The sequence below is a fragment of the Acanthochromis polyacanthus genome, chromosome 4, assembly GCF_021347895.1.
Source record: "Acanthochromis polyacanthus isolate Apoly-LR-REF ecotype Palm Island chromosome 4, KAUST_Apoly_ChrSc, whole genome shotgun sequence".
NCBI classification, from domain to species: domain Eukaryota; kingdom Metazoa; phylum Chordata; class Actinopteri; family Pomacentridae; genus Acanthochromis; species Acanthochromis polyacanthus.
In genome coordinates this window covers 5,596,500-5,740,678 of record NC_067116.1, presented here as the reverse complement: position 1 = coordinate 5,740,678, position 144,179 = coordinate 5,596,500, and the positions used below count along the sequence as shown (strand labels likewise).

General features: G+C 41.5%; 3 protein-coding genes and 1 pseudogene across 3 annotated transcripts; all 4 read left to right on the top strand.

Annotated features, from left to right (window-relative positions):
• The first annotated feature begins 18,626 nt into the window (after positions 1–18,626).
• Positions 18,627–29,976, top strand: LOC110966033 (deoxyribonuclease-2-alpha-like). Its single transcript, XM_051947508.1, has 5 exons — positions 18,627–18,815; positions 20,915–20,996; positions 21,085–21,243; positions 21,349–21,540; positions 27,757–29,976. Exons 1-5 carry the CDS (start codon positions 18,627–18,629, stop codon positions 28,116–28,118), a joined length of 984 nt encoding a protein of 327 aa, XP_051803468.1. The 3' UTR covers positions 28,119–29,976.
• An 11,492-nt stretch (positions 29,977–41,468) lies between these two features.
• On the top strand, positions 41,469–44,414 carry LOC127530235 (deoxyribonuclease-2-alpha-like; annotated as a pseudogene).
• Positions 44,415–75,877: 31,463 nt separating this feature from the next.
• LOC110967802 (deoxyribonuclease-2-alpha-like) lies at positions 75,878–100,834 on the top strand. Its single transcript, XM_051947493.1, has 7 exons — positions 75,878–75,982; positions 97,928–98,025; positions 98,107–98,263; positions 98,890–98,968; positions 99,053–99,217; positions 99,325–99,516; positions 99,874–100,834. The coding sequence occupies exons 1-7, from the start codon at positions 75,878–75,880 to the stop codon at positions 100,230–100,232; spliced, it is 1,155 nt and encodes a 384-aa protein (XP_051803453.1). The 3' UTR covers positions 100,233–100,834.
• A 1,131-nt stretch (positions 100,835–101,965) lies between these two features.
• Positions 101,966–141,863, top strand: LOC110947469 (deoxyribonuclease-2-alpha-like). Its single transcript, XM_051947491.1, has 7 exons — positions 101,966–101,995; positions 139,431–139,528; positions 139,610–139,772; positions 140,211–140,289; positions 140,378–140,542; positions 140,650–140,841; positions 141,517–141,863. Exons 1-7 carry the CDS (start codon positions 101,966–101,968, stop codon positions 141,861–141,863), a joined length of 1,074 nt encoding a protein of 357 aa, XP_051803451.1.
• The last annotated feature ends 2,316 nt before the right edge of the window (positions 141,864–144,179 follow it).

Below are 144,179 nucleotides of genomic sequence, written 5' to 3'. Positions count from 1 at the left end.
GGTTGTTTTGTGTCTCTTTGTGGTTGTTTGTGTTTCTGGTTGTTTGTGTCTCTTTGCGGTTGTTTGTGTCTCTGTGGTTGTTTGTGACTCTTTGCGGTTGTTTTGTGTCTCTGTGGTTGTTTTGTGACTCTTTGCCGTTTGTTTTGTGTCTCTGTGGTTGTTTGTGACTCTTTGTGGTTGTTTTGTGTTTCTGGTTGTTTTGTGTCTCTGTGGTTGTTTTGTGTCTCTTTGTGGTTGTTTTGTGTTCTGGTTGTTTTGTGTCCTCTTTGTGATTGCTTTGTGTCTAGTTTTTTGTGTCTCTTTGTGGTTGTTTTGTGTCTCTTTTTGTTGTTTTGTGTCTGTGGTTGTTTTGTGTCTCTTTGCGGTTGTTTTGTGTCTCTGTAGTTTTTTTGTGTCTCTTTGCGGTTGTTGTGTGTTTCTTTGTGGTTGTTTGGTGTCTCTATGTGATTGATTTGCATCTTTGAATTGCAGTTTTTGTCTCTTTTTGTCTTATTGCGTCTCTTCATTAGTCAGTTGTGTTTGGCTTTATCGTTTTCCTTTGCATTTATTTGGGTCTCTTCAGGTATTTGGTAACTTGTTTGTGTTTATTTTGTGTCTCTACAGTTATTTTGCACCATTTTGTCACAGATACATGTTTTAAAAACATTTTATCTCTCTTTTCAACAGTTTAGTTCCTTTCCAGAGTATTCCAGCGTCTTTTGTTGTCGCTAGCTGATGTTTTGTGTGTTTTTGGTCTCATCTGTTTGTTGTCCTTTTTCCTTAGTGTCAGTCTCAGCATACATCGCTCTGCACAAGAGAACACAAATAAAACTCAACCCAGATTTAACCGTCACCCAGTTCAAGCCTGAACCCTGAAACTGAATCCCTTACTCTCAGCCCGGTCCTCACAGAGATACAAACCCCACACATAGAAACGTCTCTTTACTCGTTTTTGGAAAAATCCACCAGCAGCAATTCAAGGAAGAGGATTTCCAGTCAGCAGAAAAAGGGTTCAGTGTTGTCTGTAGTAAACAGAAAACGCTCAGCAGCGGAGGCCTTCAAAATAAAGCGAGGTTGAGTTCACTTTTATTCGTGCTGAAAATGTGTTCTAAGTGCAAAATAAAACAGATTCTTTGAATCCACAGATGAAAAATTCAGCTCTGAAGGTTTTATTTTTCAATCTAGAGCTTCCAGTTGGACTGAAAAAACACAAACATGGATTTTTCTTGGCTGAGAATTCTTATTACTGAAATGATTATTTACCAGAAAGACACAAAATGACAGAAATTAGATAGAATGAGACACAGAATGAAACAAATGAGACACAAAATGAGAAAAACGAGATACAAAATAACACAAATGAAGCAAAATGATGCAAATGAGACACAAAATTATACAAAATGATACACAAATTTAGACACAAAATGACATGAATGACACACAAAATAACACAAATGAAGCAAAATGATACAAATGAAACACAAAATTACACAAATTGAGACACAAAATGACATATCGTTGAAGTGTTTATTTACTAGAAAGCTCAGTTGTTCTTCATCTTCTGAAAGAATGAAAGTTGTCAACACAATCTTCATCCTCACTGTAAGATTTTCATTTTTTATGAACTTTTCACTACATTCACTCTACTGCTCTGTAACAAGTGAACAAAAAATCCAATTACACATTAAAAATAGCCTCTTGGAAAAAAAGAGCCACTTCAGCGATTACACCGAGCCCAGAGCTCATATCACATGCAGTGACTGAGACACCGGGAAGCTGCTTAATTAGAATTTCTACATATTAATTACATCATGTTTAATAAGTAGTGGACATGTGAAGCATGTTGCGTGTCGGCACGGCAACGGAGGAGGAGGAGAGCATCGCCGTGGCAACATCGACCAGCTGGCTGCCGGGTCAGAAACAGGTCAAAATGTTTCAGAGCATCGACAAACCACAAGACGTGACCTCTGAGCTGCTCTCAGTGTCATCGATCTGCCTCCCTGAACCACACAATTTACTGTTTATTGTCTTTGTTTCACAAAAATGAGAAAAATGAGACACAAAATGATACTTAGGGTCCAAGTACTGACAGTGCGAGGACCCTATTGAAACCCAAGGGTTTATTATTATTCTTTGTCGGCCTCGGAAATCGGCCTTTTTGACCCCTAAACATATATGAAAATGCCACACACATCAGGGCCAGCGAAAAGTTTGATATTTTAGTGGAATGGTACATGTGTGTGCCAAAATGGCTCAACAGTGGCTCCTAGAAAACTAAGAAAATTCAGCCCCCAGACAGGGTTTCACTTAGAGCCACGAAATTCGGTACACATATCTAACTCGTTAAGGCGCACAAAAAAGCCTCTTGGAACATTACCCATAATCCAACAGGAAGTCGGCCATTTTGAATTATGACTCATATTTTGGACAGTTTTGTGTCATTTTTGGACACTTTTCAAAATCTATAAACTCAAACAGCGTAACCCCGAGAGGGCTGAAATTTGGCCAGGATGTACTCCAGTCATGGGTGATCAAAAGTTATCAAAATGCTCCACAAAAGTCTGAGGGCATGGAAATTGCGACCCACGGAATGCGGCCATTTTGAAATATGATTCATATTTTGTCATTTTTGGACATTTTCAAAAATTATTAACTCAAACAGTGTAACCCCTAAAGAGCTGAAATTTGGTCCGGATGTAAACCAGTCATGGGTGATCAAAAGTTATCAAAATGGTCCGCAACAGTCTGACGGTGTGGCCATGGCAACCAGTGGAATGCGGCCATTTTCAATACGATTCATATTTTGGACAAAGTTGTCATTTTTTGACATATTCAAAAGTTATAAAGTCAAACACACTAACACCGAGAGAGCTGAAATTTGGCCAGGATGTACTCCAGTCATGGGTGATCAAAAGTTATCAAAACGCTCCGCAAAAGTCTTAGTGTGGCCATGGCGACCCACGGAATGCAGCCATTTTGAATGCCTCGCCAGGAAACAGTAAATGCTAACTAGCCTGTATATGCTCCAAACTGCTTGAAACTTTACATGTGTGATCAGAGTCCGGCCCCAATCACATCCATAGGTCGATATACACTCCAAGTCATAGCCCCACCTGGCGGCCATTTTGACTGTCTCACCACAAAACAGGAAGTGCTGTCTAACTAGCCTGCACATGCTCCAATCAGTCTCAAATTTTACAAGTGTCATCAGAGTCTGTTCACAGTCACATACATAGGCCGAAATACACTGACAGTCATAGTGCCACCTGGCGGCCATTTTGAATGTCTCGCCAGGAAACAGGAAGTGCTGTCTAACTAGCATGTACATGCTCCAATCTGCTTCAAATTTTACAAGTGTCATCAGAGTCTGGCCCTAATCACATCCATGTGACACCTGGTGGCCATTTTGGAATTATCGCCATGAAACAGGAAGTGCTGTGTACCTAGCCTATACGTAGTCCAATCTGGCCGAAACTTTTCACTCTCAGTTTTAGCAGCACCTGGTGGACATGCATGGGCCATGCGGGCCGTTTGGATGCGAGGACCCGACCAACGCTGCTTGCAGCTTTAATTTCTACTTTTTCTTTCCTTTTTCCGAATGTTTTATTTAAATTTTTTATTCAATGTCTTTATTCCCACATATATTTTCACAGACTTTTTGACATGAGAATCGCTGAGGTCAATTAAAACTGACGTTAACATGAGAATTGCTGACTGGATGAGATTTTAAAAGCAGCTGAGTGCTTCTGCTCACATGAATAATTTACTGAGTGTTTTAACTCCAACAGCCTCCAGAACAGCCGACGTTTTACTGAACGAGTGTCAATATGAGACAGAAATACACTAAAATACACACGGATAGTCATCAGAACACAGTTTAATATTAGGAGGAAAATACTACAATATTATTAGTAAAACTATTTAATTAAAATGCTGCAATTGAATTAATTAAGCAAATTTAAAGCAATTTAAATGAAAACGTTAAATTGGTACCGTGTTATTTATGTTCAAACATCATCAAAGTTAATCAGCTAATTTAAATATTCAGTTTATAAATCTACTTGACATTTTACTTTTATTTTGACTAGAAGTTCTTACATGTAAAAAAGACAAAAAACAAAAGAAAGCTCAGCTTAGGCACCACAAAACACAGTAAAATAATGTGGAATACCTTCATAAAATACAGTGATTTTCAATATATAGAAATATATAAATGCCTCACATTGAATAAAACAATTCACAATGCGTTCTAAACAACTCAACTTTTTAAAAAAACCTGCCCAAACTGTATGAAAAATGGCTTTAATTACTACAAAGTGTTCAAAATTACTCGTTTTGTCCAAAATAACTCAAAAATGTCATTTATGACAAATAAAATGTGTCCGAGAAGAACTTTCTGGAACTATCTGACTTAAAAACCCTGCTAAAGTTATATTTATATACAAATTTGATGCAAAAATCTTTTTTTTTTTCGTGGTTCTTTGTGTATTTTGTTTGGTAGTGGTCTTCTTTCTGGCTTTAAGCAGCTTATTATAAACTGTCTTATGTCTGTCATGAGGTGACTTCACATCTGTTGGTGGTTTTAGAGCATCTCTTGGTCGTCGCTGTGGTTGTTTCACCTCTGTGAAGCTGTTTTGACTCTTTACAGCTGTTTTGACTCTTTGCAGCTGTTGTATGCCTCTTTGCAGTCGTTTTACGCCTCTTTGCAGTCGTTTTGCGTCTCTTTGCTGTTACTCTGTAGGAGGAGACCGTGAGGCATTCAGGGTCACATCTCTGCAGGAAAACACAGCTTCAGTTTGGCTGCCACTTTCTGCTGTTTGACTCAGAAACAGACTGACGGAGGCTGTTAGCATGCAGCCTGTCGGTCAGCTGCTGTTACCATGACAACCGTCTGTGTGTGTGTGTGATTGCTGAGTGTGTCCAATCACTCAACAATCACACACACAGATGAGGTGTGATGTCCTCTAGACTGTGGAGCGTGTCCTCGTGCACCTCTCTCTCTCTCTCTCTCTCACACACACACACACACACACACACACACACACACACACATGTTTGTACTTCTATCTTAGTGAGGACATCCATAGGCGTAATGCATTTCCTAGAGCCTTACCCTAACCTTAACCATCACAACTGATTGCCTAAACTTAATCCTTACCCTAACCCTAACCAAACCTCAATTCATACCTGTTCTCTAAAAACAAGTCTTCCCCCTCAAACATGGCTGTTTCAAAGTGAGGACCGGCCAAAATGTCCTCACTTTGTAAAAATGTCCTCACTTTGATAGTTAAATGCAGAAAATGGTCCTCACAATGTAGCAAGTACAAGAACACACACACACACACACACACACAGCTCAGATCATTTATAACCTCACACCTTGGATATATTCGCTGTGAGCTCTCGTCGATGTGACGTCCTCAGAATGCTAACAGAAGCTTCAGTTCCTTAAAGGTGATAACAACACCGTGCTTTAGAAAGAATAAATACCATGTTGTTAACCTGAATGAGAAATTAAATGAAACATTTTTCATCCTAAAATCACCTGGCAGGTTTAAAGACATGTTTTTAAAAAAATACCAAAATGACTCCTTTAGTCTGTAGAAACTTTAAAAACAAAGAGAATTTTCATCTTTCTGACAGGCCTTGAATGCATCACGTTTAAAGTTCCATCAGGAAAATAAACCAAATCTGAGCTTAGAATTATGATATTTCATTAAAGTCCCTTTATTTTGGAGACATAAGAACCTAAAGCGACACAAAACAAGCAGAAAGACAGAATGGCTCTGGCCACATGTTGACACTTAAAATACAGTTTTTTGTTTACAATTCTTGGAAAATAAAAAATCAAACAAATGTAACATTCTAGGTGCTATGTTCAAAATGAGTTAATTTACTGGCACCAAACTGGAAAACAGACGCGGAAGCAGTAAAACCAGTAAAACCAGTGAAACCAGTTAAACCAGTGAACCCAGTAAAACCAGTGAAACCAGTAAAACCAGTTAAACCAGTGAACCCAGTAAAACCAGTGAAACCAGTAAAACCAGTAAAACCAGTAAACCCAGTGAAACCAGTTAAACCAGTGAACCCAGTAAAACCAGTGAAACCAGTGTGTCGTGCAGATTCCTGCCATCTCTTTGTCTCGGCTCTGATTTGATGTGATGCTGATACTGGAGGAAGCAGAACGTAAAACTGTGTGTGTGTGTGTGTGTGTGTGTGTGTGTGTGTGTGTGTGTGTGTGTGTGTGTGTGTGTGTGTGTGTGTGTGTGTGTGTTTAGCTTTTCCTACAGTTGTGGGGACCAAATGTTTCCACAACTGTAGGAAAACCGAAAACTATGTCACTTGTGGGGACCTCATTTCAGTCCCCACAAGTTTAAACAGTGTTTTCTTGGCCATGTTGTTGTTACTGAAAAAAGTAAAAGTGCAAAAAAGTTTCTTTAGGGTTAGACATTGTTTTGGTCTGGGTTAGGGTTAGGGTTAGATATGAATGGGAGTCAATGGTAGATCCCCACAAGGATAGAAAAACAGTATGTGTGTGAGTGTGTCTTTGTCATCTTCTTGACACACCAACAGCTTCATCGACTGAAACCAGATCTCCACATCTCACACTCGGTCTCATACACACATTTTTAGGATGAAGTCATGGTGTCAGATGATACACTGCTGCTTACAAGACACACAAAATCACCACAAAAAGACACAAAGAGAGCACAAAGAAAAATAAATTAACCTCACAAAGACGAAATACCCACGAAAAAACACAAAATGATCACAAAGATATACAAAACAAACATAAATACACACAAAACAACTGCAAATGTGCACAAAATGACCACAAAGACACACAAAAGAAGTAAAAAAGTGACATAAAACGACTGCAAAGAGACACTAAATGACCATAAAAGGACGAAATACCCACAAAGGCGAACCAAGTTAGCACAAAAAGATGTAAAATGACCACGAGGAAACACAAAATGACCACAAAAATACAAACACAAAACGAGCATATTTATTCAAAAACTCTACAAGGAATTAAAACAACTCTGTCTGAAAATGCTGGTGGTTTTCTTTTGTTTTCTGTTAATTTTCTGTTATTTTTCTGTTGTTTTCTGTTTGTTTTCTGTTGTTTTTCTGTTGTTTTCTGTTTGTTTTCTATTGTGTTCTGTTGTTTTCTGTTCATTTTCTGTTGTTTTCTTAGTTTTCTGTTAATTTTCTGTTATTTTTCTGTTGTTTTCTGTTTGTTTTCTGTTGTTTTTCTGTTGTTTTCCATTAGTTTTCTGTTGTTTTCTGTTCATTTTCTGTTATTTTTCTGTTGTTTTCTGTTTGTTTTCTATTGTGTTCTGTTGTTTTCTGTTCATTTTCTGTTGTTTTCTTAGTTTTCTGTTCATTTTCTGTTATTTTTCTGTTGTTTTCTGTTCATTTTTTTTACTAAGTTGATTTAAATTCTGTGTATTTTTCCTTTATTTTTGCAGCGTGGTGCGGCTGCTTTCCGTCCTTCTGATGGATTTAATCAGTGAATTAAAGCGGAACCAGCCGTGTTCCTGCTGTTAGTGTTACCGTCTGCAGCTCCTGGATGAAGAACAGCTGTTTTATTGCAGCTGTTTCCACTCATGTTTGACCCTCTGCTTGTAACTCTTCTCATCTTCTGACAGGAAAACGTTGAACTGCTGTCAGTAAAAGCTGAAATATACGACGGTTCACCTGCAGCAGATTCTACTGAACAGTAACACCTGTGTTCACACTCAGCTCACATATTTGTTCCCTCCAGAAAGAAACCGATTAACTCTCCAAACCCAAAAACTACCCAATGTTTTCTTCAAAATAACAGCGTGAAGCAACAAAACATCACTGCTTTTACAGGTAAACAATCCATAAAACATCACTGACTGACTTATCATTAAATATTTAGATTTTATTTGGATTAAATTCTTTTAGGTGTGTTTTTATGCAGACGGGAGTTCTCACACTCAACATACACGTCTCAGAATGACAAACAACAAACAGACACGAAAAGACTACAAAGACACACAAAACAACCACAAAATGACAATAAATAGACATAAATTGGCCACAAAGAGACACAAAATTATGACAGACACAAAACGACAACAAAGAGACACAAATTAACCACAGAGACCAAAACAAGTGAATTCAGATTTCTTATTAAATATTAGAGCGATCTTTTTCCCAATAAAAAAGACGCACAGGCTTTTGTTCAGGAAGGTTCAGTCAGACGCGCCCAGCGCTGTCCATGTTACACTCAAATCCAAACGCTTCAGTCCAGAATTTCCATTTCCATAAATCCATTTATTGCATAATCAAAACGACAAAAAACATAGATCTTCTTACCAGCCGCGGCAATCCAAATCGGCCAAATAGTAAAAAGAACAACGCTTACCAACATCAGCGCCAGCGGTCTTAAACTGTGTGGCTGCCAAGAACAAAAAGCCTCCCGGCCCCGTGCGATCGCCCACCTATATCCAGGTGCTGCAGTCACCTGGACATAATGAGTGGGCGGGCACAAAGCCACACCAACAACAAAAATAACAACACAAAAGAAAGCATTCTATACAATTAATATTAACTCAGAATAAAAGTTGTCTACTTAACTTACTACTAAACTAAATCAAATTATACACAAATTACCGACTGCACAAACTGCATAAATTTTGGCTCCAACATTCCGGCCCCTAATTGGCTTTTTTTTTTAAAAAAAACAAAAACAAATGGCAATTAATTCAACAAAATATATGAGCCAAAACATTCTTTTGTCACTTACGAGTAACATACTTCAGTCAGGGTATAAATGATTAGTCCAAATGAGTCCAACAGTCCATAATATCATATGTCCATAATGTGCACCAATGAATAAGGGATTGTATGGGGTTGTGTGTGTATGTGTATCAGACTTCCATTGTCGTCTTCAAGAGGAAAACCAGTTTAGTGATAGGCCTGTAGAAGGTGCTGGTCTTGGTCCGGACTTGAACCTGCCTCACAAGACCTTTGGAGTCCGGAAATGTCTTCACAACTTGGCCCATAAGCCAAGAGCCTCTTGGAGCTGTGTCTTCAATGAGTAGAACAATATCTCCTGGTTCAAAGTTTTGTGATTTCTTGGTCCATTTGTGTTTTGATTGCAGCTCAGGGAGATATTCTTTTATCCACCTTTTCCAAAACATGTCAGCCATAAATTGTACCTGACGCCATCTCCTTCTGCTGTATACGTCATCTTGACTGAAGATTCCAGGTGGTAGAGAGGGCTGTGTTTTAAGGAGTAGCAGGTGATTTGGTGTTAAGGGTTCCAGGTCCATCGGGTCATTGGAAGCTGTTGTGATTGGCCTGTCATTAATGATGGCTTCAACTTCACAGAGTAAGGTGGTGAGCCCTTCATCATCCAATGTTTGTTGGCGTAGTAAGGCGCTGAGAATTTGGCGAATTGAACGAATTTGTCTCTCCCAGACGCCTCCATGGTGAGATCCTGTAGGTGGGTTGAACAACCATGAAATTCCTTTTTTCAGAGCAGCAGATTGAATCCTTATGTTGTCTAGACCTTGAACTGCTTCTCGTAGCTCACGCTCTGCACTGATGAGATTTGTTCCGTTGTCTGACCTCATAACTTTAACCAGACCTCTTCTGGAAACAAATCTCCTTATTGCATTAATGCAGGAATCAGTGTTCAGAGTGTGTGCAACCTCGATGTGGACAGCTCTAAGATTGAGACAGGTAAAAATAACTCCATAGCGTTTCACAGTTGATCTTCCACGCTTTGTTTCAAATGGGCCAAAAAAGTCCACACCCACATTAGTAAAAGGTGGTTCATCTGGAGTGACTCGCTCCCTTGGTAAGTCAGCCATTAGTTGTTCACCCTTCACCGCACCTATCTTTTTGCAGGTGACACATTTGGAGATGATCCTTCTAATAGCTGAGATTGCTCCGGGTACCCAGAATCGCTGTCTTAGACGTGACAGTGTGTGATTTCTGCCACTATGTCCGATGCTCTCATGAATGTGTCGAATAATGAGTTGTGTCACATGATGGTTGGTTGGCAGGATGATAGGGTACTTAGATTCTGATGGCATAGCAGATTTACTTAATCGCCCACCAACTTTTATCAGTCCATCTTGCAGAATTGGTGAGAGCCTATGAAGATGGCTGCTTGTTTTTACTGCGTTGCCTTTCCTTAAAGTAGTTATTTCATCTGCAAAATGAGTCTCCTGGCAGAACTGAATGATTGCAACTTCAGCCTCTTGCAGATCTTCCAGAGAGAGAGTCGGTTTGTTGTCCTCGTCTTGTTTATTTCCAAGTAAGTCCTTTTTTCTTTTCTTAGCACTTGCTAATTTTAATGCAGCTTTTACACGAAGAATCCAAGTCACAGCTCTTTTCAGGTGGTACCAGTCAGAGTACTTCAAAAGCATTCTGGTGACACTGCTTCTTCTCTCTTCCACAGTGGCAGTGTTTACTACAAGCATTTTCACCTCTGGATCTTCAGGAGAAAGTGCTAAGTCTGAATCAGGAGTCTTTGGCCATTCAGCTTCAGGAAGCTGAAGAAACTCCGGGCCTGAAATCCAGTTTGTAGATTTTAAGAAGCTAGGCACTGAAACGCCTCTTGAAGCGCAGTCAGCAGGATTCAAGCTACCATTGACATATCTCCACTGAGCAGCATTAGAAGCTGATCTGATTGTTTCCATTCGATTAGCAACGAAAGTGTTAAATCTGGAAGTTTCGTTCTTGATGTATTTAAGCACTGATGTGCTGTCAGTCCAAAAGACTGATGGTCCAAGGGGGCCCTCAAGCTCTCCTCTTAGCATTTTATCCATTTTTACTGCGACGGTAGCTGCTGTGAGCTCCATTCTTGGTATAGTGACCGGCTTTAGAGGTGCCACTCTGGCTTTTCCTATAACAAAAGCACAGTGAACTTGGTGCTTGTTTGACATTCTTAAGTAAGAGACAGTGCCATAACCTCTCTCACTTGCATCTGCAAAATGATGCAGCTGTGCTGAGGCAAGCTGTCCAAATCCATCAGACTTAAAGCAACGCTTGACCTTGTAGTTCTCTAATAACCTTAAATCTCTCAACCAGGTGGACCAAATATGATGGAGATGTTCAGGAATTGCCTCATCCCATCCACGTTTTAAGCAGCAGAGCTCTTGTAAGAGCTGTTTAGCAGGAAGGATGACTGGAGCCAGCATTCCAAGCGGATCGTAGACAGAACTAACTGTTGATAGGATCCCACGCCGGGTAAGTGGTTTGTCATGGAGCTGGATTTTAAATTCGAAGGAGTCTGTTTCAATGCACCACTGTACACCTAGTGCTCTTTCGACAGGCAGGATGTCTTGATCAAAATCCAGGTTTTTCACCTCTGTGGCTCGGTCTTCTTTTGCTATAGATAAAATCAGTGCTCTGCTATTGCTGACCCACTTGTTTAACCTAAAGCCCCCCCTGGCACACAGAGCGATCAGGTTTTGAGCTAGAGTCAGTGCTTCATCCTCAGTTTCGACAGACTTGAGACAATCATCTACATAAAAGTTCCGGAGTACTGTGGAAATTGTTTGGGTATTAAATTCTGCTGAATTATCTTTTGCACACTGCTGCAGCGAGAAGTTGGCACAGCTAGGAGAAGATGTGGCTCCAAATATGTGCACAACCATTTTGTACACCTCCAGTTCTTTGCCCCAGTCCCCGTCAGGCCACCACAGAAATCTCAGAAGGTCAGAATCTTCCTCTGGGATTCTGACCTGATGAAACATCCCTTCAATATCTGCCATGAAGGCAACAGGTTCCTGACGAAATCTAGTGAGGACACCAGTAAGACTATTGGTCAAATCTGGCCCTTGCAGCAGATGGTCATTTAGGCAGGTACCTTGATAGCTAGCGCCACAATCAAAGACAACTCTCAGCTTGTTTTTCTTCGGGTGATACACACCATGATGTGGTATGTACCAAATTCTTTGGTTGCTTCTGGCCTTGTCCTGGGCTGTTAATTTTACAGCAAATCCTTTGTCCAACAGGTTTGCCATAAACATCTTGTACTCTTCATAGAACTTGCTATTTCTTGCGAACTTTCTTTTCAAGTTCAGGGTTCTCTGCTCAGCAACACTGTAGTTGTTTGGAAATTTTGTGTCCTTTCTCCTTAGTGGCAATCCAACACTATAGTGCCCATCTACCAGCTTGATGGACTTGGAAACACTTTCCAAGAACATTCTGTCCTCCTGTGACATCTCAAGACGTTCCTCCTGCTGACACTCTGGAAAGTCCTGTTTGACCTGCTGTTGTATCAACTCCTCTAGTTTTACAACAGAAATACGGTGAGCCATGACAATTTGTTTTCCTTTTTTTGAAACACTAGTCTTTCTAAAAGGTCCATTTACGGTCCATCCCAGGGCAGTCTGAACAGCATATGGTCCATTTTCCTTGCTGCTTATGACTTTCCATGGCTCCAGTGCTTTTGGAACATTGCTGCCAATCAGCAGGCCAATATCTGCGTCAATCTGAGGGAGTTTTACTTCTTTCAGATATGGCCATCGTTCCAGATCCTCGACGGTTGGGATATTTTCCTTTTTTACAGGGATTTCTTCCTGCATGTACACTTCAGGAAGATCAATGTGCTTGTTGCCATTTAAGCTACTGATCTCCAGTCCAGGTGCGGCAGCTGTCTTCACAACTTGCACATTATTCATTGTACGCAGAAGTATGTCAGTTGGTCTGGCAGTCAGCTGAAGTCTTTCCAGAAGTGCCTTGGTACAAAAACAGTCTGTGCTGCCTGGGTCCAAGAATGCATATGTCAACGTTGTTTTGTTATTTTTTTTGTTTTTAACTTTCACAGGGACAATAGCAAGGATGGATTCCAGTTCATCAACATCCAAACTTGATACATTTTCTTTGTCAATTTCTACCAGGCCGCTTGTGATAGATTTTTCTTTGTGGTCCTTGCAACTTGTAATTGCTTCCTTACTGGCAATATGTAAGATGGTGGGGTGCTTGAGTGAACACACATGACAGGTGAGTCTCTGTGAACATCCTTTGCTCATGTGGCCTGCTTCCAAACATCCAAAACAAACACCTCTTTTCTTCAAAAACTCTAATTTTTCCTTGTGACTTTTTTTATTCAACTGAGAGCAGGAGTCCAGTTTGTGTGTTTCTTTGCAAAATAAACAAAGTTGGTCATATGTTTTGGCATTTGAACTAAGAAGAACACTGCCCTCTGCTGGTTGCTTTGTTACAGGTGACACGCTGGTAACAAAACCACTCTTGCTCCTTCTCACCATGTTGGATCTTGGCAGCTGTTGCACTGGGGAACTACTTCTTGAAGCTGGCATGGAGTCTTTTAAACTGCCAAATACTGGATGAGACCAGATTTGAGATTGACTTTCCACAAACTGCACCAAATCTGCAAATCGGACTCTTCTGCCACCCTGACCTTGCAAGTCACAAGCTTTGGCCCTCCATTTCTCTTTTAGCTTGAAAGGCAGCTTAGAAACAATATTTTTCATATTAGATAAATGGTCCAGTTCATCCAGGTAGTCCACTGATTTCATGGCGTTAAGACAGCTGTTTAAAAACAGCGAGAAGCACTTCAAGCCTTCGGCATCTTCCACCTTTATGGATGGCCAGCTGATTGCTTTCTCTAAGTAGGCTGTTGCGATTGTGTAATCGTCACCAAAATGTTTTTTCAACAGCTTCTTTGCCTCCCAATATCCTCTGTCTGGGGACATGTACTGGCAGCTTCTCACCAGCTCCCTTGGTTGGCCGTTAGTGAACTGCTCAAGAACGTTAAGTCTGTCTTTGTTATTGTCTGTCCGCTCTTCAATTCCATGCTCAAACGTTCTCATAAAAATAAATACTCCAGTGGATCACCTTTAAAAACTGGTACGGCGAGTGAAGGTAGTGATGACATATTGTGTTGTTTTACAAGTGCTTCGGTTATTTTGTTTTGCTTTTCCATGATTTCAGTTAAGTTGTTTATGCCAGTGTCATCTTTCTGAGGAACAGTGTCAGATCTCTCCACGATTCCAGGTCTGTGGTACTGCTGCTGTGCAACGGTTTCCCTGTGACTTTGCATGTTCTCCCCAGGAAAGTACTGCATTACAGGAGGATTGACAGGTTGTGTTTGGGTTGTTTTTGGCTTCACCACCTGCGTTGGCTGTACTCTTTCTGGTAAGTGTTCATCCACATTTGAGTTTTGCACAGCACCTTGTCGGAAATAATCATTCATTCCATCAGATCTGGATGATGCTCTAGAAATGTGCGTTGATCTGACGGCCTCAAGAACACTGATTTTTGCATTAGCTGCGGCAAGCTCTGTTTCTAGCTCCAACTGTTCTTGTCTTCTTTTTAATTGCTCCTGTTGTGCCACAAGTTCATGTTTTTTATTTAGGGCTGCAACCCGCTCCATGATGGCAGCTCTTTCAGCTTCTGCTTGAATGCGAGCATGTGATGTTGAAGATATACTTGATGCACCAGACTTTGATTTTGATTTTGGGGCATTTGAAACACTGTCATTGGGTCCAACATCTTCTGAGCTTGTAACACTTGACTGCTTGTCATCTTCAGCAACAGGGAGTGAAATTATTTGATGTCCATATGCCACAGAAGGTTGTTTGATTTCATCCAACCATATCTGCACATCCTGTACAAAAGCAGTAAGCCTTTCGATTTTGTGTTTAAGCCATTGAACTTGTTTTTCATATTCATTTTCAGGTAGATAATCTTTCATTGATTTTTGACATACATGTGCCGCTTCACAGAGCCTGTTTATTTCTTCCACATAACCTTTGATTTTATTTGCATTTTCATTTGATTGCATCAGCTCCTTCATTGTTTCCATTAATTGTTTAGCCTGTCTGCAATTCAAGTTCCTTGTTTTCTGAGCGTTCAACAAAAGCAATTCCAAACCTTTTTCAGTGTGTTTGATCACCCTTTTTTCTTTTGCAGGTTGCACCACATTTTCCACTTCAGCATTTTCAACACCACATTTTTGTTGCTCAGAATGAATATTATGCAAGACATCTTCATCCATTTTCTTCTGCTCAAATATCACCAATACACACAATGAAATCCTCTTTTCCACATTTAATCATCGCACATGCTCAGTCACTCCGTCAATGCCGTAACATTCCAAACCTGCATGACGTCGCGCTGAGACGTCCCAATAAGAAAGACGCACAGGCTTTTGTTCAGGAAGGTTCAGTCAGACGCGCCCAGCGCTGTCCATGTTACACTCAAATCCAAACGCTTCAGTCCAGAATTTCCATTTCCATAAATCCATTTATTGCATAATCAAAACGACAAAAAACATAGATCTTCTTACCAGCCGCGGCAATCCAAATCGGCCAAATAGTAAAAAGAACAACGCTTACCAACATCAGCGCCAGCGGTCTTAAACTGTGTGGCTGCCAAGAACAAAAAGCCTCCCGGCCCCGTGCGATCGCCCACCTATATCCAGGTGCTGCAGTCACCTGGACATAATGAGTGGGCGGGCACAAAGCCACACCAACAACAAAAATAACAACACAAAAGAAAGCATTCTATACAATTAATATTAACTCAGAATAAAAGTTGTCTACTTAACTTACTACTAAACTAAATCAAATTATACACAAATTACCGACTGCACAAACTGCATAAATTTTGGCTCCAACAAATATGTATACCGTTATTGCATTACACTAACTCTGTTTCTTCCTGTGTCCTTTCTCCAAGTGTCCCTGGTCCCAGAGCTGGATGCTTCAGATCTGTGGTTGATGTTCCACCAACTGGTCCAGTCTCCATCATGTCCACTGTGGGATGCTGCTGCTAACCTTCCTCCAGCCCTCTGCTTCCAGCTGCTCATTTCCACCAGTCTACTCTGCATCACCCTCACTTGATATGCTCTTCTACATACTGTTTGAATTTTACTGCCAGCTATATATGTAGTTTATTTAATGCCAGAGCTGTACATCAGAACAGTAAACTATGAATCAGTTTCAATGTTAGCTTCTACTTTGTATGTATCATCTGTCTTATCATACATGTATCCAATGTGTGTTACATGTTCCTTGTTCCCTACCCTCCTCTTCTGCCATCTCTCTACCTCTCTACCTCTTCTGTCCCTCTCAACCCTCCTTCCAGCAGCAGATGGTTCCCCCATATAAAGAGCCAGGTTCTACTTGAGGCTTTTTTCCTGGTTCAAAGCGTATTTTTCTTGCCACTGTCGCCTTAGGGCTGCTTTGGGGGTTCAAGCATATGGGTTCTGTAAAGGGTCTTCAGACAATTTGACCTTTAATTGGCGCTGCATGAATGAAATTGAATAAAATAAAATTGAATTGAAGCTGCACTGATGCTCAGTTGAGACCACTAACAGAAATCTGACCATTCGTCTCTCCTCCACTTTTCAAAACCTTCATTCATTCTCCTCCAGACTCGACTATTGCAGAGCACCTGACTCAGAAACACTGGAAGATGCCATTAAGTGCCCACATTACCCCAGTCCTGCTGCCCTTCAATGGCTGCCTCTGAGTTTAAGAACTGATCTTCAGATTTTACTGCTTGTTTTTAAAGCCGGACTCCTGATGACATCCAGGAACTGCTAATTCCTTGTGAGCCTGAACGCCTTCCTGAAGGTTCCTGAAGGTTCCTGAGTTCCGTTCGGTCACTAAAACTCACCTTGTCTTTCTTGCTGCTTGTATTTTATTATTTTTCTTAATATATTCAAGTTTATGTTTTATTCCTTTTGTTTTTTTTTTATTATAAAGCCCTTTGTAACTGTGTGTTTTGAAAGGTGATATACAAATGAAGTTGTTATTTCCATTTGTATAGATTCCTAATATTGTTTGATGCTTCACAGTTAAATGCTAATACCTCAGTTTCATCTTCTACCCCGACAGTAAACCATATTCCTTGAGTATTTCCATCACATTTGGGAGAAACTTATCATCAAATGGGGCCATTATTTTGCTCCTCAGATGTCATTGTACTCTGCATGATCCGTCGATTCGTCTATAAACAAAAAGCAGCGGTGACATCCTTGTTCCTCTTTCCAGAATGAATGAGTTTCCTGCTTATGGCAGTTCGATGGAATGCTGCTTTTTCTTCAGAAACACGAGGCAGATGAACCAGATTAAAACAGGAAAGTCAGCATTGAGGTTTAAAGTTTGCAGCTGAGATGAGAGCGTCAGTTTCACTTGAAGGAAGCAGCTCAGTGGATGAAGATGGCTGGATATGTGAGTAAAACTTTCACATTATTAAAAACACAGCAGCAAATAATAAGAATTGACTAACAAAGCTTTTAAACTGAGCACAGAGACAGACTGGACATAATATTCTGAACAGTCCTGAAAGAGTACAGTGATATACAGCAGCAGGAAGGTAAATTCAGAGGACTTTTAAAAAGTGGAAATACGTATTTTTATCTCTGAATGTCCCAACTTAGAAGTATAAAGTGTTCTAAAATGAAAATGAAGCATCTCTGAGTTGTTTTTTAATTGCTTTTTGTGAGACTGAAAGGATTGCTTTGCGTTTTAAGAGCTAAAGTGACACTGAAGTGACACTAAAGTGTTGAAAATGAAACCGGTGTTGCTGCTTTACTCGATAATCTAATCATGCAGACGAGGAAGTGGCTTCACAGAAATGCAGAACCGTCACAGAGGTGTGATAAACCGCCTTCCTGAAGCGGTCCCTCGAATAGTTGAAACTCTCAGTTTAAAAGTTAATTTCCAGACATCATTTAAAGCACATAAACAGGTTTAACAAAAAGCTTCAATAAGAGGCAAGAGGGTCAGTTTATATAAAACATCTACCTCACTCCCTCAGAATATATATATATATATATTGTGTAGCGTTGACACTCTTAGTACCGTTTATGCCACTATTTATCTGTACTGTCTGTCATATTTTGTATCTACAGCTACTATATTCATATATTAGTGTGTCCATACTGTTTATGCACTAACATGCACATTATTGCTGCTTTTGCACTTCTGGTCAGACGCTAAACTGCATTTTTAGGACTTGTTCTCTGTTGCAATGACATTAAAGTAGAATAGAATCTAATCTAATTGATTCGTTACATTTTCCGGACTAAATTAACACATTTGAACTGCAACCAAATCGTGTCTAGAAGATGATCCTGGAATCAAAAGTGTGTAAAAATGATCCTTTCATTTTCTAGAATTTGTTCTGACCAACCATCTATCACACATGCTGATATGAGCCTTGAAAGTTTACCCAGAATGCACTTTTTCAGGTTTTTCTCCAGTCACATTTCATCACACTCCCACCTCCATGCTTCACTGTCAGGACTATGCATTCACTGTGGGAGTTCTGATCAGTAGAGTCACAAAACATCCACAAATAGACACAAAATGACCACAAATTAAGACTAAATGACTACAAATAGACACAAAGCCACCTTTGAAAGTTTACCCAGAATGCACTTTTTAAAGCTTTCTCTGGTGAATCATTAGAAAACATCTGCTGTATGTGGCATTATGAATGAATGAATCCTGGTTTTGTGATTGTTTCAGACGGCAGCAGTGAGATTCCTCCTCAGCGTTTGGATCTTTATTCCAGGGTGTGATTCAGATGTGACATGCAGGAATGACAACGGAGCACCGGTTGACTGGTGGGTGGGAATTTGGAAATTTATATTTTCACCATCTCTCAGTTTTACTTGAATGTATTTATCTCATCATTATATCTTTAGGTACATCTTATACAAGCTCCCCAGTAAGTTTGGAGGCGGTTTGGAGTATTTGTACATGGATGACAGCACCAATGGATGGATACTCAGCTCCAAGATAATCAGTGAATCTGGCGCTCTGGCAAACACTCTGAAACCTCTTCTTGACTTCTATACCTTGAGGGTGATGCATTTTTATGATCATTATTTTAGCAAAACTACAAAAATAGAACCAACAAAATCTGCATTTTCTTGCAGTATTGAACCTGATTACTTGTATTCTAACTTGTGGGTTATAAAATTAATCTAATCAATTAGAGGCTTTGTAATTAATTAATCAAACCTTTTTGTTAAATACTGAGACAATAAGGACAATTTATCAATTCAAATAAATTTGGGTCGAGACTGAATGGATGAATAGACTTATATGTAAACTTAAACAAAAATATTCGTTTCATGTCTATCTGCAGTTTTCATCTGTCTACTACAGTCAGAGATTACTGCAAACTCAAAGTCCAATTACAGCGATTATATTCAACATTTCAAGACTTTTTGTAAACTCAAGTGGGGTGGCTACACCGTTTGACAGTACCAGGAATTTCATGTCCACAGGATTCATCAATTTCTCGCATCCCTTTCATTGTCTGTGTGTTCAATGCATGCTGGTTGCATTGCAGCGTGTTTCGAGCTGCATTCCGGTGTGTCGTCATGGAGCTCATTTGCAAAAAGTAGTTTAATTTCTAGTAGATGCAAATGCGGTGCAGGGAGCGGAGGTCCGACACTTCACCACTTCACCTGTCAGTTGTCTTAATGTTGTGGCTAATCAGTGTAAATTCAGCAGTGGAGCAGCAGAGTGCTACAGCAGTCGTGGGTTCCTCAGGTGGTACCAGTGAGTTCCCAACTCGTCTCAAATGACAGAGTATTATCCTTGGTCATACTCTGATCAAGGATGACTCCTAGGTACACTGGATGTTGGCAGAGCTACTTGACCAAGTAAGCTATATTTACAGTTCTGCTTCGTGGTTGTGTAGAATTTCCCTCTGGGGATTAGTAAAGTCGGTCTAAGTCTAAGTCTAGCTGTCAGGCACACATTTGTGTCTCGGATGGATTAGCAAGGAGGTGGCTTGCTGTGCAGTATGGCATTAGTTCATCCAAATCTTTGGAGAGTCTGTCTTCAACAAACATAAAATCACTGCGCTGTTTGCTTACACCAACGTTGTCTTGAGAGAAAGTGACAGGTGCCCTCAGTTCTTGCTTGGTTATTGGTGTAGATGTTGAATAGGAGTGGAGTAAGCGCACTTCCCTGTTGGAGGTCATTCTTCAGATTCACCAGCTGCTCTACAAAGAAAAACCTCTGGCATTCTCTGGCATGCTTTCATTGAGTTCAGTCAGGTGGATGTCTTTAGTGATTTCAAGAGTCTTCAACAAACAAAACACCAGTTACCATTTATTCCTCAAAAGCATCTCGGGGTGCTTAGTGAGGTTGAGTACTTGGTTGGTTGTGGACTTCCCTGGGTGAAAGCCTGTCTGTTGTGGGAAGAGGTGTTCATCTATTGCAGGACTAACTCTGTTGAGGATGAGGCATTAAAAGAGCTTGTATACTTGTTGCGGTCCAGTTTAGTCTTGGTTCTGCTCCTGCCATTCAAGAGCCATTGCTGTGCAAATGGTTTACATTGACTTTGGGGTGACAGGGAGCAGCTTTCAGGATTCCATGAAGCTTCCGAATGGTTGACCATACTTTCTGGCTGTTCTTGGACATATCAATTGACTCAGTGAGGGAATGAAATGTTCTTTGGCATTCATTGGATATATGTTTGATAACTCTCTCCTTTAGTAGATGTCTCCCTCGTGAGGGATCAGCTTCAAAAATGGTGACATACTCCTGGCACCCTTTAGCTATTTCAGTGGAAAGACCAGGCACATATTGCACCCTACAGCCTCTGGGTATGTGCTGACAACCACTCTTCTTGACCAGTTTGGCAAATATGTTGGAGTTATGAGCTACTGGTGTTACCTTCTTCACCTCCTGTTTCAACTCTGAATCCATTCCAATCTACCGTCTTGTAGCTAAAACGTTTCTTGAAGGATACTATGGTTGGTGTAATGGTCGCCTAAACTTGGATGCCAATGGGACGGTGCTGCCTATGTGGAACTGGATTGATGTTTTTTAGACTTTACATGTTCTTTTTTTTTTACAGTGTATTCTTTCCCTTTTTTGCAAGGGATGTCTCTTTAGCATTGTTAAATCTGCTGTCAGAGTTCTATGCTTTGGTTCATGTGCAGACTGAACATTTTGGATACCTGCTCTACAATGATGACCCCCCAATTAATGTTGCTGTTTCCAAATCATTTGGCCACAGTAAAGGTGAGCGCAGCAATCTTTTATTTGATTGCATTTAAAGTCAGAAAAATCCAAATGTATCAAACCTGTTGTCATTTCTTACTTCCTAAAGGGGTTGTGATGCTGGACAGACAAACTGGAGTTTGGCTTTCTCACAGCACACCAAGATTTCCAACATATTGCAACAGAAACTTCTGGCCAAACAACGGGAATGTTAACGCTCAAACATTTCTGTGTGTGACCTTCCCTTATGCTACCTTCAGAGATATCGGTAGGTTAACTCTGTTTTCCTAAATTTAATTTGTTACAATTGAGTAGTAAATTAGTATCATAATAACACAACTTAAGCTGAAATAACTTCCCTCTGAATTTGCAGGAGTGCAGCTAAAGTACATCCACATCTACTCCTTTGACTTCGACCTCCCAACTACCTTTCCCATGGAGCTGCAATGTGTCGCACAGCGAAGCTGCTACCCGAAAACAGAACCCTGGTCTAGAAAAGTGACGCTGACTTCCAATGCAGGACGTGAATTCATCAGTTTCGCAAAATACACACGTTTTGGGGATGGTGAGTGTTTGCGGTTAGAACAAACATTTCAGGATTTAAAAGAGAAAAAAAATTGTGTGAGGCAAACCTGATGAAGTTATTATCAGTGCAGAGTCAGAAACACATTCACAGTTAGAGTCTTCTGAAAATGAAATACAGTGTTTTTTTTTTGTTTGTTTTTTTTTACACATGTATGAAATGCATGTTAAAAATGTGGCCAGACTATATGGATTGAGAGTAGTTTTAATTTTAATGATTAACAAAAGAAGCCATTGTTTAAACAGTTAAAACAACAGCTGTAGTGCTAAAATGCCTTTCAATAGAAAAATATGGAGTTTTGAGCTTGATAATTTTCCACAGTTTTTCAACTGGATTTAGATCTGGTGATTGAGCAGGCCAAGGCATGGTCCCAATGTTCTGGTTCTCCATCCAGGCTTTAACTGACCTTGCCGTGGGGTAAGGGGCATTGTCTTGTTGAAAAAGCCAGTCATTGAAGGCAGGAAAGACTTTTCCAGCTGATAGAAGAAGACTGTTTTCAAGAGCAGCCCTGTACATGACCAGGGGCCTGTTTCACGAAACAGGTTTATTGAAAACTTTTTTAACCCTGAAATGAGGGAAACTCCGAGTTTTCCTTTTAAGAAAGGGAGGTAACTCAAACCAGAGACAGAGGGGTAACTGTAGTTGTCACACTTCTGGAGGAATCCAATCAGAGAGAACACAATCCCTTCCTGCAGACAAGGTTTATTATAACGAAAGGTGAAGGGGGGCGAACCAAGGGCACCGTGTGCAGAGGAGTCCGGGAGACAGGCAGGGGTTGCAGGGGGAAACGGGAGAGCGCAGCCGGCAGCTCTTGGTGAAACCGAAGGGGAACCAGGCAGAGAGATCACAGAGGGAAGCCGAGGGGACAGAGTGCGAGCTGCGTTCAGGCGGGGGGTCCGGGGTCCACAGGGAATCAGGCAGAACCGGCAGAGGTCTGGACAGCTGGATCCGAATGTAGTCGTATTTAACAATCCGGCGAGGAGTGGAGGGATGAACCGGTCTTTTTATTGTCACAGGTGTAATCACGGGAATAACCTCCAGCTGTCCAGACTCCGGGGAACAGCAGATTGTCTGAGTGGAAGCAGCCGAGTGGCTACACTCCACTCAGTGCAGCGCTGCGGGGAGAGAGAGAGAGGGAGAGAAAGGGAAAAGACAGATGGGAAAAAGGGTTTTGGGATGCCAGGCGCGGAAGGAACAGGGGTGAGGAGGGAGCCCTGACACTAGCCTGTTTCACAAAGAGAGGTAACTTAAACTCTCGGTCAGTTACCGCAGTAACAGACTCTATGACTCTAACCTGGTCACCAGCAGGTTTATCTGAGAAAACCTCGAGTTTCTCTCCGTCTCCGCCCTCTTTCAGCCACACACCATGTTTGATTTCCTCATTCATTCAGTCAGTAAGCGAGCGAGTTTTGGTGTAGAACAGCTTTTATTAACAATCCAGTGGATAAAGGAGCAGCATTACTGCACAGATAATTAAATATTCGTCGGTAGACTGTTATCAGACCGAGCATAAATGTTCTCGCATTTCCAGACAATTATCTTTTTGAGCGGTACCGTTTCGTATTCGTTTTAAGTCCATAATCTACATAAACAACCTAATCCGTCCTTACATTTACATTACCAACCAGTCATGCTCTCACATCCAGCAGATAGTGTGTTGCGCTGCGGTTCTTTGCAAATGAAAGTTTTTATATAATGTCGGACTGTATGGAGAACATTCAGAAAAGCGTTCCTGGCCCTGAAACGACTTCTACCATCATTGTGGTTTTCCTGGACATAAACCTGTCAGAACATCAAGGAGGAGCTCCACAGGATTGCAGGTGAATGATGTAGAGATCTGTTAAATTCATTTTAAATCATATTCTGTTAATGACATTGTGCTGCAGCCTCAGACTGGGATTAGTCATTTTAATTTTTTTTAGGATTTCCCAGGGAGTGTTTTTATATTTCATCATAAGCTGCTGCCACATGTGCTTCTATGGGGGTATTATTGTAGCAAAACTATTTGTCAATGTGAATCGAGAGTTGTCTGTCTGTATTTCAATCCATGTGTCCAAAGTGAGATTTGTCAATGTGGAAAAGAACTTGTCTTTGTGAACTGAGATTTGTCAATGTGAACCGGAATCTTCAAAAGTTGTCTGAAAATTTGCCAATCTGTATTAAAATTTGTACATGTAATAAGAGTTGTCCATGCGTAAAAGGAGTTGTCAATGCGTACAAAGACATTCCTAGTTGAAAAATGTATGTATCCCACTACACATCAGCAGAAAATACAGACAACTCACAAGTTACATGTCACAGTTTTAGCAGGCTGGACCCGAGCAGAGAGCCACACTACCAAGCCTGGGTGGAATGATAATGCGCTTTATTGTTGGCGATGTGGGTTATGGCGGAGGGTGAGAGGAGCCAGGATGCAGGAGCGGGGAAGCGACTGGTGGAGTGGTGTTTTGGCCGGATGGTTCTAGAGTCGGGGATCGGCGGTCGCTGTTGGTCCAGGTAGGACCAGAGTGTCGCAGATGAAGGTGGGGGATCCCTGGCGGCCGGTAGCAGGTGGGGAAGGGGATCCAGCAGGTGCCGGGAGATCGGAGGAGGCAGGACGTCGGCCTCTGACGATCCGGGGGGGTGAAGTGTTCGTTTGGTCCGGCAGAGGCTGACGTCTTTGCCAGTGGTGGTTCTGGAGACTCCGGGAGGTGACGAGCAGCCGGCTTGCTGCTGTGGGTCTCCGGCTGGTTGGAAGGGAAGCCGGTCGGGGTTCAGGGAAGGGTTCCGGATGGAATGGGGATCCAGAGGGGGGTACCGGTGCCAAAGGGTGCAGGAAGGACAGACGAGGGTTCTGGGCGGAGGGGATCCCGGACAGCTGGGTCTAGGCGGGGGTAGAGGAGAGGCAAGGTTAGAATTGTCAAAAAACAAAACAGACTTCAAGAGGCTAGAGCGAGAACTGACTGTGGAGTCTTGTTCAACAATCTGGCAGGGAGTGGAAGGATGAGCTGGTTCTTATTGCAGTGGAGTGTAATCAGGGTGATGTCTCTCAGCTGTCCGGGACCCGTGGAGAAGGCTGATTACCTGAGTGGAGTCAGGTGTGAGTCAGCACTCCACTCAGGTGCCGCACTGGGGAAGGAAACAGAGGCAGAGGAGTGGATGGGAGACCGAGAGGGAGACACAGAGACAGAGGAACAGAGGGAGAGAGAGGAGCATGATAGGGAGAGGAGCAGGAGAGGGAGAGAGGAGCATGAGAGGGAGAGGAAGAGAGGAAACAGATGGGAAAAGGGGTATTTGGGATGCCAGGTGGGAAGGACGGGGGTGAGGAGGGAGCCCTGACATTACAAGTTGTTCGGTTTCACAATTGGCTGTTTTATTTTCACGTGACTTTTGCTACACTTCTGCCTTGAGTGAGATTTGTATCTGAAAAACGTTGGGTTTTAGCTCCCTGACCTCAGGCTCACAGACCTTGGCAGTACCCACCGTCTGCAAGCCATCAGGTGGCGCTATGCCTCAGAGTCTTTGAGCGTTCGTGACATTGTTTGGCAGAGTGTCTTCAAGAAAGAGTTTGCTCAGCGACCTATAAACTCAGCAAATGTAAGTTGTTCACATGTACCTGCAATATTATATTTTTAGAAGGCTCAGCAATAGCCTGCCGAAATATACAAACTGCAAAAACATTAACATGTACTCACTGTGTGCGATCGGGGCTCCATCTTGTCCACACCCTGCCCCACAATGTCGCGAACGCTCAAAGACTCTGAGGCATAGCGCCACCTGATGGCTTGCAGACGGCGGGAACTGCCAAGCTACAGGGCAGCAGAGCGAAAGGCAGCCAGCATGGACGAGCCTGTGAGCCTGAGGTCAGGGAGCTAAAACCCAATGTTTTTTCAGATACGAATCTCACTCACAGCAGAAGTGTAGTAAAAGTCACGTGTAAGAAAACAGCCAATTGTGAAACCGAACGACTTGTAACTGGTGATTTGTCTATTTTCTGCTGATGTGTAGTGAGATACGTACATTTTTCAACTAGGAATGTCTTTGTACGCATTGACAACTCCTTTTACGCATGGACAACTCTTTGTACGCATGGACAAATCTTATTACATGTACAAATTTTAATACAAATTGGCAGATTTTTTAGACATTTGAAAACCTATTTACAGACGGACAAATTTTCAGACAACTTTTGAAGATTCCGGTTCGCATTAACAAATCTCAGTTCACATAGACAAATTCTTTTACACATTGACAAATCTCACTTCAGACACATGGATTGAAATACAGACAGACAACTCTCGATTCACATTGACAAATAGTTTTGCTACAATAATACGCTTCTCCCCCGCAGAATTGCACCTAAATGAAATAACTTAATAGGCTACCATTGAAACAGTTCTCCCTGTAATATTGTGATTGCAAAGGACTACATTTAACCTTTTGCATTGACCCGGGCAGCAATGTTCTCCCACGTCATCTCCTTCTCTTTTGCAGCTGCCATATAAGCCCATTAAGATGTCCAATTCAAGTGGTGCAAAATACGCAGCCCTCCACTTCCCCGTTGCCATAGTGACTCGTCAAATCGGGGCTCCCTTGATGCTGTCTTTTTATAGTTGTGGTGCCCGCGCTTAACTCTGGGTGAAACTACTCCGAGTTGATTAAACCAACTCAGATAAGCCGTTCTGGAACCAGAAACGCAGAGTTTCCTATCTTAGAGTAGATCAACTCAGAGTTCAGGGTTATACTCAGAGTTTGTTGAACCTGCTTTGCAAAACAGACCCCTGGTTCATTTGCCATGTTCCACCCAGACTGAAACAACTCCATATGGTCACTGATCCACCTCCATGTTTTACTGTAGGGGCAGACAGTCTGGTTTGTAGCTTCTCCAGGCTTCCTCCTAACCAGTAACTTGGCTGGAGTGGACATCAGCTGAAAACTGGATTCATCCCTGAAGAGAACCTTAGGCCTTGTCCACATGTAGCAGAGTAAATCATAAAACACATAAATTTTTCTACGATTCGGCCTGTCATCCACACGTAAATGCAGCTTTTTGATTTTAAAAATGGAGGTTTGGAAAGTGAAGATTGGGGAAAAATCCCGGGTATACGTTTACATGTGGACAGAAATAAGCGGAGTTTTAGGAGCGCAAACATCACTGCCTGCGATTCGGATTGAAAAAGCTTGATATATATTTACATTTATTCGGTTATGTGTGAATGGAGATTTCTGTAGAAAACGTGGACGTGTGGCCGCAGATTTTTTCCTAAACGGAGGTGGGCGGATATTCGGTTTTAAAAATACTCGGCTACGTGTGGACATGGCCTTAGCCCAATCATCAACAGTCCAATCCTTGTGATCCAAGCAAAGAGTAGCCGGGCTTTCCTCTGCCTTTCCTTGTGGAAGGGCTTCTTTCTGCCCTGTGTACTTCAGACCAGCTTCAACAAGGCACTTTTCACAGTGCCCACTCATTTTTAAGATCCCTGGAGGTCTGAGGATGATTCCTAGCAGTCTGGTAGAACCCTGTTGGGCTTGTTTATTCTTGGTGCAATGAACGGCTGTCTTGGAGATCTTCAGTTTTTTGGCTACCTGTCTCTCACTCATGCCAATTTTGAGCAGTGCCAAGATGTCTGCCTTTGTGGCTTCACAAAGTTCTTTAGTTTCAGGCATTATGTGAGAGCTGACAACTTCTGAGTTGTTCTACGAATGTCAGCAGGAAACCACTCTAGGCCTTTACATGTGCAGTGCTGCTGATGACATGAAATGTCCTCTTAGATACCCTGGAATACAATGAAGCTGAAGCATGTCAAATAAGACATGAAGTATGATCGAACTGGCTGCATTTTTTGTCATGTTCATTGTATTCTTCAGATAAAATACCTTTAGTGGTACCAGACATTGAAACGAACAAGAAATTGAAGAAAACAAGGTTGGTCTCATAATTTCTTCCATGGCTGTATATCAAATTATTTAAAGTAATATTTAACCTGAGTATTAGAAATATTAAGGTTAAGACCCCACAGTGTTTTTAATTATGGAGACTATCTCGACGACTAATTTTGAACAAAAGCTGTGACCCAACAAAAATGTACATGAAAATCCAGCAAAGCCCAGGATCCTCCGTGAGCAAATTTTCTTTTAATTTTTATACATATCATTGTCATTTTATGTTACTGTGTTTTATTTAATTATGTTTTCTTTTTGCTTTTTGTAAACTCCTAGATCTTTACTCTGGTCTAATTTCAAAAGATGTGAAGAAGAATCTGTACGTGAGGACTTGGGGAAACCCGGGTAAGACGAAGCTTCTGCCTTCAAACTGCAGCATCCCTTATCATGTGTACAATGTGAAGGATGTGCAGCTTTCACAGACGGTGTCCTTCATCGACACCGTTGATCATTCCAAGTGGTGCGTGACAGCAGATGGCGCCATGTCCTGCATTGCCGATATGAACAGGATGAGGAGCCAGATTTCCAGAGGTGGAGGAGCAATATGCACTGATTACCCTGTAGTCGGGAGGGCTTTTTATACACTGATCAAAACACCCGAACCGTGTCCATCTGATGCTCAACACACGGAGCTGTAAATGAACAACAAACTCAGCTGATGTTAGCTACAGTTGTGACAGAAAGCTTCCATACGTTTGGCAGTCATGAGTTTTCAATGACTCCTACAACTCAGAATTTTGTATGATGGAGTCATCAAAACACACACACACAAAAAAAACCCCAATCATATTTCTTTTATAGACTCATTAAAGATGTTTGGGACATATGACAATCTTCTGGGTCAAAAATATAGATACACTAACTCTAATTATCAGTTTTAATGGAGTAGAAAGTTGTGTTAATCACATTTTCTCAGTGGCCTGGCTTCTTAAGTTCTCATGAGTGATTATATTGACTACAGCTGCTGACTCCTAAAAGCTGATTTAAAAAGAACCCATTTTATTCACTTATTAGACGCCATAGTAGTTTAGGTTTGGTTTTGTTCCTGGTTTTGTACTGGTTTTTGACTTTTTTAGAACTGGTTTCTGACTGTATTCTGTCTGGTTCTGAACAGTTTAAGTTAGACTGGTTTAGGTTAGATTTTGGTCCTGGTTTTGGACTTTTTGAGGACTGGTTTCAGACTGTCTTAGGCGCGTTTTAGACTTTTTTTTTTTAAACCCCAAGAACACCAAATCTACCATGAAGCATGGTGGTGGCAGTATCATGCTCTGTGGAACTGGAGCTTTACACAAAGTAAATGGAATAAGGAAGAAGGAGGATTACCTCCATGTTCTCCAGGAAAACCTGAAATCATCATCAGAAGGTTGATCTTGGACACAGTTGAATGTTTTAAGAAGACAGTGATCCCAAACACACATCAGACGTGGTAAAGAAATGGTTCCATCAGGCTGGAATGAAGGTTCTAGACTGGTTTCCCCAAAGTCCTGACTCAAACTAGTGTTGTAGAAGTCATTGGAAAGTCAAGACTGTCGTGATATATGTGGTCTATACAAGTAGATGGAAGCTTTAGTCCATGACTGCAGCTGACATTAGCAGGTGGATAATTCTATAATTCATATCATTCAATTCAATTTGACACAGCTGAAAGAATTACATAAAACAGCGGGTTTTGTGAAAGAAGTCAAGGTGGATCAATGTGTTGTAATAACAGTGTAGAGGACATCCACAGTTGGATGCAAAATCCTTAAATCTTCAAAATAAGAAGAGTAATCAAAAGTAATAACTGGAAATGATGATGTGATTGAAGTATTTACCTTGTGATTAACAAATGATTATCAGCAGAATGTTGCTGGGATTTGTTCATCATTTTTACTCGATGTGTTTGCTGTATGCTTATTCACACATTGCATTATTGTGCACATTTTAAGAGTTGTGCTGATCTGAGAGATGAGAGGGTTTCAAGCATCATTCCCACAATGTGAAGGAATGGTCAGTCGTGTGACTTAGAAAATGCAACTGGCTGATGTTTGTCGGTGTTTCACCCTGTTCCGATCATTTTATTCTGTCTCATTTCACTTCCATGGAGACGGCTTTCCTTTTCTTCGAAGCATCAGAAGATTCTGACTTATGTTTGGAGCCATAATGAAGGACAAAAAGTTAGATGTAGCACAATCCAAAGTGGAGTACAACAGGAGAATGGAAACAAAGCCGTCTGATAGCGCCAAGTGACGAAATATTCATCCGCTCCACTCACCAACTAGTTCCACGCAACCAGCTCCTACAAAACTCAGTAGGTCGACAAGCGGGGACCTCCTGTATAATCACCAAGTGTGCCTTATTATGTGTTTGGTTTGTGATAATCATTTGAATAATGAGAGAGTAACTGTGTTGACTGTTTAACCCTCCTATTGTCCTCATTTACGGGCACCAAAGAATATTGTTTCTTTGTCTGAAAAAGCAAAAAATATCCCCAAATTTCAGAAAATTTGCAAAACCTTCAGGAAGAAAATTCTAATAATTTGTTAAAAGTTTCCCTTTAAAATTTTATATAAAATTAATTCTCTAAATGTGTCAAGAAAATTCTTGTAAATAGTTTCAAAAAATGACTAAAAATCTTCCAAAAAATCAGAAAATATCAAAAACAATTACATACATATAGGTAAAACTTCTAATGTTTTTAAAGAATGTTCACAAAAATTGAACCAAAATCCAGCGAAACTTGCTGGATTTTGGTTGCTTTTGTTGTGAATGTTCTTAAGAAACATTTTAAACATTTTTTTTCCACCAAAAAATGTTCAATGATTTCCTGAAAATGTTGAAAATGTGGACATCAGAAATTTCACTGTGAAAATATATATTTTTTCACATTTTCAAACTTTAAAAGTTTGTGCCGTTGTTGTTTTTTTGTTGTTAAACTAGTGTGTAAATTTGACATATAAATCTGTTTATTAGACAGCTAACTCGTGTGAAACATGCAAATAAAGTGGGGAAAAAATATAAAATTCTAACTCCTGATTGGTCGTCATTTTGTGTTTTGAACTGAAGAGCCAATAGGAAGCATCAATGCGTGCTTTCCCCACTACACCTTTAGCATTTGTTAGTGTAACTAGTGAACCCTCTGGTGTTCATTAGTACCACTAGTGAACGTTTTGACTCACTAGTTAACTAATAAGGGCAGTAAGGATTTAACTAGTGGGTATTCATTTTTAGTCTAGCTCATTAACCAGTCAGTATTTTGGATTTCACTAATTAACTAGTGAACATTCGGCTCTTACTAGTTAACTTGTCCAGAAAATGGTAGGTCATTAGTTAACTAGTTAACTAGTGAGCTGAATCTATGTTTCAAGACCTTTATTTGTAATGAACACAATTACACACAGTGAAATGTATTGAACACCTGTTCTAGAATGAAACAATAAGAATAAAAACATGATAGATAGATAGATAGATAGATAGATAGATAGATAGATAGATAGATAGATAGATAGATAGATAGATAGATAGATGATCTAGTGTAGTAGAAAAGGAATGTTCATGACAAATCAAATCCAAAACAATCCATGAACCAATGAACACATCTCGTTTGCATTTCATGTTATTGACCGCTAGATGTCCTACTGCACCACTGTGTGTTAGAGCCCCTATATTACCAGAGTAGCGACAACTGGGGATTTGACGCCATTTTGTTTCCATTCACTGTGCCAGGCACTAATGCACCCGTGACTGTGTGTGTATGTGTTTTATTTGGATCTTTAAATTCTAAGCTTTCTAGTCATCGTTCAAAAGTAAAAAAGGATGATTGCTTATCAGTAATACTGATTTTTTTTTACAATTTAGAGGACACAGGAACTCTACTGGAGCCTATCCCAAATATGGGACGCGCAGCGCGAGGTGCACATTCACAAAAACGAGCTATTTGTGGATTGTTTACTGATTTCAAGACATGTTTTGGACAAAATATTTTACGGGCTTGTTTTGTCTGGATGTCCAAGGTTGGATTATGGCCGTTTTTTGTGGAATATTTTCATCTGTGCCTAGTTTTGAGCCTTCAAAGGTGAGTTGTGCTGTTTAGGTTATTTGCTGTTTGTTGGACAAATGTGTTTATATTACCTGCTGTGGTAATCACATCTGAAAGTGGTTTATACCGGCGGATTCATGAGAATCTAAGGTTTCCATGGGCGTATAATGTTTCTATCATCGAGTTTGCAGCTTCGATCAATTTAGCAAAATACGTTTGCACATCTCAAGACAGGCCGCTGAAGTTTAACAGGTTACGGTACCCATCAGTCACCAGTAACACATCTCCATGCATGAAAATGGTCAAAGTCAAAATAACCACAACTGCCTAAAATCACATCAAACTTTTCTATCTGTCATTCACCCATACATCATAACATGAAAGTACATACATGGGACTAACCTGGCACAAAAACCATGATGAAGTCGGTTTCCATCCCACTCTCTGGACTTTATTTTCCCACAGTTTCCTTCTTTCACTATTACTGGGAAATCTAAACATGTGGAATCCCTTCTCCGATCGATTTGTGCACCCAAAGGCACAACAGCCCGTCATTTTTCAGATATTTAGGAAGCGAAAAAAGACCTAGAATTACTCTCTGCGGTGTAAACAACGTTAACAGGAAATGAATTGGAAACAAAATGGCGCCCATAGATCACGTGACCAAAATTTTTTGGACCCGTCATGTCACTACTCTGATAATATTGGGACTCTACTGTGTGTCACTGAAGCCTCCAGTAATGAACCACGTTTGGAATGAAGCATCTGAGCTTCAACAAAGCCTCAATTAGCTCTCACTAACAGGGGTGTCCAACATGAGGCCCGTGGTCCAAAAGTGGTCCTCCAGAGGGTCCAATCGGGAACCAGTCAACTCGGCCCCCAGCCAAGTCAGCCCCGACCAAGTCAGCCCCTAGTCTACTTAGCCCCACAGCAATTACAGGCAGTGACTGCAGTTGTTGCAGTAAATGATTGTATTGTTTGTAATACAGGGTTATTATGACAGCAATTACAGCCCCATTATGACAGCAATATACTCCGTTGTTGGATGACATACTAAACTATGACGGTTTTTTCCCTATTTTCGGACGACATACTAAACTATGACGTTTTTAAAAAATATTTTATTTTTGGGCCTATTTCGGCTATATTTGACAGGCTGTCAAGTAAAGTCATAGTTTAGTATGTCCTGGGACAATGGACAAAAAACGTCATAGTTTAGTATGATGGCTCTTGTCCTATTTTAGCAGGTGTTAGCCGAGTAATAGCCAAATGGATGTTGACTGGAGAGTCAAAATTTAGGAAAAACGGAAAACTGGTTCTAATTAGTTCTGTATTACTAACAATACAATCATTTACTGCAACAACTGCAGTCACTGCCTGTAATTGCTGTCATAATGGGGCCGAGTAGACTAGAGGCCGACTTGACTGGGAACCGGTCCAATCCAGCCCTCAAAGAGTAAAAACTCCAGAGAAGACATTAACTGCAGATTGTGAAGACTAGATTGTTCATTGTTCTTTTGTTGTTTTGTGTCTCATTTTTGTAATATGTTGTCTTGATTTTTTTTTGACTGACTTTTGTCTCATGTCTTTGTCATTTTGTGTTTCCTTTTTGTGTCTCTTGTGTTTTTTGTCTTATTTTTGTCATTTTGTATTTTTGCTTTGTTGGTTGTTTTGTGTGTTGCTTTTGTTTTTTATTGTGTGTGTCATTTTTGTCATTTTGTTTCACGGTTTTGTCATTTTTTGTCCTGTTTATAAATTTTTTTGTCACTTTGTAACCTTTTGGTCTAAATTTTTTTCACTTTTTTTAGTTTCGTGTCGTTTGTCTCATTTTTTTGTCATTTTGTTTGTTGTTTTTGTTGTTTGTGTGTCATATTTGTAGTACTTTGTCTTGTTTTTAGTCTTTTGTTGTCTGGCTGTTATTGTTTGCGTCACATTTTTGTCATTTTGTTTCTCTTTTTGTTGTTTTGTGTTTCCTTTTGGTCTCGCTTGTGTTTTCCGTCCTGTTTTTGTCATTTTGTGTTTTGCTTTATTGGTTGTTTTGTGTATCCCTTTTTGCCATTTTGTGTTTTTTTTTGTTTCTCTTGTGGTTTCTATTTTTTTGTCATTTTGTTTCTCGCTTTTGTCATTTTTGGTCTCGTTTGTGTCATTTGTCTCATTTTTTGTCTAATTTTTGTCGTTTGTCCATTACAAAATGGTTTTGTGTAATTTCTTGTCTCATTGTTTGTTTTGTGTTGTGTTGTTTGTCTCATTTTGTCCCACCCTCGGCCTCAGCTGCCCAGTAGGGGCAGACTCCGGTCCTTTCCCTCTCTCTTCCAGGTGGTGTGTGGTATGCAGACAGGTGCTGCTAATCACAATCAGCAGCTCTGGAGTGGAGCAGGTGGGAGTGTCTCTCAATCTACAACCTTTTTCCATAACAGCCAGACGCTGCCGCTACACATCGCCGGATGCTGAACTACCATATTCGGACTCCTGCCTTCTTGCCTTCCAGCTCCGTCTCCCCCTGGAATACCCCGGTTCATCATCAGCCCCACTGTGCAGCCAGGACGCCACCACTGCAGCACCTGTCCTCTCCAGACTGGTTACATCTGCCTCACACCACCTCTTCAGCCGCTCCGGACAGCTACACTGCAAAAACTCAACATCTTACCAAGTCTATTTGTCTTATTTTCAGTCAAAATGTCTCATCCCACCTGATTTAAGATACGTTGGCTTTACAAGAGACATTTCAGCAACATAGAGGGACTTGTTTTAAGACGACGCATCCTAAATATCTCGTTAAGTCAAACAATTTTGAAGTTATCTTGTTTTGAGTTGAATTTTACAAGAAAACTCAAAATAAGTTTAACCCTCGTGTCGTCCTGCTGGTCAAATTGACCCGTTTTAAAGTTTGAAAATGTGGGAAAAAAATGTATATATATTTTTTCACAGTGAAACTTCTGATGCCCACATTTTCCACATTTTTAGGAAATCTTTGAACATTGTTTGGTGGGAAAAAGAAATGTTAAAAATGTTTTTTTAAGAACATTCGCATAAAAATCAACCAAAATCCGGCAAATTTTATAGATTTTTTTGCGAATGTTGTTAAAGAAAATATTAGAAGTTTTACTGAAATATATGTAATCACTTTAGATATTTTCAGGATTTTTTTGGAAGATTTTTAACTCATTTTTTTTTGAGAATATTTACAAGAATTTTCTTGCCAAATTTGGGGAATTATTTTAAAATAAAGCTTTTAAGGGACACTTTTTAGGAATTATTGCAATTCTCTTTCTGAATCTTTTGCAAATTTTCAGAAATTTGTGGACTTTTTTGCTGATTTTTTTTTTCTTTTCAGACAAGGAAACAATATTTTTTGATGCCCATAAATATGGACAACAGTAAGGTTAATACATCTCAAATTAGAAGGTTACACAAGCGAAAATCTATTTTTGAGTGAAAAACTTTTTTTTTTTTTTTTAAGCATGCCTGGCTTATTTTAAAACCTGAATCCTGGTAAAATAGAGCTTAAAATAAGTTTTCCCAGCTAATTTTTAGATCTCAGTATTCTAAATATCATATCTTACATCCAGAAATCTTACCAAGACATTTTTTCACTTGTTCTATTACCAGATTTTTTCACTGATTTCAAGGTAAAAGTTCCTTGAAATGAGTTTCTTTTTCTTGTTTGGAGGCGAGCATTTTTTCCAGTGTAAGTTCCCTGCCTCTTATCTGAGCCAGTGCAGCTCTGACATTATTCTGTGCATCCTGCTTGTTCAGCCTCACACCGGATTATTCGGCGGCTCTGTCACGTTGTGTGTACATATAAATTAGTAATTTCGCTCTCTGCATTACCCAGTTTGAGTTAACCTGCTATTTTGTATTGTTGAGTTCTGTGTTTATCCTCCGGTCCCATAGGGGGCGTAGTGATCTCACCCCGCTACATGCTACTCCTGATTCTGCACTCTTAGCATTGAGCTTCCTGTAATTTGTATCTTTGTAAATAAATACTATTACAGTTTTTTCTCAGTTGATAAGACGCTAAACTCCATTCACTGCACACAGCCACCAACTGACTGCTCACATTTCTTAAAATCAGGACTCTGCTGCCAACACCTTGGACACTATTCATGGTTTGCACACACAGTTTCCAAAATTCTTGCACTCTCTTTGCCAAAGACTGAACACGTTTTTGCTCATTTGAACACACTTTTTCACTCATATCTAGGAAGCAGAACTGGGACGCTGTTCCAACACTGCTGTCACATTTAAGACTCTTTTAACAATGAACTGCACACTATAAAACCTGATAGGAAACAGAATCAACTGTTCAGAATGCAATCTGTTGTTGAGGTCAGCAGATGGTTAGGATGGTACATAAAGTAAATAGTTTGAGGTTTATTGTGGTTTACTTTACATGGTATGTCAATGTTGTTTGTGTCCTCAGTCACATGTCTTTACTGGAACAATACAAGCAGTCAGAAATGTTCTGAGAATACTGTAAAAATTTTTATGTATTATTCTGCTTTACAAGTGCTGGTAAAATTACAGAAAGTGTACATGACTGACTTTTTCTGTGTTTTCTGTGTGTTTGTTCCAGAGAGTTCTTCAGTTGGATTCTAATGATACATGAATACATCTGGGACAATGTTAGTTTTATAGAGGACTATTGATTCAGGAATGGTTCAATATGAACCCTCAAGTTATTGTGTGTTATTGTGATCTGCTCCATATTCTCTCTTTCTGACTCCTGTAGAAGAATTCTTCTCTAATGGAGGTGGAAGGTCTATGAGCAGCACCCATAGTTTGGGAAAATCTCTTCAGTCAGTGGTCTTGGTATGTGGTGATGTTTCTGTTGATGCATTCAGGGCTGGATCAGACACAGGAGGTCGTTATTACAGCCCGATCTCACGGGGATTCGTGAAACTGTCACGTAAGTTTTAGTTTCGGTTTTGTGTGCACCAACACGATTTTGTCATGTTTTTCGTGCCGCTCACCACGAAATGCGCACCAATGTATTTTAAACGGCGGACTTTTCGTGCCACTCAGAACGTATTTCAAAAGAATGTGTATATTATATTTTTAATGTAAAACCGTGGCGAATCCAACGCTATATTTTGCATGACATCGTCCCTAAACATAACCCTAACCATAACCCTAACCATAACCTAACCATAACCTAACCATAAGCCGGTGGTACACTTACCAATTTGCATAGGAATTTCAAGAATGTCCGGCGGCCGGCGGCCGCAAACGCGATCACACAAGCAGTATACGCCGATGGACAGCTTAGATCGTCATGAATCCGCCGGTATAAACCACTTTCAGATGTGATTACCACAGCGAAAAACATTTCGTGGTGAGCGGCACGAAAAACATGACGAAATCGTGTTGGTGCGCACGAAACCGAAACTAAAACTTACGTGACAGTTTCACGAATCCCCATGAGACCGGGTTGGTTATTACCAGAGAAAACACAGCTTGTGATGTTGATGAGGTCCTGTGTCCTGACCAGGCTGAAAGAACTGATGCAGACGTGGTATAAATATCTGCATACTGTACTGTGGACAATACAGGGCTGTATTTTTTGTCTAACATTATTTTTATTTTATAATGTGAAGCCAGGCTAAAAGTTTCAAACTTTGTGTAGTAGTGTTGGAATACGGTTTAATAAAATCAGGGATAGGAAGTACATTTGAATAAGTAAATATTAAATAGTCAACAATAAATAGTTTAGTAAACAGTTGTTAAAATCCATACATTTCATTGTGACTTGCATTGTTAAATTCATGGTTAAAATGTTTGATTGTGAATATTTTATTTCATTTTTAAAATATTTAGTTGTGATCCTGTTTGTTCTTTGACCTGTGATCTTTGAGCTGTGAATGCGGAAGTGACGTACAGGCAGTGAGAGAGACAGAGGGGGAACGACGCGGACGGCAGAGAGAGACAGACGCACGTGTTCAGGCAGCGAGCGCTGATGCTAGAGTTTGTGTTTATATTGCTGAGTTTGTCTGCATATTTCGGTGCTGTAGATTGTCAGTAAGATAGTCTTTGAAGAGAGTGCCACGAGACCGCTGAGTAAGCCACAGATAATTTCTAAGCGAAGTTCTGTTACTCATGCTTTCGTTCATTAGCTAAGTGAACGGCTAAGCTAATTAGCATTACAATCGGACTGTGGTTTCAGTTAGCTAACGCAGCTAGCCACGTAGCCTATCCTGGATTGTGTCCGACCTGGAGACCACGAGAGGGATACCAGATAGCGCTCTGAGTGACCGGAAAAGCTCAGAGTTCCTCTGGCAACGTGGGAAATACGAGGAGAGCGCCGCTGGAGCTGCAGTGTGTCGTCGATCCGTCTGCTAATGGACCGAGGTTATAGGACCGGTAGGAGTCACTGGACGCAGACAGTTCGCTGAACAGAGGTATCATGCTTATTGCTTTGTTTGCTCATTATTGAGTGAAGAACTGTGGAGTTTCTTTGAGGAATCCCGGGCAACGTATCAGGCCTGCGCCTTGTGTTTTGTTTTTTTGGGACCAATTGCCGGCTTTGAGACTAATTAATGGTGTGCACACCCTAGCCAAAGAGACAATTTCAAATAGAAAAACCGTTATTGTGATTATTTCGGTATTGGCATTATTATTATGATGAAATTGGGTTGATGTGAAGCTGAGTTGTGGTTGTGTTTGTTGTTTATGTGCATTCATTCCCATGAATCTGGGTTTAATTAAAGTGGGATTTGTTGTAGTTTAACTATTTCTGCTACAGTTATTGCTTTAAAGGGTCCATAAACTAATTTATTATGCACATTACACTGAATGTTTAGCTTAGGAATTGAAGTGTTTGCTACATAGATCCAAGAGAGTCAGGTAAGACTGTTCATACGAGATTATAACTAAAAGAACTCAGGGCCCTTTCCTATATAACATAAGGATAGGTGGGCTACAAATGTACAGTCAGGCACTGCAGTGGACCCTCTGATTCATTTATAGGATGCATTTGTGTTTAAGTTGTCATTTTTGAGGACTGTATCTTTTTTTACACTTCATGTGAAAACACAGTGAGAGAAGAGTGTTTAGTATTTAGCAGTGCAGTGTCCTAGTTTTTCTTTGTACATCTTAATTTTAAAAGCAAAATTCAAAATTGGACAATAAAGTGCGCTTTTGACACAAGTGTGCAGTGCTTTGTGAATTGTGTCCTAATAAAGAAAATAGTGCGCAATGTGTTGGGAAATGTGTGCTCAGGAACAGGAACAGTGTCTTGTGAATAGAGAAAAACTGTAAAACAGGAAAGTCAGCATTGAGGTGTGAAGTTTGCAGCTGAGATGAGAGTGTCAGCTTCATTTGAAGGAAGCAGCTCTGTGGATGAAGATGGCTGGATATGTGAGTAAAACTTTTACAATATTTAAAAACACAGCTGCAAATAATAAGAACCGACTAGCAAAGCTTTCAAACTGAGCACAGAGAGACTGAATATAATATTCTGAACAGTCCTGAATGAGTACAGTGATATACTAGCCTAGCCGCGCTAGACCCAGCTCTGACGACGCAAGGGTCTAGTTACCCTCAGTAAGCCTTGAGGTTGGATGCTCCTAAAACTGGCCGACGAATCACCATGAAGTGTAGAGTCAGAAGGCGGGCGTAACTAAGTGACGACAGAGGCGCGACGATTCTGATAGAAACAACCATAGAAACAAGGATAGACAAGAAGATGGCTGCGCACAATAATCATTGAGCTCCATTAGCACCGACTCTTAATCTTTCTGTTAACATGTCTGTAATATACTTGAGCTTCACCCATTGACTGTATAAATAAGGCTTCACCGAACTCCTGCATCCTCTGATTTCCAGCGTTCTAGGAACTACGTCAGTCTATTCGTTGCGCTGATTGGTTGTATACCTACCCAATTGCTGCAGAGTGATTTGAAAGACAACCTTTTAGCTCGTCTCCCTCCCTGTCGAGAGTTCCTAGACCCTTGCGTCTTCAGACCTGGGTCTAGCACGGCTAAGCTAAGCCTTTCGGTCTCTGTATAACCAAAGTGAGAGCTGTGTCCGCATACTCAGCACTAAGTCAGACTCGTTTCCAGTGGGTGTTGGACTCCCTTGTCTCCGATCCTGTTTGTGGTCTTCATGGGCAGGATCTTGAGGTACAGCCGGGGTGAGGAGGGTGTCTGGTTTGGGGGCCTTAGGATCTGTACTTTTTTGCAGATGATGTTCTTCTGTTAGCTTCCTCACAACATGACCTCCAGCACGCACTGGAGCAGTTTGCAGCCGAGTGTGAAGCGGCGGAGATGTGGATCAGCACCTCCAAGTCTGAGGCCATGGTTCTCTGCCGGAAATCCGGTGGATTGTTCCCTCTGGTTCAAGGGGGGAGTTGCTTCCCCAAGCGAAGGAGTTCAAGTACCTCGGGATCTTGTTCATGAGTGATGGAAAAATGGAGCGAGAGATGGACAGGCGGATTGGTGCAGCGTCAGCAGTAATGAGGGCGTTGTACCAAATTATGGTGGTGAAGAGGGAGCTTAGCCTCAAGGAGAAGCTCTCAGTTTACCATCCATCTACGTTCCAATCCTCATCTATGGTCATGAGCTTTGGGTAGTGACTGAAAGAACAAGATCGCGGATACAAGCGGCTGAAATGAGCTTCCTCCATAGGGTGGCTGGTCTCAGCCTTAGAGATAGAGTGAGAAGATCAGACATCTGGAGGGAGTTTGGAGCAGAGCTGCTGATCCTTTACCTCTGTAGGAACCAGTTGAGGCGGTTTGGACATCTGATTCAGATGCCTCCGGAGAGGCTTTCTCTGGAGGTTTTCTGAGCACATCCGTCTGGGAGGAGACCCCGGGGTAGACCCAGAACTTGATGGAGGGATTATATATCTCCTCTGGCCTGGGAACACCTTGGGATCCCCCAGGAAGAGCTGGAAAGGGACGTCTGGAACGACCTGCTTCACCTACTGCCTCCATGACCCGACACTGGATAAATGGAAGAAAATGGATGGATTTTTAAAGTTTCTTTTTTTTTTTAACAGTGTTCTCTTTCGTGAGTAATGTATGTCTCTTTAGTACTTAAGTCTGCTGTCAGAGTTCTACATGCTTTGCTTCTTGTGCAGACTGAACATTTTGGATACATACTCGACGACAGGGGTCGCCAACCTTTAACACTCAAAGAGCCATTTCGACCCATTTCCCACAGAAAAGAAAACACCGGGAGCCGCAAAATCCTTTTGGCATTTAAAATGAAGACAACACTGCATATATCACTTTTTTTACCTCTATGCCCTTGTTAATCAGTCGTGATTAATTAATTACAAAGCCTCTAATTAGATAGATTCATTTTTTAAATTGTGTCCTACCACTAATATTTATCTTACTTGGTTAATGTCATTTTTGCTCTTGGACCTCATACGTTATGTAATGTTAGCTGGAAATCAATATTTTGCGAATGTCTATTTAACTTGTAAAATCTATTTATCTATTTGTCTTAAGCTAATAACTTTTCTCCGGTAAGTCGCTGCCCTATTTTCAAAGACGACACTCCTCTGACTCTCTGACCTGCTGCCTGGATGCTGGACGTGGTCTTGCGAGTAACGTCGTATTACCCTATCAAAGAGTAGTTACTGAGCTAGACAATTATCCGTAGTTTACCTTCGTACTCACGAGTACTTTTGCCTCAAAGACAAGACGTGTCTTTCTTGGAGTGGAGCTTTAATACACAGGCTTGCCATTCTTGAGTACAAAACGATGTGAAACTACAGGCGTTGCTTCTCCAGGAGTAAAACGTGTGGGAATCGGAAGCTCCGTGTTGTCTCTCCATCAACTTTGCTCTCTCGTGTCCCAGGGGGAAACCCAAGCAGCACATCTGGTGGAGTGACACATCAAAATAAGAGCGGTAATTTCACAATAAAACTATATTAAAATGCATTGAAACGCACCTGAAAGGCAGAATAACTTATTTTCCAAAGTTACAGGGAGCCACAACAGAGAACTGAAAGAGCCGCGGGTTGCCGACCCCTGCTCTACAATGATCAGCCTCCAAAACCGTATGCTGCTTCCCCATCATATGGCTACAGTAAAGGGGAGCGCAGCAATCTTTTGATTGATTGCATTTAAAGTCAGAAAAATCCAAACATGTCAAACCTGTTTTCATTTTTACATTCTAAAGGGGTTGTGATGCTGGACAAAAACTGGAGTTTGGCTTTCTCACAGCACACCAAGTTTTCCGACATATCGCGAAAGAAACTTATGGCCAAACAACGGGAATACTAACACACACATTTTTGTGTGTGACCTTCCGTTATAATAGCTTCAAAACATCAGTAGGTTAACTCTTGTTTTCCTAAATTTAATTGGCAGGAGTGCAGCTCAAGTACATCCGCGTCTTCCCCTTTGACTCCAACCTCCCAACTACCTTTCCTGAGGAGCTGCAATGCATCGCACAGCGAAGCTGCTACCCAAGAACAGAACCCTGGTTTAAAAGAGCAACTGACTTCTATTGCAGAACATCAATTCTACAGTTTTGCAAAATACAGATTTTGGGGGTGGTGAGTGTTTGCAGTTTGAACAAATAATTCAGGATTTAAAAGAGAAAAAGTTTTGTTTATTGCAAACTTTACAAAGTTATCAGTGCAGAGCCAGAAACACATTCAGTTAGACTCTTCACTGTTTTTTTGTTTTTTTTTTACATATGTATAAAATGCATGCTAAAAATATGTCCAGACTCTGTGGACTGAGGGTACTTTTTTTAATTTTCATGATTAAAAAGTGAAGCCATTTAAACAGTTAAAACAGCTGAAGTGCTAAAATGTTAAACATTATGGAGTTCTGTATGGGGAACTACAAATGGAAGTGATGGTTGTCACACGAGATAACTAGAGCGAACAGAACAACAAAACCCTCTAACAGGCAAGTGGAATAACTACTCAGAAAATCTTTACAGAAGTGGAGAGTTGCCACAGAGTACAAACTAGCATGAACAGTTAAATAAACCTTCTAATGACAGGCAGAACAAATTTAACAAGAACAAATGGACTAACCTGTGGAAGATACAACCTAGGCAGGACAGCAGGAATACAAAAATACTAGAAGGGAGTACTACGGCAGGAAATTTACTCTGCGTACAAAATAAGAATCAGGTGTTCCGCTAAACAACACTAGACCATTCCTAGCAAGGAGATACTACCACTGATAGTACTAAGCAAGAAATGCCAAAGAAAACAGGAGCCGTACAAGCGGCGTAACAATACAAGGCAGTGTTTCCTATAGGATTTTTTCAGCAGTAGTGGCAGGCTCTCTGGGGAATCATGACAACATAAACAAATGACACTTAACTGCAGATTTTGCTTTTACAACTTATTTATTAAATGGCCAGTTAAACAGTTTTTTTTTTTTTTTAAAAGGCTGAACGTTAAAAACATTTTGAGCAAGCGCATCTGAAAATGCAATCAGCTGTTACATCATGGTGTGTAGATATTAGCTTAAAGCTATCAGTAGTTTACTCACATTAGCAACACTCAGTTGGCACCAGGCCCAATGAACTGAAGCTACCGCTATGCTACATAATGTTAGCTGGACATCAATATTTTGTGAACATCTATTTAACTTGTAATATCCGTTATGAGTTATTTGAAGCTAGTAACTTTTCTCCAGTAACTTGCTGCCCTATTTTCCCCGACAGCACTCCTGACTCTGACCCGTTGCCTGGATGCTGACGTCACTTTCAATGCCGCACTCTCACAACTAATTAACCCGACATATCAAAGAGTAGATCCTGACCAAGATAGTTATCTTTAGTTTACCTTAGCAATGGAGAGTACCTGGCAGTGCAGAACTCTGCTGTGAAGGTGGAGACATGTCACAAATACTCCACCACCACAATAAAAAAAAGAAAAGGAATTTGAAGGAGCAGCAGCTAGGACTTAGGAGCAGCGGGTCGCTGCTGCTGAATGTAGAGGAAACACTGCGAGGTATGCCGAAGCAAATACAATAACCCAAGTCTAAAAACACACACTGGAACTACCAGCCTGGCCCAGGATTGGGGAACTTAGCTGACAGGCCAGCACAAATCACAAGGAACTGAACTGAGCAGAGCACAGAACTAACGGTGGCTTGTTCATGGTCCAGCGTCAAGTGATGAATGAGGTCTGCTTTTCTGGTCCAGGGAGTAGACGGCTGAACCACTCCCACCTGCTCGCTCCAATCAGCTGATTGCCAATGCAGAACACCTGCGGCCTCCTGCTCCAGCTGCACCTGCTAATTAAAAGTCAGGAAGGGAGGGGGAGAGTACTGCTACTATCTGGAGCAGGAGTATTTATGATGTGACTTTACCGGAGTAATTTAAATATTAAGGATAAAACACTACAACACTGTTTATTAACAAAAGATATCTAATTATTCAATATACGACTATACCTGACTATTAGAAATATTAAGACTGAGACCCACAATGTTATTTATTATCCATATTATTGTCTTTTACTGTAATTTTTACTTTTAACAGTCCTGTGTTTCTACTTTGGTTTCCACATTCTTGCAGATCTTTACTCTGGTCTAATTTCAGAATCTGTGAAGAATAATTTGTAAGTGAAGGGGTTCGGAAACCCGGGTCCGAGTCAGCTTCTGCCTTCGGACTGCAGCACCCCTCATCATCATGTGTACAATGTGAACAGAGTGAAGCTCCTGCAGCCGTCCTTCAGCGACACGGTTGATCATTCCAAGTGGTGTTTGACTGAAGGTGGTACTGTTACCTGTATTGCTGACATGAACAGGATGGAGCGCCAGAAGAAAAGAGGTGGAGGATCACCCAGAGGGTGATGCTGAACACACAGAGCAGTTAAAGAACAACCAAACTCAGCTAGCGTTAGCTTTCTGACGTTAGCAGGTCTGTAGTTCAGTACAGGGTGTGGGTATTAAAGCTTAATATAATTTTCCATCTCTTACCAAAAATGGAAAAATTTGAAAGTGGCTTTTTTGTTCATCAATTTCGCTTTGAAGTCTTTGCTTGAGTTTTTTTCTTTCCATACCAAAAACGAGAAAAACTGATTTGCTATTTTACATTTTTCCCCCACTCTCCATTAATATTAAAAATCACTTAGATTAAAATCAATAAACACTGATTTTTCTTTTAATTTCTCTCACTTTTACTTCATGAAGTGAAATAAAATGAGAGGTAACTAATGTTAAACTGTCACAATAAAGGTGAAGACTGCTGGAACTGTACTTTTAGCAGAACGGTCACTTTGTGAATTTGTGGCCCCTGATGCAGGAGCCTGGTGGGTGCTGGTTCTGAGTACAGGAGTGGGTGAATATTCCTCCAATGTCAAGATGACAGTTTGGGACAAGATTATTTTTGGTTGAAACAGGATGGAGGTGGTTGTGTGTGCCCTCTACGGTGTGCCCTTTCTGATGAAGTTTTCTTTGTTTTTTCTTTAAGAAGGCTTTTATTTCCTGCTCAGTTTGTTTTTCATCCTACCGGGAAAATCGGGATTTCTGTTCTGTTTGCAATAAAAATGATTTCCACTAAAGTCTGGACTTCTTCATGCATAATCTTTTTTAATCAAGATGACTTCTGAATGATGACATTTGTTATGATGCTGCACAACTATGTCACCTTAATAACTGATGCTGCACAGCTACATCACCATGGTAACTGATGCTGCACAGCTACATCACCATGGTAACTGATGCTGCACAACTATGTCACCTTAATAACTGATGCTGCACAGCTACGTACATCGCCATGGTAACTGATGCTGCACAGCTACATCGCCATGGTAACTGATGCTGCACAGCTACATCACCATGGTAACTGATGCTGCACAGCTACGTACATCGCCATGGTAACTGATGCTGCACAGCTACATCACCATGATAACTATGACCTTTTCATAGCATCAGATAACGGACTGGTTTAAATCCTACTTATCAGACAGGTTCCAGTTTGTGCACGTCAACAACGACTCTTCTGAGCATACTAAGGTTAATCATGGAGTTCCTCAGAGTTCTGTCTTTGGACCGATACTGTTCACATTATACACACGTGGACAAAATTGTTGGTACCCCTCAGTTAAAGAAGGAAAAACCCACAATTCTCACTGAAATCACTTGAAACTCACAAAAGTAACAATAAATAAAAATGTATTGAAAATTAAATAATCAAAAACAGCCATCACTTTTGAATTGTTGATTAACATAATTATTTAAAAAAACAAACTAATGAAACAGGCCTGGACAAAAATGATGGTACCTCTATAAAAGATTGAAAACTATTTGACCAGAGTGACATGATTAACTCAGGTGTGTCATTTAATTGACATCACAGGTGTTTCCAAACTCATAATCAGTCAGTCTGCCTATTTAAAGGGAGACAAGTAGTCACCCTGCTGTTTGGTGAAAAGGTGTGTACCACACTGAACATGGACAACAGAAAGCGAAGGAGAGAATTGTCCCAGGACATCCGAAAAAAAATGATAGACAAACATCTTAAAGGTAAAGGCTATAAGACCATCTCTAAACAGCTTGAAGTTCCTGTGACAACAGTGGCTCATATTATTCAGAAGTTCAAGACCCACGGGACAGTAGCCAACCTCCCTGGACGTGGCCGCTAGAGGAAAATTGATGACAAATTGAAGAGACGGATCGTTGGAATTGTATCCAAAGAGCCCAGAGCAACCTCCAAAGAAATTAAAGGTGAACTCCAAGGCCAAGGTACATCAGTGTCAGATTGCACCATTCGTCGTTGTTTGAGCCAAAGTGGACTTCATGGGAGACGACCAAGGAGGACACCACTGCTGAAAAAAACTCATAAAAAAGCGAGACTGGAATTTGCAAAAATGCATGTTGACAAGCCACAAAGCTTCTGGGAGAATGTCCTTTGGACAGATGAGACCAAACTGGAGCTTTTTGGTAAGGCACATCAACTCTATGTTCATAGACTCAAAAACCAAGCATACGAAGAAAAGAACACTGTCCCTACGGTGAAACATGGAGGAGGCTCAGTAATGTTTTGGGGCTGCTTTGCTGCATCTGGCACAGGGTGTCTTGAAAGTGTGCAAGGTACGATGAAATCTGAAGACTATCAAGGCATTCTGGAGAGAAATGTGCTGCCTAGTGTCAGAAAGCTTGGTCTCAGTCGCAGGTCATGGGTCTTCCAACAGGACAACCATCCAAAACACACAGCCAAAAACACCCAAGAATGGCTGAGAGAAAAGCGTTGGACTATTCTAAAGTGGCCTTCTATGAGCCCAGATCTGAATCCCATTGAACATATGTGGAAGGAGCTGAAACATGCCATTTGGAGAAGACACCCATGAAACCTGAGACAACTGGAGCTGTTTGCTCATGAGGAGTGGGCCAAAATACCTGTTGACAGCTGCAGAACGCTCATTGACAAATACAGAAATCGTTTAATTGCAGTGATTGCCTCAAAAGGCTGTGCAACAAAATATTAAGTTATGGGTACCATCATTTTTGTCCAGCCCTATTTCATTAGTTTGTTTTTTTAAATAATTATGTTAATCAACAATTCAAAAGTGATGGCTGATTTTGATTATTTAATTTTCAATAAATTTTGATTTATTGTTACTTTTGTGAGTTTCAAGTGATTTCAGTGAGAATTGTGGGTTTTTCCTTCTTTAACTGAGGGGTACCAACAATTTTGTCCACGTGTGTACATGCTTCCTTTAGGCAATATTATTAGGAAGCACTGTATTAATTTCCATTGTTACGCTGACGACACTCAGTTGTATTTATCTATGAAGCCAGATGAAATCAGCTGACCAGACTGCAAGACTGTCTTAAGGATATAAAGACCTGGTTGATCTGTAATTTCCTACTGCTGAATTCAGACAAGACTGAAGTCATTGTATTTGGCCCCAAACATCTTAGAAACTCACTTTCAAAGCAAATAGTTACTCTGGATGGCATCACATTGGCCTCCAGTACTACTGTAAGGAACCTCAAAGTTTTCTTTGACCAGGATATGTTCTTTAACTCAAACTTAAAACTCATCTGTAGGTCTTCCTTTTGTCACCTGAGAAATATTGTAAAAATCAGGAACATCCTGTCTCAGAGTGATGCAGAAAAACTAGTCCATTGTTACTTCCAGGCTTGACTGTTGCAATTCCTTATTATCAGGATGTCCAAATAGTGTCCAAACAAGCGGGGACCTCCTATATAATCACCAAGTGTGCCTTATTATGTGTTTGGTTTGTGATAATCAATTGAATCATGAGAGAGTAACTGTATTGCCTGTTTAACCCTCCTGTTGTCCTAATTTACGGGCACCAAAAAATATTGTTTCTTTGTCTGACAAACCAAAACACTTCCTCAAATTTCTGTAAATTTGCAAAACCTTCAGGGAGAAAATTCCAATAATTCCTTAAAAGTTTCCCTGAAAAGTTTTATTCAGAAATAATCCCCCAAATGTGCCAAGAAAATTCTTGTCAATATTTTCAAAACATAACTAAAAATCTTCCAAAACCTCCCCGAAAATATCTAAAATAATTACATACATACTGGTAAAACTTTTAATTAGGGCTGCAACTAATGATTATTTTAATAATCGATTAATCAGTCAATTATTTTTTCGATTAATCGATGAATCGGATAAAAAACGCATTTTTAATTTCTGCCTCTTTATTCAGAAATAGAAGATTTGGACTGACAGAGCAAATAAGATCATTGTAGTGAAGCCTTTGTCTTCAACCATCATCAGAGGCCTCATGTCAGTGATGGTCATGTTGAGGATGCTCTCAGTCAGACAGCTGCTTGCTGTGGTGGACATGATGTCTTTCTCATCATGAAGCCTGTCAATCCAATTCATCCTTCCTAACTCCAACACAGACCAGTGTCTTCACTCAGACTTTGTCAGAAAATTAAAACTTGAGGCTTAATCTTCAAATTATAGAATACAATAGACTAGAATTCATTTATTGTCATTATACCAGTACAACAAAATTAAATTATTACCACCATTACCACCATTGTGTACAAGTGTACATTTATTTATAAAGCATATTCAAACCCTGATTAAAGAGAAATAAAAAGTATCTCTCACACATGTGCCCTATCACTGTCATTAATCAGCTAACAAGCAAAGGCTAGCATCAGGTGAGCTATCAGAGAGACTGACGTTACGTCTTTAACACAGAACAAATGTAGGATAATGTAGTGACTTAAGGTGTGTGTCCACTAGATGCGACACACCGTATGTGGCATGCTGGTCCAGTTGGTGCGTTTCCAGCTGCGATCCGGTGTGTTTACCTGCAGCTCATTTGCATAAAGGGTGACGTGTATAAACAAGGAAATTATCTATAAATGTGGTGGGGATTATTAGTACTGGAGAGAATTTCCTGTGGGGTTAATAAAGTTTTAGCTTTAAGAAGCTTATCTTGAAATAAAATCTTCTAATGCTGCATATTTGTGCCGTTGTTGTTTTATTGTTGTCAAACTCGTGTGTAACTTGACATATAAATCTGTTTATTAGACAGCTAACTCGTGTGAAACATGCAAATAAAGTGGGGAAAATTATAAAATTCTAACTCCTGATTGGTCGTCATTTTGTGTTTTGAACTGAAGAGCCAATAGGAAGCATCAATGCGTGCTTTCCCCACTACACCTTTAGCATTTGTTAGTGTAACTAGTGAACCCTCTGGTGTTCATTAGTACCACTAGTTAGCATTTTGACTCACTAGTTAACTAATAAGGGCAGTAAGGATTTAACTAGTTGGTATTCACTTTTAGTCTAGTTCTTTAACTAGTCAGCATTTTGACTTTCACTAATTACCTAGTGAACATTCGGGTCTCACTCGTTAACTTGTCCAGAAAATGGTAGGTCTTTAGTTAACTAGAGAGCTTAATCTATGTTTCAAGACCTTTATTTGTCACAAACACAAGCATACACAGTATAATGTATTGAGCATCCGTTCCAACCAAAATAATAATAATAAAAAAACCACACCAGACAGACAGACAGACAGATAGATACATAGAAATTTTAGTTGACTGAAATAATTGCCAGTCGAAACACCACATTATGTTTCTACCACTTGTAACCAGGTTGAAGTAACAGTTATATTTTCACATATGAAATTCCACCAACTTCCAAGGATTTATGTAAATAATTATTTTGTGTTTTGTAAAAATATGGCTGCAGTGACCCATATAGTGCTATAGTGCTTTTTTTACAGGGGCGGCATAGCTCAGTGGGCCGTCTCGCAACCGGAGGGTTGTGGTTCAATCCCCTGGCCCGTCGTGCTAATGTCAAGGTGTCCCTGAGCAAGACACCTAACTCCTAATTGCTCCTGATGGGGCGTGATTAGCGTCTTGCATGGCAGCTCCTGCCATCAGTGTGTGAATGTGTGTGCTCCAGGGGCGCTGTACCACGGCTGACCCTGCGCTCTGACCCCCCTCCAGATGGGGGAATATCAGAATTTCCCCTCGTGGGATAAAAAAAAAAAAAAAAAATTTACTGTCCTGTCTAAGTGTAATACACTTTTTGGTCCACTAACTGTTTAACTGTCATAAGAAACCAGATACCAGAAAGTTTTGCTTGAAAAATAGAAAAACTTACATTTTGTCACTGTGTGTTGTTTGTGTGGCCTACTTAGGGTCATCAGTTTTCATTCAGCAGCTAATAGCAGAAAAACGAGAGATAAAATTTACCAAACAGACCAAGCTAACAGACCTAGGTAATGGACATAGCTGACAGACCTAGCTAACAGACTAAGCTACCGGACCTATCTAACGGACGTAGCTAACAGACATAGCTAACGACCGTACCTAACAGACATAGCTAACGGACGTACCTAACAGACATAGTTAACGGACGTACCTAACAGACATAGTTAACGGACGTACTGTGGGAAATGGTGTGTTTTATAATTGCTCAGTGTGCATATTATAAAGAGTTGTATTGGTTCTGAGGAATAGGAAGGTCAAGAGCATCATTACCATGGTGTGACTGTAATGAAACAAAGAAGATAAGTCCAGCTTTATTTTACTTATTACTCATGTGATTGAAACCAAGGATGATCAAGACAAAGTGATTGATAATCAAAGTACAGACAGTTTTTGATAATAAAGGTACAGATAGTTTTTGACGTAAGCTGTAATCAGTAAAGAACATGAGCGAGTTGTATGTGCAGTTTCTAATCTTGCTTTGCAGAAGCGAAGTCATTCCTACGTGAGCGTAATGACAAAACATCAGCTGTGACAGAGGACAGCGGAACAACGCAGCATCAGAAGGGGCGACTGGCCTTGATAGATAGCTATACACACTGTTAGAGTATAAGAAGACTGGGTCAGGAACAGTTAGCAGTCTGATTCCATCCGAACTGACTGAACACTTATTGTCGGTTAGGGACAGAGGATTCAGGCCCAGAGCTCTGTATCGCACATTCAATTTTGCTGTAATAAATACTTTTGATTTTAAGAAGAAGTCTCCTGACTACTCCATCAAAAGAACTGGGCGGAAACAGCCTTACACATATTCTGTTGGTTTGTTTAATTGTAGGATAGGCTGATTTCCAACAGTACCTAACAGACATAGTTAACGGACGTACCTAACAGACATAGTTAACGGACGTAGCTAACAGATGTAGCTAACGTATGTAGCTAACAGACCTAGCTAACGGACGTAGCTAACAGACATAGCTAACGGCCGTACCTTACAGACATAGTTAACGGACGTACCTAACAGACATAGTTAACGGACGTAGCTAACAGACATAGTTAACGGACGTAGCTAACAGATGTAGCTAACGTATGTAGCTAACAGACCTAGCTAACGGACGTAGCTAACAGACCTAGCTAATGGACGTAGCTAATAGACACACACACACACACACAAACTGGCGTAGCTAAGACGTGCACAAACACACACACCTAGCTCACTAACAGATGTAGCAAATGGACATAGCTAACACACACACAGACACACATACACACACACAGACGCGACACAGAGACGTGCTCTAACGCACATGGTTTAAATTTAACGGTTTTCCGGTAACATAACTCTTTGGCTAACTTATTAACATCATCAACAAATGTAAAAGTTACAGAACTCTATCAGAATTTCATCAGCAGCTAGTTCACTAAAGTTCAGTCCACTGACTAGCTAAGGAGAGCTTGTCTCTTTTCTTCTCTCTCTGTCAGTTACCGTTGGACACACCGGCCATTACCTGACCAAATTACTTCAATTTGAAGTACAAAATAATGAAGTGAGTTACCTGTTAGAGTCACGGACAAAAACAAAGTAGAATCTTGATGAGTGACGTCCAGGAAACAGCTTTGTTGGGAATAAAACAAGCGGCCATCAGCAGACACCTTTAAAGTTCAGGAGGATATGGCGGCTCCTCCTCCTTTGTGTGAGGATTGAGAAAATATGTTTGTTGGAATGATGCAACATGAACTGCTGAAAATTCACACTCAAAATTGCTATAATGTCATTCACAGTAAGAATTTATTGACTGTAATTCTTGCCTCTCATTGAATTTTACCCATGATGCATTGCAGATCTACAGCAACTTACTGTAAACAAGTTGTACAGTAGATATTTGGTCAATTACAGTAATATTACTGTAAAAACGATAGATAGATAGATAGATAGATAGATAGATAGATAGATAGATAGATAGATAGATAGATAGATAGATAGATAGATGATCTTGTGTAGTAGAACAGGAATGTGCATGACAAATCAAATCCAAAACAATCCATGAACCAATGAACACGTCTCGTTTGCATTTCATGTTATTGACCACTAGATGTCCTACTGCACCACTGTGTGTCACTGAAGCCTCCAGTAATGACCCACATTTGGAATGAAGCCTCTGAGCTTCAACAAAGCCTCAATCAGCCCTCACTAACAGGTGTGTCCAACATGCGGCCCGTGGGCCAAAAGCAGCCCTCCAGAGGATCCAATCTGGCCCTCAAAGTGTAAAAATTCCAGAGAAGACATGAACTGCAGATTGTGAATTATTAAAACTAGAAATTTAAAATAGTTTCTGGACTCTGACAAGTTGTTTAGATCATAAAGTAAAACACCAGGTTGTTCATTCTTCTTTTGCTGTTTTGTGTCTCATTTTCGTAATATTTTGTCACGTTAATAGGCTATTCAAGAGGCAGAAGCCCCGCAAAGCAGCAGGACCTGACTCTGTCTCTCCCTCCACCTTGAAACACTGTGCTGATCAACTGTCTCCAGTCTTAACTGACATCTTTAATGAATCACTGGAGACATGCCACGTTCCAGTCTGTTTCAAGACCTCCACCATCATCCCTTTTCCCAAGAAGCCAAGACTCACTGGACTTAATAATTACAGACCTGTCGCTCTGACCTCTGTGGTGATGAAGTCTTTTTAGCGCCTTGTGCTTCCTGACCTAAAAGCCATCACAGACCCTCTTCTGGACCCCCTGCAGTTCTCCTACAGAGCCAACAGGTCCGTAGACGACGCCGTCAACCTGGCTCTCCACTTCATTCTGCAGCACCTGGACTCAGCAGGAACCTTCGCCAGGATCCTGTTTGTGGATTTCAGTTCTGCTTTTAACACGGTCATCCCTGCCCTGCTCCAGAACAAGCTCCTCCAGTTGAGTGTGCCTGCCTCCACCTGCAGATGGATCACAGACTTTCTGTCTGACAGGAAGCAGCATGTGAAGCTGGGGAAGCAAGTCTCTGAGACCAGGACCATAAGCACCGGCTCCCCCCAAGGCTGTGTTCTTTCCCCACTGCTGTTCTCCCTGTACACCAACAGCTGCACCTCCAGACACCAGTCCGTCAAACTCCTGAAGTTTGCAGATGACACCACCCTCATTGGACTCATCTCTGATGGGGATGAGTCTGCTTACAGACTGGAGGTAGACAACTTGGTGACCTGGTGCAGCAGGAACAACCTGGAGCTCAACGCCCAGAAGACAGTGGAGATGGTGGTGGACTTCAGGAGGAACACAGCCCCCCCTGCTCCCATCAAGCTCTCTGACTCCACAGTGCTCACCGTGGAGTCTTTCCACTTTTTGGGATCCATCATCTCCCAGGACCTGAAGTTGGAGATGAACATCACCTCCATAACCAAAAAGGCACAGCAGAAGATGTACTTCCTGAGGCAGCTGAAGAAGTTCAACCTGTCAAAGACTATGATGGTGCACTTCTACACGGCCATCATAGAGTCCATCCTCTCCTCCTCCATCACCATCTGGTACCCTGCAGCCACCGCTCGGGACAAGAGCAGCCTGCAGCGCATCATCCGCTCTGCTGAGAAGGTGATCGGTTGTAACCTGCCATCCCTCCAGGATCTGTACACCTCTAGGACTTTAAGGCCTGCAACCAAGATCGTGGCCGACCCCTCTCACCCTGGACACAAACTTTTTGAACCCCTCCCCTCAGGCAGGAGGCTGCAGTCCATCAGGACTGAAACCTCTTGCCACAAGAACGGCTTCTTCCCCTCTGCTGCATCGCTGATAAACACTGCCCATGACCCACCCCTACCCCCACACTCTGACACCAACTCCCACTGTAAACCGACTGCAAATCAGATCTGTTGACTACATAATCACTACTGTGTAGTAACTGTGTACACCTTGTATATTTGTCTATTTTATTTTATTTTATCCTATATTTTTAACATGTCTTTTACTTACTTTTTTTTTTTTTTACTTGCACCAAGAGCATCAGAGAAAATTCCTTGTAAGTGTAAAAACCTACGTGGCAATAAAACCGATTCTGATTCTGATTTGGTTTTTTGACTGACTTTTGTCTCATGTCTTTGTCATTTTATGTTTCCTTTTTGTCTTGTTTGTGTTTTTTGTCTTATTTTTGTCGTTTTGTGTTTAGCTTTATTGGTTGTTTTGTGTGTTGCTTTTGTCATTTTGTGTTTTTTTTGTCTTGCTTGTGTTTTCTATTTTTGTCGTTTTGTTTTCTGCGTTTGTCATTTTTGGTCTTGTTTATGTCATTTGTCTAATTTTTTCCTTTTTGTGTCGCTTGTGTTTTTTGTCTCATTTTTTCATTTTGTGTTTTGCTTTACTGTTTGTTGTGTGTGTTGTTTTTGTCATTTTGTGTCACGGTTTTGTCATTTTTTTGTCCTGTTTATATATTTTTTTGTTTTGGTCTAATTTTTTGTCACTTTTTTTAGTTTCATGTCATTTGTCTCATTTTTTGTCATTTTGTTTCTCGCTTTTTTTGTTTGTGTGTCATATTTGCAGTGTTTTGTCTTGTTTTTAGTCCTTTTTTGTCTGGCTGTTGCATCACTTTTTTGTCATTTTGTTTCACTTTTTTTTGGCTTTGTGTTTCCTTTTGGTCTCGCTTGTGTTTTTTGTCTTGTTTTTGTCATTTTGTGTTTTGCTTTATTGGTTGTTTTGTTTATCTTTTTTGTCATTTTGTGGGGGTTTTTTGTCTCGCTTGTGTTTTCTACTTTTTTGCCATTTTGTTTCTCACTTTTGTCATTTTTGGTCTCGTTTGTGTCAGTTGTCTAATTTTTTGATTCATTTTTGTCATTTTTCCATTAAAAAATGGTTTTGTGTAATTTCTTGTCTCATTGTGTGTTTGTGTCATGTTGTTTGTCTCATTTTGTCACACTGTCAACCTCAGCTGCCCAGTAGGGGCAGACTCCGGTCCTTTCCCTTGCCCTCCACAATCAGCAGTGTCGGAGGGCGAGCAGGTGGGACTGTCTCTCAATCTACACCCTTTATCCATAAAAGCCAGATGCTGCTACTACACATTCCCGGATGGTGAACTACCGTATTCGGACTTCGGTCTTTGGTGTATATTATTTATCATTGTGTATTATTTTGATGTCTAGCTGTATTGTGTTGTTTTAACCATAATTAAAGGTTTTATGGATGTTTTTTGCTTATGCTCTTTTTGGCGCGAGTTGTCAGTGAAGGCACACACCCTGTTTATACTCACGCAGTGCAGCTCGGATGTTTATTGACCTCGTTTGTATGTTTGGGAGCAGACTGCAGAGAGAGACAAAAATTCAAGCTACATGTATTCATTTCTTCTGCAGAATAAAGGCTGAATAAAATTCAACAAAGTTGTCTTCTTTGACGTCATGACCGCACATGTACACATCTATTACATTAACACATCATAACATGACTAACTTGTATATTAACACACCAAAACCTCAATAATTTTGATACTTACACACCAAATCATGAATAACATGGATATTAACACACCAAAACAGCAATAACTTGGAAATTAAAATACCAAAACACCAATGACTTGGATAATAACTAGGATGCACCGATGAGTACTCGTACTCGTACTCATAAAATGGCCACCGATACCATGACACGATACAATTAGGGCACCAACACACTTGGCTACAAGGCGGGCAGTGACCATCTTATATCCACCCTATGGGAGCGATGAGTCATGTCAGCAGAGTGGAACTATTTTAAGGTGAATGAGAGTGACAAAAACAAAGCAGAATGCAAATTATGTCCAGCAAAAGTGTCCAGAGGAGGAACAAAATCTACCACTTACAACAAACTTAATTAAACATTTGAAATCCAAGCACGATGCAGAATATAAGGAGTTCACTCGCGACACCGACAAGAGACAACTCACTTTACAGCAGACGCTGGCTAAGCGGGAGAAAATGTCCAGAGACAACCCACGTGCGGTCAGAATCACAGATGCCCTTGCCGAGTATATTGCCCTGGATGATCAGCCACTGTCCGTGGTCGAAAATTTGGGATTCTGGCATCTTCTCTGCATACTGGAGCCGAGATATGAGATTCCTAGCCATACCCATATCACAGACACGGTGCTACCCAAGCTGAACGACTTCATGAAAAAAAACATCCTCAACCTGCTGCATGATGCTAAAACTTTAAGCTTCACCACGGACATTTGGAGCGGCAGCGTCAGCCCAGTGTCTCTCATCAGCCTGACTGCACAGTGGATCGACGATGATTTTAAGCTGCAGAAGGTCATACTGCATGCAAAACAATTCAGAGGTTTGCACACCGGCCAAGCCATTGCAGATGAGTTTGATGTGATGCTTCAGACGTGGGGCATTAATAAAAGTGCAGTCCATGTTGTGCTACAAGATAACGCAAAGAACTTGGTGAAAGCCATGAGTGGTGCGGAGCTTCTAAGCCTCCCGTGTGTCGCACGCACCCTTCAGCTGGCTGTTAAGGAGGGGCTGCTGGCTGAGAGAAGTGTAGCCGATGCAGTGGCAGGGGGAAGAAAAATTGTTGGACATTTTAAACACTCCGCTTTAGCCTACTCTCAACTGGAGGACATACAAGTCCAACTCAACCAGCCCGTTAAAAGACTCCAACGGGATGTCCCGACCTGCTGGAACAGCACTTATTACATGCTTCAGTCTCTCATTCGGAATATTTGGGTCAGAGTACGACCTTCCTGACAACCTCATCGTCACCGCTCACCAGTGGTCACTTTTTGAGAAAACTTTGTCTGTGCTTGCTCCGTTTGAGGAACTAACCCGAAAAATGAGCTCAAGTGATGCACTTGCATCTGATGTCATTCCTGCTGTGACCGTGCTTATGAGACTTCTGACCAATGAAACGGATGAAGAACATGGCATTAAAGGCATGAAGGAGACTTTGGCTGCAGCCGTCAAGAGGCGCCTTGGTGAAAGGGAAGCAAACCCAATGTACTGCATCACTACTCTTCTCAATCCGAGGTAAAGTGTGTGTGTGTCTGTCTGTCTGTCTGTCTGTCTGTCTTTGTGTGTCTCTTTTAACCAGATAAAATATTATTACTGTTTTTTTAGGTACAAAGATCCCTTTTTCTCAAACACTGACACTGCTGCAGAGGCCAAGGAGATGCTGATGCTGGAGCTGCGGAGGATGTCCACAGAAGAGGCAGACAAGCAGAAGGATTTTGGAGAGCCACCTGTCAGAAAGCTTCATAAGGTGCAAGCCAGCAGCAGTCTGGACAGTTTGTTTGATGAGATAGCAGGTGAACGGGAATCAGCATCACCGGGCCTTGCACCAGTGGGAGCTGCCATTCAGTTAGAGACATATCTTGGAGAGACCACAACTGCTCGAAAGGAAAACCCTCAACAATACTGGGGGGCTCACAGAGTGTGATTTCCGATTCTGGCTCAAATGTCAAAGAGATACCTGTCAGCCCCATGCAGCAGTGTGGACAGTGAACGGCTGTTCAGCTCAGTGTCCCACATTGTTGATGAAAAACGCAACAGACTCACAGCTGAAAATGCAGAGAAGCTTCTTTTTATCAAAAAGAACCTGCCCCTCACTTACACAAAATAAGTTTAATCATCACAGACAGATGACATGTTGATCGCTTCAGATACTCAGCCACATTTCTATGTTGGTTCTTGAATGAATATTTTTGAGTAAGTTTTGAAGTTAAATATGTGGCAAAGCTGCTAAAAACACAGAAGGAGAAAGGGATAATTTTACACTCAGGTTTTTTGGTGATGTGTGGCAGTGCCATGTTTAAAGTGCTTTTGTTAAATGTCAGCACTCAGTATATGACAAAGTTTTACTGAAATCTTACAATATGTGTGTCAGTGCCATGTTTATAAAGGCACTAATGTTGAATGGGGCTGCACAGTGGCCTAGTGGTTAGCACTTTCGCCTTGCAGCAAGAAGATCTCTGGTTCAAATCCCGGCCTGGGCCTGGGATCTTTCTGCATGGAGTTTGCATGGTCTCCCTGTGCATGCGTGGGTTTTCTCCGGCTTCCTCTCACAGTCCAAAAACATGCTGAGATTAATTGATAACTCTAAATTGTCCGTAGGTGTGAATGTGAGTGTGATTGTGTGTCTGTATATGTAGCCCTGTGACAGACGGGTGACCTGTCCAGGGTGTCCCCTGCCTTCACCCGAGTCAGCTGGGATAGACTCCAGCACCCCCCATGACCCTGGTGAGGATAAATCGGTGTATATAACAGTCCTGAATGAGTACAGTGATATACAGCAGAAGGAAGAAAAATTCAGTGGACTTTTAAAAGGTGGAAATATGTAATTTTCTCTCTGAATATCCCAACTTAGAAGTATAAAGTGTTCTAAAATAAAAAAAAATTAACAATCTCTGAATTGTTTTTTGTGAGACTGAAAGGGTTGTTTTGCTCTTTAGGAGACATTGTATTGCGCTTGAGACTAAAATGTTGAAAATAAAATGGGTTATGTTGCTTTACTAGACAATCTAATCATGCAGACGAGGAAGTGGCTCCACAGAAATGCAGAACGGTCACAGATAATCGCATCAGGTTCCTACCCAAAACCTTCAGAATCAGCTGATTCATTTTGTGCAATAACTTGAGTATATTTAATGAAATGATGCAAACGTTTACCCTCATAATAGAGTTACGGGCCTTAGAAGTAAAAATAATAATAGCCTCATTTATATTGAATCTTTAAAGTGATTTACAGACGGGATAAATAAGAAAAGAGAGAAACTGGTCCGTCCAAACATGGTGAAAGATTCTCAAAGTAATTTATTACAACACCAGATAAAGTAATACAACGTGCCATCGAGGTAAGAGAAAGAACCAGTGGAATAACAGAAAATGGAGGGGAAACCCATAAACACGAGGCTAAAAATGATAATAATATTAGTAAATGAGTAGATAAAGGTTAAAATAGAATGAAATGAACAATTAAATGAAGACATTTACCAGAATCTCAAGGAGGTTCTGCACTGGGGACGTTGTCAGGTGGTGGAAAGAGCATTTTGAGGAACTGAACCTGGTCAACACATCCTCTGAGGGGGAGGCAGAGCCTGAAGACTTGGGGGAATCTTTGTCCATATTTTGGTAGAAGTCGCCAAGGTAGTTAAGAAGCTCCTCGGTGGCGCCAGGTGTGGACGAGATCTACCCTGAGATGCTGAAGACTCTGGACATTGTTGGACTGTCATGGCTGACACATCTCTGCAATGTCACGTGGGCATCCGATGTGGTACCTGTGGAGTGGCAGACCGGGATGGTGGTCCCCATTTTCAAAATATGGGGGACTGGAGAGTGTGTTCCAACTACAGGGATATCACACTTCTCAGCCTCACCGGGAAAGTTTACTCTAGGGTGCTGGAAGGGAGGCTGACCGATTGTCGAACCTCGGATTCAGGAGGAACAATGCGGATTCATTCCTGGTCGTGGAACAGTGGACCAGTGGACCAGCTCTTTACTCTCGCGGAGCTGCTGAGTGGGTCATGGGAGTTGGACCTGCCAGTCTATATGTGTTTTGTAGATCTGGAGAAGGCCTACAACTGGGGGGTTCTGTGGGTGGTACTGAGGGAGTATGGGGTACTGGGCTTGCTGATACGAGCCTGTGGCGATGGGCGTGGGAGAGCTCAGCTGCAGGGGAGAGAGGTGTGGAGGGGAGCATGGAAGCAGCGTCAAGGTAATTGGCACAGGTGATGGTAATTGGCTGACCTAATTATCCCTGCAGTAGCAGCCGGAGCGGAGGATAAAAGCCGGGCGGACAGAGAGACAAAAGAGGCTGCATAGACTGAGGAGCAGCGGAGAGGCTGCATGGACTGAGGAGCAGCGGAGAGACAGCGGAGGCTGCATAAACTATGGGACAGCGGAGACAGCGGGAACTGAGAGGCAGCGGAGGCTGCGCACCGGGCTGCGGAGAACTTTAAGTAGTAAAGTAATAAACAATATTCCCTCGACAACCAGGGCGTGTGTGTATTGAGTGGACCCACGGACAGCGAACCTGTCACAGAGCCATTCGGTCCTCCTCGTCCCGCCCCTCCCCGGCCTCCTAACCAAGGTTATCAAATTTTGCCGTTTGAGTTGACCGGAGCTGGAGAGGAGTAAAGTTGGAGAAACCGCTAAAACGCAAATGCCCCAAAATAAATCATATGTTTGTCATTGCCTCCACAAATTCACCTGCGGCAGCGGGTGCTACCAGGCCGGAGAAGGAAGCAATAGCTGTTCAGGGGATTTGGAGGAAGAGGAAGAGGAGGAGGAGAGAGACATGAGCCAGCAGGGACAGATCGAGGAGGTGTGTGTGTGTGTGTGTGTGTGTGTGTGTGTGTGTGTGTGTGTGTGTGTGTGTGTGTGTGTGTGTGTGTGTGTGTGTGTGTGGGACTCAAATTTGCGACTCATACTCGAGTCACACTTAAGTCTCACACAGAGAGACTTCAGACTTGACTTGGACTCGTGAACAATCATTATGTTTTCTCTTTTTTGGTGTATTAACATTGGGGAAACTCTGAAACGTCTGACGAACTTAATGTCATCCCCTCCAGAGACAAACTGGAATGATGTTTCAAAACTATATCACCATGGTAACTGATGCTGCACGGCTATATCACCATGGTAACTGATGCTCCACGGCTATATCACCATGGTAACTGATGCTGCACGGCTACATCACCATGGTGACTGATGCTGCACGGCTACATCACCATGGTGACTGATGCTTCATGGCTATATCACCATGGTAACTGATTCTACATACGGTGGATTGAGGGCTGCGATTCGGTGTGTTTATCTGGAGCGGGTCAGAGCTCATTTGCATAAAGTAGACTGAACTTCTACTTTATGCAAATTCCATGTGACGTGCGGAGATTCCCCGCATCGTGAAACTGTCCTCAAACACCTAAACTAGCCATCGGTGAACTAAAACCAGAACAGATTTAGCTGCTGTACAGCTTATCTCTTGCCTCAAATGCTTTCAGAAATACTTTTCACTGAAGTATTTAAAAAAAAAAAGAAAGTTGGCGGCTGAGCTGCTGTGTTTATCCAACTCACCTGCCAGACTGTCAAACTGAAAGCTTGGTCATGTGACCACATAGCGGCCCGCTGTTGCTCAAACACTGTCATGTTACAATGTTGTGGTCCATCAGTGACTGTCCACCGTCCATGCAATTTTCAGATGCAGTGTGTTGCCGTGCAGTAAAATAGCATCTCATGGACACACACCTTAACCGTGTGTTTTGAAAGATGCTATACAAATAAAGTTTTGTTATTCGTGTTTTTATTTGTATAAATTCCTAATCTCATTTGATGCTTCACAGTTAAATGCTAATACCTGACTTTTAATAACAGGCATCTTCTACCCCGACAGTAAACCATATTCCTTGAGTATTTTTATCATTTTTGGGAGAAACTTATCAGCAAATGGGGCCATTGTTTTCCTCCCCAGATGTCATTTTTCTCTGCATGATCCGTCGATTCTTCTATAAATAAAAAGCAGCGGTGACATCCTTGTTTATGGGAGTTCAACGGAATGTCGCTTTTTCTACAGAATCACGAGGCAGATAACCCAGATTAAAACAATCAAAGTTTATTTCTACAGCCCTTTACAGCAGCCCCCGTGGTGACCAAAGTGCTTCACAGTGAAAACAAGAGAATAACTGAAAACACTACAGTAACTTAAAACAGGACAAACAATCACACTTTCAGTTGCACCGACAGGCAAATTTAGAATCACCAATTAACCTCAGCATATTTTTGGACTGAGGGAGGAAGCCAGAGTACCCGGAGAAAACCGACGCATGCACAGGGAGAACATGCAAACTCCATGCAGAAAGATCCCAGGAAGGCCGGGACGTGAATCAGGGATCTCCTAGCAGCAAGGCAACAGTGCCAGGCACCAAACCAGTGTGCAGCCCATAAAACGCACAATAAAACCATAGAATACACAGCAATAAAACAGCACTCAAAGATACATCCAAAAGAAATAAATGTAGTAAAATGTAACCATGCTGCTAGGTATGAAAAGCCATTTCAAACAGGAAGGTTTTGAGTTGTGATTTAAACAGAACCAAGTCAGTGAAGGAGCATGTCGGGGGGAGCTGTAGGTCCAGAGTCTGGTGCAGCTACAGAGAACACCCGGTCACCCCAGGGTTTGTATTTAGACCTGGGTACTTCAGACAGCCGCTGATTGGAAGACCTCAGAGCTCTTTTTTGGTCCTTTGAAGTTAAAAGCTCAGAAAAATAAAGTGGAGCAAGGCAGTCAAGAGCTTTTAAAACAAACAATAAAAGTTTGAGAAGAATTCTGGACTAGATTGGAAGCCAGTGGAGGTGTGAAGGACTGGGGTGATGTGCTCACGTCTGGGGTGTTTGTTAAAGACGCTGCAGCATTTTTCATGAGTTGCAAGAGGCTGATAGATGACTGGGAGATGCCGATGTAAAGAGCATTGCAATAGTCCAGTCTTGAATTGGATTTTTCAAAGTTGGTGTGGTTTAAAGGCTTGACTTTGGCTAAAACGTGTAACTGAAAGAAACTTGCTCTGACGACAGTGTCAGTTTGTTTGTCAAGTCTCTGTCAAATATCACCCCAAGATTTTCGACCACAGGTTTCAAAGTCATTGAACCGAGACTCAATACATCAGTATCAGTACCCCCATAAACAACAGATTCATTCTGTCCTCATTTAAAAATAAAATGTTGGATGACAGCCACTCCTTAATGTCCCTAATACAGCTAATTACACTACTTAGTGCTTCACTTTCTGCTGGTTGCACCTGTAGATAAATCTGAATGTTGTCTGCCCAACAGTGGACAGATTATGTTTTGCTATAACTGAACCGAGCTGCAGCACATAAAGGGAGAACAGAGTAGGGCCAAGAACTGAGCCTTGTGGCACCCCACAAGAAAGACCCCACAAGATGAGATAAATTTTATTGATCCTACAGTGGGTAAAGTTCACCGTTATAGCAGCTCCAAGGAGAAAAAAATAGTATAAAGGCAGGTCAGAATAAATTAGAAACACACAGCACAAAAACACGGAGAACATTATACACACAGAAGATGTTTTTGTTGATATTGTTTGATTTTTTAAGAAGACTGTTTACATGAGGATGAGGTTGAAAAAGTTATGTGAGGGGAAAAGTGCAGCAGTGACATAGGTACACCAGTTTATACAGCGGCATTGTACAGTCTGACAGATCCTGGAATAAATGACCTGCAGAAATGCTCCTTCTTTCACTGAGGGTGTATCAGTCTGTTGCTGAAGGCGCTTCTTAAGGAGTTCACAGTCTGATGCAGAGGGTAGGAGGTGTTTCTGATGAAAGAAGACAGTTTGGTCAGAGCCCTCCTCTCTCCCACCACCTCACTGGAGTCCAGGAAGCAGCCACAGATTGAGATGGTTCTTTAAATCAGTCTGTTTAGTCTGTTTTTATCCTGCTCAGAGTCTGTTTTTACCTCCTCAGCACACCACTGCATAGAAGACCACCAAAAGGTCTTCTAAAGACCAAAAGGTCTTAAGAAGTGGCCTCCTCACACCAAATGATGCGAGTCTCCTCAGAAGGTATAAATATAAGAACTGACTGACAGAGCCTTTAAACTGAGCACAGAGACAGACTGAATATAATATTCTGAACAGTCCTGAATGAGTACAGTGATATACAGCAGCAGGAAGGTAAATTCAGTGGACTTTTAAAAGGTGGAAACATCAATTTTTCTCTCTGAATATCCTAACTTAGAAGCATAAAATGTTATAAAATGAAAATTAACAATCTCTGAGTTGTTCTTTAAATTATTTTTTGTTACACTGCATGGATTGTTTTGCTCTTTAGGAGACATTTTATTACACTTGAGACTAAAATGTTGAAAATAAAATGGGTTACAGTGCCTTGTGAAAGTATTCGGCCCCCTTGAACTTTTCAACCTTTCGCCACATTTCAGGCTTCAAACATAAAGATATAAAATTTTAATTTTTTGTCAAGAATCAACAACAAGTGGGACACAATCGTGAAGTGTAATGAAATTTATTGGATATTTTAAACTTTTTTAAACAAATAAAAATCTGAAAAGTGGGGCGTGCAATATTATTCGGCCCCCTTGCATTAATATTTTGTAGCGCCACCTTTTGCTGCAATTACAGCTGCAAGTCGCTTGGGGTATGTCTCTAGCAGTTTTGCACATCCAGAGACTGAAATTCTTGCCCATTTTTCCTTGCGAAACAGCTGGAGCTCAGTGAGGTTGGATGGAGAGCGTTTGTGAACAGCAGTCTTCAGCTCTGCCCACAGATTCTCCATTGGATTCAGGTCTGGACTTTGACTTGGCCATTCTAACACCTGGATACATTTATTTGTGAACCATTCCATTGTAGATTTGGCTTTATGTTTTGGAGCATTGTCCTGTTGGAAGATAAATCTCCGTCCCAGTCTCAGGTCTTTTGCAGACTCCAACAGGTTTTCTTCCAGAATGCTCCTGTTTTTGGCTCCATTCATCTTCCCATCAATTTTAACCATCTTCCCTGTCCCTGCTGAAGAAAAGCAGGCCCAAACCATGAGGCTGCCACCACCATGTTTGACAGTGGGGATGGTGTGTTCAGGGTGATGAGCTGTGTTGCTTTTATGTCAAACATATTGTTTTGCATTGTGGCCAAAAAGTTTGATTTTGGTTTCATCTGACCAGAGCACCTTCTTCCACATGTTTGGTGTGTCTCCCAGGTGGCTTGTGGCAAACTTCAAACCAGACTTTTTATGGATATCTTTGAGAAATGGCTTTCTTCTTGTCACTCTTCCATAAAGGCCAGATTTGTGCAGTGTACACTGATTGTTGTCCTATGGACAGACGCTCCCACCTCAGCTGTAGATCTCTGCAGTTCATCCAGAGTGATCATGGGCCTCTTGGCTGCATCTCTGATCAGTCTTCTCCTTGTTCCAGGTGAAAGTTTAGAGGGACGGCCGGGTCTTGGTAGATTTGCAGTGGTCTGATACACCTTCCATTTCAATATGATTGCTTGCACAGTGCTCCTTGAGATGTTTAAAGCTTGGGAAATCTTTTTGTATCCAAATCCAGCTTTAAACTTCTCCACAACAGTATCTGGGACCTGCCTGGTGTGTTCCTTGGTCTTCATGATGCTCTCTGCACTTTAAACAGAACCCTGAGACTATCACAGAGCAGGTGCATTTATACGGAGACTTGATTACACACAGGTGGATTCTATTTATCATCAGTCATTTAGGACAACATTGGATCATTCAGAGATCCTCACTGAACTTCTGGAGTGAGTTTGCTGCACTGAAAGTAAAGGGGCCGAATAATATTGCACACCCCACTTTTCAGGTCTTTATTTGTTAAAAAAGTTTAAAATATCCAATAAATTTCATTCCACTTTACGATTGTGTCCCACTTGTTGTTGATTCTTGACAAAAAATTAAAATTTTATATCTTTATGTTTGAAGCCTGAAATGTGGCGAAAGGTTGAAAAGTTCAAGAGGGCCGAATACTTTCACAAGGCACTGTATGTTGCTTTACTAGACGATCTAATCATGCAAAGGAGGAAGTGACTTCACAGAAATGCAGAACGGTCACAGATAATCGCGTCAGATTCCCACCTGACTCCTTCAGAATCAGCTGATTCATTTTGTGTAATAACTTGAGTATATTTAATGAAATGATACAAACTTTTACCTTCAGAGTTACAGGCCTTTGAAGTAAAAATAATAATAGCCTTATTTATATTGAATCTTTAAAGTGATTTACAGATGGGATAAATAAGAAAAGAGAGAAACTGGTCCATTGAAACATGGTGAAAGATTCTCAAAGAAATTTATTACAACACCAGAATACAACGTGCCATCCACGTAAGAGAAAGAACCAGTGGAATAACAGAAAATGGAGGAAAAACCATAAACACGAGGCTAAAAATGAGAATAATCTTCTTCTTTTCCTTTCAGCTTTTCCCTTCAGGAGTCGCCACAGCAAATCAATTGCCTCCATCTAACCCTGTCTTCTGCATCCTCTACTCTCACACCAACTACCTTCATGTCCTCTTTAACCACATCCATAAACCTCCTCTTTGGTCTTCCTCTAGGCCTCCTGCCTGGCAGTGGGAAACTCAGCATCCTTCTACCAATATATTCACTCTCTCTCCTCTGGACATGTCCGAACCATCTCAGTCTAGCCTCTCTGACTTTATCTCCAAAGCCCCTAACATGTGCTGTCTCTCTGATGTACTCATTCCTGATCCTATCCATCCTGGTCACTCCCAAAGAGAACCTCAGCATCTTCACTTCTGCTACCTCCAGCTCTGCCTCCTGTCTTTTCCTCAGGGACACTGTCTCCAGACCAAACAACATGGCTGGTCTCACCACAGTTTTGTAAACCTTTTCTTTCATTTTAGCTGAAACTCTTCTATCACACATCACACCTGACACTTTTCTCCAGCCGTTCCAGCCTGCCTGTACACGCTTCTTCACCTCTTTTTCACACTCTCCATTGCTCTGGACTGTTGACCCTAAGTACTTAAAATCCTCCACCTTCTTGATCTCTTCTCCCTGTAACCTCACTCTTCCACTTGGGTCCCTCTCATTCACACACAGATACTCCGTCTTGCTGCGGCTAACCTTCATTCTTCTCCTTTCCAGGGCAAACCTCCACACCTCCAGCTTCTCCTCCACCTGTTCCCTGCTCTCACTACAGATCACAATGTCATCTGCAAACATCACAGTCCATGGAGACTCCTGTCTAACCTCGTCTGTCATCCTGTCCATCACCATAGCAAACAAGAAGGGGCTCAGAGCTGATCCCTGATGTAGTCCCACCTCCACCTTGAACTCCTCTGTTACTCCTACAGCACACCTCACCACTGTCTTACAGTCCTCATACATGTCCTGCACCACTCTAACATACTTCTCTGCCACTCCAGACTTCCTCATACAAAACCACAGTTCCTCTCTGGGCACCCTGTCATAAGCTTTCTCCAGATCTACAAAGACACAATGCAGCTCCTTCTGACCTTCTCTGTACTTCTCTATCAACATCCTCAAAGCAAATATTGCATCTGTTGTACTCTTTCTTGGCATGAAACCATACTGCTGCTCACAGATGTTCACCTCTGCCCTTAGTCTAGCTTCAACTACTCTTTCCCATAGCTTCATCGTGTGGCTCATCAGCTTTATTCCTCTGTAGTTGCCACAACTCTGCTCATCTCCCTTGTTCTTAAAGATGTGCACCAGCACACTTCTCCTCCATTCCTCGGGCATCTTCTCACTATCTAAGATCCTGTTGAACAACCCAGTCAGAAACTCTACTGCTACCTCTCCGAGACACTTCCATACCTCCACAGGTATATCATCAGGACCAAGTGCCTTTCCACTCTTCATCCTCTTCAATGCCCTCCTCACTTCATCCTTATTAATCTTTGCTACTTTCTGGTCCACAACAGGCACCTCTTCTACTCTTCGTTCTCTCTCATTTTCCTCATTCATCAACTCTTCAAAGTACTCTTTCCATCTTCCCATCACACTATTGGCACCTGTCAACACACTTCCATCCTTATCCTTTATCACCCTAACCTGCTGCACGTCCTTCCCATCTCTGTCTCTCTGCCTTGCCAACCTGTACAGATCAGTCTCTCCCTCCTTACTGTCCAACCTAGCATACAAGTCATCGTAAGCCCCTTGTTTGGCCTTTGCCACCTCTACTTTCACCTTACGCTGCATCTCCCTGTACTCCTGTCTACTCTCTTCAGTCCTCTCAGTGTCCCACTTCTTCTTAGCTAACCTCTTTCTCTGGATCCACTCCTGTACCTCCTCATTCCACCACCAAGTCTCCTTATCTCCTTTCCTTCCAGATGACACACCAAGTACTCTCTGACCTGTCTCCCTGATCACATTTGCTGTAGTTGTCCAGTCATCTGGAAGCACCTCCTGACCATCCAAAGCCTGTCTCAACTCTTTCCTGAAAGTCATACAACACTCTTCCTTTTTCAGCTTCCACCATTTGGTCCTCTGCTCTGCCTTTGCCCTCTTCATCTTCTTCACCACCAGGGTCATCCTACACACCACCATCCTATGCTGTCTGGCTACACTCTCACCTACCACTACTTTGCAGTCACTGATCTCCTTCAGATTACACCGTCTACACAAGATGTAGTCTACCTGTGTGCTCCTACCTCCACTCTTATAGGTCACCCTATGTTCCTGCCTCTTCTGGAAGAAAGTATTCACTACAGCCATTTCCATCCTTTTTGCAAAGTCAACCACCATCTGTCCTTCTGCGTTCCTCTCCTGGATACCAAACTTGCCCATGACCTCCTCATCATCTCTGTTTCCTGCACCAACATGTCCATTGAAGTCTGAACCAATGACAACTCTCTCACTTCTAGGGATGCTCTGCATCACTTCATCAAGGTCCAACCAGAATTTCTGCTTCTCCTTCAGCTCACATCCTACCTGTGGAGCATAGCCACTAACAACATTGAACATCACACCTTCGACTTCTAGCTTCAGGCTCATCACTCGATCTGACACTCTTTGTACCTCCAGGACATTCCTAACAAACTCCTTCTTCAAGATAACTCCTACTCCATTTCTCTTCCTATCTACACCATGATAGAACAACTTGAACCCTGCTCCTAAACTTCTAGCTTTACTACCTTTCCACCTGGTCTCCTGGACACACAGTCTGTCCACCTTCCTCCTCTGCATCATGTCAACCAGCTCTCTACCTTTTCCTGTCATAGTTCCAACATTCAAAGTCCCTACTCTCAGTCCTAGACTCTTGGTGTTCCTCTTCTCTCTTTTCCTACGAACACACCTTCCTCCCCTCCTTCTTCGACCAACAGTCATCCATTTTCCACCGGCACCCTGTAGGTCGACAGCACCGATGGCGGTTGTTGTTAACTCGGGCCTTGACTGATCCGGTATGGAAGTCATACATTTGATTCGCATGTTTGGCGAAAGGTTGAAAAGTTCAAGGTGGCCGAATACTTTCACAAGGCACTGTATGTTGCTTTACTAAACAATCTAATCATGCAAACGAGGAAGTGGCTTCACAGAAATGCAGAACGGTCACAGATAATCACGTCAGGTTCCCACCCGACTCCTTCAGAATCAGCTGATTCATTTTGTGCAATAACTTGAGTATATTAAATAAAATGATGCAAACTTTTACCTTCACAATAGACTTACGGGCCTTTGAAGTAAAAATAATAATAGCCTTATTTATATTGAATCTTTAAAGTGATTTACAGATGGGATAAATAAGAAAAGAGAGAAACTGGTCCCTCTCTCATTTTCCTCATTCATCAACTCTTCAAAGTACTCTTTCCATCTTCCCATCACACTATTAGCACCTGTCAACACACTTCCATCCTTATCCCTTATCACCCTAACCTGCTGCACGTCCTTCCCATCTCTGTCTCTCTGCCTTGCCAACCTGTACAGATCAGTCTCTCCCTCCTTACTGTCCAACCTAGCATACAAGTCATCGTAAGCCCCTTGTTTGGCCTTTGCCACCTCTACTTTCACCTTACGCTGCATCTCCCTGTACTCCTGTCTACTCTCTTCAGTCCTCTCAGTGTCCCACTTCTTCTTAGCTAACCTCTTTCTCTGGATCCACTCCTGCACCTCCTCATTCCACCACCAAGTCTCCTTATCTCCTTTCCTTCCAGATGACACACCAAGTACTCTTCACCCCGTCTCCCTGATCACATTTGCTGTAGTTGTCCAGTCATCTGGAAGCACCTCCTGACCATCCAAAGCCTGTCTCAACTCTTTCCTGAAAGTCATACAACACTCTTCCTTTTTCAGCTTCCACCATTTGGTCCTCTGCTCTGCCTTTGCCCTCTTCATCTTCTTCACCACCAGGGTCATCCTACACACCACCATCCTATGCTGTCTGGCTACACTCTCATCTACCACTACTTTGCAGTCACTGATCTCCTTCAGATTACACCGTCTACACAAGATGTAGTCTACCTGTGTGCTCCTACCTCCACTCTTATAGGTCACCCTATGTTCCTGCCTCTTCTGGAAGAAAGTATTCACGACAGCCATTTCCTTTTTGCAAAGTCAACCACCATCTGTCCTTCTGCGTTCCTCTCCTGGATACCAAACTTGCCCATGACCTCCTCATCATCTCTGTTTCCTGCACCAACATGTCCATTGAAGTCTGCACCAATGACAACTCTCTCACTTCTAGGGATGCTCTGCATCACTTCATCAAGGTCCAACCAGAATTTCTGCTTCTCCTCCAGCTCACATCCTACCTGTGGAACATACCCACTAACAACACTGAACATCACACCTTCGATTTCTAGCTTCAGGCTCATCACTCGATCTGACACTCTTTTTACCTCCAGGACATTCCTAACAAACTCCTTCAAGATAACTCCTACTCCATTTCTCTTCCTATCTACACCATGATAGAACAACTTGAACCCTGCTCCTAAACTTCTAGCTTTACTACCTTTCCACCTGGTCTCCTGGACACATAGTTTGTCCACCTTCCTCCTCTGCATCATGTCAACCAGCTCTCTACCTTTTCCTGTCATAGTTCCAACATTCAAAGTCCCTACTCTCAGTCCTAGACTCTTGGTGTTCCTCTTCTCTCTTTTCCTACGAACACACCTTCCTCCCCTCCTTCTTTGACCAACAGTCGTCCATTTTCCACCGGCACCCTGTAGGTCGACAGCACCGATGGCGGTCGTTGTTAACCTGGGCCTCGACCGATCCGGTATGGAAGTCATACATTTGATTCGCATGTTTGATTTGGCCAAAGTTTTACGTCGGATGCCCTTCCTGACACAACCCTCTGTATTTATCTGGACTTGGGACCGGCACAATAAGACACTGGCTTGTGTCCCCTTGCGGCTACGTTCTAAAAATGATAATAATATAGTTTAAAAAATTTAAAAAAGGGAAAAAGAGAATAACATGAACAATTAAATGAAGACATTTGCCAGAATCTTAAGATCTCAAGGAGGTTCTGCACTGGGGACATTGTCAGGTGGTGTGTTACGATCCAACCTCTAGTGCACACATGTCAAAGTCTAGATCTGGCCTGCGAATGAATTATCTATGGGCCCCAGGATGATATTTGAATAGCATAAGCGGAAATCCCGGGGGGTTGGGGGGGGGGGCAAGGGACGTATCCCCCCTTCCATAAAATTGTCCCCCTAAATTTCATTGTCAGTACACAAAAACAATTGAATAATAATATAGTATAATGTTTAATAAAAGCACAACACAAGCACTGTCAGCGTATTAATGTCAGATATAAGCCCAATTTATATTTTACTGATATTAGATTTGTAGATATCCAGATTTTGAAGATTTTTATTATTTTTTGTAGGCTAGTAGTTAGTCCAGTAGTTATTGGATTATTCTTGATGATATTTCCTCTGTAGTTTTGGAACTTATTTTGAGCTTCACTTTCTTGTAAACCTACTTTGATGGACTAAAGTGGAAATTAGAGCAGGGTGCAAAGAAATTCTGTTAGATGTGGTCATAAAAGTGTATCATTTCCACCTTCCACCTAATAACATTGTTGACTTGCTGGTTGAACATAGAAAAACCTGTATGCAGGTAGAATATGCACTAAGACAGAACAATGCTATAACTGCTATTATTACTTTTAATAACATGCTGAGGGCTCAACCCTGCAAGCCAAGTTCCAGCAGGAGAGAGAGAGAGGGAGAGAGCAATTTTTTTATGTCCCCCACAGGAATTACTCTCTGAAATTTTAATGTTTATTGTCCCCCCAAAAATGAAATGATATTTTTGCCCCTGTTGATTAGTATTAGAACCGGCCCACAGGTCGCAGCTGCCCGCTGGTGTTTTGCACGCACCAATACTACATTCCCCACAATGCAACGGTAGCCCGCAAACTCACTGCAGCACAGCAAGCAGGCCTCGGCTTCATTATTCATCAGCAGTCAGAGCAGATGTCAACTTTCAGCTACCCCCTCCCCAAAAATGGATAAACGGAAAGTGGACGCTGAGAACAGGGGGTTTCAAACCAGGTGGGAGGCAGAGTACAAGTTCACGGAGGTAAAAGGCAAACCTGTGTGTCTTCTGTGTGGAGAAAGTCTGGCTGTAATAAAAGAATAGAATCTAAGAAGGCACCATGAAATGTCTAAGAAACACACAGACAATTACAAGACTATGGACACGGAACAAAAGCGACAGAAGGTGGAAGAATTAAAACAAGGTCTTACTGTAAGTCCCGGCAGGCTCTGTTCGCAAAAGCCAAATCACAAAGTGAGGCTGCTGTCAAGGCCAGTTTCATTGTGGCAGAAGAGGTCGCAAAATCAGCCCGGCCATTTACAGAGGGAGAGTTTATCACAGACTGCATGCTTAAAGTTTGTGACGTAGTGTGCCCAGACAAAAGGGAACTATTTTCAAACGTGAGCCTGAGCAGGAACACCGTTGCTGAACGTGTAGACCAGCTTTCCACTAATCTAAAAGAACAGCTTGTGGGAAAGGGAAAAAATTTCATCGCGTATTCCCTTGCTGTGGATGAGAGCACCTACACATCTGACATTGCCCAGCTGTCAATTTTCATCCACGAAGTGGACTCCAGCCTGAGCATAACAGGAGAGTTTTTGGCATTACGTCCGATGCATGGCACATCTACAGGACAAGATCTGTATGAAGACATATCCAGATGTGTCAATGAGATGGGGCTGCCTTGGGAAAAACTCGTGGGATTGACAACTGACGGAGCACCCGCGATGTGCGGGCACAGGACTGGATTGGTGGCAAGGATGCGGGAGAGGATGCAGGAGGAAAACGTCCCACATGAGCTGACAGCGTATCACTGCATAATACACCAGGAGTCGTGTGGCAAAGCCTTGAAAATGGAACATGTTATGAGCACCATAACACGAGCAGTTAACTTCATCAGAGCCAAAGGTTTAAATAACCGCCAGTTCCAGGCATTTCTGGGTGAGTTAGATACAGAGTATGGTGACTTGTCTTATCACACACAGGTGCGATGGCTAAGCCAGGCAAAGGTGCAAAGATGTTTTGAGCTGTGTTAGATCTGTCTGTTCATGGAAAGCAAAGGGAAAGACACAACAGAGCTCCGAGATGAAATGTTTCTGTGTGAAATGGCGTTTCTCTGCGACATCACGAGCCATCTGAATGTGAACCTTCAGCTGCAGGGACGGGGGCGAGTCATCTCTGATATGCACAGTAAAGTGAAGGCGTTTAAAACCAAGCTGAGTCTGTGGGAGACGCAGATGTGGAAAGAAAACTTGAGCCACTTTCCCAGCTGCCAGACCATGAAAGAGAAGCTCTCTACCGCTGTGTTCCCGAGTGCACAGTTTGCCGATAAACTCAACATACTTGCTGTCGACTTCTGACGCCGATTTGCTGACTTTGAAACCCAAAAAAGCAGGTTTGAACTGCTCGGCAATCCTTTTGCAGTTGACGTGGAAAGCGCACCACCAAACCTACAAATGGAGTTGAGTGAGCTCCAGTGCAATGACACACTGAAGGAAAAATATGAGAGAGTGGGTGCTGCTGAGTTGCCCCAGCTGCGCATCCAAGCTGTTCAGACACTCTCCATGTTTGGCAGCACATACCTGTGTGAACAACGGTTCTCTTTGATGAGGCTAAACAAAACATCACACAGGAGCCGTCTTACTGATAAACACCTTAACTCAATCCTGAGGATTTCCTCAGCTCTCAGCCTGACCATGAACATTGATGAACTTGTACAAAAGATGAGACATTACCAAGTATCAGGCTCAGCCTCAGACAAGTGAGCATCACAGAGCATTAATATATTTTTAGTTTTTAATTCAGTTAAATTTTTACATTTGTTTCTACAAGACGTGATTTTTCTTTGAAGGAAGCATTGTTTTGTCTGTGTGCCATAGATTTTTTATTTGATTTTATTGTATTTTATTTATCTGTCTATCTTTATTTTTCAGTTAATGGAATCAGGGAAAATTGCAGATAAGAGCCATGAGAAAGAATACAACTGATTTGATTTATTTTTTTATTTTCTCATTTTACTATTTGAAAGCAGTAATTGGTAGGATCATAGAGCAGCACTGTCCAGAATTTCATTAAACTATCTATTGTGGCTTGATGAACCCCCTTCTGGAAGGGTTTTAAGACCAGTATGGCGGATGCAACTCAAAACATTTTATTTCGAAACTGCACATCAATAGAGGCATACAGTAGGCTACTCATTAGCTCCAGCTATAACTTTGCAGTCATCCCAGCTTAAGTCTTTTTTGAGTTAGGATTAGATATGGATACACTGGTAGATAGTGGTTGGTTGTAAACCTGGAAAACACAAACCCCAGACGATGACGTTAAGTAATTATCCTACTGACAGTCACAAATTGACAAACATCAACACTAGAACTCCAAACTCACCGACAAGCGTTCCAGTCTTGAGAGTGCTTAACGTAAACAACTTCAAGTTTTGCCCCCAAATCATAAACAGTAACGTCAACTACGTAAGTACAATTAACAAATAATGCACACCACAACATTATTCAGGGGCTTCCTGATGGAAAGTTCTACAAGCACGATATTGCATTTTCAGTTTATAATGCATGCAATTTCATTTATGCATTTATCTTGATATTAAGGAACATATTTTGTTTTTGAAGGACATTTACTTTTTTGCCATTTGCCCTTTGAAAATGTTTTCACTTGAAATTACTGACAGAGCCATAAGAAAATATTGCTTTTTTCATTTAATGTACAGGACATGTGATTTTTCTTTGAAGGAAGTTTGTTTTTGTCTGTGTGTCTGTTGAAAAGTTTTCACTTAAAATTACCAACAGAGCCATAAAGAAATGGATTATTTATTTAATCATTACATAATATACACTATGTTAAGTCTTGGTTCAATAGGCTATGTGCAATCATTTCAACATGTTTTAATAAACATTGAACCTGTCCGGCCCTCGGCTTGTAGCAGATTTGTTTTTTGGCCCTCTTTGACATCCCTGGGTTAAAAGGTTATATTGAAAGAAACTTGCTCTGACAACAGTGTCAGTTTGTCAAATTTCAAGTCTCTGTCAAATATCACCCCAAGATTTTTGGCCTCAGGTCTCAAAGTCATTGAACCGAAACTCAGTACATCAGTATCAGTACCCCCAAACACAGCAGATTCAGTCTGTCCTCATTTAAAAATACAATGTTGAATGACAGCCACTCTTTATTGTCCCTAATACAGCTAATTGCACTACTGAGTGTCTTACTTTCTGTTGGTTGCACTGGTAGATAAATCTGAATGTCGTCTGCCCAACAGAGGAAAGACGGATTATGTTTTGCTATAATTGAACCGAGTTGCAGCACATGAAGGGAGAACAGGGGGGTATTCCACGAAGCTGGCTTAGGTCTAAGCCTGGCTTATTTCGGTCAACTTCGCTAACTTTAGTGAGAGTTTCGTTCCACCAACAAGGCTTAGGGCTAGCCTGGCTTGGTAACCATGGTAACTCAGCCAGAGCGACAAGCCTGGTCCGGGGCAGGCTAACAGTCAAGCTTACTTTAGCTCCATGTCAGAGAAGGTTCTGACGAGCTTCAGAAAGACGCCTGTGAACCGCATGTTACACATTAAATTCATCTTGATCTGTAATCAATGATGTTCTTGTTCGGTGACATACATTGAGACCTTTTTTAAATTTTCTTATTTAAATAACGCCGGAATAACCATGAATCTAACTATATCATATTACACTACACATTTTGTCACAGTGCGCAACAGTGGCTCTACTTCCTCCGCAAACTGAGAAGAGCGAGAGCCCCGACCCCCATCATGACCACCTTCTACAGAGGCACCATTGAGAGCATCCTGACCAGCTGCTTCACCGTGTGGTACGGCGCCTGCACCGTGTCCTTCTGCAAGACCCTGCAGCGCATAGTGCGAGCATCTGAGAAGATCATTGGTGTCTCTTTCTCCTCCCTCTCCTCAATCTACAACAATTTATTTATTACTGTTATACATACATTTACAAATTTTTATTCAGTTCATAGTCAATTCTATTTTTATTCTGTTCATAGTACATATTTTCCATTCTATTTATTACTTTAGAAATTAGGCTATAACATTTTTTAGACTGTAGTTTAGTTTCTTTACTCTTGTTTTAATATTGCCTTTTGCACCGTGGGTCCAAGAGGACTGAAATGTCATCTGTGCTGTATGTCAAGCATGTACAGCATATTTGACAATAAATCTGACTTTGACTCTGAATTGGAGAACAACGACAACTTCGAGTCACAGGGATTTAAATTTTTTATTAGAGTCCCAGCTGTGAAGGAAAGAAAATGTAACATTAAAATAATGTAATTGTAAAAATGGGTTTCTTGTGTTCTTACATCTTTCTCTAGTTTCCTTATTTCCAGCTTGAGCTTCTTTATTTTGAGTTTTTTTATGGTTTGGTCAAGCTGCTGATTTTCCATTTTGAGGAGAAGGTGCCTTTTATACATGGCACGAATGTCCTGTAAACGACCGTGTATTTGAGTACTTGTCACATAGTTGATAGATCAAATTTATTGCAACTTACTTCATTTCTTGGAGGGAGTGGTTCATGTGGGATTCTGGTCACACCCTGCAGCAATGGGAATTGGTTATACATAATATAGAGAAATCAGGTACATTCATTAAAAGTAGCATTTTGTCTTACTTCTGGTAAGTCCTGAATTGATATGGTGTCCTCCTCATCATCAAAAGGCCTGGATGGACAACTGTACATTGTGGTTGTTGAATCATTTATGGAAGAAGACTTTTGAATTAGAATTTGCCTCACATACTCACAGGTGGTTCAGGAAGGCTCTCTGTGTCCTGACTGCAGGGGGCGGGGGGGGGGGGTCGACCAAGGAAATTATGTCCCCGCATACTGAAAGACAATAACCAACTGTTGGTGATACCAAACATACCACCTGCTTTGGAGGATGATTTTCTCTACATACCTTGCTTCAGTACCTCCTGGGAGCTGCAAATGGTGGGGGGGGGGATGTCCCCCCCTCTATTCCCTCCACCAGAGGCCGCCCTTTATGTGTGCTGAGCACCATCTCCTCTGCTGGGGTGAGGCTCTCTGGTGGAGGACCCCCACCTGTGGCGGTGGCCTCAGCTTTTTCTGGTAGCTGCAATTACACACAGGCTATTAGCAGCTCTGGTGCGATATTGACAAATTATACATGTTAAAATAAAGCAACTTACCACTTTGTAATATATTTTTGAATTTAATCTTGACCTGCTGCCCGGTCCTTTGTTGGATGTTTAAATTACTCCTGTTAAAATGCATCAAAACACAGACGTCAAGTCTATTTTACCCACTGCAACATATTAAATAGACAACCACTGCAGTTGTGGGTTATCCCTAATCAGTGTCAAAAACTTGCCCACTGAAAATTAAATTTTCAGACGTGTGCGTGTGTACGCTCAGACTAAGTACTTCATTTAAAGGAAAAGAAACGGTCGGCAATGCTTTGCCAGGCACCGTCTCCAGCTTTATTTATTGCAACCGTGTTGCCTTTTCTTGTGATAATCTCCCTGTAGTCCTCGTACAACTCCGTTAGAAGTTTCTGCTCCGCCGAAGAGAAAGTTTCCGCTCTGTTTTTAGACATAATGTCATCATTTCGACGATCGACACGTTGGGCTTTTTATCTCCCCCGGGCGCGCGCTCAGCCTGGCTTGGATCAGCCTGGCTTGGATCAGCCTGGCTTGAATAAGCGTCTCTGAAAAACAGCTGAGCCTCGTTTGTGGAACTACTTGCAGCTGAGATTAAAGTTGCCGCTTGTTCAAGCCACGCTTACCGGCGTAAGCCCAGCCTGTTTTAGCCAGCTTCGTGGAATACCCCCCAGAGTAGGGCCAAGAACTGAACCTTGTGGCACCCCACGAGAGACCCCACAAGATAAACTTTTTTGATCCTACAATGGGTAAAGTTCACCGTTATAGCAGCTCCAAGGAGAAAAAAATAGGATAAAGGCAGTATAGGATAAATTAGAAACACAGTGCAAAAACTTTGTTATTGTTTGATTTTTTAAGAAGACTGTTCACATGAGGATGAGGTTGAAACAGTTATGTGAGGGGAAAAGTGCAGCAGTGACAGAGGTACACCAGTTTATACAGTCTGACAGATCCTGGAATAAATGACCTGCAGAAATGCTCCTTCTTTCACTGAGGGTGTATCAGTCTGTTGCTGAAGGCGCTTCTTAAGGAGTTCACAGTCTGATGCAGAGGGTGGGAGGTTTTTCTGATGAAAGAAGACAGTTTGGTCAGAGCCCTCCTCTCTTCCACCACCTCAGTGGAGTCCAGGAAGCGATTCTATTTATCATCACCAGTCATTTAGGACAACATTGGATCATTCAGAGATCCTCACTGAACTTCTGGAGCGAGTTTGCTGCACTGAAAGTAAAGGGGCCGAAAAATATTGCACACCCCACTTTTCAGGTTTTTATTTGTTAAAAAAGTTTAAAATATCCAATAAATTTCATTTCACTTCACAATTGTGTCCCAATTGTTGTTGATTCTTGACAAAAATTTAAATTTTATATCTTTATGTTTGAAGCCTGAAATGTGGCGAAAGGTTGAAAAGTTCAAGGGGGCCGAATACTTTCACAAGGCACTGTATGTTGCTTTACTAAACGATCTAATCATGCAAACGAGGAAGTGGCTCCACAGAAATGCAGAACGGTCACAGATAATCACGTCAGGTTCCCACCCGACTCCTTCAGAATCAGCTGATTCATTTTGTGCAATAACTTGAGTATATTTAATGAAATGATACAAACTTTTACCTTCAGAGTTACAGGCCTTTGAAGTAAAAATAATAATAGCCTTATTTATATTGAATCTTTAAAGTGATTTACAGATGGGATAAAAAAGAAAAGAGAAACTGGTCCATTGAAACATGGTGAAAGATTCTCAAAGTAATTTATTACAACAACACCAGATAAAGTAATTCAACGTGCCATCCAGGTAACGGAAAGAACCAGTGGAATAACAGAAAATGGAGGAAAAACCATAAACACGAGGCTAAAAATGAGAATAATCTTCTTCTTTTCCCTTCAGGGGTCGCCACAGTGAATCAATTGCCTCCATCTAACCCTGTCTGCTGCATCCTCTTCTCTCACACCAACTACCTTCATGTCCTCTTTAACCACATCCATAAACCTCCTCTTTGGTCTTTAGGCCTCCTGCCTGGCAGTGGGAAACTCAGCATCCTTCTACCAATAGATTCACTCTCTCTCCTCTGGACATGTCTGAACCATCTCAGTCTGGCCTCTCTGACTTTATCTCCAAAGCCCCTAACATGTGCTGTCCCTCTGATGGACTCATTCCTGATCCTATCCATCCTGCTCACTCCCAAAGAGAACCTCAGCATCTTCAGTTCTGCTACCTCCAGCTCTGCCTCCTGTCTTTTCCTCAGGGACACTGTCTCCAGACCAAACAACATGGCTGGTCTCACCACAGTTTTGTAAACCTTTCCTTTCATTTTAGCTGAAACTCTTCTATCACACATCACACCTGACACTTTTCTCCAGCCGTTCCAGCCTGCCTGTACACGCTTCTTCACCTCTTTCCCACACTCTCCATTGCTCTGGACTGTTGACCCTAAGTACTTAAAATCCTCCACCTTCTTGATCTCTTCTCCCTGTAACCTCACTCTTCCACTTGGGTCCCTCTCATTCACACACAGATACTCCGTCTTGCTGCGGCTAACCTTCATTCCTCTCCTTTCCAGGGCAAACCTCCACACCTCTAGCTTCTCCTCCACCTGTTCCCTGCTCTCACTACAGATCACAATGTCATCTGCAAACATCATAGTCCATGGAGACTCCTGTCTAACCTCGTCTGTCATCCTGTCCATCACCATAGCAAACAAGAAGGGGCTCAGAGCTGATCCCTGATGTACTCCCACCTCCACCTTGAACTCCTCCGTCACACCTCACCACTGTCTTACAGTCCTCATACATGTCCTGCACCACTCTAACATACTTCTCTGCCACTCCAGACTTCCTCATACAAAACCACAGTTCCTCTCTGGGCACCCTGTCATAAGCTTTCTCCAGATCTACAAAGACACAATGCAGCTCCTTCTGACCTTCTCTGTACTTCTCTATCAACATCCTCAAAGCAAATATTGCATCTGTTGTACTCTTTCTTGGCATGAAACCATACTGCTGCTCACAGATGTTCACCTCTGCCTTTAGTCTAGAAAGTATAAAAATAAGAATTGACTAGCAGAGCCTTTAAACTGAGCAGAGACAGACTGAATATAATATTCTGAACAGTCCTGAATGAGTACAGTGATATACAGCAGCAGGAAGGTAAATTCAGTGGACTTTTAAAAGGTGGAAATATGTATTTTTCTCTCTTAATATCCCAACTTAGAAGAATAAAATGAAAATTAACAATCTCTGAGTTGTTCTTTAAATTATTTTTTGTTACACTGCATGGATTGTTTTGCTCTTTAGGAGACACTGTATTGCGCTTGAGACTAAAATGTTGAAAATAAAATGGGTTATGTTGTTTAACTAAACGATCTAATCATGTAGACAAGGAAGTGGCTCCACAGAAATGCAGAACGGTCACAGATAATCGCATCAGGTTCCCACCCGACTCCTACAGAATCAGCTGATTGATTTTGTGCAATAACTTGAGTATATTTATATTATACTATATATAATATATTTAATGAAATGACGCAAACTTTTACACTCACAATAGAGTTACAGGCCTTTGAAGTAAAAATAATAGCCTCATTTATATTGAATCTTTAAAGTGATTTACAGACGGGATAAATAAGAAAAGAGAGAAACTGGTCCGTCCAAACGTGGTGAAAGATTCTCAAAGTAATTTATTACAACACCAGATAAAGTAATACAACGTGCCATCCAGGTAAGAGAAAGAACCAGTGGAATAACAGAAAATGGAGGAAAAACCATAAGCACGAGGCTAAAAATGATAATATTAGTAAATAAGTAGCTAAAGGAAAAAAGAGAATAAAATGAACAATTAAATGAAGACATTTACCAGAATCTCAACGAGGTTCTGCACTGGGGACATTGTCAAGTGGTGGAAAGAGCATTTTGAGGAACTGAACCTGGTCAACACATCCTCTGAGGGGGAGGCAGAGCCTGAAGACTCGGGGGAATCTTTGTCCATATTTTGGCAGAAGTCGCCAAAGTAGTTAAGAAGCTCCTCGGTGGCGCCAGGTGTGGATGAAATCTACCCTGAGATGCTGAAGACTCTGGACATTGTTGGACTGTCATGGCTGACACATCTCTGCAATGTCACGTGGGCATCTGGTACGGTCCCTGTGGAGTGGTGGTTTGGACATCTGATTCAGATCCTTCTGGTGAGACTCCCTTTGGAGGTTTTTTCCAATATGTCCGCCTGGGAGGAGACCCCAGGGCAGACCCAGAACTCACTGGAGGGATTATATTCACTGTATTGCCAAAAGTATTCGCTCACCCATCCAAATAATCACAATCAGGTGTTCTAATCACTTCCATGGCCACAGGTGTATCAAATCAAGCACCTGGGCATGCAGACTGCTTTTACAAACACTAATGAAAGAATGGGTCGCCCTCAGGAGCTCAGTGAATTCCAGCGTGGAACTGTGATAGGATGCCACCTGTACAACAAATCCAGTCGTGACATTTCCTTGCTCCTAAATATTCCACTGTCAGCTGTATTATAAGAAAGTGGAAGTGTGTGGGAACGACAGCAACTCAGCCACCAAGTGGTCGACCACGTAAACTGATGGAGCGGGGTCAGAGGATGCTGGGGAGCATAGTGCCAAGAGGTGGCCAACTTTCTGCAGTTAATCGCTACAGACCTTCAAACTTCATGTGGCCTTCAGATTAGCTCAAGAACAGAGCTTCAGCAGAGAGCTTCATGGAATGGGTTTCCATGGCCGAGCAGCTGCATCCAAGCCATACATCACCAAGTGCAATGCAAAGTGTGGGATGCAGTGGTGTAAAGCACGCCGCCACTGGACTCTAGAGCAGTGGAGACGCCTTCTCTGGAGTGACCAATCACGCTTCATCTGGAAATCTGATGGACCAGTCTGGGTGCAGAAAGCAACCTCCATAAAGACATGGATGACAGAGTCTGGTGTGGATGAACTTGACTGGTGTGGTATCTGATCTGTTACATGTATTACTTAAGTTAGTAGTATATAATCTGTTTTGTTTGTTCTAGTATTGAATATGAGTTGCTTGTTATATGTAGTGTCTGCTCTGGTGTGGTTCTTTGTGAGGCATCTCTGACCACAGATGGAACCTGCATTATATTCAACCCATGCCATGGGAAAGTGTTCTCCTGTTTACAGAGCCCTGTTGGAGGTGTTTTATGAGGGTTCTTCTGTCCAAAACACTGATTTAGGGATTCTTCAGCTGTTGTAGACAAGGGGGAGTTGTTTGGGGATGCTCTCTGCTTTCCCCATATGATATCAGTAAAGAACCATTTGTTTTAACCCCTCCTATATGTTGAAAACCTGATTGCTGGTCATCGTCGAGCAAGGAGGATTCAATCGGCCGGCTCCTTCCAGGCAGGTTCTGTCTGTACTGATGCTGCGCTTTCTTTTAATAAAATACTTTTCAAGAAAGTCAGTGTCATGGACATTTCTCCTTCACCTGCACATCATGGACACCAGAGAGAGAAACGACACTGGCCTGCACAGAGTCCTGACCTCGACCCGATAGAACACCTTTGGGATGAATAAGAGTGGAGACTGAGAGCCAGGCCTTCTGGTCCAACATCAGTGTGTGACCTCACAAATGAGCTTCTGGAAGAATGGTCAAAAATTCCCATAAACACACTCCTAAACCTTGTGGACAGCCTTCCCAGAAGAGTTGAAGCTGTTGTTGTTACAGCTGGGGGGAGTTGGACAACCCAGGTGCAGACATAACTGACAGACAGTGAGGGAAAAAAAAGGGTTTCTTAATCAAAAACAAAAAAAAACACTGCTAAACAAGGCACCGGACTGAGTGAGTAGAATCAAAAGTCAAACAGTGGAAAAACAACAAAGCTGGGGAAAGTACTCACACACAGGGGAACCAAAAACTGAGGAAGCAAACATGATCCATGCAAAAAAAACAGCAGAAATCCAAAAGGGTTAAATCCACAAAGGGGCAACAAGCAGAGTAGTCCATAAACTGACATAGTCCAGAGGTTTAGGGAAAGCAGGGGAGTGGCGTCTGTGATGACGTGTGCATCCAACAATGAGCCAGAGACTGAGGGGAAAAGCAGAGCTTAAATGGCAGAGGAGGGGAGCAGGTGAGTGGAGTTGGCTGATTAACAGCAGCTGATGCTAATGCAGTAATCAGGTGGCAGAGCCAGGGGGCGAGTGACCGGGAGAGAGAGAGAGACAGGAGAGAAGGATGGCAGACAGAGGGAGACAGAAGCACACAAGCCAAAACACACACAAAGGGCAATAATGGGGAAGAGAAGGAAAAGGGGAGAAAAAGGGCAGGAGCAGGACCACAACCATATAGTTGTAGCTGCAAACTGTGGACCGACGTCATATTGAACCCTATGGATTAGGAATGAGATGTCACTTACGTTCATATGCGAGTCAAGGCAGGTGAGCGAATACTTTTGGAAATATAGTGCACTTCACCACCATTGTAAATGGAATTCTTGAAGGCAGTGACATGCACATTATACTCAGGTGCCACTATTTCATTTATTAGTGAAGAGACATAGATGTCAGTCCCCTCTTTAGCAAAAAGGCCTTTAAAGGAGAAGTTCAGCATATCAGAAGCTGTTACTGGTGATAGTTTGGACACTTTAGGGATGAGAGACCTCACCTTTAAACTCAGATCTCAAACATTTCAGCATGAGGTTATCAGAAATGCCAACCAAGGCTTCATATTATGCTGTGACTTCCACACTCCTCATGGTGTGATTTTGGACATGGGAAATGGACTGTGCCACATTGGTGATGACGTTTTGCCCCGCTCAGGAAAAGTGAACTGGCACCCACTAGCTGCACAGCACAGATAACAGGACATTCCTTCTGCATCATCACAGACCACAAACCCCTTCTGTCCCTGAGAAAGATGGCTTTGGATTGTGATCCTACAGGTCGCCAAGCCAGATGGGCTCTTGAGATTGATCCATATGACTGGACTATTGAGTACAGAGAAGGCCAAAAACATGCTAATGCTGAGTCCATGTCTCGCCGTCCTCTGCCAGCTGAGGATGCTGCCCAAGTGGTTGCAAGTGTCCAGGTGAAATGTGTTTCCACTCATGCTCAAACAGAACCAGAGCCACTCACATACACTCAAGCTACAGAGCCAGCACCCTGCTCAAAGTCTGCATCCACCGTTTCACCTGCTGTAGACTTCATATCACAAGTGCAGTCACCTCCATCAGATAAGGCAGCAACAGCTAGGGACATGTCACTTCTGAATATGGACAGACAGCGTGCCATCCAAGCACAAACAGCTGACCCTCACCTGCAAATAATCAGGAACTGGGTGTTGACTGACAGTAGACCACCATTCACACACATTAAAGCAGGTTCACCTGTAATGAGACAGTACTGGAGAGAGTTCCCTAAACTCACTGTTGTTGATGGTCTCCTGTGCCGCAAAATTAGACCCCCACCAGCTGACGCTGTTTTACAGACTGTAGTTCCCAGTAGCTTACAAAAGGACATTTTTCAGACTTTGCATGGACATTCACTGTCTGGTCACTTCAGTGCACAAAAGACACTGCAAAGTGCTCAAATCAGATGCTACTGGCCTCACATGTCACGTGACATAAATCAGTGGTGTCTTGAATGCACCGCCTGTGAAGCTAGGAGAGCACCAACACCACACCAGCAGGCCCCTATGCAGAACATTGTCACATCCAAGCCTTTTGAGAAAATTGTAGCAGACCTGACAGAACTGCCACTTACACAACGTGGTAATCGATACGTACTTGTTGTGATGGACTATATTACCAAGTACCTCAGCTTGTATGTGAAGCCTTCTTTGTAGCCAAGAAAAACAATCTGAGGCATATTAGGGGATATTTCTCTTGGTTTTGTAGCCCCTTGGTTAGTGACGTGAAAAACAAACAGCGACTCCCCCACTGGGAGCAGAGACACTCTGGCTGGGACATCCAGAGACAGACGCTCTGGTTGGGATGTCCGGAGACAGACGCTCTGGTTGGGCATCTTTTTCTCTCTGGGAAAATTTTGGAAATACACAGAGGAGATGGCCAAAGTGTGAATTTGGAATTTTCTACCAATTTTTTTTATTTAGTCGGGGAGTAGAGGGCTGCACAGTGGCCTAGTGGTTAGCACTTTCGCCTTGCAGCAAGAAGATCCCTGGTTTGAATCCCGGCCTGGGCCTGGGATCTTCCTGCATGGAGTTTGCATGTTCTCCCTGTGCATGTGTGGGTTTTCTCCGGGTACTCCAGCTTCCTCCCACAGTCCAAAAATATGCTGAGGTTAATTGGTTACTCTAAATTGTCCGTAGGTGTGAATGTGAGTGTGATTGTGTGTCTGTATATGTAGCCCTGTGACAGACTGGTGACCTGTCCAGGGTGTCCCCTGCCTTCGACCGAGTCAACTGAGATAGACTCCAGCACCCCCCATGATCCTAGTGAGGATAAAGCGGTGTATAGAGAAAGGATGGAGGGATGGATGTTTATGGTGTCCACAGTACAGAATCTAACTTTTTCCTCCTTGGACTTTCTGCAATTTCAGGTCAAGTGTGTTAATACATTATATCAAAATGTATAAATAATTGAAGAGTTTATTTGCAAAAACAGACAACTCCTTTTTATAAATTTTCAGAAAACTTATTTTTTATTGTTTACTTGAGATAATAACAATAAAAACACTAATAATTTATTTTTTCTCTATTTCGTCATGTATTTTTCTACTGAGTCAAATCCACTCAACTTCAGTTTGATTGATATTATCTCAAGTAAACAACAAACAAAAAAGTTTTCTGAAAATTTATCAAAACGGAGTTATCTGTTTTTGCAAATAAACCCTTCAATTGTAGAATCACACAGGTGAGGTTGTGCTGAAAAAAGACACCAAGCAAAGCAAGATCAACAGCTTTTAAGGTGACATATAAAGGTAAGATCAGAATTAGTCAAAAACAGACCTCAGGCCACCCAGACTGGTGAGAGTTAAGAGTCAGGCCATCTTACACTAGGAGCGGTGACACGTTTGGAGTATCTAGAAGTAAAATCAGAATAACATAAAACAGTAGCAGCAGTAGGCGGCCATCTCTGAAGGGGGAGTGTACAGTAAAACAGGAAATTCAGCATCGAGGTATAAAGGTAGCAGCTGAGATGAGCGTCAGTTTAATTTGAGGGAAGCAGCTCTGTGGATGAAGATGGCTGGATATGTGAGTAAACTTTTACATTATTAACCCTCATGTCGTCCTGCGGGTCAAAGTTGACCCGTTTCAAAGTTTGAAAATGTGGGGAAAAAAAATATTTTCACAATGAAACTTCTGATGTCCACATTTTCAGCTTTTTTATGAAATCACTGAATATTTTTTTGGTAGGAAAATAGAAATGTTAAAAATTATTCAAGAGAAAATATTAGATGTTTTACTGATATATATGTAATCACTGAAGATATTTTAAGGATTATTTTTGGAAAATTTTTACTCATTTTTTGAAAATATTTGCAAGAATTTTCTTGCCCAACCTGAGGGATTTTTATTTTACATAAAACTTTTAAGGGAAACTTTTAAGGAATTATTGGAATTTTGTTCCTGAAGTTTTTTCAAATTTTCAGAAATTTGGGGAATATTTTGCTGAATTTTTATTTTTTTTTCAGACAAGGAAACCATATGTTTTGGTGCCTGTAAATGAGGACAACAGGAGGGATTAAAACATGATTCAATTTTCAATTTTATTTATAATGCTCCAATCACAGTCAAATGGTCTCAAGACGCTTTACATAGAACCCATATGAACCCCCAGATCAGCCCTAAGGCGACAGTGGCAAGAAAAACAGCTTTTAACCGAGAAAAAAACCTTGAGCAGAACCCGTTTCTTTATGTGGGGGAACCATCTGCTGCTGGAAGGAGGGCTGAGAGGGACTGAAGAGGTAGAGAGGGTGAGATAGAGGGTGAGGGATGGGAGAAGAGGGGAGTGAGGAACATGGAACATAGAACACACACATAGCTGCAAATAATAAGAACTGACTAGCAGAGTCTTTAAACTGAGCACAGAGACAGACTGAATAAAATATTCTGAACAGTCCTGAATGAGTACAGTGATATACAGCAGCAGGAAGATAAATTCAGTGGACTTTTAAAAGGTGGAAATATGTATTTTTCTCTCTTTAAAGTCCAGGCAATTTCCGCCCGAAATTTCTACTGAGATTTACAGAAAGTAAATTGAATGCTGTTCTTGAACTGTTTGGAGTACATGCATGGTTGGGGTCTCATTTGAAAGCTGACAACCTGAATTTTCACCCAGTGCAGTCAGAATTACTCTAGGTGCTACTGGTACAGAGTATTTCATGTTGGCACACACTGAATTAGGATGAATTTTTTTCTCGCCTACATTTTTCCCCTAATAAAACACCTGAAAATCAGTGTGGCAGCACTGTAAGAGCTTGAAAACACAATATTGCAAAAGCCTGGGGTCTTACATAGTTCAGGTCAAAATTTCAGAGCAATACTACAAGAAATGAGTGTTTCACACATGTATTTGTACTGATATGCTCCGCCCCTGTCAATGTTGGATACAATCTTTATACACTGTGCACACTCTCCACAGAATGGTATAACTTAATTTTCACATCATTTTCACATTATTTTCACTCCAAAAACTCATAAAGAACTCAAAAAATCACTTCAGATAGGCTTCAGTGTCGATCACACACACAGATTGAGAGGAATACAGAGAAACAGCAGGTGGACCCCGGAGCTCACGAATGAAATATCATATAAACCCGCTGGCAGAGGCGGGATTTATATTCAAGCCATTCAGCAAGCTCATTGGCTACCAGGCCTGTCAATCTAACGTTTCCTCCGACGTGATTTGCTGAGAAATAAGTCAATCAAGTGATGTAATCCATATCTGTCAGACTCGGCCAGGGTTGGCTGTTCCGCCGTAGTAGGCGGAAACGAGTCACCTGATTGGTTGAAGTTCGGTTTGAAACGGAGGAGAAGCCTCCAGTATCCATTTTGAATCGCGAACAAAGGGAATAGGACCGTGTATGATAAAGTTATAATAGAAAGATGCAGTGAATATGAAACGCACAGCGCCACAACGCGCCGCGTGCACGCGCACGGAGCCGATCGTTTTCTGGATTTTTTACTTATTTCGAGACATGTTTTGGCCAAAGTATTATACTGGATTGTTTCCTCTGGATGGCTAAGCTTGGGTTCTGGCCTGTTTTTGTGGATTATCTTCTTTTATGACCAGAAACGAGCGTCCAAACTGCGTCGACAGGTGAGCTGTGCACGTTTACGTGACTTGTTGTTTGTTGGACAAATGTGTTTATATTACCCGCTGTGGTAATCACATCTGAAAGTGGTTTATACCGGCGGATTCATGAGAATCGCAGCTTTCTATGTGTGTATAGTGTTTGTATAATCGTGTTTGCAGTGTCCTTCTATTTTAAAAAAAGCGTATACCGATATAAAAACGGCCCGCCCGCGGGCCGGCGTACTTTAACGGGTTTTAATATCCCAACTTAGAGGTATAACGTGTTCTAAAATGAAAATTAACAATCTCTGAGTTTTTAAAATGACTTTTTGTTACACTGCATGGATTGTTTTGCTCTTTACGAGACATTTCATTACGTTTGACGCTAAAATGTTGAAAATAAAATGGGTTATGTTGCTTTACTAAACGATCTAATCATGCAGACGAGGAAGTGGCTCCACAGAAATGCAGAACGGTCACAGATAATCGCATCAGGTTCCCACCTGACTCCTTCAGAATCAGCTGATTCATTTTGTGCAATAACTTGAGTATATTTAATGAAATGATGCAAACTTTTACACTCACAATAGAGTTACAGGCCTTTAAAGTAAAAAATAATAATAACCCCATATATATTGAATCTTTAAAGTGATTTACAGATGGGATAAAAAAGAAAGGAGAGAAACTGGTCCGTCCAAACACGGTGAAAGATTCTCAAAGTAATTTATTACAACACCAGATAAAGTGATACAACGTGCCATCCAGGTAAGAGAAAGAACCAGTGGAATAACAGAAAATGGAGGAAAACCCATAAGCACGAGGCTAAAAATGATAATAATATTAGTAAATAAGTAGATAAAGGTTAAAAGAGAATAAAATGAACAATTGGATGATAAAAACAGACAATAAAAACAAACCACAAATAGAAATAGAAAGTACACAAGGAGTCCAAATTTCATGCTTTCTAATTTACACTATTTTTCCATCATTTCTGAAGTAATCTTTTCCCAGAGGGGAAATTTGTCCAATTTGTACATCACACTCTAAAATACACAGAAAACCATGACTATGCCGATAAAATAAAATAAAAATAATAAAAGCATCATTGGTTATAGCCAAAAGAAATTAGCTTTTACATCTGTTGCATTGACTGTATCTGTGGAAGAAACTTAAACTCACCAAACAGGAAATGACTGGATCTTTTTTACGGTTCTGAGAGATTTCTAAGGTTACTACCTACCTTCACAATTAAATCAGATCAAAAGACCGAAAGAAGAATGTCAAAAGACTATTTCATTAAAGAGGCAACATTGAACCCTCTAAGTTTCTCTAACCTTCGATCGCTGGCGAGTCTTTCCACAAACAACCTCGCTTGTTGTCGATTATACATGCAGTATAATGACCGAATTTGGGCCCTTAGCGAAATGTTATTTGGAGCCCCCCCCAGACAAACACACACACACACACACACACACACACACACACACACACACACACACACACACACACACACACACACACACACACACACACACACACACACACACACACACACACAATTCCTCTCCCCGTCCCAATATGTACAAAAATGACTGTATAACAACATGCCAATTAACTTGACAACCATTATTAATAATAGAAAATGTACTTCAAGTATAGATACTATAGTTTGAGTCAAATAAAATAAATACTTCAACCTGAAATAGATAAATATCAAATAAAAAACTTCAACCTGAAATAAATAAATATTAAATTAAAAACTTCAACCTAAAATAAATATTAAATTAAAAACTTCAACCTAAAATAAATATTAAATTAAAAACTTCAACCTAAAATAAATATAAAATAAAAACAAACTTCAACCTGAAATAGATAAATATCAAATAAAAAACTTCAACCTGAAATAAATACAAAATAAAAACAAACTTCAACCTGAAATAGATAAATATCAAATAAAAAACTTCAACCTGAAATAAATAAATATTAAATTCAAAACTTCAACCTAAAATAAATATTAAATAAAAACAAACTTCAACCTGAAATAAATATCAAATAAAAAACTTCAACCTGAAATAAACATTAAATAAAAAAACTTCAAACTGAAATAAATAAATAAACAAATCTGAATAACAAATAGCCATCAACAAATAGCACAACTAAACAGGCACGTGTGCCTTTTACACATGCACACGTCTGCTTTTTTTCAATGCAAAGTCATCAATGAGGTCATCATATGACAACTGCTGTGCCATTTCTGAGTTAATGCCTATGATAGCCAAGCCACTGAAGCGTTCTTGTGTCATCGATGAGCGGAGGTATGTTTTGATGAGCTTGAGTTTTGAAAAGCTTTGCTCAGCAGAAGTAACTGTAACCAGGAGAGTTATTGCTATGCAGAAGGCAATCCAGAGATTTGGATACAGTTCCTCTAAATTATTTTCATGGAGAAAAGACAACATTTCCAGAGCAGTTGTTTGTGGTGGCAGCTCCGGGAAGTTCATGATCTCCTGGGCCATCTCTGCGCCATCAATATCAGACTCCCCCGCTGCAGTCAGTGTCTTCTCTATCTCATTGCAGCGTTTCTGCAAGGTGTCCTTTATGGAGCCATAATGCTGACAGTAAGTTTTGGCATTGAAAAATGTTGAATTGAAAACGAAAATACAAACATTGAACTTTCAATCTTACTGGCAGTGTTTTCACGTGAGGGGCGGGGGCTAGGGGGGCGGGGCTTATAGTGCGAGAACGTGCTTCTTGTTTTTGAGGAAAGGAGACAGGAGCAGATTGCCCTGTGCTGGCTAACGCCATTTTCGTTTGACCAAGCATGGATCAGAGTTCACCTGGACCTGGGACTTCGAGAACGCCAGTAAGTCTGTTTCTCTTTGTATGTATTAGTATATAATATTTTTCCACACAGAACCTTGTGGCGTTAAAACCACTTTAGGCTTCATATTATGCTAATTTAGCAAACGTGCTAACGTTCTCTAAGCTAGCTAATCAAGGATTTAGCCTGCAGAATCAAGGATTTTTACCTGCATTTTTTTCTGGAGGGGCTAAGTTGTGGCGAAATAATATTTAAGTTATTAACCCGTTGCGCTTCAGTTGCGCTTCAGTGTTCCGCCCGCGGTGCACTTTGAGATCTGCATAAGCAATTTGCTAAATGTCTGAAACTGCAAACGCGATTATACAAACACTATACACCGATGGAAAGCTTAGATTCTCATGAATCCGCCGGTATAAACCACTTTCAGATGTGATTACCACAGCGGGTAATTTAAACACATTTGTCCGACAAACAACGAATATCCATCCATCCGTTCTCTGTACACGGCTTCAACGTACACAGCGCGACTCACATTTCCGGGTTCATGATTACACACAGATGAAAATATTCCAAAAAAAACGGCCATAATCCAACCTTGGACATCCAGACGAAACAAGCCAGTAAACTATTTTGTCCAAAACATGTCTTGAAGACGGTATATGACCCAAGAATAGGTTATTTTCGAGGAAATGCACCTCGTGATGCGCGTCCAATATTCCCTGTATTTCTCATCATATTTTTATTTACAAATAGAATATTAGCGATTTTTTTTTTTTGTACTGAAAATGGCTGGAATTGACTGCATCTTAAAGGGGTTATTTAATAAATAATATTGAATGATAATATTAATATTTAAGTTGATGAAGAATCCCTCCTGTAAGTGGAAATGTGTCTCTAGAAACGAGTCAAAGCCCTTTTACATTAGCTAGCTTAGAGAACGTTAGCACGTTTGCTAAATTAGCATAATATGAAGCCTAAAGTGGTTTTAACGCCACAAGGTTCTGTGTGGAAAAATATTATATACTAATACGTACAAAGAGAAACAGACTTACTGGTGTTTTCGAAGTCCCAGGGCCGGGATTGGGAGTCAAATTCGGCTCGGGACTTTTTGGACCAGACCAGCCCACCTGTGCAATCGACTCGAATCCCCCCCCCCCCCCCCCCCCCCCAGCTCATAGAGTTGATTACAATTCAGACCATAAAAAATCCTTTTTCAAACATTTTACCTGTGAAACACACATTAAGACCATCGAGAAAAAAGCTATAATATGCAGATGGAAGAATATGAATCACATTTGAATATTTTGGCAGCTTAACAAATAAAAATAATAATATATATATATATTTTTGCCTTTTTATTGTGATAATCGCAGTGAAGAGGGACAGGAGATAGGGAGAAAAGTAGGGGGATGACATGCAACAAAGGGCCGCAGGCAGGAATCGAACCCAGGCCGCTGCGTTGCATTCTAGCCCCTATACATGGGTCGCCTGCTTAACCCTATAAGCTATACGGGCGTCGGGTGCCCAATAATCAGAATTATTTAAGAAATACCAGCGTACCGGCCCACATGTGGACCGGCCCTTCGGTCAAACGACCGAATGACATAATGTTCAATCCGCCCCTGAGGTGAACTCTGATCCATGCTTGGTCAAACGAAAATGGCGTTAGCCAGCACAGGGCAATCTGCTCCTGTCCCCTTTCCTCAAAACCAAGAAGCGTGTTCTTGCGCTATAAGCCCCGCCCCCTTAGCCCCCGCCCCTCACGTGAAAACACTGCCAGTAAGATTGAAAGTTCAATGTATTTTCGCTTTGAATTCAACATTTTTCAATGCCAAAACTTACTGTCAGCATTATGGCTCCATAGTCCTTGGGCATCTCTTTATGCTGGCTGAAGTCAAGCAGCACACCAAATTCCTCCTTAACCTGACTAAATGTCTCAAATCTGTCTTGCAGTGATGTGACAGCAGAGTCCACAACGAGCCTGTCCTCATTGAAAAATACGACCACATAGGTCATCTGTACATGCCCGTATTACGACTGAGTGTTATGTTTTGAAGCTAAGTGACCTCTTGCGGTTGAGTAAATATCGACACTCCTGAAACATCACCATGAACAACTTTGACCAAACACTAAAACTAACCCTAACCCTAACCCTAACCTTAACCCCGTCTTGTGAAAGTGAGGGAAAAGCCGTTTCCCGAATTAAATTCCGTAATGCGTTCCTGGCGCCCAAAGGGGTGCTAATGTAAATACGCTCTCATGGGTTGTATTCAGATGCACCGTGCATACGACCTGTGCGGTCGTATGAGTTTGAGGACTTGTTGCCACAACAGTCTTGAAAAATGTGACTTCAAGCTTTTTCAGAGCATCACTCATGGGCTCATCTGCAGCCTCATAGGCAAACTGCCTTTTAGTACTCCTCAGCCTCTTCACTCTAAGTTCTGGCTCTGTGTTAAGGGTCTCACAGAGTTCCTTGGCAGATGTCTGGGCATTTGCAAACCCAGACAGTCTGTACACGGAAAGAGAAGTTTTTGCACTTACAATAAGTTTGACAGCAATGTCAAGTTGCATTGAACTTGACTGAAGCAGCTGGTTCACCTGGTTTATGGTGGTCAGAATGTCAAACCACACAACTGAGCAGATCAAAAACGTATAGGAAGCCACTTCTTCTGCCAGAGCCTGAGCCTCTACTTTAGCAGCTGGGTCACTCACAGTTTCCCTAACCTCAAGGAGAGCATCCTGGATTTCTTTGGCTTGATGTCTGACAGCTGTGATATTCTGAATTCTGCTCTCCCATCTAACATCACTCCAGGACTTCAGTGTCACATTGACATGCTTAGTCAAGATGTTCCATCGCTGTGTGGCTCCTGAAAAAAATGTAAACAGCTTCTGCACATAGCTGAAATAACCCACAGCATCCTTGGAGGACTTTGCTGAATCTGCTATTACAAGATTCATGGTATGTGCACCACAAGGGACAAACAGGGCTCTTGGTTTTTTTTTTTAGCAGTCTTGCTTGTACACCTTGGGTCTTCCCTTTCATGTTAGCCCCGTTGTCATAGGCCTGTCCTCTGGAATTTTCAAATGGAATCTGCAGCTTTTCAAGTCTATCCAGGATGACATTTGATAGGTTAAGGCCAATAGTTTCCTCAACAACCACATATCCTAAGAAGTATTCTTTAACTTCTGGCTTGGGTTTCAATGACACACTGAGCAGTACAACTGACATCTGTTCCTTGTGACTTGCATCTGGGGTGCAGTCAAGGATAACTGAATAGTATTTTGCCTCTTGCACATAGGAGACAATGGTTTGCTGGACTCTGTCAGCAATTATCTGTATCAGTTCATTTTGTATTCTCTGGCCAAGATAGTGAGTGCGGGTGCTCTCATCTTTTATTCTGGCCAGGTGATTTTCCATCACTGAATCAAACTTTGCTAAGAGCTCAACTTCATTCAAGAAGTTGCCATTATTTGGCTCATAAAGGTGTTCTGAAGAGCCCCTGAAAGCAAGATTTCTTGAGGCAAGTGACAGTGTAATACCAATAAGGCATGTGAGGACATTTCGCTACCTGTTCCTCTCTGCCTCTAGTAAAGTTAGTTCCTGATGGTCAATTGTCTGGCCCTTCCTCAGATGAAGCTTAAGTTCCTTCCATTTAAGCATTGACTTTGTGTGTTCTTGGTTGTTGTCATGACTCTTGAGAGCAGCATTAATATTAGACCAATCACTGAGGCCCTTGGTAGTCAGTTTTATGTCTTGAGCACTAACAAGTTTGCAAGCAAAACAAAACACAGAGCCGTTGTGCTTTGAATACACCAGCCAACTTCTTGTTAACTTGTCTCCATTTGCAAGTGACCAGTAGAACAGGCTACTAAACTTCTTCCATCTATCTTAGGGAAAGGGAAATTTGACACAACCTTAAAAGGCCCTCGCTGCACAAATTCAACCCATTCAGCATCTGATAAGTTTACTGGCCAAAGAGCAGGATCAACTGGTTGTGCACTTGGAGTAGCACCTGTACGTGTAAAGATGCTGCTTGATGGCCCTGGTGATGTGCTGGGTGCTGCTGCATCTGCAGAGATGTTGCTGCTGCTTGATGGCCCTGGTGATGTGCTGATAAATTTCAGCATTGATCCTGTTATGGTAAGAAATTGAGACAAATCCATACAAGCAGATTAGGATATGTTTTGGTCTGAATGATAATCTACATAATGAAATTAATGTAAATATTAGCCTCTAAAAGATTCAAAAGCAATTAATGTGAATCATACAAAAAAAACAACAACTACTACTACTACTAATAATAATAATAATAATCACGATATAAAATACTGCTGTTACTACTATCTATTATTAAAGACTATAATACAAATACTACCACTACTACTATTAGTACTGGCTTGGTAGTTTTACTGCTACTTCTACTAATATTAAACAAAAACTACTCATATTGCTATCTATCTATCCATCTATCTATCTATTATTATTATTATTGTCGTATTGTTATTATGCGCAGACTACAGTCCAAAAAGAACATAATTCAGGATCCCTCTGTCATCAGTTACACCCTCATTTCAGTGTTTCTCTCTGTCCCCTCAAAAATTGACTGTGAATTAAATTAACCAACGAGGTGACATACACATAGGTGAAAGTAAGCTGGAACGGTCCGGAACTGCGTTCCAGCAAAAGATCTGGTGGCAGAACGCAGTTCCCGGAAAAGATCCGGTGGCGGTACGCCGCTCTTCCACCGGTATCTATGGGTATGCCCATAGACGTATAATTATAATAGATTAATAATTATTATATATGTCTATGGGTACGCCGCCCAGCTGCCTGCTATCAACCGGAGTTCACTCAGCAGTACGTGAGTGCGCATGCATGTCTACTTCCGTAACACAGCGATTGTTATGGCCAGTAGCAGCCAATAGCAAATCGGTGCGCTTGATTTATTGGACTGGGACATTTTCCACTAGTCAATAGACGTCAATAAGCGCCGCTTGCGCCGGGACAGGGCGAGCAATAAATTACACCTGAAATTCCACACGTTCTTGTGATTGGCTGAAAAACTTTCAACAGGGTTTACAACGGTTGGCATCGACGGACATAGTGTTGCCAACTTAGTGACTTTCTCGCTAAATCTAGCGACTTTCCAAAGCGTCCTAGTGACTTTTTTTTGTCAAAAGCGACTAGCGACAAATCTAGCGACTTTTTCTGCCGTTTTGGAGACTGACAGGAAAACTGGGATCATTCTGCAGTTACTGTCCTCAACAAGCAGCAGGTGCTGCTGTGAGCTTCTCCCCGTCCCAAAGCACGGGCTGTCAGTCCAGTAACCCCACAGCAGTCCCAGTGTCTGATTAGGGGACACATCCCTCCGCGGCCAGACGACAGATGATGTCACTACAGATCCCACCCAGACTTAAGGAGCGGGATATAGATGAAAATGTTTCTTCACTGTCATGCTACAATAAACCACAGCATTTAGCCTCTAGTACAAAAACATATTTTGGGTGTTTTATATTCACTTTTTGGTCTCTTCCACAACGTTATTCCTCTCTCCTACAACATTGATTACAAATACATGCAAACTGGGAAATATGCAAATTAGGAGATGACGTCGTTTAGCGACTTTTAGGACAGCCAATAGCGACTTTCCTTACTGAGGAGTTGGCAACACTACGGACATAATGGTAATAGTTCCGGCAAGAATTTAAAACTACTTTCACCCCTGGACATTTATCTCCTTATTAATAGTCAAAAACATCTTAACAGCATAAACTGATATAAAACTATAACCAATATATATATTGGCTAAATTTTATAGCTTATATACGACCATCAACAACTGGTCTTTTCTTTTATCACTCTTTTTCAACAGAGGTGATGCATAGGGCGTTAACAAGGCATTCGGTTAATGTTAATTAGCACCGCTGGAGGAAAAAAAAAATTCTCCAGTCTACACAGAGACTGATGTTTTATTTCAACAACATACCCACCTTCAAGAGAAGCATGAGTTTCCTCGTGTTTTGCCTTTTTTTTCTCTTGGTCGCTCCGGATTCATAATTTCTTTTCGGCATGTTGAAATCTCGCCCTCTGCTCTGCAGCGAGAACCTGCCTGCACGCACACCCATCATCTGATTGGTCAGATGTTGAATGCTGACAATCATTGCAGATTACAGGTGGTGTCTTTTTCTCCTCCGCCTCACAATATAGCGCATATGCACAATGGATGCGCATGGATGCGCTACCGTGCGCAAATGTGTCCCCTTGCGCAAAACGGGCCCCCCCCTTGGAAGATGAGGCCCTGCACGTGTTCTGCATGTAGGGAGGGGCGGCCCTGTATACACTGCCAGTCCGAAAAGAAGTCACACACTCTTATATTGCATTGGACCTTTAGCTCTGAGAATGACGCTCATTCACTGTGGCATCGTTTCAATAAGCCTCTGCAATTTCACAGCGTTTATTTCTGGCCAGAGTTGGATTCATTTTCTACCAAGATCTTGTATCGTTGACACATAAACAACCCTTGAAAGTTTACCCAGAATGCATTTTTAAAAGCTTTCTCTGGTGAATTATCAGAAAACATGTGGCATAATGTGGCATTATGAATGAATGAATCCTGGTTTTGTGATTGTTTCAGAAGGCAGCAGTGAGATTCCTCCTCAGCGTTTGGATCTTTATTCCAGGGTGTGATTCAGATGTGACATGCAGGAATGACAACGGAGCACCGGTGGACTGGTGGGTGGAAATTTGGCAATTTATATTTTTACCATTTCTCAGTTTTACGTGAATATATTAATCTCTTTGTTACATCATTAGGTACATCATATACAAGTATCCGCGTATGATTGGAGGCGGTTTGAGGTATTTGTACATGGATGACAGCACCAATGGATGGATACTCAGCACCAAGAAAATCAGTAAAGGAGCTCTGCTGAAGACTCTGGCACCTCTTCTTGACTTCTACGTCTCAAAGGTGATTTTTTTTAAATGAAATAATTATTAAATTAATTTACAATAGTTTTGGTGCCCAAGGTTCTGGGATATTGCAGTTTTTTGGATTGATTTTAAAAGTTTCTTTTTTTTACAGTGTATTCTTTCCTTATTTGTAAGTGATGTATTGAAAAGAAGTACTGTATGTCTCTTTAGCATTGTTAAATCTGCTGTCAGAGTTCTATGTGCTTTGTTTGTGCAGACCACAGATTTTGGATACCTGCTGTATAATGATCAAACTCCATGCTCTGAATAGGACAAGTTGTAAAAACAGTGCATCATATTCTATTATCTTCTTGTAAAATGACTTTTACATGCATGAAAGCCAAAGAGCTGATTGATATCCTGATGCACATAACGGCTTTGTTTACATTTTTGCTGGAGTTCCAACTTAAGACAAAAATCTACTTGTGTTGATCTGTAGGAATGGAACTCTGATGTAAGTCGAGGACCTCCTGTCTGAAAGTTTTTTGTACTTTTGTTACATTTTCTTTTTTACAGTGTATTCTTTTCATTTTTTTAAGTGATGTATTTAAAAGAAATATTGTATGTCTCTTTAGCATTGTTAAATCTGCTGTCAGAGTTCTTCGTGCTTTGTTTCTTGTGCAGACCACAGATTTCGGATACCTGCTCTACAACGACCAGCCTCCAGGTCATGATGCTTCCTCATCATATGGCCACAGTAAAGGTAGATGATCTTTTATTTGATTGCATTTAAAGTCAGAAAAATCCAAATGTGTCAAACCTGTTTTCATTTTTTTACTTCCTAAAGGGGTTGTGATGCTGGACAAAACTGGAAAAACTGGAGTTTGGCTTTCTCACAGCACACCAAGATTTCCGACATATCGCAACAGAAACTTCTGGCCAAACAACGGGAATGATAATGCTCAAACATTTCTGTGTGTGACCTTCCCTTATGATAGCTTCGGAGAAATTGGTAGGTTAACTCCTTGTTTTCCTAAATATAATTGGCCAGAACTGAGTAGTAGATTAGTATCATGATAACAGAACTTAAAGTGAAATAACTTCCCTCTGACCTTACAGGAGAGCAGCTAAAGTACATCCATGTCTATCCCTTTGACCACTACATTCCAACTGACTTTCCTAAGGAGCTGGGATGTCTCACAAAGCAAGGCTGCTACCGGAATAAAAAACCCTGGTATAGAATGAAGACACTGACTTCTAAAGCAAACCGTAAATTCTACAGTTTTGCAAAAAATAAGCTTTTTGGGAAAGGTGAGTGTTTGCAGTTAGAACAAACATTTCAGGATTGAAAAAAGAAGTTTGAAATACAGAGTGTTTTTGTTTTTTTGACGTGTTTGAAATGCATGCTAAAAAAATGTGAAACTAAAATGCTTTTCAGTAGAAAAATATGGAGTTTTGAATTCTCCTATCACATTCAAATACTGAGGTCCTACAGGGGCATTTATGATGTGACTACTTGATTAATTTAAATACTAACAATTGAAACACTATAAAATATTTATTAACAAATTATATGTAATTATTTAATGTACAACTTTAAGTGACTATTCTTTTTATTTTTACTTTTAACAGTCCTGTGTTTCTATTTTGGTTTCCACATTCTTGTAGATCTTTACTCTGGTCTCATTTTGAAAAAAGTGAAGAAGAATCTGTATGTGAGGAGCTGGGGAAAGAGGGGTCGGACTAAGCTTCTGGCCTCCAACTGTGAAGACCCTCATCGTCATCTGTACAATGTGAAGAGAGTGGAGCTCCCGCACGGGGCGCCCTTCATCGACACTGTTGATCATTCCAAGTGGTGTGTGACTGAACGTGGTGCTTTTACCTGCATCGCTGATTTGAACAGGATGGAGAGCCAGAAGAAAAGAGGTGGTGGAGCAATATGCACCACAAACCATGTAGTTGGGAGGGCTTTTCGTGCACTGATCAGAAAATCCGAACCGTGTCCGCGTAAGAAGCCAAGGGGGTGACGCTGAGCAGTAAAAGAACGACCAAACTCAGCTAGCGTTAGCTTTCTGACGTTAGCAGGTCTGGAGTTCAGTACAGGATGTGGGTATTAAAACTTAATATATTTTTCCAACTAGTGGCTCAATTTTTTCATAAATTTCACTTTCAAGTTTTTGCTCGAGTTTTTTTCGTTCTATACCAAAAATGAGAAAACTGATTCACTTTCTAAAATTTTTTTCCCCCACTCTCCATTAATATTAAAAATCACATAGTCAATAAAAATGGATTTTTCATTAGGTCAAGTATTTGTTTATCAGTTTTACTTCATGAAGTGAAATAAAATGAGAGGTAACTAATGTTAAACTGTCACAATAAAAGTGAAGAGTGTTGGAGCTGTACTGTTAGCAGAACGGTCACTTTGTGAATTTGTGGCCCCTGATGCAGGAGCCTGGTGGGTGCTGGTTCTGAGTACAGGAGTGGGTGAATATTCCTCCAATGTCAAGATGACAGTTTGGGACAAATTTATTTTTGGTTGAAACAGGATGGAGGCGGTTGTGGGTGACCCCTATGATATAATTTCTGATGAAGTTTTCTTTGTTTTTTCTTTAAGAAGCTTTTTTTGCTGCTAAGTTTGCTTTTCATCCTACCAGGAGGATTGGGATTTCTGTTCTGTTTGCAATAAAAATGATTTCCACTAAAGTCTGGACTTCTTCATGCATAATCTTTTTTAATCAAGATGACTTCTGAATGATGACATTTCCTGACCGCTCTAAGTAAAGTTTGTAAATCTCTTCAGTCAATGGACATTGTTTATCTAAGTGAACATTTTCACACTGAAGGTGTTTTTTGTTGTGCAAGTTCCTAGTGCACAATAAAATATGTGATGTTGTTTCAGTCTGGGTGCAGCAGATTAAGGAGCAGCACAATGCAAACATTCACACAGTGTAAGTACCAAACGTTGAGGGTTGCAGCAAATACACTACTCACAATAAGTTAGGGATACTGTGAGGTCCTCAGTGGATTTCATACATAAGGTGTTTTTTTCACTTCAGTGGTTTGGGGGATAGGGAGTATTAGGGTGCTAGACACACCTCATTTTGTGTTTTCCACTTAATGGTCTCACTGTGTACAGGGCGCCTTACATATTGGGACCAATACCAACAATAACAAAAAGACAACCCTTCTCAATGTGGCATCAATTTAAACATTCTGGGGGTATAAAAAGCTGCTTTTGTCAGTAAGTCATTCCCAGTTTATCATTCAAGCAGCCATGAACACACGTCACTTAATGAATGAGCAGCGCCACCTGGCAATAGCACGTCTTCAGGTCAGTAGCAGGCAGTCAGATGTTGCCGGTGAACTTGGTGTGTCTCAAAGTGTCATCAGTAGACTTGCAGCAAGACACAGAACTACTGGCAGTGTTGGTGACAGACCCAGGAGTGGAGCCCCACCAGTGATGGACCACAATGATGACCAGTACCTAAGGACCTATGCACTCAGACACTGTTATGCAACTGCCACACAGCTGCAGGCCTGTTTACCTGAAGTGAGGGGTACTAGGGTTTCCAGACAAACCATCCGCAACCGACTCCACTGCTTTGGCTTGAATGCCAGACGACTGTTGCAGGTGACTCCACTGACACCAGGACACCACCGTAACCGTTTGCAGTGGACACAAGACCATGTGACCTGGACAATGCGGCAGTGGTCTACCGTCCTGTTCACTGATGAGTGTTGGGTCACCTTCACAGAAATGATGGTCATCAGCGTTGCTGGAGAAGGCAAGGTGAGCGATACGCCGAGGTCAACATGGTCCCCAGGGTTGGTTTGGTGGAGGAGGTGCAACAGTCTGGGCAGGCATCACCAGTCAGCGCAAAACAGATTTGATGATTGTAGATGGCTCAGTCACTCCACGTTCTTACCTCAGAGACATCATAGAACCATCATCATCCCCCAATTCCATCAGCACACCCCCAACTTTCTGTTCATGGATGATAATGCTCCACCGCATCATGCCAGAATTGTCACAGCTCGACTTCAGGAAGTGCCTTATATGGTATGGCCAGCAATGTCCCCTGACCTGAACCCCATAGAGCAGGTCTGGGACCAGCTGAAGCAGCAACTTGATGCTCATATCCCATCCCCACGTGAGCTGGCAGAACTGCTGTAGCACTGATGGAGGAGTGGAACGCATTGCCTCAGAACATCATCATGAGGCTAGTTAGGAGCATGAGACGTCGCTGTAAAGCTGTCATTGCGGCAAATGGTGGAAACACTCATTAATGACTTTGTCAATTTTGGTTATTTGGGGCTGTCTTTGTTATTGTCTAAATTTTTGGGGCAATAAATATTGCACTAATGAAAATGGTGCTTATTCTCACTCAGTAACAGTAATATCAAAGGAAACTATTACTTATTTCATTATAATTCAGACCAAATAGGAAAAGCACTCATGTTAAAAGCAATATCCCTGACTTATTGTGAGTAGTGTATATCATAGCCATTTTTGTGTTATTCTGTTTTATTTAATTACATTCAATATTACATTTTAGGTTCTGTCTTTTGTCGTCAATGCTTGTAGATCTTGACTCTGGTCTAATTTTGAAATATCTGACAAATAATCTGTACGTGAGGACTTGGGGAAACGAGGGTCAGAGTCATCTTCTGCCTTCGGACTGCAGCACCCCTTATCATGTGTACAATGTGGAGGCGGTGGAGTTCCCCCAGGCGTCCTTCATCGACACCGATGATCACTCCAAGTGGTGTGTGGCTGAAGATGGACCAATGACCTGCATCGCTGATTTGAACAGGATGGAGAGCCAGAAGAAAAGAGGTGGAGGAGCAATATGCACCGATGACCGTGTAGTCGGGAGGGCTTTTTATGCACTGATCAGAAGATGCGAACTGTGTCCATCTAATGCTCAACACACGAAGCTGTAAATGAACAACCAAATTCAGCTGATGTTAGCTACAGTTGTGACAGAAAGCTTCCATACGTTTGGTAGTCGTTGAGTTTTCAATCACTCCTACAACTCAGATTTTTTGATTATGAAATCATTGAAACATGAATCTTCATCACAAAAAAATACAAATAATCATGCATTTTGATTCTTTGGGACATATGACAATCTTATGGGTCAAAAATATAGATACACCAATTCTAATTATCAGTTTTAGTGGTGTAGAAAGTTGTGTTAATCACATTTTCTCAGTGGCCTGACTTCTTAAGTTCTCATGAGTGATTGCAATTGATTACAGCTGCTGACTCCTAAAAGCCGATTTAAAAAGAACCCATTTTATCCACTTATGAGACGCCGATACAAACTTCTAATGGACTTAGCAAAGATCAGAAAAAGAGAATCATTGATTTGAACAAGTCAGAAAGTCACTTGGAGCCATTTCAAAGCATCTTCAGCTCCATAAACCATCTGTTTCTTAGTATAAAGTTCATGGTCCAGTTGTGTTACTGCCACCATCAGGAAGAAAACAAACTACTTCCTGCTGAGAGATGATTGGTCAGGATGGTCAAGAGTCAACCAAGAACCATCAAAAATCAGGTCTGAATGAATGAGAAGCTGCTGGAACACAGCTGTGAGTGTCCACAGGGTTTTACATCAACATGAGCTGAGAGGATCCATGAAGGAGGAAGTTCTTCCTCTAGAAGCAGAACTTGAAATCTCCAAGAACACCAAACCTACCATCAAGCATGGAGGTGGCAGTATGATGCTCTGGGTCTTTCTAGAAGTGCTTCTGGTCTGGTTTCAGACTGTATGTGGGACTGGTTGTGGACTTTCTTAGGACTGGTTTATGTTTGGTTTCAGTCTTGTTTCTCCTGGTTTTGTATGTGATTTAAAGTTGGTTTAGGATTAGTTTTATTCTGGATCTCTGCTAGTCTTGGACTTTGTTTAGGAGTAGTTTAGGTTTGGTTTTGGTCCTGAATTTGTCCTTGTTTTGACTTATTTTTTAGGACTGGTTCATAACTGGTTTCAGATTGTATTCTGACTGGTTCTGAACAATTTAAATTTTTGACTGATTTAGGGTTGATTTTTGGTCTCGGTTCCAGACCTTTTTAGGACTGGTTTCAGACTGTATGTGGGATTGGTTGTGGACTTTCTTGGGACTGGTTTATGTTTGCTTTCAGTCTTGGTAGTCCTTGTTTTGGATGTGATTTAAAGTTGGTTTAGGATTTATTTTACCTTGGATCTGGTCCTGGATGAGGACTGGTTTTAGACTGTCTTGGGTGGGTCTGAGATGTTTTTTCAGAAGTAGCTTCACTTTGGTTTTGGTCTCACTATAGTAGTAGTTTTTGACTTTTTTGGGACTGGTTTCAGACTGTATTCTGGCTGGTTCTGAACAGTTTTTGTTGGACCGGTTTGGGTTAGATTTTGGTCCAGGTTTTAGACTTTTTGAAGACTGGTTTCAGACTGTCTTAGGCGCGTTTTACACTTTTTTTTAACCCCAAGAACACCAAACCTACCATGAAGCATGGTGGTGGCAGTATCATGCTTGGTGGAACTGGAGCTTTCCACAAAATAAATGGAATAATGAAGGAGGATTACCTCCATGTTCTCCAGGAAAACCTGAAACCATCAGCAGAAGGTTGATCTTGGACACAGTTGGACATTTTAAGAAGACAGTGAGCCCAAACACACATCAGACGTGGTAAAGAAATGGTTCCATCAGGCTAGAATGAAGGTTCTAGACCGGTTTCCCCAAAGTCCTGACATAGACTAGTGTTGTAGAAGTCATTGGAATGTCAAGAAGGTCGTAATGCACATGGTCTTTACATGTCAGGGCTCCCTCCTCACCCCCGTCCTTCCCACCTGACATCCCCAAATACCCCTTTTCCCATCTGTTTCCTCCCGCTCATGCTTCTCTCCCCCTCTCCTGTTCCTCTGCCCTGCCTGTCTCCCATCCACTCTTCTGCCCTGCCTGTCTCTCATCTGTTCCTCTGCCCTGCCTGGCCTGCCTATCTCCCATCTGCTCCTCTGCCCTGTCTCTTCCCTTGCAGCTCGGTGCCTGAGTGGAGTCTAGCTTCTCAGCTGACTCCACTCAGGCAATCAACCACCTCCACGGCTCCCGGGCAGCTGACAATCATCATGCTAACGACTCACCTCCACAATAAGTACCGGCTCAGCCTTCCACTCCCTGCCAGAGTATTGAACAAGAACTACTCAGTTCAGTTTGCTCTTGAGCCTGTACAAGACCTGTTTTTTGAGTTTCCGCCGTGTTCTAATGTTGTTTTCTCCTGTCTTTTACTCAGTCAGCTGTCCGGGATCCCCCGCCATCCTCCTTCCCCTCCGGCTCTCCCCGACTAGCCTTCACCGGTTTCTCCTGCCTGGACCCCCCACTCCTGCCTGGACCCCCCACTCCTGCCTGGACCCCCCACTCCTGCCTGGACCCCCACTCTTGCCTGGACTCCCACTCCTGCCCGGAACCCCCCGCTCCTACACCCTGGTTTTCCCCCACCTAGCCACCATTTTCACTCCCACACAATAAATCACTTGCATTCAGCCAGCCCTGGTAGTGTGGCTTTCTGCTCGGGTCCACCAGCTCAGTCCGTGACATTACAAGTAGATGGAAGCTTTAGTCCATGACTGTAGCTGACATTAGCAGGTGGATAATTCTAATTCATAGAATTCAATTCAATTTGACACAGCTGAAAGAATTACATAAAACACCGGGTTTTGTGAAAGAAGTCAAGGTGGATCAATGTGTTGTAATAACAGTGTAGAGGACAGCGATAGTTGGATGCAAAATCCTTAAATCTTCAAAATAAGAAGAGTAATCAAAAATACTAACTGGAAATGATGATGTGATTGAAGTATTTACCTTGTGATTAACAAATGATTATCAGCAGAATGTTATTAGGATTTGTTCATTTTTACTAGATGTGTTTGCTGTATGCTTATTTACACATTGCATTATTGTGCACATTTTAGAGTTGTGCTGATCTGAGAGATGAGAGGGTTTCAAGCATCATTCCCACATTGTGAAGGAATGATACATGTTGCAGGATTAGACCGGATCAGTTTGAGGGATACAGCTGCTTACGTGCACATACCAACACACACATGCACATGAACACACAACACATACCTCACACACAATCATGGGAAGGCTGTGACACTGTGACACCCACACTCACGTCACATCTAGCTTACATACATGAGTTTTTTGTCACGGGGGGTCCTCGACTTACGTTAGAGTTCCTTTCCTACTGCACAACGTAAGTCAGAACTATGGCGACAATGTAAACAAAGCCGTTACGTACATGAGAGCACTACGCAGCTTTGTAATCACAGCTGATTTCATAGGAGCAGATCCTTTCACATCTTCAAGTTTTCACTTTTCATCCTCCAATGGTCAGTCGTGTGTCTTAGATAAAGCAACTGGCTGATGTTTGTCGGTGTTTCACCCTGTTCCGATCATTTTATTCGGTCTAATTTCACCTCCATGAAGACGGCTTTCCTTTTCTTCGAAGCATCAGAAGATTCGGACTTATGTTTGGAGCCATAATGAAGGACATAAAGTTAGAGAATGTAGCACAATCCAAGGTGGAATACAACCGGAGAATGAAAACAAAGATGTCTGATAGTGCCGCATGACGACGTATTCATCCACTCATCAATTAGTTCTACAACACCAGTTCTGATGAAACGCTGTAGGTCTTAAACCGGGGACCTCCTGTGTAATCACCAAGTGTGCCTTATTATGTGTGTGGTTTGTGATAATCATTGGAATGATGAGAGAGTAACTGTGTTGACTGTTTAAAAGTGAAGCTCTAGGGAGACAGGCTACTGAGCTGTTATGAAGATCTCTAGCTGTCGTGTATAAACAAGGAAATTATCTGTAAATGTGGTGGGAAATTGGCACTGGACAGAATTTCCTTTGGGGTTAATAAAGTTTTAGCTTTAAGAAGCTTATCTTGAAATAAAATCTTCTAATGCTGCATATTTGTGCCGTTGTTGTTTTATTGTTGTCAAACTAGTGTGTAACTTGACATATAAATCTGGTTATTAGACAGCTAACTCGTGTGAAACATGCAAATAAAGTGGGGAAAATTATAAAATTCTAACTCCTGATTGGTCGTCATTTTGTGTTTTGAACTGAAGAGCCAATAGGAAGCATCAACGCGTGCTTTCCCCACTACACCTTTAGCATTTGTTATTGTAACTAGTGAACCCTCTGGTGTTCATTAGTTACACTAGTGAACGTTTTGACTCACTAGTTAACTAATAAGGGCAGTAAGGATTTAACTAGTGGGTATTCATTTTAGTCTAGCTCATTAACTCGTCAGCATTTTGGATTTCACTGATGACAGTTTTTCTCAGTCAATTTGGTTCATTTCTACTTGTTCAATCTTCACATCATTGTGTCAAAAAAATCAGTTTTTCATTTCTTTGAGCATGTTCTAAATGCTTTGGTACAACCATGAAAATGATTCTGTCCAGTTCTCTGCTGTTTCCTCCATCATCAGCTGCTTCTGTCATGTAGATCTAAATGTATTCTAACAGGTCTCTGTTCAGTAGTCTCACCCTCTACAACATTTAGGCGTTAGCTCATCACATCAGTCTTTACATGCAGAATGGTTGAACACGTTGTCAGAATATGTCAAAGATTAGAGTTTTTTTTCTAAATCTGTCCTGAATTGGTAAACTGCTCCCAGGTGTATCTAGACTTTCTCTATGAAGGGAAATGTGTGAAGGGTTAGAGTTTGCTGAAATCACTTAGAAACACAAGAGAAGATATTCATGATGTGGATGAGAGTTTGTGGACCAACAGACGGAACATCAGGAGGTGTAGGAAGACTGAACTGGAATTCCTACAGCTCGGCATGTACAGTTTTCCCTGAGGAGATTGTCCCATGTTCACATTTCTGCTTTAGATTTTTTTTTGTTTTTTCTTTGTGCTATGCAGCTGTTTTTCTTTCTGCATCACAATGACGTGGTCTGTCATTAAATTACAACACAAACAGTAGAAACCTAAATGTGAATCTTGTCCAGTCTCTTGAAATCAATCTCTCACATTCACTAAGGTGTCATTTGTAATTTACAATAATTGTCTTAAAACTTTATCCATAGTTTGATCAGAACATCACACTGTTATAAAGACAACATGACTCAACAATCTGACTGTTTTATCCACACAATGACACCAGGACTGGTCATTCTGATGGACCTGACATGTTCACTGACAGATATTTACTTCTGAGAGGTGAACTGAGGATTTAGAGGCAGAGACCGGCTTTTACAGGTCATCCATGGTGTTTTAGTATTTGTATGAATTGTTTTGAGAAATGCTCTGACTGTTTAGCAAATGTCGAGGATGATTCAAGAAATGTACCAAAGCAACTGAGAAAAACTGTAACTCATGAGCTGAATCTATGTTTCTAGTTTCAAGACCTTTATTTGTCACAAACACAATAATATGCAGTAGAACACCCAGTGGAATGTACTGAACGCCTGTTCCAGACCGCAACAATAACAATGATAAGAATAAAGAATAAAAACACACTAGATAGATAGATAGATAGATAGATAGATAGATAGATAGATAGATAGATAGATAGATAGATAGATAGATAGATAGATAGATAGATAGATAGATAGATAGATAGATAGATAGATAGATAGATAGATAGATAGATAGATGGATGATGATCTAGTGTAGTTGAACAGGAATGTTCATGACAAATCAAATCCAAAACAATCCATGAACCAATGAACACGTCTCGTTTGCATTTCATGTGATTGACCACTAGATGTCCTACTGCACCACTGACTACGTTTATATGCCATTAATATTCGGGTTAAGGTCAATATTCCGGTTTCTGAAACATTTGGAATAACCCGTTTACATGCCTAAACAGACAGAGTTACTCCTGTTTACATGATCAGCCTAATCAATTGGGATATTCCCATCCAAAGACAACGTCATGACGCGAATTGCGTCATTTCCGTTACTGCTGCGTGTGGGTTTCGCCATGTCTGTTTACCTCTCCTTGTGTATTTACGGTGGGTTGCGGCATACAAGTAGTTGCCGTACTTAAAAGACCAAGATTCCTTTCGGATGAAACATGCGCAGAACGCAAACTAATGTTTCTTTCTATGGGGATATTCCGATGCGCGTTTATATTACGAGATATTCGGGTTAGAAAAGGAGTAACCCAGGGGTCTTATTCGGGTTTTTAAAAACCGGAATATGAGCATATTTGAGTTTTTGCGTGTGTTTACATGGCCGTATGCAACCGGGTTATTGCTAATATTCCGGTTATGAAAGGGTTATTGACTGCATATAAACGTAGTCAATGTGTGTCACTGAAGCCTCCAGTAATGAACCACACTTGGAATGAAGCATCTGAGCTTTAACAAAGCCTCAATCAGCTCTCACTAACAACGGTGTCCAACATGAGGCCCATGGGTCAAAAGTGGTCCTCCAGAGGGTCCAATCCAGCCCTCAAAGAGTAAAAATTCCAGAGAAGACATGAACTGCAGAATACTAGATTGTTCATTGTTCTGTTGTTGTTTTGTGTCTCACTTTTGTGATGTTTTGTCTTGTTTTTGTGTTTTGACTGACTTTTGTCTCATGTCTTTGTCATTTTGTGTTTTGTGTTTCCTTTTTGTGTTTTGTTGTCTTATTTTTGTCATTTTGTGTTTAGCTTTATTATTTGTTTTGTGTGTTGCTTTTGTTGTTTGTTGTGTGTGTCGTTTTTGTCATTTTGTTTCATGGACATTTGGAGCAGCAGCGTCAGCCCAGTGTCTCTCATCAGCCTGACTGCACAGTGGATCGACAATGATTTTAAGCTGCAGAAGGCCATACTGCATGCAAAACAATTCAGAGGTTTGCACACCAGCCAAGCCATTGCAGATGAGTTTGATGTGATGCTTCAGACGTGGGGCATTAATAAAAGTGCAGTCCATGTTGTGCTACAAGATAACGCAAAGAACTTGGTGAAAGCCATGAGTGGTGCGGAGCTTCTAAGCCTCCCGTGTGTCGCACGCACCCTTCAGCTGGCTGTTAACGAGGGGCTGCTGGCTGAGAGAAGTGTAGCCGATGCAGTGGCAGGGGGAAGAAAAATTGTTGGACATTTTAAACACTCCGCTCTAGCCTACTCTCAACTGGAGGACATACAAGTCCAACTCAACCAGCCCGTTAAAAGACTCCAACGGGATGTCCCGACCTGCTGGAACAGCCCTTATTACATGCTTCAGTCTCTCATTCGGAATATTTGGGTCAGAGTACGACCTTCCTGACAACCTCATCGTCACCGCTCACCAGTGGTCACTTTTTGAGAAAACTTTGTCTGTGCTTGCTCCGTTTGAGGAACTAACCCGAAAAATGAGCTCAAGTGATGCACTTGCATCTGATGTCATTCCTGCTGTGACCGTGCTTATGAGACTTCTGACCAATGAAACGGATGAAGAACATGGCATTAAAGGCATGAAGGAGACTTTGGCTGCAGCCGTCAAGAGGCGCCTTGGTGAAAGGGAAACAAACCCAATGTACTGCATCGCTACTCTTCTCAATCCGAGGTAAAGTGTGTGTGTGTCTGTCTGTCTGTCTGTCTTTGTGTGTCTCTTTTAACCAGATAAAATATTATTACTGTTTTTTTAGGTACAAAGATCCCTTTTTCTCAAACACTGACACTGCTGCAGAGGCCAAGGAGATGCTGATGCTGGAGCTGCGGAGGATGTCCACAGAAGAGGCAGACAAGCAGAAGGATTTTGGAGAGCCACCTGTCAGAAAGCTTCATAAGGTGCAAGCCAGCAGCAGTCTGGACAGTTTGTTTGATGAGATAGCAGGTGAACGGGAATCAACATCACCGGGCCTTGCACCAGTGGGAGCTGCCATTCAGTTAGAGACATATCTTGGAGAGACCACAACTGCTCGAAAGGAAAACCCTCAACAATACTGGGGGGCTCACAGAGTGTGATTTCCGATTCTGGCTCAAATGTCAAAGAGATACCTGTCAGCCCCATGCAGCAGTGTGGACAGTGAACGGCTGTTCAGCTCAGTGTCCCACATTGTTGATGAAAAACGCAACAGACTCACAGCTGAAAATGCAGAGAAGCTTCTTTTTATCAAAAAGAACCTGCCCCTCACTTACACAAAATAAATTTAATCATCACAGACAGATGTTGTGATGACATGTTGATCGCTTCAGATACTCAGCCACATTTCTATGTTGGTTCTTAAATGAATATTTTTGAGTAAGTTTTGAAGTTAAATATGTGGCAAAGCTGCTAAAAACACAGAAGGAGAAAGGGATAATTTTACACTCAGGTTTTTTGGTGATGTGTGGCAGTGCCATGTTTAAAGTGCTTTTGTTAAATGTCAGCACTCAGTATATGACAAAGTTTTACTGAAATCTTACAATATGTGTGTCAGTGCCATGTTTATAAAGGCACTAATGTTGAATGGGGCTGCACAGTGGAGTAGTGGTTAGCACTTTTGCCTTGCAGCAAGAAGATCCCTGGTTCAAATCCCGGCCTGGGCCTGGGATCTTTCTGCATGGAGTTTGCGTGTTCTCCCTGTGCATGCGTGGGTTTTCTCCGGCTTCCTCCCACAGTCCAAAAACATGCTGAGATTAATTGATAACTCTAAATTGTCCGTAGGTGTGAATGTGAGTGTGATTGTGTGTCTGTATATGTAGCCCTGTGACAGACGGGTGACCTGTCCAGGGTGTCCCCTGCCTTCACCCGAGTCAGCTGGGATAGACTCCAGCACCCCCCATGACCCTGGTGAGGATAAATCGGTGTATATAACAGTCCTGAATGAGTACAGTGATATACAGCAGAAGGAAGAAAAATTCAGTGGACTTTTAAAAGGTGGAAATATGTTTTTTTTTTCTCTGAATATCCCAACTTAGAAGTATAAAGTGTTCTAAAATAAAAAAAATTAACAATCTCTGAATTGCTTTTTGTGAGACTGAAAGGGTTGTTTTGCTCTTTAGGAGACATTGTGTTACACTTGAAACTAAAATGTTGAAAATAAAATGGGTTATGTTGCTTTACTAGACAATCTAATCATGCAGACGAGGAAGTGGCTCCACAGAAATGCAGAACAGTCACAGATAATCGCATCAGGTTCCTACCCAAAACCTTCAGAATCAGCTGATTCATTTTGTGCAATAACTTGAATATATTTAATGAAATGATGCAAACGTTTACCCTCACAATAGAGTTACGGGCCTTAGAAGTAAAAATAATAATAGCCTTATTTATATTGAATCTTTAAAGTGATTTACAGTCGGGATAAATAAGAAAAGAGAGAAACTGGTCCGTCCAAACGTGGTGAAAGATTCTCAAAGTAATTTATTACAACACCAGATAAAGTGATACAACGTGCCATCCAGGTAAGAGAAAGAACCAGTGGAATAACAGAAAATGGAGGGGAAACCCATAAACACGAGGCTAAAAATGATAATAATATTAGTAAATGAGTAGATAAAGGTTAAAATAGAATAAAATGAACAATTAAATGAATACATTTGCCAGAATCTCAAGGAGGTTCTGCACTGGGGACGTTGTCAGGTGGTGGAAAGAGCATTTTGAGGAACTGAACCCGGTCAACACATCCTCTGAGGGGGAGGCAGAGCCTGAAGACTTGGGGGAATCTTTGTCCATATTTTGGCAGAAGTCGCCAAGGCAGTTAAGAAGCTCCTCGGTGGCGCCAGGTGTGGATGAAATCTACCCTGAGATGCTGAAGACTCTGGACGTTGTTGGACTGTCATGGCTGACACATCTCTGCAATGTCACGTGGGCATCCGATGTGGTACCTGTGGAGTGGCAGACCGGGATGGTGGTCCCCATTTTCAAAATATGGGGGACTGGAGAGTGTGTTCCAACTCCAGGGATATCACACTTCTCAGCCTCACCGGGAAAGTTTACTCTAGGGTGCTGGAAGGGAGGCTGACCGATTGTCGAACCTCGGATTCAGGAGGAACAATGCGGATTCATTCCTGGTCGTGAAACAGTGGACCAGCTCTTTACTCTCGCGGAGCTGCTGAGTGGGTCATGGGAGTTGGACCTGCCAGTCTATATGTGTTTTGTAGATCTGGAGAAGGCCTACAACTGGGGGGTTCTGTGGGTGGTACTGAGGGAGTATGGGGTACTGGGCTTGCTGATACGAGCCATTCGGTCCTCCTCGGCCCGCCCCTCCCCGGCCTCCTAACCAAGGTTATCAAATTTTGCCGTTTGAGTTGACCGGAGCTGGAGAGGAGCAAAGTTGGAGAAACCGCTAAAACGCAAATGCCCCAAAATAAATCATATGTTTGTCATTACCTCCACAAATTCACCTGCGGCAGCGGGTGCTACCAGGCCGGAGAAGGAAGCAGTAGCTGTTCAGGGGATTTGGAGGAAGAGGAAGAGGAGGAGGAGAGAGACATGAGCCAGCAGGGACAGATCGAGGAGGTGTGTGTGTGTGTGTGTGTGTGTGTGTGTGTGTGTGTGTGTGTGTGTGTGTGTGTGTGTGTGTGTGTGTGTGTGTTCTTGTACTTGCTCCATGGTGAGGACCATTTTCTGCATTTAACTATCAAAGTGAGGACATTTTTACAAAGTGAGGACATTTTGGCCGGTCCTCACTTTGAAACAGCCATGTTTGAGGGTGAAGACTTGTTTTTAGAGAACAGGTATGAATTGAGGTTTGGTTAGGGTTAGGGTAAGGATTAAGTTTAGGCAATCAGTTGTGATGGTTAAGTTTAGGGTAAGGCTCTAGGAAATGCATTACGCCTATGGATGTCCTCACTAAGATAAAAGTACAAACATGTGTGTGTGGGTATGTGTGTGTGTGTGTGTGTGAGAGAGAGAGAGAGAGAGAGAGAGAGAGAGAGAGAGAGAGAGAGAGAGAGAGAGAGAGAGAGAGAGAGAGAGAGAGAGAGAGAGAGAGAGAGAGAGAGAGAGAGAGAGAGAGAGAGAGAGAGAGAGAGAGAGAGAGAGAGAGAGAGTGTGGGCAGGTAGCCTAGCCTACACACATAAGCCAGAAAAGGGGACTCAAATTTGCGACTCATACTCGAGTCACACTTAAGTCTCACACAGAGAGACTTCAGACTTGACTTGGACTCGTGAACAATCATTATGTTTTCTCTTTTTTGGCGTATTAACATTGGGGAAACTCTGAAACGTCTGACGAACTTAATGTCATCCCCTCCAGAGACAAACTGGAATGATGTTTCAAAACTATATCACCATGGTGACTGATGCTGCACGGCTATATCACCATGGTGACTGATGCTGCACGGCTATATCACCATGGTGACTGATGCTGCACGGCTACATCACCATGGTGACTGATGCTTCATGGCTACATCACCATGGTGACTGATGCTTCATGGCTATATCACCATGGTAACTGATGCTGCACGGCTACATCACCATGGTGACTGATGCTGCACGGCTACATCACCATGGTGACTGATGCTGCACGGCTACATCACCATGGTGACTGATGCTGCACGGCTACATCACCATGGTAACTGATTCTACATACGGTGGATTGAGGGCTGCGATTCGGTGTGTTTATCTGGAGCGGGTCAGAGCTCATTTGCATAAAGTAGACTGAACTTCTACTTTATGCAAATTCCATGTGACGTGCGGAGATTCCCCGCATCGTGAAACTGTCCTCAAACATCTAAACTAGCCGTCGGTGAACTAAAACCAGAACAGATTTAGCTGCTGCACAGCTTATTTCTTGCCTCAAATGCTTTCAGAAATACTTTTCACTGAAGTATTTAAAAAAAAAAAGAAAGTTGGCGGCTGAGCTGCTGTGTTTATCCAACTCACCTGCCAGACTGTCAAACTGAAAGCTTGGTCATGTGACCACATAGCGGCCCGCTGTTGCTCAAACACTGTCATGTTACAATGTTGTGGTCCATCAGTGACTGTCCACCGTCCATGCAATTTTCAGATGCAGTGCGTTGCCATGCAGTAAAATAGCATGTCATGGACACACACCTTAACCGTGTGTTTTGAAAGGTGCTATACAAATAAAGTTTTGTTATTCGTGTTTTTATTTGTATAAATTCCTAATCTCATTTGATGCTTCACAGTTAAATGCTAATACCTGACTTTTAATAACAGGCATCTTCTACCCCGACAGTAAACCATATTCCTTGAGCATTTTTATCATTTTTGGGAGAAACTTATCAGCAAATGGGGCCATTGTTTTCCTCCCCAGATGTCACTTTTCTCTGCATGATCCGTCGATTCTTCTATAAATAAAAAGCAGCGGTGACATCCTTGTTTATGGGAGTTCAACGGAATGTCGCTTTTTCTACAGAATCACGAGGCAGATAACCCAGATTAAAACAATCAAAGTTTATTTCTACAGCCCTTTACAGCAGCCCCCATGGTGACCAAAGTGCTTCACAGTGAAAACAAGAGAATAACTGAAAACACTACAGTAACTTAAAACAGGACAAACAATCACACTTTCAGTCGCACCAACGGGCAAATTTAGAATCACCAATTAACCTCAGCATATTTTTGGACTGTGGGAGGAAGCCAGAGTACCCGGAGAAAACCGACGCATGCACAGGGAGAACATGCAAACTCCATGCAGAAAGATCCCAGGAAGGCCGGGACGTGAATCAGGGATGTCCTAGCAGCAAGGCAACAGTGCCAGGCACCAAACCAGTGTGCAGCCCATAAAATGCACAATAAAACCATAAAACATACAGCAATAAAACAGCACTCAAACATACATCCAAAAGAAATAAATGTAGTAAAATGTCACTATGCTGCTAGGTATGAAAAGCCATTTCAAACAGGAAGGTTTTGAGTTGTGATTTAAACAGAACCAAGTCAGTGAAGGAGCATGTTGGGGGGAGCTATAGGTCCAGAGTCTGGTGCAGCTACAGAGAACACCCGGTCACCCCAGGGTTTGTATTTAGACCTGGGTACTTCAGACAGCCGCTGATTGGAAGACCTCAGAGCTCTTTTTTGGTCCTTTGAAGTTAAAAGCTCAGAAAAATAAAGTGGAGCAAGGCCGTCAAGAGCTTTAAAAACAAACAATAAAAGTTTGAGAAGAATTCTGGACTAGATTGGAAGCCAGTGGAGGGTGTGAAGGACTGGGGTGATGTGCTCACGTCTGGGGTGTTTGTTAAAGACGCTGCAGCATTTTTCATGAGTTGCAGGAGGCTGACAGATGACTGGGAGATGCCGATGTAAAGAGCATTGCAATAGTCCAGTCTTGAATTGGATTTATCAAGGTTGGTGTGGTTAAAGAAAGGCTTGACTTTGGCTAAAACGTGTAACTGAAAGAAACTTGCTCTGACGACAGTGTCAGTTTGTTTGTCAAATTTGAAGTCTCTGTCAAATATCACCCCAAGATTTTTGACTGCAGGTCTCAAAGTCATTGAACCGAAACTCAATACATCAGTATCAGTACCCCCATAAACAACAGATTCATTCTGTCCTCATTTAAAAATAAAATGTTGGATGACAGCCACTCCTTAATGTCCCTAATACAGCTAATTACACTACTTAGTGCCTCACTTTCTGTTGATTGCACCTGTAGATAAATCTGAATGTTGTCTGCCCAACAGTGGACAGATTATGTTTTGCTATAACTGAACCGAGCTGCAGCACATAAAGGGAGAACAGAGTAGGGCCAAGAACTGAGCCTTGTGGCACCCCACAAGAAAGACCCCACAAGATGAGATAAATTTTATTGATCCTACAGTGGGTAAAGTTCACCGTTATAGCAGCTCCAAGGAGTAAAAAATAGTATAAAGGCAGGTCAGAATAAATTAGAAACACACAGCACAAAAACACGGAGAACATTATACACACAGAAGATGTTTTTGTTGATATTGTTTGATTTTTTAAGAAGACTGTTTACATGAGGATGAGGTTGAAACAGTTATGTGAGTCTGACAGATCCTGGAATAAATGACCTGCAGAAATGCTCCTTCTTTCACTGAGGGTGTATCAGTCTGTTGCTGAAGGCGCTTCTTAAGGAGTTCACAGTCTGATGCAGAGGGTAGGAGGTGTTTCTGATGATAGAAGACAGTTTGGTCAGAGCCCTCCTCTCTCCCACCACCTCACTGGAGTCCAGGAAGCAGCCACAGACTGAGATGGTTCTTTAAATCAGTCTGTTTAGTCTGTTTTTATCCTGCTCAGAGTCTGTTTTTACCTCCTCAGCACACCACTGCATAGAAGACCACCAAAAGGTCTTCTAAAGACCAAAAGGTCTTAAGAAATGGCCTCCTCACACCAAATAATGCGAGTCTCCTCAGAAGGTATAAATATAAGAACTGACAGAGCCTTTAAACTGAGCACAGAGACAGACTGAATATAATATTCTGAACAGTCCTGAATGAGTACAGTGATATACAGCAGCAGGAAGGTAAATTCAGTGGACTTTTAAAAGGTGGAAACATCAATTTTTCTCTCTGAATATCCTAACTTAGAAGCATGAAATGTTATTAAAAGAAAATTAACAATCTCTGAGTTGTTCTTTCAATTGTTTTTTGTTAGACTGCATGGATTGGTTTGCTCTTTAGGAGACATTTTATTACGCTTGACACTAAAATGTTGAAAAGAAAATGGGTTACAGTGCCTTGTGAAAGTATTCGGCCCCCTTGAACTTTTCAACCTTTCGCCACATTTCAGGCTTCAAACATAAAGATATCAAATTTTAATTTTTTGTCAAGAATCAACAACAATTGGGACACAATCGTGAAGTGGAACGAAATTTATTGGATATTTTAAACTTTTTTTAACAAATAAAAACCTGAAAAGTGGGGCGTGCAATATTATTCGGCCCCCTTGCATTAATACTTTGTAGCGCCACCTTTTGCTGCAATTACAGCTGCAAGTCGCTTGGGGTATGTCTCTATCAGTTTTGCACATGGAGAGACTGAAATTCTTGCCCATTCTTCCTTGCAAAACAGCTTGAACTCAGTGAGGTTGGATGGAGAGCGTTTGTGAACAGCAGTCTTCAGCTCTGCCCACAGATTCTCGATTGGATTCAGGTCTGGACTTTGACTTGACCATTCTAACACCTGGATACATTTATTTGTGAACCACTCCATTGTAGATTTGGCTTTATGTTTTGGATCATTGTCCTGTTGGAAGATAAATCTCCGTCCCAGTCTCAGGTCTTTTGCAGACTCCAACAGGTTTTCTTCAGAATGCTCCTGTATTTGGCTCCATTCATCTTCCCATCAATTTTAACCATCTTCCCTGTCCCTGCTGAAGAAAAGCAGGCCCAAACCATGGGGCTGCCACCACCATGTTTGACAGTGGGGATGGTGTGTTCAGGGTGATGAGCTGTGTTGCTTTTATGCCAAACATATCGTTTTGCATTGTGGCCAAAAAGTTGGATTTTGGTTTCATCTGACCAGAGCACCTTCTTCCACATGTTTGGTGTGTCTCCCAGGTGGCTTGTGGCAAACTTCAAACCAGACTTTTTATGGATATTTTTGAGAAATGGCCTTCTTCTTGCCACTCTTCCATAAAGGCCAGATTTGTGCAGTGTACGACTGATTGTTGTCCTATGGACAGACTCTCCCACCTCAGCTGTAGATCTCTGCAGTTCATCCAGAGTGATCATGGGCCTCTTGGCTGCATCTCTGATCAGTCTTCTCCTTGTTCCAGGTGAAAGTTTAGAGGGACGGCCGGGTCTTGGGAGATTTGCAGTGGTCTGATACTCTTTCCATTTCAATATGATTGCTTGCACAGTGCTCCTTGAGATGTTTAAAGCTTGGGAAATCTTTTTGTATCCAAATCCGGCTTTAAACTTCTCCACAACAGTATCTGGGACCTGCCTGGTGTGTTCCTTGGTCTTCATGATGCTCTCTGCACTTTAAACAGAACCCTGAGACTATCACAGAGCAGGTGCATTTATACGGAGACTTGATTACACACAGGTGGATTCTATTTATCATCATCAGTCATTTAGGACAACATTGGATCATTCAGAGATCCTCACTGAACTTCTGGAGTGAGTTTGCTGCACTGAAAGTAAAGGGGCCGAATAATATTGCACGCCCCACTTTTCAGTTTTTTATTTGTTAAAAAAGTTTAAAATATCCAAGAAATTTCATTCCACTTCACGATTGTGTCCCAATTGTTGTTGATTCTTGACAAAAAATTAAAATTTTATATCTTTATGTTTGAAGCCTGAAATGTGGCGAAAGGTTGAAAAGTTCAAGAGGGCCGAATACTTTCACAAGGCACTGTATGTTGCTTTACTAAACGATCTAATCATGCAAAGGAGGAAGTGACTTCACAGAAATGCAGAACGGTCACAGATAATCGCGTCAGGTTCCCACCTGACTCCTTCAGAATCAGCTGATTCATTTTGTGCAATAACTTGAGAATATTTAATGAAATGATGCAAACATTTACCCTCATAACAGAGTTACAGGCCTTTGAAGTAAAAATAATAATAGCCTTATTTATATTGAATCTTTAAAGTGATTTACAGATGGGATAAATAAGAAAAGATAGAAACTGGTCCCTCTCTCATTTTCCTCATTCATCAACTTTTCAAAGTACTCTTTCCATCTTCCCATCACACTATTGGCACCTGTCAACACACTTCCATCCTTATCCTTTATCACCCTAACCTGCTGCACGTCCTTCCCATCTCTGTCTCTCTGCCTTGCCAACCTGTACAGATCAGTCTCTCCCTCCTTACTGTCCAACCTAGAATACAAGTCATCGTAAGCCCCTTGTTTGGCCTTTGCCACCTCTACTTTCACCTTACGCTGCATCTCCCTGTACTCCTGTCTACTCTCTTCAGTCCTCTCAGTGTCCCACTTCTTCTTAGCTAACCTCTTTCTCTGGATCCACTCCTGCACCTCCTCATTCCACCACTAAGTCTCCTTATCTCCTTTCCTTCCAGATGACACACCAAGTACTCTTCGCCCTGTCTCCCTGATCACATTTGCTGTAGTTGTCCAGTCATCTGGAAGCACCTCCTGACCATCCAAAGCCTGTCTCAACTCTTTCCTGAAAGTCATAAAACACTCTTCCTTTTTCAGCTTCCACCTTTTGGTCCTCTGCTCTGCCTTTGCCTTCTTCATCTTCTTCACCACCAGGGTCATCCTACACACCACCATCCTATGCTGTCTGGCTACACTCTCATCTACCACTACTTTGCAGTCACTGATCTCCTTCAGATTACACCGTCTACACAAGATGTAGTCTACCTGTGTGCTCCTATTTCCACTCTTATAGGTCACCCTATGTTCCTGCCTCTTCTGGAAGAAAGTATTCACGACAGCCATTTCCTTTTTGCAAAGTCAACCACCATCTGTCCTTCTGCGTTCCTCTCCTGGATACCAAACTTGCCCATGACCTCCTCATCATCTCTGTTTCCTGCACCAACATGTCCATTGAAGTCTGCACCAATGACAACTCTCTCACTTCTAGGGATGCTCTGCATCACTTCATCAAGGTCCAACCAGAATTTCTGCTTCTCCTCCACCTCACATCCTACCTGTGGAGCATAGCCACTAACAACATTGAACATCACACCTTCGACTTCTAGCTTCAGGCTCATCACTCGATCTGACACTCTTTTTACCTCCAGGACATTCCTAACAAACTCCTTCTTCAAGATAACTCCTACTCCATTTCTCTTCCTAACTCCACCATGATAGAACAACTTGAACCCTGCTCCTAAACTTCTAGCTTTACTACCTTTCCACCTGGTCTCCTGGACACATAGTTTGTCCACCTTCCTCCTCTGCATCATGTCAACCAGCTCTCTACCTTTTCCTGTCATAGTTCCAACATTCAAAGTCCCTACTCTCAGTCCTAGACTCTTGGTGTTCTTCTTCTCTCTCTTCCTATGAACACACCTTCCTCCCCTCCTTCTTCGACCAACAGTCGTCCATTTTCCACTGGCACCCTGTAGGTCCACTGCACCGATGGCGGTCGTTGTTAACCCGGGCCTCGACCGATCCGGTATGGAAGTCATACATTTGATTCGCATGTTTGATTTGGCGAAAGTTTTACATCGGATGCCCTTCCTGACACAACCCTCTGTATTTATCTGGACTTGGGACCGGCACAATAAGACTGGCTTGTGTCCCCTTGCGGCTACGTTCTAAAAATGATAATAATATAGTTTAAAAAATTTAAAAAAGGGAAAAAGAGAATAACATGAACAATTAAATGAAGACATTTGCCAGAATCTTAAGATCTCAAGGAGGTTCTGCACTGGGGACATTGTCAGGTGGTGTGTTACGATCCAACCTCTAGTGCACACATGTCAAAGTCTAGATCTGGCCTGCGAATGAATTATCTATGGCCCCTAGGATGATATTTGAATAGCATAAGCGGAAATCCCGGGGGGGGGGGGGGGACACGTCCCTTGTGTCCCCCCTTCCATAAAATTGTCCCCCTAAATTTCATTGTCAGTACACAAAAACAATTGAATAATAATATAGTATAATGTTTAATAAAAGCACAACACAAGCACTGTCAGGGTATTAATGTCAGATATAAGCCCAATTTATAATTTACTGATATTAGATTTGTAGATATCCAGATTTTGAAGATTTTTATTATTTTTTGTAGGCTAGTCGTTAGTCCAGTAGTTATTGGATTATTCTTGATATTTCCTCTGTAGTTTTGGAGCTTATTTTGAGCTTCACTTTCTTGTAAACCTACTTTGATGGACTAAAGTGGAAATTAGAGCAGGGTGCAAAGAAATTCTGTTAGATGTGGTCATAAAAGTGTATCATTTCCACCTTCCACCTAATAACATTGTTGACTTGCTGGTTGAACATAGAAAAACCTGTATGCAGGTAGAATATGCACTAAGACAGAACAATGCTATAACTGCTATTATTACTTTTAATAACATGCTGAGGGCTCAACCCTGCAAGCCAAGTTCCAGCAGGAGAGAGAGAGAGGGAGAGAGCAATTTTTTTTATGTCCCCCACAGGAATTACTCTCTGAAATTTTAATGTTTATTGTCCCCCCAAAAATGAAATGATATTTTTGCCCCTGTTGATTAGTATTAGAACCGGCCCATAGGTCGCAGCTGCCCGCTGGTGTTTTGCACGCACCAATACTACATTCCCCACAATGCAACGATAGCCCGCAAACTCACTGCAGCACAGCAAGCAGGCCTCGGCTTCATTATTCATCAGCAGTCAGAGCAGATGTCAACTTTCAGCTACCCCCCTCCCCAAAAATGGATAAACGGAAAGTGGACGCTGAGAACAGGGGGTTTCAAACCAGGTGGGAGGCAGAGTACAAGTTCACGGAGGTAAAAGGCAAACCTGTGTGTCTTCTGTGTGGAGAAAGTCTGGCTGTAATAAAAGAATAGAATCTAAGAAGGCACCATGAAATGTCTAAGAAACACACAGACAATTACAAGACTATGGACACGGAACAAAAGCGACAGAAGGTGGAAGAATTAAAACAAGGTCTTACTGTAAGTCCCGGCAGGCTCTGTTCGCAAAAGCCAAATCACAAAGTGAGGCTGCTGTCAAGGCTAGTTTCATTGTGGCAGAAGAGGTCGCAAAATCAGCCCGGCCATTTACAGAGGGAGAGTTTATCACAGACTGCATGCTTAAAGTTTGTGACGTAGTGTGCCCAGACAAAAGGGAACTATTTTCAAACGTGAGCCTGAGCAGGAACACCGTTGCTGAACGTGTAGACCAGCTTTCCACTAATCTAAAAGAACAGCTTGTGGGAAAGAGAAAAAATTTCATCGCGTATTCCCTTGCTGTGGATGAGAGCACCTACACATCTGACATTGCCCAGCTGTCAATTTTCATCCACGGAGTGGACTCCAGCCTGAGCATAACAGGAGAGTTTTTGGCATTACGTCCGATGCATGGCACATCTACAGGACAAGATCTGTATGAAGACATATCCAGATGTGTCAATGAGATGGGGCTGCCTTGGGAAAATCTCGTGGGATTGACAACTGACGGAGCACCCGCGATGTGCGGGCACAGGACTGGATTGGTGGCAAGGATGCGGGAGAGGATGCGGGAGGAAAACGTCCCACATGAGCTGACAGCGTATCACTGCATAATACACCAGGAGTCGTGTGGCAAAGCCTTGAAAATGGAACATGTTATGAGCACCATAACACGAGCAGTTAACTTCATCAGAGCCAAAGGTTTAAATAACCGCCAGTTCCAGGCATTTCTGGGTGAGTTAGATACAGAGTATGGTGACTTGTCTTATCACACACAGGTGCGATGGCTAAGCCAGGCAAAGGTGCAAAGATGTTTTGAGCTGTGTTAGATCTGTCTGTTCATGGAAAGCAAAGGGAAAGACACAACAGAGCTCCGAGATGAAATGTTTCTGTGTGAAATGGCGTTTCTCTGCGACATCACGAGCCATCTGAATGTGAACCTTCAGCTGCAGGGACGGGGGCGAGTCATCTCTGATATGCACAGTAAAGTGAAGGCGTTTAAAACCAAGCTGAGTCTGTGGGAGACGCAGATGTGGAAAGAAAACTTGAGCCACTTTCCCAGCTGCCAGACCATGAAAGAGAAGCTCTCTACCGCTGTGTTCCCGAGTGCACAGTTTGCCGATAAACTCAACATATTTGCTGCCGACTTCTGACGCCGATTTGCTGACTTTGAAACCCAAAAAAGCAGGTTTGAACTGCTCGGCAATCCTTTTGCAGTTGACGTGGAAAGCGCACCACCAAACCTACAAATGGAGTTGAGTGAGCTCCAGTGCAATGACACACTGAAGGAAAAATATGAGAGAGTGGGTGCTGCTGAGTTGCCCCAGCTGCGCATCCAAGCTGTTCAGACGCTCTCCATGTTTGGCAGCACATACCTGTGTGAACAACGGTTCTCTTTGATGAGGCTAAACAAAACATCACACAGGAGCTGTCTTACTGATAAACACCTTAACTCAATCCTGAGGATTTCCTCAGCTCTCAGCCTGACCATGAACATTGATGAACTTGTACAAAAGATGAGACACTACCAAGTATCAGGCTCAGCCTCAGACAAGTGAGCATCACAGAGCATTAATATATTTTTAGTTTTTAATTCAGTTAAATTTTTACATTTGTTTCTACAAGACGTGATTTTTCTTTGAAGGAAGCATTGTTTTGTCTGTGTGCCATAGATTTTTTATTTGATTTTATTGTATTTTATTTATTTATCTATCTGTCTATCTTTATTTTTCAGTTAATGGAATCAGGGAAAATTGCAGATAAGAGCCATGAGAAAGAATACAACTGATTTGATTTATTTTTTTATTTTCTCATTTTACTATTTGAAAGCAGTAATTGGTAGGATCATAGAGCAGCACTGTCCAGAATTTCATTAAACTATCTATTGTGGCTTGATGAACCCCCTTCTGGAAGGGTTTTAAGACCAGTATGGCGGATGCAACTCAAAACATTTTATTTCGAAACTGCACATCAATAGAGGCATACAGTAGGCTACTCATTAGCTCCAGCTATAACTTTGCAGTCATCCCAGCTTAAGTCTTTTTTGAGTTAGGATTAGATATGGATACACTGGTAGATCGTGGTAGGTTGTAAACCTGGAAAACACAAACCCCAGATGATGATGTTAAGTAATTATCCTACTGACAGTCACAAATTGACAAACATCAACACTAGAACTCCAAACTCACCGACAAGCGTTCCAGTCTTGAGAGTGCTTAACGTAAACAACTTCAAGTTTTGCCCCCAAATCATAAACAGTAACGTCAACTACGTAAGTACAATTAACAAATAATGCACACCACAACATTATTCAGGGGCTTCCTGATGGAAAGTTCTACAAGCACGATATTGCATTTTCAGTTTATAATGCATGCAATTTCATTTATGCATTTATCTTGATATTAAGGAACATATTTTGTTTTTGAAGGACATTTACTTTTTTGCCATTTGCCCTTTGAAAATGTTTTCACTTGAAATTACTGACAGAGCCATAAGAAAATATTGCTTTTTTCATTTAATGTACAGGACATGTGATTTTTCTTTGAAGGAAGTTTGTTTTTGTCTGTGTGTCTGTTGAAAAGTTTTCACTTAAAATTACCAACAGGGGGGTATTCCACGAAGCTGGCTTAGGTCTAAGCCTGGCTTATTTCGGTCAACTTCGCTAACTTTAGTGAGAGTTTCGTTCCACCAACAAGGCTTAGGGCTAGCCTGGCTTGGTAACCATGGTAACTCAGCCAGAGCGACAAGCCTGGTCCGGGGCAGGCTAACAGTCAAGCTTACTTTAGCTCCATGTCAGAGAAGGTTCTGACGAGCTTCAGAAAGACGCCTGTGAACCGCATGTTACACATTAAAATCATCTTGATCTGTAATCAATGATGTTCTTGTTCGGTGACATACATTGAGACCTTTTTTAAATTTTCTTATTTAAATAACGCCGGAATAACCATGAATCTAACGGTATCATATTACACTACACATTTTGTCACAGTGCGCAACAGTGGCTCTACTTCCTCCGCAAACTGAGAAGAGCGAGAACCCCGACCCCCATCATGACCACCTTCTACAGAGGCACCATTGAGAGCATCCTGACCAGCTGCTTCACCGTGTGGTACGGCGCCTGCACTGTGTCCTTCTGCAAGACCCTGCAGCGCATAGTGCGAGCATCTGAGAAGATCATTGGTGTCTCTTTCTCCTCCCTCTCCTCAATCTACAACAATTTATTTATTACTGTTATACATACATTTACAAATTTTTATTCAGTTCATAGTCAATTCTATTTTTATTCTGTTCATAGTACATATTTTCCATTCTATTTATTACTTTAGAAATTAGGCTATAACATTTTTTAGACTGTAGTTTAGTTTCTTTACTCTTGTTTTAATATTGCCTTTTGCACCGTGGGTCCAAGAGGACTGAAATGTCATCTGTGCTGTATGTCAAGCATGTACAGCATATTTGACAATAAATCTGACTTTGACTCTGAATTGGAGAACAACGACAACTTCGAGTCACAGGGATTTAAATTTTTTATTAGAGTCCCAGCTGTGAAGGAAAGAAAATGTAACATTAAAATAATGTAATTGTAAAAATGGGTTTCTTGTGTTCTTACATCTTTCTCTAGTTTCCTTATTTCCAGCTTGAGCTTCTTTATTTTGAGTTTTTTTATTGTTTGGTCAAGCTGCTGATTTTCCATTTTGAGGAGAAGGTGCCTTTTATACATGGCACGAATGTCCTGTAAACGACCGTGTATTTGAGTACTTGTCACATAGTTGATAGATCAAATTTATTGCAACTTACTTCATTTCTTGGAGGGAGTGGTTCATGTGGGATTCTGGTCACACCCTGCAGCAATGGGAATTGGTTATACATAATATAGAGAAATCAGGTACATTCATTAAAAGTAGCATTTTGTCTTACTTCTGGTAAGTCCTGAATTGATATGGTGTCCTCCTCATCATCAAAAGGCCTGGATGGACAACTGTACATTGTGGTTGTTGAATCATTTATGGAAGAAGACTTTTGAATTAGAATTTGCCTCACATACTCACAGGTGGTTCAGGAAGGCTCTCTGTGTCCTGACTGCAGGGGGCGGGGGGGGGGGGTCGACCAAGGAAATTATGTCCCCGCATACTGAAAGACAATAACCAACTGTTGGTGATACCAAACATACCACCTGCTTTGGAGGATGATTTTCTCTACATACCTTGCTTCAGTACCTCCTGGGAGCTGCAAATGGTGGGGGGGGGATGTCCCCCCCTCTATTCCCTCCACCAGAGGCCGCCCTTTATGTGTGCTGAGCACCATCTCCTCTGCTGGGGGGAGGCTCTCTGGTGGAGGACCCCCACCTGTGGCGGTGGCCTCAGCTTTTTCTGGTAGCTGCAATTACACACAGGCTATTAGCAGCTCTGGTGCGATATTGACAAATTATACATGTTAAAAAAAAGCAACTTACCACTTTGTAATATATTTTTGAATTTAATCTTGACCTGCTGCCCGGTCCTTTTTTGGATGTTTAAATTACTCCTGTTAAAATGCATCAAAACACAGACGTCAAGTCTATTTTACCCACTACAACATATTAAATAGACAACCACTGCAGTTGTGGGTTATCCCTAATCAGTGTCAAAAACTTGCCCACTGAAAATTAAATTTTCAGACATGTGTGGTGTGTACGCTCAGACTAAGTACTTCATTTAAAGGAAACGAAACACTTACGCATTTAAACGGTCGGCAATGCTTTGCCAGGCAGCGTCTCCAGCTTTATTTATCAACCGTGTTGCCTTTTCTTGTGATGATATCCCTGTAGTCCTCGTACAACTCCGTTAGAAGTTTCTGCTCCGCCGAAGAGAAAGTTTCCGCTCTGTTTTTAGACATAATGTCATCATTTCGACGATCGACACGTTGGGCTTTTTATCTCCCCCGGGCGCGCGCTCAGCCTGGCTTGGATCAGCCTGGCTTGGATCAGCCTGGCTTGAATAAGCGTCTCTGAAAAACAGCTGAGCCTCGTTTGTGGAACTACTTGCAGCTGAGATTAAAGTTGCCGCTTGTTCAAGCCACGCTTACCGGCGTAAGCCCAGCCTGTTTTAGCCAGCTTCGTGGAATACCCCCCAGAGTAGGGCCAAGAACTGAACCTTGTGGCACCCCACAAGAGAGACCCCACAAGATAAACTTTTTTGATCCTACAATGGGTAAAGTTCACCGTTATAGCAGTTCCAAGGAGAAAAAAATAGGATAAAGGCAGTATAGGATAAATTAGAAACACAGTGCAAAAACTTTGTTATTGTTTGATTTTTTTTAAGAAGACTGTTTACATGAGGATGAGGTTGAAACAGTTATGTGAGGGGAAAAGTGCAGCAGTGACAGAGGTACACCAGTTTATACAGCGGCATTGTACAGTCTGACAGATCCTGGAATAAATGACCTGCAGAAATGCTCCTTCTTTCACTGAGGGTGTATCAGTCTGTTGCTGAAGGCGCTTCTTAAGGAGTTCACAGTCTGATGCAGAGGGTAGGAGGTTTTTCTGATGAAAGAAGACAGTTTGGTCAGAGCCCTCCTCTCTTCCACCACCTCAGTGGAGTCCAGGAAGCGATTCTATTTATCATCACCAGTCATTTAGGACAACATTGGATCATTCAGAGATCCTCACTGAACTTCTGGAGCGAGTTTGCTGCACTGAAAGTAAAGGGGCCGAAAAATATTGCACACCCCACTTTTCAGGTTTTTATTTGTTAAAAAAGTTTAAAATATCCAATAAATTTCATTTCACTTCACGATTTTGTCCCAATTGTTGTTGATTCTTGACAAAAAATTAAAATTTTATATCTTTATGTTTGAAGCCTGAAATGTGGCGAAAGGTTGAAAAGTTCAAGGGGGCCGAATACTTTCACAAGGCACTGTATGTTGCTTTACTAGACGATCTAATCATGCAAACGAGGAAGTGGCTCCACAGAAATGCAGAACGGTCACAGATAATCGCGTCAGGTTCCCACCCGACTCCTTCAGAATCAGCTGATTCATTTTGTGCAATAACTTGAGTATATTTAATGAAATGATACAAACTTTTACCTTCAGAGTTACAGGCCTTTGAAGTAAAAATAATAATAGCCTTATTTATATTGAATCTTTAAAGTGATTTACAGATGGGATAAAAAAGAAAAGAGAAACTGGTCCATTGAAACATAGTGAAAGATTCTCAAAGAAATTTATTACAACACCACCAGATAAAGTAATTCAACGTGCCATCCAGGTAACGGAAAGAACCAGTGGAATAACAGAAAATGGAGGAAAAACCATAAACACGAGGCTAAAAATGAGAATAATCTTCTTCTTTTCCCTTCAGGGGTCGCCACAGCGAATCAATTGCCTCCATCTAACCCTGTCTGCTGCATCCTCTTCTCTCACACCAACTACCTTCATGTCCTCTTTAACCACATCCATAAACCTCCTCTTTGGTCTTCCTCTAGGCCTCCTGCCTGGCAGTGGGAAACTCAGCATCCTTCTACCAATATATTCACTCTCTCTCCTCTGGACATGTCTGAACCATCTCAGTCTGGCATCTCTGACTTTATCTCCAAAGCCTCTAACATGTGCTGTCCCTCTGATGGACTCATTCCTGATCCTATCCATCCTGGTCAATCCCAGAGAGAACCTCAGCATCTTCAGTTCTGCTACCTCCAGCTCTGCCTCCTGTCTTTTCCTCAGGGACACTGTCTCCAGACCAAACAACATGGCTGGTCTCACCACAGTTTTGTAAACCTTTCCTTTCATTTTAGCTGAAACTCTTCTATCACACATCACACCTGACACTTTTCTCCAGCCGTTCCATCCTGCCTGTACACGCTTCTTCACCTCTTTTCCACACTCTCCATTGCTCTGGACTGTTGACCCTAAGTACTGAAAATCCTCCACCTTCTTGATCTCTTCTCCCTGTAACCTCACTCTTCGACTTGGGTCCCTCTCATTCACACACAGATACTCCGTCTTGCTGCAGCTAACCTTCATTCCTCTCCTTTCCAGGGCAAACCTCCACGCCTCTAGCTTCTCCTCCACCTGTTCCCTGCTCTCACTACAGATCACAATGTCATCTGCAAACATCATAGTCCATGGAGACTCCTGTCTAACCTCGTCTGTCATCCTGTCCATCACCATAGCAAACAAGAAGGGGCTCAGAGCTGATCCCTGATGTAGTCCCCCCTCCACCTTGAACTCCTCCGTCACACCTCCAGCACACCTCACCACTGTCTTACAGTCCTCATACATGTCCTGCACCACTCTAACATACTTCTCTGCCACTCCAGACTTCCTCATACAAAACCACAGTTCCTCTCTGGGCACCCTGTCATAAGCTTTCTCCAGATCTACAAAGACACAATGCAGCTCCTTCTGACCTTCTCTGTACTTCTCTATCAACATCCTCAAAGCAAATATTGCATCTGTTGTACTCTTTCTTGGCATGAAACCATACTGCTGCTCACAGATGTTCACCTCTGCCTTTAGTCTAGAAAGTATAAAAATAAGAATTGACTAGCAGAGCCTTTAAACTGAGCAGAGACAGACTGAATATAATATTCTCAACAGTCCTGAATGAGTACAGTGATATACAGCAGCAGGAAGGTAAATTCAGTGGACTTTTAAAAGGTGGAAATATGTATTTTTCTCTCTTAATATCCCAACTTAGAAGAATAAAATGAAAATTAACAATCTCTGAGTTGTTCTTTAAATTATTTTTTGTGACACTGCATGGATTGTTTTGCTCTTTAGGAGACACTGTATTGCGCTTGAGACTAAAATGTTGAAAATAAAATGGGTTATGTTGTTTTACTAAACGATCTAATCATGTAGACAAGGAAGTGGCTCCACAGAAATGCAGAACGGTCACAGATAATCGCATCAGGTTCCCACCCGACTCCTACAGAATCAGCTGATTGATTTTGTGCAATAACTTGAGTATATTTATATTATACTATATATAATATATTTAATGAAATGACGCAAACTTTTACACTCACAATAGAGTTACAGGCCTTTGAAGTAAAAATAATAATAGCCTCATTTATATTGAATCTTTAAAGTGATTTACAGACGGGATAAATAAGAAAAGAGAGAAACTGGTCCGTCCAAACGTGGTGAAAGATTCTCAAAGTAATTTATTACAACACCAGATAAAGTAATACAACGTGCCATCTAGGTAAGAGAAAGAACCAGTGGAATAACAGAAAATGGAGGAAAAACCATAAGCACGAGGCTAAAAATGATAATATTAGTAAATAAGTAGCTAAAGAAAAAAAAGAGAATAAAATGAACAATTAAATGAAGACATTTACCAGAATCTCAAGGAGGTTCTGCACTGGGGACATTGTCAAGTGGTGGAAAGAGCATTTTGAGGAACTGAACCTGGTCAACACATCCTCTGAGGGGGAGGCAGAGCCTGAAGACTTGGGGGAATCTTTGTCCATATTTTGGCAGAAGTCGCCAAAGTAGTTAAGAAGCTCCTCGGTGGCGCCAGGTGTGGATGAAATCTACCCTGAGATGCTGAAGACTCTGGACATTGTTGGACTGTCATGGCTGACACATCTCTGCAATGTCACGTGGGCATCCGATGTGGTACCTGTGGAGTGGTGGTTTGGACATCTGATTCAGATCCTTCTGGTGAGACTCCCTTTGGAGGTTTTTTCCAATATGTCCGCCTGGGAGAAGACCCCAGGGCAGACCCAGAACTCACTGGAGGGATTATATTCACTGTATTGCCAAAAGTATTCGCTCACCCATCCAAATAATCACAATCAGGTGTTCTAATCACTTCCATGGCCACAGGTGTATCAAATCAAGCACCTGGGCATGCAGACTGCTTTTACAAACACTAATGAAAGAATGGGTCGCCCTCAGGAGCTCAGTGAATTCCAGCGTGGAACTGTGATAGGATGCCACCTGTACAACAAATCCAGTCGTGACATTTCCTTGCTCCTAAATATTCCACAGTCAACTGTATTATAAGAAAGTGGAAGTGTGTGGGAACGACAGCAACTCAGCCACCAAGTGGTCGACCACGTAAACTGATGGAGCGGGGTCAGAGGATGCTGGGGAGCATAGTGCCAAGAGGTGGTCAACTTTCTGCAGTTAATCGCTACAGACCTTCAAACTTCATGTGGCCTTCAGATTAGCTCAAGAACAGAGCTTCAGCAGAGAGCTTCATGGAATGGGTTTCCATGGCCGAGCAGCTGCATCCAAGCCATACATCACCAAGTGCAATGCAAAGCGTGGGATGCAGTGGTGTAAAGCACGCCACCACTGGACTCTAAAGCAGTGGAGACGCCTTCTCTGGAGTGACCAATCACGCTTCATCTGGAAATCTGATGGACCAGTCTGGGTGCAGAAAGCAACCTCCATAAAGACATGGATGACAGAGTCTGGTGTGGATGAACTTGACTGGTGTGGTATCTGATCTGTTACATGTATTACTTAAGTTAGTAGTATAGAATCTGTTTTGTTTGTTCTAGTATTGGATATGAGTTGCTTGTTATATGTAGTGTCTGCTCTGGTGTGGTTCTTTGTGAGGCATCTCTGACCACAGATGGAACCTGCATTATATTCAACCCATGCCATGGGAAAGTGTTCTCCTGTTTACAGAGCCCTGTTGGAGGTGTTTTATGAGGGTTCTTCTGTCCAAAACACTGATTTAGGGATTCTTCAGCTGTTGTAGACAAGGGGGAGTTGTTTGGGGATGCTCTCTGCTTTCCCCATATGATATCAGTAAAGAACCATTTGTTTTAACCCCTCCTATATGTTGAAAACCTGATTGCTGGTCATCGTCGAGCAAGGAGGATTCAATCGGCCGGCTCCTTCCAGGCAGGTTCTGTCTGTACTGATGCTGCGCTTTCTTTTAATAAAATACTTTTAAAGAAAGTCAGTGTCATGGACATTTCTCCTTCACCTGCACATCATGGACACCAGAGAGAGAAACGACACTGGCCTGCACAGAGTCCTGACCTCAACCCGATAGAACACCTCTGGGATGAATAAGAGTGGAGACTGAGAGCCAGGCCTTCTGGTCCAACATCAGTGTGTGACCTCACAAATGAGCTTCTGGAAGAATGGTCAAAAATTCCCATAAACACACTCCTAAACCTTGTGGACAGCCTTCCCAGAAGAGTAGAAGCTGTTGTTGTTACAGCTGGGGGGAGTTGGACAACCCAGGTGCAGACATAACTGACAGACAGCCGGGCATAGTGAGGAAAAAAAAAGGGTTTTTTAATCAAAAACAAAAAAAACACTGCTAAACAAGGCACGGACTGAGTGAGTAGAATCAAAAGTCAAACAGTGGAAAAACAACAAAGCTGGGGAAAGTACTCACACACAGGGGAACCAAAAACTGAGGAAGCAAACATGATCCATGCAAAAAAAAACAGTAGAAATCCAAAAGGGTTAAATCCACAAAGGGGCAACAAGCAGAGTAGTCCATAAACTGACATAGTCCAGAGGTTTAGGGAAAGCAGGGGAGTGGAGTCTATGATGACATGTGCATCCAACAATGAGCCAGAGACTGAGGGGAAAAGCAGAGCTTAAATGGCAGAGGAGGGGAGCAGGTGAGTGGAGTTGGTTGATTAACAGCAGCTGATGCTAATGCAGTAATCAGGTGGCAGAGCCAGGGGGCGAGTGACCGGGAGAGAGAGAGAGAGACAGGAGAGAAGGATGGCAGACGGAGGGAGACAGAAGCACACAAGCCAAAACACACACAAAGGGCAATAATGGGGAAGAGAAGGAAAAGGGGAGAAAAAGGGCAGGAGCAGGACCATAACCATATAGTTGTAGCTGCAAACTGTGGACCGATGTCATATTGAACCCTATGGATTAGGAATGAGATGTCACTTACGTTCATGGCGAGTCAAGGCAGGTGAGCGAATACTTTTGGAAATATAGTGCACTTCACCACCATTGTAAATGGAATTCTTGAAGGCAATGACATGCACATTATGTTATACTCAGGTGCCACTATTTAATTTATTAGTGAAGAGACATAGATGTCAGTCCCCTCTTTAGCAAAAAGGCCTTTAAAGGAGAAGTTCAGCATATCAGAAGCTGTTACTGGTGATAGTTTGGACACTTTAGGCATGAGAGACCTCACCTTTAAACTCAGATCTCAAACATTTCAGCATGAGGTTATCAGAAATGCCAACCAAGGCTTCATATTATGCTGTGACTTCCACACTCCTCATGGTGTGATTTTGGACATGGGAAATGGACTGTGCCACATTGGTGATGACGTTTTGCCCCGCTCAGGAAAAGTGAACTGGCACCCACTAGCTGCACAGCACAGATAACAGGACATTCCTTCTGCATCATCACAGACCACAAACCCCTTCTGTCCCTGAGAAAGATGGCTTTGGATTGCGATCCTACAGGTCGCCAAGCCAGATGGGCTCTTGAGATTGATCCATATGACTGGACTATTGAGTACAGAGAAGGCCAAAAACATGCTAATGCTGAGTCCATGTCTCGCCGTCCTCTGCCAGCTGAGGATGCTGCCCAAGTGGTTGCAAGTGTCCAGGTGAAATGTGTTTCCACTCATGCTCAAACAGAACCACAGCCACTCACATACACTCAAGCTACAGAGCCAGCACCCTGCTCAAAGTCTGCATCCACCGTTTCACCTGCTGTAGACTTCATATCACAAGTGCAGTCACCTCCATCAGATAAGGCAGCAACAGCTAGGGACATGTCACTTCTGAATATGGACAGACAGCGTGCCATCCAAGCACAAACAGCTGACCCTCACCTGCAAATAATCAGGAACTGGGTGTTGACTGACAGTAGACCACCATTCACACACATTAAAGCAGGTTCATCTGTAATGAGACAGTACTGGAGAGAGTTCCCTAAACTCACTGTTGTTGATGGTCTCCTGTGCCGCAAAATTAGACCCCCACCAGCTGACGCTGTTTTACAGACTGTAGTCCCCAGTAGCTTACAAAAGGACATTTTTCAGACTTTGCATGGACATTCACTGTCTGGTCACTTCAGTGCACAAAAGACACTGCAAAGTGCTCAAATCAGATGCTACTGGCCTCACATGTCACGTGACATAAATCAGTGGTGTCTTGAATGCACCGCCTGTGAAGCCAGGAGAGCACCAACACCACACCAGCAGGCCCCTATGCAGAACATTGTCACATCCAAGCCTTTTGAGAAAATTGCAGCAGACCTGACAGAACTGCCACTTACACAACGTGGTAATCGATACGTACTTGTTGTGATGGACTATATTACCAAGTACCTCAGCTTGTATGTGAAGCCTTCTTTGTAGCCAAGAAAAACAATCTGAGACATATTAGGGGATATTTCTCTTGGTTTTGTAGCCCCTTGGTTAGTGACATGAAAAACAAACAGCGACTCCCCCACTAGGAGCAGAGACACTCTGGCTGGGACATCCAGAGATAGATGCTCTGATTGGGCATCTTTTTCTCTCTGGGAACATTTTGGAAATACACAGAGGAGATGGCCAAAGTGTGAATTTGGAACTTTCTACCAGTTTTTTTTATTTAGTCGGGGAGTAGTGCTCTTGTGTTTTTATGACTCTCTCTCTGTTTTTTGCCGCCCCCTTGCTCTCTTAGAGTGGCTGACAGCTGACTCTCCTCCTTCTATTCCCTCACAGAACAAACAGGTCCTTCACTGGCTTTGACCACACATCACTCTGCTCTGACAAACACAGAGAAGACACAAGATGCACAGAAAATCAAGACTTTGCTTCAGATGTAATAAAAAAATAAGAAAAATAAATGTATTCTAGCAATGGAATAAACCAGGACTCCAGATTCTCCCCATGGTCCCAAAGTCATGTTTCTATTGCTTTTGCCATTGCACAGACTGTGGTGGACAGAAAAAGCTTTTTGGAGTGACTTCTGAGGATTTTGTAAATATTTGTGCAGAAGTGCCTGAAATTTTCCTGCATTTCAGTGCAAATAGTGATATAACTGTGTTGATTGCTAAATTTGCACATCATTTTGTGACAAAAAATATTTATATTTGCATTCTTAGTTCTGAAAAGGGTTGGTTACACACATTTATGGTGTCCACAGTATAGAATGTAACTTTTTCCTGCTTGGGCTTTCTGCAATTTCAGGTCAAGTGTGTTCATACATTATATCCAAATGTATAAATAATTGTAGAATCACACAGGTGAGGCTGTGCTGAAAAAAAAAGACACCAAGCAAAGCAAGATCAACAGTTTTTAAGGTGAAATATAAAGGTAAAACCAGAATTAGTCAAAAACAGACCTCAGAGTAAGTCAGGCCATCTTACACTAGGAGCGGTGACACGTTCGGAGTATCTAGAAGTAAAATCAGAATAACATAAAACAGTAGCAGCAGTAGGCGGCCATCTTTGAAGGGGGAGTGTACAGTAAAACAGGAAATTCAGCATCAAGGTATAAAGGTAGCAGCTGAGATGAGCGTCAGTTTAATTTGAGGGAAGCAGCTCTGTGGATGAAGATGGCTGGATATGTGAGTAAACTTTTACATTATTAACCCTCATGTCGTCCTGCGGGTCAAAGTTGACCCGTTTTAAAGTTTGAAAGTGTGAAAAAAAAAATATTTTCACAGTGAAACTTCTAATGTCCACATTTTCAACATTTTTGTGAAATCACTGAATATTTTCTTGGTTGGAAAATAGAAATGTTAAAAATTATTCTAGAGAAAATATTAGATGTTTTACTGATATATATATGTAAACACTGAAGATATTTTTAGGATTATTTTTACTCTTTTTGAAAATATTTGCAAGAATTTTCTTGCCCAATTTGAAGGATTTTATTTTTTTCACATAAAACTTTTAAGGGAAACTTTTACGGAATTATTGGAATTTTGTTCCTGAAGTTTTTTCAAATTTTCAGAAATCTGGGGAATATTTTGCTGAATTTTTGGAGCTTATTTCAGACAAGGAAACCATATGTTTTGGTGCCTGTAAATGAGGACAACAGGAGGGATTAAAACATGATTCAATTTTCAATTTTATTTATAATGCTCCAATCACAGTCAAATGGTCTCAAGACGCTTTACATAGAACCCATATGAACCCCCAGATCAGCCCTAAGGCGACAGTGGCAAGAAAAACAGCTTTTAACCGAGAAAAAAACCTTGAGCAGAACCCGATTCTTTATGTGGGGGAACCATCTGCTGCTGGAAGGAGGGTTGAGAGGGACTGAAGAGGTAGAGAGGGTGTGATAGAGGGTGAGGGATGGGAGAAGAGGGGAGTGAGGAACATGGAACATAGAACACACACATAGCTGCAAATAATAAGAACTGACTAGCAGAGCCTTTAAACTGAGCACAGAGACAGACTGAATAAAATATTCTGAACAGTCCTGAATGAGTACAGTGATATACAGCAGCAGGAAGATAAATTCAGTGGACTTTTAAAAGGTGGAAATATTATTTTTCTGTCTGAATGTCCTAACTTAGAAGTAAAAGTGTTATAAAATGAAAATTAACAATCTCTGAGTTGTTCTCTAAATTATTTTTTGTTACACTGCATGGATTGTTTTGCTCTTTAGGAGACATTTTATTACGCTTGAGACTAAAATATTGAAAATAAAATGGGTTATGTTGTTTTACTGGACAATCTAATCATGCAGACGAGGAAGTGGCTCCACAGAAATGCAGAACGGTCACAGATAATCGCATCAGGTTCCCACCTGACTCCTTCAGAATCAGCTGATTCATTTTGTGCAATAACTTGAGTATATTTAATGAAATGATGCAAACTTTTACACTCACAATAGAGTTACGGGCCTTAGAAGTAATAATAATAACAGCTTTATTTATATTGAATCTTTAAAGTGATTTACAGATGGGATAAATAAGAAAAGAGAGAAACTGGTCCGTCCAAACGTGGTGAAAGATTCTCAAAGAAATTTATTACAACACCAGATAAAGTAATACAACGTGCCATCTAGGTAAGAGAAAGAACCAGTGGAATAACAGAAAATGGAGGGAAACCATAAACACATGATTAAAAATGATAATATTAGTAAATAAATAGAGCACTCAGAGAGCTCAGTCCTCCTCCAAGGCTGCTCAGTTGTTGCATCATTTCCAACGCCTGAAATTTTGAAAAAAATATCTGGCAGAAACACAAACAAAATCTTTTAGACTGGCTTCTAATACTCAGTAATGTGGTGACATTTTATTTTATCTTATTTTATTTGATTTTATTTGTTGACACGTGTCTATTCTAATTTTATTCTAATTTTACTGTTTGATTTTAACTGGAAAGCACTTTGGTCACCTTTGAGTGTTGTAAAGTGCTCTATAAATAAAATTTTGATTAACTGATTGATTGAAAATGACCCTGCTCCGAGTACAGGCGTGTGTTCTGTATGTGTACGTTATGTACGGATACTGAATAGCGTGACCTAAATATGTAGCGGGCGGCGGGAATTAATGGGACTCAGAAACACCCCCACAATTTAATCAGTTGTTCCTTGGATCATTTCTGATGGATAAGTCCTGATAAGTCCTCAGAGGTGGATTTGTAGTAGGATCACAATCAGCTGATGTAGTGTTCACTTGTTGTCATGGTTACAGTGATGCCGTGCTGCTATCTCAAAATGATACAGAAATCTTTAACAAATCTCCACATTTGTTAAAAAAATATAAAAAATGTGTCCAGAACTTGCTCAAAAAATCCTCTTTTGCTGTTCACAATCTGTCCAAAATGAATTAAACATCTCGGATGGCTTAGAAGAGTTCCAAAAATGACTAAAAACTGTGAAAAACTGCAACCAAATTGTGTCTAGAAAATGATCCTGGAATCAAATGTGTAAAAATGGTCCTTTCCTTCTCTAGAACTTGTTCTGTCCAACCATCTATCACACATGCTGATAGAAAGTTTACCCAGAATGCACTTTTTCAAGTTTTCTCCAGCAAGAAATCTTCACATTCCCACCTCTGTGCTTCACTGTGAGCTCTATGCATTCACTGTGGTAGTGCTGGTCAGAAGAGACACAAAATGACCACAAATCAACACTAAACAGCCACAAAATGACCACAAATCAACACTAAACAGCCACAAATAGACACAAAATGACCACAAACTAACACTAAACAGCCACAAATAGACACAAAATGACCACAAACTAACACTAAACAGCCACAAATAGACACAAAATGACCACAAACTAACATTAACCAGCCACAAATAGACACAAAATGACCACAAATCAACACTAAACAGCCACAAATAGACACAAAATGACCGCAAACTAACACTAACCAGCCACAAATAGACACAAAATGACCACAAATCAACACTAAACAGCCACAAATAGACACAAAATGACCGCAAACTAACACTAAACAGCCACAAATAGACACAAAATGACCACAAACTAACACTAAACAGCCACAAATAGACACAAAATGACCACAAACTAACATTAACCAGCCACAAATAGACACAAAATGACCACAAATCAACACTAAACAGCCACAAATAGACACAAAATGACCACAAACTAACACTAAACAGCCACAAATAGACACAAAATGACCGCAAACTAACACTAAACAGCCACAAATAGACACAAAATGACCACAAACGAACACTAAACAGTCACAAATAGACACAAAATGACCACAAATCAACACTAAACAGCCACAAATAGACACAAAATGACCACAAATCAACACGAAACGACTACAAATAGACACAAAACCACCCTTGAAAGTTTACCCAGAATGCACTTTTTAAAGCTTTCTCTGGTGAATTATCAGAAAACATCTGCTGTATGTGGCGTTATGAATGAATGAATCCTGGTTTTGTGATTGTTTCAGACGGCAGCAGTGAGATTCCTCCTCAGCGTTTGGATCTTTATTCCAGGGTGTGATTCAGATGTGACATGCAGGAATGACAACGGAGTGCCGGTGGACTGGTGGGTGGGAATTTCACAATTTATATTTTCACCATTTCTCAGTTTTATGTAAATATATTTATCTCATCATTACATCATTAGGTACATCTTATACAAGTATCCCCATATGATTGGAGGTGGTTTGAAGTATTTGTACATGGATGCGCACAGCACCAATGGATGGACACTCAGCACCAAGATAATCAGTGAATCTGGAGCTCTGGCAAACACTCTGGAACCTCTTCTTGACTTCTACGACAAACCGGTGATGCATTTTTATGATTGTTATTTTTAGCAAAACTACAACAAAATTATCACTAAAATATAAAATAAAACTTAACAACTAATGCATTTTCTTGCAGCACTGAGTCTGATTATTTGTATTCTAACATTATTTCATACATGCATGAAAGTTGTGTGCATTCAAAGAGCTGATCGATGTTGTGATGCAAATAACGGCTTTGTTCATATTTTCGCTGGAGTTCTGACTTAAACAAAAATCTACTTGTGTTGATCTGTAGGAACGGAACTCCGATGTAAGTCGAAGCCGTCCTGCATTAAAGTTTTTTGTACTTTTGTTACATTTTCTTTTTTACAGTGTATTCTTTTCATTTTTGTCAGTGATGTATTTTAAAGAAATGTATGTCTCTTTAGCATTGTTAAATCTGCTGTCACAGTTCTACATGCTTTGCTTCTTGTGCAGACCACAGATTTCGGATACCTGCTCTACAACGACCAGCCTCCAGATTGTGCTGTTTCCCAATCATATGGCCATAGTAAAGGTAGGCGCAACAATCTTTTATTTGATTGCATTTAAAGGCAGAAAAATCCAATTGTGTCAAACCTGTTTTCATTTCTTACATTCTAAAGGGGTTGTGATGCTGGACAAAACTGGAAAAACTGGAGTTTGGCTTTCTCACAGCACACCAAGATTTCCGACATATCACAACAGAAACTTCTGGCCAAACAACGGGAATAGAAACGCTCAAACATTTCTGTGTGTGACCTTCCCTTATAATATCTTTGGAGAAATCGGTAGGTTAACTCCTTGTTTTCCTAAATTTAATTGGCCAGAACTGAGTAGTAGATTAGTATCATGATAACGGAACTTAAACTGAAATAACTTCTCTCTGACCTTATAGGAGAGCAGCTCAACTACATCCGCGTCTTCCCCTTTGACTCCTACATTCCAGCTGATTTTCCCAATGAGCTGCGATGCATCGCACAGCGAAACTGCGACCCTCCAAGAGCTCCCTGGAATAGAATAGCAATGCTGACTTCTTATGCAGGACGTATATTCGTCAGTGTTGCAAAATACTCAAGTTTTGGGGACGGTGAGTGTTTGCAGTTAGAACAAACATTTCAGGATTTAAAAGAGAAAAAAGTCTGGTTCATGACAAACACAGAGTCTTCTGAAAATGAAATACAGTGGGTTTTTTTTTACTTTATGTATGAAATGCAGGCTAAGAATGTGAAACTCAGACTGTATGGAATGAGGGTACCTTTTAAATTTTTCATGATTAACAAGTCAAATCATTATTTAAACAGTTAAAACAACAGATGTAGTGCTAAAAAAACTTTTCAGCTGAAAAACACGGAGTATTGAATTTTCCTGTCACGTTCAAATACTGAGGTTAAGACTCTACAGGGGCATTTATGATGTGATTTTACCTGAGAAATTTAAATACTCAAGATTAAAACATGACAAAAAGGTTTATTAATAAATTATATCTAAATATCTAAAGTACAACTTTACCTGACTAGCAGAAATATTAAGTCTGAGACCCCACAGTGTTTTTAATTGTGGAGACTGCTTTGACTTATTTTTTTTAAAAAGTTCTGATCCAACAAATATACATGAAAATCCAACAAAGCCCAAGATTCCCCAGATCTCCTTTGAGCAAACTTAGTTTTAATTTTTTATATATCATTGTAATTTTTATGCTATTCTGTTTCATTTAATTATAGTTAATATATTTTAAGTTCTGTTTTTTTGTAAATCCTTGTAGATCTTTACTCTGGTCTAATTTCGAGATCTTTGAGGAAGAATCTGTTCGTGAGGACTTGGGGAAACCCGGGTCAGAGTCATCTTCTGCCTTCGAACTGCAGCAACCCTGATTGTAATGTGTACAATGTGAAGGTGGTGAAGCTCCCGCAGGCGTTCTTAACCGACACCGTTGATCATTCCAAGTGGTGTGTGACTGAAGATGGACCAATGACCTGCATCGCTGATTTGAACAGGATGGAGAGCCAGAAGAAAAGAGGTGGAGGAGCAATATGCACCGATGACCGTGTAGTCGTGAGGGCTTTTTATGCACTGATCAGAAGATGCGAACCGTGTCCATCTAATGGTTAACACACAGAGCTGTAAATGAACAACAAACTCAGCTGATGTTAGCTACAGTTGTGACAGAAAGCTTCCATACGTTTGGCAGTCGTGAGTTTTCAATGACTCCTACAACTCAGAATTTTAAATGATGAAATCATTAAAACATGAATCTTCATCACAAAAAAATACAAATTACAATCATGTATTTTGATTCTTTGGGACATATGACAATCTTGTGGGTCAAAAATATAGATACACCAACTCTAATTATCAGTTTTAATGGTGTAGAAAGTTGTGTTAATCACATTTTCTCAGTGGCCTGGCTTCTTAAGTTCTCATGAGTGATTATATTGACTACAGCTGCTGACTCCTAAAAGCCGATTTAAAAAGAACTCATTTTATCCACTTACTAGACACCATAGTAGTTTAGGTTTGGTCTTGGTCCTGATTTTTGACTTTTTGAGGACTGGTTTCAGACTGTCTTAACCCCAAGAACATCAAACAACAAGCATGGTGGTGGCAGTATCATGATCTGTGTAAGTGGAGCTTTACACAAAGTATAAATGGAATAATGAAGGAGGATTACCTCCATGTTCTCCAGAAAAACCTGAAACCATCATCAGAAAGTTGATCTTGAACACAGTTGGACATTTTAAGAAGACAATGAGCCCAAAGCACAAACACATCAGACGAGATGAAGAAATGGTTCCATCAGGATAGAATGAAGGTTCTAGACTGGTTTCCCCAAAGTCCTGACTCAAACTAGTGTTGTAGAAGTCATTGGAAAGTCAAGACTGTCGTGATATACGTGGTCTATACAAGTAGATGGAAGCTTTAGTCCATGACTGTAGCTGACATTAGCAGGTGGATAATTCTATAATTCATATCATTCAATTCAATTTGACACAGCTGAAAGAATTACATAAAAAGAAGTCAAGGTGGATCAATGTGTTGTAATAACAGTGTAGAGGACATCCACAGTTGGATGCAAAATCCTTAAATATTGAAAATAAGAAGAGTAATCAAAAGTAATAACTGGAAATGATGATGTGATTGAAGTATTTACCTTGTGATTAACAAATGATTATCAGCAGAATGTTGCTGGGATTTGTTCATCATTTTTACTCGATGTGTTTGCTGTATGCTTATTCACACATTGCATTATTGTGCACATTTTAAGAGTTGTGCTGATCTGAGAGATGAGAGGGTTTCAAGCATCATTCCCACGATGTGAAGGAATGGTCAGTCGTGTGACTTAGAAAATGCAACTGGCTGATGTTTGTCGGTGTTTCACCCTGTTCCAATCATTTTATTCTGTCTAATTTCACTTCCATGGAGACGGCTTTCCTTTTCTTCGAAGCATCAGAAGATTCTGACTTATGTTTGGAGCCATAATGAAGGACAAAAAGTTAGAGAATGTTGCACAATCCAAGGTGGAATACAACCAGAGAATGAAAACAAAGATGTCTGATAGCGCCGTATGACGACGTATTCATCCACTCATCAATTAGTTCTACAACACCAGTTCTGATGAAACGCTGTAGGTCTTAAACCGGGGACCTCCTGTATAATCACCAAGTGTGCCTTATTATGTGTGTGGTTTGTGATAATCATTGGAATGATGAGAGAGTAACTGTGTTGACTGTTTAAAAGTGAAGCTCTAGGGAGACAGGCCACTGAGCTGTTATGAAGATCTCTAGGTGTCCTGTTTAAACAAGGAAATAATCTATAAATGTGGTGGGAAATTGGTACTGGACAGAATTTCCTTTGGGGTTAATAAAGTTTTAGCTTTAAGAAGCTTATCTTGAAATAAAATCTTCTAATGCTGCATATTTGTGCCGTTGTTGTTTTATTGTTGTCAAACTAGTGTGTAACTTGACATATAAATGTGGTTATTAGACAGCTAACTCGTGTGAAACATGCAATTAAAGTGGGGAAAAATTATAAAATTCTAACTCCTGATTGGTCGGCATTTTGTGTTTTGAACTGAAGAGCCAATAGGAAGCATCAACGCGTGCTTTCCCCACTACACCTTTAGCATTTGTTAGTGTAACTAGTGAACCCTCTGGTGTTCATTAGTTACACTAGTGAACGTTTGACTCACTAGTTAACTAATAAGGGCAGTAAGGATTTAACTAGTAGGTATTCATTTTTAGTCTAGCTCATTAACTAGTCAGCATTTTGGATTTCACTGATGACAGTTTTTCTCAGTCACTTTGGTTCATTTCTCAGATCATGAAATTTTTTTCTAAATCTGTCCTAAATTGGTAAATTGCTCCCAGGTGTATCTAGACTTTCTCTATGAAGGGAAATGTGTGAAAGGTTAGAGTTTGCTGAAATCAC

Excerpts from the sequence above, each read along its gene's own strand:
- LOC110966033 (XM_051947508.1), top strand. The coding sequence starts at position 18,627 with ATGTATTTATCTCATCATTATATCTTTAGGTACATCTTATACAAGCTC. Across the intron at positions 18,816-20,914 it reads TTGACTTCTATACCTTGAGG|ACTGAACATTTTGGATACCT; the intron begins GTGATGCATTTT and ends GTTCATGTGCAG. Across the intron at positions 20,997-21,084 it reads ATCATTTGGCCACAGTAAAG|GGGTTGTGATGCTGGACAGA; the intron begins GTGAGCGCAGCA and ends TACTTCCTAAAG.
- LOC110967802 (XM_051947493.1), top strand. The coding sequence starts at position 75,878 with ATGACCACCTTCTACAGAGGCACCATTGAGAGCATCCTGACCAGCTGC. Across the intron at positions 98,026-98,106 it reads AACGGAGCACCGGTGGACTG|GTACATCATATACAAGTATC; the intron begins GTGGGTGGAAAT and ends TTACATCATTAG. Across the intron at positions 99,517-99,873 it reads AAATAAGCTTTTTGGGAAAG|ATCTTTACTCTGGTCTCATT; the intron begins GTGAGTGTTTGC and ends ACATTCTTGTAG.
- LOC110947469 (XM_051947491.1), top strand. The coding sequence starts at position 101,966 with ATGGTCATCAGCGTTGCTGGAGAAGGCAAG. Across the intron at positions 139,529-139,609 it reads AACGGAGTGCCGGTGGACTG|GTACATCTTATACAAGTATC; the intron begins GTGGGTGGGAAT and ends TTACATCATTAG. Across the intron at positions 140,290-140,377 it reads ATCATATGGCCATAGTAAAG|GGGTTGTGATGCTGGACAAA; the intron begins GTAGGCGCAACA and ends TACATTCTAAAG.